General features: G+C 39.3%; 11 protein-coding genes and 1 non-coding gene across 17 annotated transcripts; 8 read left to right on the top strand and 4 right to left on the bottom strand.

Annotated features, from left to right (window-relative positions):
- Positions 1 to 20,402: 20,402 nt before the first annotated feature.
- Positions 20,403 to 34,009, bottom strand: hpn (hepsin). The gene is made up of 13 exons (XM_044035086.1): positions 33,938 to 34,009; positions 32,838 to 32,949; positions 26,393 to 26,500; positions 26,195 to 26,236; positions 25,260 to 25,389; positions 24,967 to 25,086; positions 24,766 to 24,806; positions 24,044 to 24,209; positions 23,646 to 23,836; positions 22,702 to 22,797; positions 21,451 to 21,593; positions 21,138 to 21,302; positions 20,403 to 20,903 (listed from the first exon to the last, which is right to left on the bottom strand). The coding sequence occupies exons 2-13, from the start codon at positions 32,872 to 32,874 to the stop codon at positions 20,859 to 20,861; spliced, it is 1,284 nt and encodes a 427-aa protein (XP_043891021.1). The 5' UTR covers positions 32,875 to 32,949; positions 33,938 to 34,009; the 3' UTR covers positions 20,403 to 20,858.
- On the top strand, positions 30,767 to 40,319 carry LOC122775260 (B-cell receptor CD22-like). Of its 3 annotated transcripts, none has more exons than XM_044035087.1 (10): positions 30,767 to 31,053; positions 34,147 to 34,277; positions 35,585 to 35,761; positions 36,118 to 36,260; positions 36,622 to 36,698; positions 36,794 to 36,999; positions 37,893 to 38,156; positions 38,897 to 39,202; positions 39,309 to 39,411; positions 39,488 to 40,319. In XM_044035087.1, the coding sequence occupies exons 3-10, from the start codon at positions 35,698 to 35,700 to the stop codon at positions 39,549 to 39,551; spliced, it is 1,227 nt and encodes a 408-aa protein (XP_043891022.1). In that variant the 5' UTR covers positions 30,767 to 31,053; positions 34,147 to 34,277; positions 35,585 to 35,697; the 3' UTR covers positions 39,552 to 40,319. The 3 variants fall into 3 exon arrangements, with proteins under 3 accessions (XP_043891022.1, XP_043891023.1, XP_043891024.1); XM_044035088.1 differs by lacking the exon at positions 30,767 to 31,053 and adding an exon at positions 32,072 to 32,237; XM_044035089.1 differs by lacking the exon at positions 30,767 to 31,053 and adding an exon at positions 32,331 to 32,413.
- A 2,024-nt stretch (positions 40,320 to 42,343) lies between these two features.
- Positions 42,344 to 46,116, bottom strand: LOC122774234 (B-cell receptor CD22-like). 2 transcript variants are annotated; one of them, XM_044033333.1, is made up of 7 exons: positions 45,859 to 46,116; positions 45,233 to 45,577; positions 44,909 to 45,133; positions 43,896 to 44,177; positions 42,794 to 42,872; positions 42,666 to 42,699; positions 42,527 to 42,587 (listed from the first exon to the last, which is right to left on the bottom strand). In XM_044033333.1, the coding sequence occupies exons 1-7, from the start codon at positions 46,046 to 46,048 to the stop codon at positions 42,552 to 42,554; spliced, it is 1,191 nt and encodes a 396-aa protein (XP_043889268.1). In that variant the 5' UTR covers positions 46,049 to 46,116; the 3' UTR covers positions 42,527 to 42,551. The 2 variants fall into 2 exon arrangements, with proteins under 2 accessions (XP_043889269.1, XP_043889268.1); XM_044033334.1 differs by lacking the exon at positions 42,794 to 42,872 and having other exon boundaries at positions 42,344 to 42,587.
- Positions 46,117 to 47,401: 1,285 nt separating this feature from the next.
- On the top strand, positions 47,402 to 51,943 carry LOC122774230. The gene is made up of 6 exons (XM_044033330.1): positions 47,402 to 47,628; positions 48,050 to 48,169; positions 48,664 to 48,926; positions 49,366 to 49,513; positions 50,454 to 50,576; positions 50,681 to 51,943. The coding sequence occupies exons 2-6, from the start codon at positions 48,094 to 48,096 to the stop codon at positions 50,773 to 50,775; spliced, it is 705 nt and encodes a 234-aa protein (XP_043889265.1). The 5' UTR covers positions 47,402 to 47,628; positions 48,050 to 48,093; the 3' UTR covers positions 50,776 to 51,943.
- A 9,494-nt stretch (positions 51,944 to 61,437) lies between these two features.
- Positions 61,438 to 73,509, top strand: LOC122774852 (sodium/potassium-transporting ATPase subunit gamma-like). The gene is made up of 8 exons (XM_044034413.1): positions 61,438 to 61,608; positions 69,140 to 69,196; positions 69,818 to 69,850; positions 70,159 to 70,185; positions 70,294 to 70,368; positions 70,647 to 70,683; positions 71,536 to 71,582; positions 72,901 to 73,509. Exons 2-8 carry the CDS (start codon positions 69,163 to 69,165, stop codon positions 72,918 to 72,920), a joined length of 273 nt encoding a protein of 90 aa, XP_043890348.1. The 5' UTR covers positions 61,438 to 61,608; positions 69,140 to 69,162; the 3' UTR covers positions 72,921 to 73,509.
- A 12,313-nt stretch (positions 73,510 to 85,822) lies between these two features.
- On the bottom strand, positions 85,823 to 92,336 carry sdha (succinate dehydrogenase complex, subunit A, flavoprotein (Fp)). The gene is made up of 15 exons (XM_044033572.1): positions 92,243 to 92,336; positions 91,529 to 91,612; positions 90,856 to 91,017; positions 90,536 to 90,679; positions 89,900 to 90,064; positions 89,657 to 89,805; positions 89,395 to 89,519; positions 88,872 to 89,040; positions 88,195 to 88,390; positions 87,931 to 88,102; positions 87,666 to 87,784; positions 87,424 to 87,535; positions 87,181 to 87,311; positions 86,855 to 86,968; positions 85,823 to 86,769 (listed from the first exon to the last, which is right to left on the bottom strand). The coding sequence occupies exons 1-15, from the start codon at positions 92,303 to 92,305 to the stop codon at positions 86,683 to 86,685; spliced, it is 1,992 nt and encodes a 663-aa protein (XP_043889507.1). The 5' UTR covers positions 92,306 to 92,336; the 3' UTR covers positions 85,823 to 86,682.
- A 22-nt stretch (positions 92,337 to 92,358) lies between these two features.
- ccdc127a (coiled-coil domain containing 127a) lies at positions 92,359 to 95,468 on the top strand. Of its 2 annotated transcripts, XM_044033574.1 has the most exons (5): positions 92,359 to 92,375; positions 92,529 to 92,636; positions 93,579 to 93,713; positions 94,105 to 94,349; positions 94,456 to 95,468. In XM_044033574.1, exons 3-5 carry the CDS (start codon positions 93,584 to 93,586, stop codon positions 94,900 to 94,902), a joined length of 822 nt encoding a protein of 273 aa, XP_043889509.1. In that variant the 5' UTR covers positions 92,359 to 92,375; positions 92,529 to 92,636; positions 93,579 to 93,583; the 3' UTR covers positions 94,903 to 95,468. The 2 variants fall into 2 exon arrangements, with proteins under 2 accessions (XP_043889509.1, XP_043889508.1); XM_044033573.1 differs by lacking the exon at positions 92,359 to 92,375 and having other exon boundaries at positions 92,391 to 92,636.
- Positions 95,469 to 96,039: 571 nt separating this feature from the next.
- mrpl32 (mitochondrial ribosomal protein L32) lies at positions 96,040 to 97,811 on the bottom strand. The gene is made up of 3 exons (XM_044033577.1): positions 97,638 to 97,811; positions 97,352 to 97,548; positions 96,040 to 96,600 (listed from the first exon to the last, which is right to left on the bottom strand). The coding sequence occupies exons 1-3, from the start codon at positions 97,729 to 97,731 to the stop codon at positions 96,352 to 96,354; spliced, it is 540 nt and encodes a 179-aa protein (XP_043889512.1). The 5' UTR covers positions 97,732 to 97,811; the 3' UTR covers positions 96,040 to 96,351.
- Positions 97,812 to 99,042: 1,231 nt separating this feature from the next.
- LOC122774386 (proteasome subunit alpha type-2) lies at positions 99,043 to 102,748 on the top strand. The gene is made up of 8 exons (XM_044033575.1): positions 99,043 to 99,124; positions 99,657 to 99,733; positions 100,470 to 100,602; positions 100,765 to 100,887; positions 101,012 to 101,093; positions 101,577 to 101,650; positions 101,773 to 101,830; positions 101,933 to 102,748. The coding sequence occupies exons 1-8, from the start codon at positions 99,084 to 99,086 to the stop codon at positions 102,047 to 102,049; spliced, it is 705 nt and encodes a 234-aa protein (XP_043889510.1). The 5' UTR covers positions 99,043 to 99,083; the 3' UTR covers positions 102,050 to 102,748.
- A 1,121-nt stretch (positions 102,749 to 103,869) lies between these two features.
- Positions 103,870 to 118,630, top strand: LOC122774439 (ATPase family AAA domain-containing protein 2-like). Its single transcript, XM_044033717.1, has 29 exons — positions 103,870 to 104,225; positions 105,808 to 105,962; positions 106,195 to 106,250; positions 106,628 to 106,799; positions 107,135 to 107,222; positions 107,317 to 107,398; positions 107,556 to 107,729; positions 107,968 to 108,088; positions 109,672 to 109,773; positions 110,041 to 110,149; positions 110,436 to 110,551; positions 111,258 to 111,432; positions 111,699 to 111,787; positions 112,243 to 112,402; positions 112,532 to 112,622; positions 113,233 to 113,410; positions 113,525 to 113,661; positions 113,909 to 114,035; positions 114,117 to 114,303; positions 114,579 to 114,764; positions 114,886 to 115,021; positions 115,296 to 115,492; positions 115,625 to 115,784; positions 115,959 to 116,081; positions 116,476 to 116,649; positions 116,736 to 117,260; positions 117,394 to 117,527; positions 117,761 to 117,889; positions 118,208 to 118,630. The coding sequence occupies exons 1-29, from the start codon at positions 104,025 to 104,027 to the stop codon at positions 118,238 to 118,240; spliced, it is 4,317 nt and encodes a 1,438-aa protein (XP_043889652.1). The 5' UTR covers positions 103,870 to 104,024; the 3' UTR covers positions 118,241 to 118,630.
- On the top strand, positions 114,389 to 114,523 carry LOC122775315. The gene has a single exon (XR_006361089.1). It is a non-coding gene; the product is annotated as a small nucleolar RNA SNORA5 (small nucleolar RNA).
- A 1,092-nt stretch (positions 118,631 to 119,722) lies between the features above and the next one.
- LOC122774440 (zinc fingers and homeoboxes protein 1-like) lies at positions 119,723 to 132,524 on the top strand. 2 transcript variants are annotated; one of them, XM_044033718.1, is made up of 8 exons: positions 119,723 to 120,220; positions 121,702 to 122,018; positions 122,129 to 122,592; positions 122,909 to 123,112; positions 123,866 to 124,081; positions 124,887 to 125,051; positions 125,170 to 126,402; positions 127,223 to 132,524. In XM_044033718.1, the coding sequence occupies exons 2-8, from the start codon at positions 121,814 to 121,816 to the stop codon at positions 127,505 to 127,507; spliced, it is 2,772 nt and encodes a 923-aa protein (XP_043889653.1). In that variant the 5' UTR covers positions 119,723 to 120,220; positions 121,702 to 121,813; the 3' UTR covers positions 127,508 to 132,524. The 2 variants fall into 2 exon arrangements, with proteins under 2 accessions (XP_043889653.1, XP_043889654.1); XM_044033719.1 differs by lacking the exon at positions 119,723 to 120,220 and adding an exon at positions 121,518 to 121,549.
- Positions 132,525 to 141,788: the final 9,264 nt, after the last annotated feature.

Here is a 141,788-nt window from a genome sequence, read left to right as displayed (position 1 = left end):
CCACATATCTAAACTGTAGTGTTGCTCTACGTTTGCATAATGGTTAAATTAACTGACGTGGTCAGGTTGATTTGGGGAGAACCAACTCTCGAAGACACCATGTCATCAGTTAGTGTTAGCCCACATGAATGCCACCCTGGGCACCCTGAGTGTAAAGCTCTGAAAAGATGTTCATCAAACAAACTGAGCTTATCCCTTCAAAAGGGAAGCACATGTATACACATGTAGCAATTACAGGGAAAGGAAGGGAAAACCACCGAAAATACAAATATATTACAAAATAATAAACACTTTTCCCACTGGGGGATATAAATAGACATAGAGCATTGGTGTATATTTAAATGTTTGGTCAGACTTGTTGAAAGTAGGCACTCATCCACCACCAGCTCAGACACACACACACACACACACACACATTTGTATAACTATTCTTCTTAGGACACTGCATTGATTTCCATTCATATTTTAATTCAATTCAATTTTATTTGTATAGTGCCAAATCATAACATACATTATCTCAAGGCACTATACATAGACAACATCAACACCAGCTCTCAGATATGAAGTTTTGCCTAATTAGGTCCAGTTTTTGGTCTCTATGAGGACTACAGGTCCTGATAAAGTCAGTGTTTATCTCAGACAAGGTCCTAAAGAGGTAACAAATACAAGCACACGCACACAAACAAACACTCGACACACGCACATAACTCAAGACTGTAAAAGCATCAATAATTGTCTTCTTGAACAACAACGATGTAGGCCACTTTTCTCAAGTTTTATCATTTCATTTATATCTCTGTCCACCCTATTTATCCATTTACTGTTTATCGATGTTTATTGGTGTGTCTGCACAGCAACAGAGCTCCCACCACATTCCACTGCATGGTTGATATCGTATCTCTGTGTAAAAATCCTTGAATGCGTAAGTCATCATTTCACACCTAGAGGATTTACACCTGCAATTTCTTGTTAGAGCACTTCAGGCAATTTGCTAAATTGGCACATAATTCAACAGCAGGTTTATTTTGCTCTGAGTTAACTGTAAATGAACAATTGACTGTCAGCCATAAATGGCCAGTACAACCTGATTAGCTCTGATACAGTGAGAGGAGTGTGTGGATTTCAGCCTGATTCCAGGGAAATAGAGGAAGACATCTCTGTCGTCTTGTGATTCAGCCTCAGGATGAGGGTCATGGGTTTATGGGAAAAAAAACGGTACACAAGGTTTTTGCTGGCGCATCTCAGTTACTTCCCTTTAACGCCAAAAACAGATTGTGGCAAATGGGAGTAACCGGCTTGGCCGTGAATGGAAGCCGGTCTTGTAAAATGTTCATCCTTGGATGACCCAGTTGCAAAACATGAGGTCAAAACTGTGTCAAACACTTTGGGCTCACAGAGATAAATGTTGGTTACATGGGTCTCATCCATTCATCATTTTCATATGTTCCCTTGAATTGATGATCTACCACAGATTAGACCTGTTTACTTTCATTTCAAATTAGACTTTTTTTTCTTTTAATGGAAAAGTTCCAGACTCTTATGATACATTTTAGTCCAAGGGAGATTAAATTATAATCTATTGCCACGGATCCAAGCCTGCATCCATTTATGATAATCTATGTGCATAACCTGATATAGGCCACTCAACCGCCACGTTTGGAGAGTGATTTAGTGTATTTCCAGAATGTACAGTATGTCCTTGGGGATATGAATCCACAAGGTCATGGTTGCTCTCAATGCAGTGTAGTTTTGATGTGATATAAAATTAAGGTTGGGCAATGTTGTCATATTTATCCAGTAAAACATTACCGATACGTATTGTTTATGGCAGCTCAGAGCCTCAGCCTTCATGAATGTGCGTGTAAAACTGTGGAACACAACAAGCTTTACATTGCTGATCAATTTCTTCTCAGACATTTCACGGAGGAGTCGTCTGGTTTTGTGGGTGTTGTATGTCATCGGATCAAGTCAAATTAATTATTTATAAAGCCCAAATTCATCTAACACAGTATGCCTCAAATGTGTACATAATAGCAACATCCTTTGTCTGCAATTCAATATAAAACATGTATGATTAATCAAAAATCACACACTGATCAGTGGACAAGTGTGTCCACAAACACAAAGACAGTCCATTGGCTCTGAATCTTCCCTAAAACACACAAACCGACGGTGCTCCCTCAATTTGTATTTGATGTTACACAAATGATATTAAGTGCAAGATTAAAACATTTTTTGGGAAATTCATCAAAAAACAGACGAGGTGCATTATGTTCTCTTACCTGTGGTTTGACCTGGGCCGTCCAGTTTGGATTCACATTTTGGAAGAGAGCAATCTACAGAGAGGCAGAGGAATAAAATGTCAGAGAAAGGATGTTTAAAAAAAGCAAATGAGTGAACGACTGTGAAGCAGCTCTTTGAAAGAAGTCTCTGAATGGTCTCTCCCTGAGATTGAGCACCATTTGATGCACTGATTTGATGTGATAAAGCCATCGAGACCAAGCAGAGTACATATCTGTATTATCTTCACGGAGATGAAATGCTGAGAACATTCAGGCAGACTTGTGAAACAGCAGGGAAGTGTTTCAGCTGATTGTTATCTGTTATCTTACACTGCAGAGGAGACGGTGCTAAAATCAGCGGTCTCACTTTCTGCATCACAACTGATTCAGGATTTATTTATGAATAGCAAATGGTTCATGACGGCCATCCTGATTATCCACACTCTAATCACACTTTCAACAGGATTCATACAATCTGACACAATAATTCAATAACAGCATCCATCGGTACACAATATATAATTGATATAAAATGTTCGGCCTCAGATATGTGAAATGATTGTGTTTAACAGTTGCCTTTGTTTTCTATGCGTGAAGAATTATTCAGGAAAAACGTTATCGACTGATTTGAAATGGCCATATGGCCAAGTAATGATTCCTTCTGTTTGTGGTGTTGTTTCTTTAATTCTTAATGTTTTGGGCAGGTCTCTTTTGAAAGAGAACGCAACGATTGAATACAAATTAAAAATGTAAATGTATATGGCCAAATGAAGGCAGCATTTCTTTCTACCTAATTGAAACATTTAGATGGTTGCACACTTCTAATACAGTTGACATTTACTCACCCTCAGAAAAAGAAATATAATACAAAGGATTTTATTAAGTCTCTCTCAACGCACGTTGTTTAAGTCTTGAAATGTTCCTCCTGTGGCCAGATGTATGAGGTTCAGACAAAACTAAATCTTAAACAAAGAGTTGCTTAACATAAAGCTACCATTGTGAGATAGAGAAGAGTCATGGATCAGCATTTATTTTAAAAGTGCTGCCAAATTCAACAGAGGGGGGAACCTGATTAAAGAGCTGTTAACAGGGAAGGATTCTGGATTCATGAATTAAATACCACTGAACCTTAGGGAGACCCAGGATCTTAGTCCTTTTATGTTAAATTAAAAAGTTTTTTTGTTGTTGTTTTTTTTTAATTTATTAAATTTATTATAAATGCTATATTAAAAGCTCTTTCTATTTGAGGTAAATTGGGCAAACTAAGGGACAGATGAGCAACTGGATCCCCCAGTGATGCAGAGGGACAGTCGGAAGATTTTGGTCCAATTCATATTCTTGTGACCATTATTCTATCAAAACACTGTGATGGAATAATTCATGCAACCACTGACTGATTTTTGGTACATTTATGCTGATGTAATATCGTTAATGTGTGTTAAATACATATATTTTTTGGATTATTTGTTCCTACACAGGTGTTGCCACGGGCGAAATGTGTTGTTTACTCATGAATAAATTGGTGAATTCACTTCAGAGTGCACAGGTTTTTTTCCACTGTTTATTCTGTATTAGCATTGACATGCTCCAGCGGACTGACAGCAGACTAACTCTGGTTCTTGGGTCACTCATCAGTTGGATGCTACAGTGGCACAAGATAACGGCGAGGAGAGGCAGGAACTAAGAGACTGGGGCAGCTTAGTTCTTCTTCACTCTGACTTCTCCTGGCTGTCTTTCTGAAAAGGACAGCTTGGCATATGCTGCTGCCTCGCGAGGATTACAGTAAGCACCTGTTCACACACACACACACACACACACACTGTACTGTATGTTTCACTTTATACAGCAGTGAAAAGTGATTATCCTCGAGTGGAATTTCAGGAGGCCTTACATGTGTTTTTAGCATCAGATTGTTTTTCAAACATTTGGACAAGCATGTCACAGCATTTGCATAATAACTTAAGTGAGTGATCATCGTGAAATCATCTTTGCAGAAGTCTGGGGGAAACGATGGTCAGCAACTGCTGCCAGGAAAGGATTAGGTGGCAACATGGTCATATGGACAGAAGGCGAATGAGAAAAGAGAGAAGTAATCTTCAACTGAATAGTGAGAAAGAAACAAAACCACCTGTCAAAGATAAGTGACAGAGGTTTCACTTGCTTTTGTGGTCAAGAGACAGATAAGGAAGCTGAAAAGAATCACTAACTTTAACTTTAACTTTTCTCCAAAATCTACTTCTAACCTACAACATACTATAGTATATCTTCAAGAACTACATTTATCTAAAATCTTATTCAAACAATCAACAAAACAACTGAGCTGGCAGCTTAGGGTGAAAACACCAGAATGTACAGATAATTTAGGAGGATGTTAAAGATATTATTTGATGAATAGAATACTAATCGATAACTAAATTAATCATCAACAATTTAAATCAATCCATCAATATAGTGTACAGTGACTCAACATTTTCCCATGAAAACTGCATTCCAGTAGGCCAAAGAAATATCAAAATAAATGCCAATGGTTACAACTAATGACAAGCACCAAGAAAAATAGGTGAAGGCCTGTTTCTTTAAAATGAAGTGAAACTGTGCCCAGTTGGATGTTACAGCAGTTAAGTGTGAAATATCAATTATATTTGGTTTCCTTTTCTAGTATGTAATTTCCGACCTAAATCGGGAGGTAGTGTGGGACTATGGGAATTGTTGTTCTGCCACAGAATCTGTATGGCTATGGGCAGTTGTGATCCATTAATGACAAGTACACACAATAAAATGAGTAGTAGAGTAGTAGAAGTGAATATTTCCTTCCTCACACTGATATTTCATCGAGGGTTTGCCACAGAAGTTTTAGCAGAGACAGGGAAAGCAGATTAAGTCATAAAGAGGTGACCAAATTAAACATAACCTGAATAAAAATACAAGTGCTGGAAAAGTTTGGGCAAATGTAACGCAACAATATTTTTACATATTTGAGTGCATAATGCTGCATTATATTATGGTGAAAGGATTCCTTAATTTGACTGGAAATAAGCATTAGCCTGACTTCCTCATGTGAATGCTTCAACAAAAACAAAAAACATTGCTTACTGCAACAGCAAAAAGGCAGCCTCTTTCCTTTCTAAAAAAAGAAAAGAAAAAGAAAAAGAAAAAAGGCAGCAATTCATTTAACAGTAGGTACTTCTGCGAGCCAGGAGGTTGGGATGTTAAGCTTGATCCTCGACCCATTTCATGTGAAGCCAGAGAGGCCAAGCAGTAGTTTAGCCTTCCTAAGCCAGGAGAGCACTGGGCTGGCACTGTTCACGCGACAGTGATCAGAGCCTGCTGCTGTCTTCAAAGCAACAGGGACTTTTAACGTGTGTGTGTGTTCCAGGTTACTCATGTCGTGGGGACCTACATCTGTTTGCACAGTCACACTTGTCTTCCTAATGGGGATAAAAAGCAAGTCCCCCTCCCATAATTTATCAAATTTTAAGGCGAAGACATGCTGTATGGTTAGGATGTGGTTAAGTTAAAGGTCAGGGTTAGGGTTAGGCCAGTAGTAGTTATGGTTAAGGTTAGAGTAAGTCTCCAGGAAATGAATGTAAGTCACAATAATGTCCTCCAAAATCAGGGAAGTCAGAATGTGTGTGTAGGACCAAAAATGTTCTTTAAAAGTGCCTTTTGCGGGTTAAGAACTGGTTTTAGGGTTAGTGTTGGAATTGTGTTTATGTTATGGTTAGAGTAAAGGTTAGGGTAAGGCACTTTGTTGTGATGGTTAAGGTTAGGGTAAGGGTCCTCACTATGAATGAAGCACAAACATGAGTATGCGTGTGTGTAGTATTCCTTATGTTGTGGGGACACATTATGTGGGCTTGTCTTCCTTATGGGGACAAATATCAAGTCCCTGTAATGTAAATGACTACATTTTAAGGTGAAGACATGTTTTAAAGTTAGGCTGAAGTCAGGGTTAGGTTAAGATTAGGGTCAGGGTTAGGATTAGACCAGTAGTAGTTATGGTTAAGGTTAGAATAAGTCTGCAGAAAATGAATGGAAGTCAATGCAATGTCCTCTCAAGTCATGTGAACCAGTGTGTGTGTGTGTGTGTGTGTGTGAGACTACGTGATTATTATTCAGACAGACTGTTTGCAGCTGTTGACAGAAGACAAGCACTGTCAGCAGCACATAAGCTCACGTGTACGCAAATACAAACTACAGGCTGCACTTTGATTTTTACCAAAGCGGAGTTCATGTTCCACTTTATTCAAACTTTCAGACAGGCTGAAGACAGACCCTTAAGGATCTGCTCGCAAGAGTAAAGCATGCCAATGAAACACACATATGCGTCTGGGATCTCGTTGCAGTTGGCACGTGTGAAACGGTGTGGGAGAAAACATGGCTTTAAGAAAGTAAAAGCTAATCTACCAACTTTGTTCACCAAAAGTGAAGAAAAAGAAATATGAAACTCATGCACAAGTGAGAAATCGCTTTGGTGAAAACTGACCCACCAATCGATTTCATGAATGAAAAGATCCTGACACATGACTTATTGAAACTGCACCAGTATCTCCAGGGGAAACTCTTCAAAAACAGTGAGTCTCAGAACTCACGGCCTCGTAACTTGGTGGCTGCTTTATCAAAGTGCTATTCTTGGGGGGAAAAAAAGGAGAAGCACAAAGCACTGTGGGAGGCTTGTGACTTCAAATCCCAGATCCAGATGTTTCCATGGTTTAATCTGCATGTGTGTATGCACGTGTGTGTCAGGGAGGATTGAAGCATCTGCTCCAGGGGCAAAAGGAGAGAGTGGAGAGGTCAACGGAGGAAGAATAAAGAATGTGGAGGAATCCTGCAAATCATTATCTACACCAACAGGAGGTTGTATTTGTGCTGTTTGTTTGTCTGCAAGATTTCCCAAGAACTACTGAACCAAACTCTATTACATTTTGTGGAGCGGTGGAACTTGATGATCCAAAAAAGAACTTGAATACAGAAGATCCGATTTAGCGGGTGAATACAGGGATTTGGTTTCTTTAGTTTCAACATTTTAAGATGAGCTGTTGTTGGCATAGGTACAGTGTGCACTCTTGGATTAGTCTCTTTTTTTAGATGGTCTCCATAGTGTTAAAAATATGTCTTAAATAAAAGTGAAAATAGTAAGGGGCTGTTGAAAAATGCACAGCAGACACCAGAGTTGTTTTTAACCAAGGCGCTTGTGGGCCTGCTTTGCTGTTCGAAATGTGTGGAGAAAAAAAAAGGGTAAAAACAGAAGTGCTTTTTCTCCTTCACCACATGATTCAGGAGATTCATCTGAGTGTGTGAAGACCAATTGGACTTATTTCTATAGTTGTATAGAAATAATAAAAGTTGTATTCACTACATTGTCATTTTGTTGCTCTTTTTCTAAAATACTTTGAAAACAATGTATGAACGCAAACAATGTATGCATGCAAATGGCCTTCAACTGTTGTCATTGCTGCTCTTTCCTCTGGAGCAATATAACATACCATGTAGTGAGATAATAGTGTAAAAGTGCTTTGTTTGCATCATTTCAAAATCCATGTCAAAGGATAGATTTATGCTTGCGTTTGTCATGTGTCTTTGTGTCTCAGACTGTCAGTCAAATGTGATTACTTTTGTTCTGATGTTTCATTTATGAGTTGTAAAAGAGAAGGGAGGCATGTAATTGTGGTGGCCTATTACAAACAGGAGACCTCCATGTTACACCGTCTTGTCATCAGCGAACGGGCTCATTATTTGAATATGTGACAGCGCTGAGCAGAGGCAAGACATGAGGTAATGATGGAGGGCTGTGTGGGAGAGGAGAGGAGAGGAGGAGGAGGAGTTGATGAAAGGAATGATGGAGTGGGTGTCTGTAGCTGACTGATAGAAGTTTCTTTCTTATCAGATGAGGGATTTGCAGGAGACACACAGACCAGCCCACAGCCTATTTTTATGACATGCAATCCTCTCGCGTCTCCATCCCTCGCTCGTTCACCACACATCACTCCATCATCCCCCTCTTCCTTTGCCTCCATGGCCCCCGGGCGACGTGGGTGGGATGTAGAGATTTATACCTCTGCTCTGTGCATGTGTGCGCTTCATGAGTGTGCGTGTGCATGTGTGAGGTAATGAAGATGTCTCACAGGCTACACATTACCGACCTAAAGTACTGGAAGCTCTGATAATCTACCAGGCAATATCTTACATGTATATTCGACTGCTAACGTCCTGATGACAGAAAAAGAAATCTCCATATGTCTACATTTAACCAAGTGACGAGAGCTGCGGTGTCATATTTATCACTTTACATTATTGTACAAGAAGGATCTCAAGAACTATACGTCTTCAAGCTAGCTTCGTTCAACTCCAAACCGACTGGGTTATTCTCATTTGCCTCAGCTTTAAACAAATATATAATAATTCCTGATCCTTGTTGGTGTATCTTTAATGTGACCTTGATGACATTTTACAAAAATCAATAATTTGGTGAGATGGGGAGGGGGGGGGTTACACGTCCATAAAGTGTATTACAACCCTCTCAAAAAGGTCAAGAGTCTCTGATTAGATCGATAAACATGGTCTGACCATAAAACAGGTAATTGCCTTCCTGTGCTACCTTCTTGATTGTCTTCTCCATAAAACTCTCCAATAAACAAAGAGACGCACAACCCATAACAACAATCTCCACATCTGGTCCTTGTTGGGAGCATACAGTAGGATTTTTATATAAACTGCCTTGCGCACATCTGGTAAAATGACCTGGAATAATGTTTCTGTTTTTTGTTTACGCTTCTTGTTGCTTACTTGTGATGTGATCAGAATATTTATTACCATGATTACATTTAGAAAAAAATTAATGTCATTGTGTATTCTGACTGAGTTTTGTTTTCGATGGTAATTTTCGAAAAAAGTACCATTTATTTTTCAATCACAACACATTGATCAAGCAAATGTTAATGACTGACTGACTGAATGAATGAATGAATGCTACAAAGCTTTACAGTATTTTTTGCTTACTTTTGGGTCTCTGTCTTTTGCATGGACATGCTCTTATTTTGAAGTCAAACCACAACCTGCCTCTTATTTGTGACCACTGAGTTTCAGGGTGACATCTGGATAAACTCTGACAAAGTATATTAGTTAGTTATATTTAGGCATCAGTAGTTCATATTGTGATGGTATCTAATGTGGTAATGCTCCATCTTGTTATAAATATTTTACATAATAAATATCTTACGCAAATTCTTTGTATATTAATATCTACTTATATAACAAAAGAAAATAACACAAATCGAAATGCAGTCAAGCCCAAACCCCTCAGCTTTACAGTACAATAACATGATTGACAAAGTAGTAAAACATTATGGAATTATGTAGGTATACTATGAAATATACATACTAAAAAGTCTAGTTTATTCTTAAACATACATGCTGTAACAAGTCAAATAGATGTTTGGTCTATAAAACACAGGAAATTGTATTAGATGTTTTGTTTTGTCAACAAACCAAAGATATTCCGCTTGAATCCGATGAATCTATCATATACTTACTTATTTCTCTTTCTTTCAAAACTTGTCCTCTTGTCCTCTTTGAACTGAATATGTCAAATGAAAGGGGCCCGGCGATTTAGCAGCGCGGGTAATGCCAATCTGAGCTTACCGTCTCTGATGCTGACCAACTGCCAATTAGGCTCAGGCTGCCCCTGGATGCAACCATAAGGTTTCAGCCTCATGGAAAGCAGAGTAGCCTACATTTAGCAGGGCGAGCTCCACCCAAGCCTCAGCTCTATAATTTGATGAGTGATTCTTGTTTGTCTCTCCAAGTATGTCATGTCTTCTTTTCACTGCAGCTAACTCTCACTTCCCGCTCTCCTGTATATTCATTCGCTCACCCGATTCTACATCTCATCTCCTCTCAGTACATTCCTGACCTTTATCTCCTGAGCTCCACGATGCACGCTGTGTGGCCCGCTGAAGTCTCTTCGTTCTCTGAACGATTATATGAAGCTTTTGCTTGAATATGCAGGACACGAGACAATGTTAGGCCGTTACGCTCTCACTGATTCTGACTGTGCTAACAGAATGTGATGAAGGAATCACTGCTCAGTGACTTGGCTTACATTACAGCCTGCTCTGGCACAGGCCACCGAGTTCACTCTGGGTACAGAGGAAAATGGCTCACTGTGTTATCATTACTAACAACAATAATAATAATAATAATAATAATAATAACAATATACTTTATTTATATAGCATTTTCTTAATAAATGTGCTTGCTTGTAACAAAAAGTGTTTGCTTAACAGTCAAATCAAATATTTCAAGGTATTTTACCTGGTAAGGCAGAGAAAAGAGTGGAAAGAAAACACTCCCTTTTAACAAGAAGAAATATCTGGCAGAACCAGACTCAGGGATGCGCCTCGGCTGGTTGGGGTGAAGGAAAATAGTGAACAGAGGGGGAGTGGGGTACAATAAGAGAGAAGGAGCCAAAGGGTAGAGACAAGGAGCAACTAATTGAGGGCAGTACATGACAACAAATAGAATGGCAAAGTAAAAAGGATGAAACAATAGAACGATTAAATAAGTAAATTGGAATAGCCCATGACTGCACAATCATGCCAAGGTGTCTTCACTAACTAGTGATACAAAAAAAGAGTTTATTAAATTGCTTGAGGGTCTGGGCAGGTCTCACATGTAAAGGAAGGTAGTTCCACAGTTCAGGAGCTGCTACAGAGAGAAGGCTCTATCTCCTCTGTTTTTCAGTCATGATCTAGGCACATGCAAGAGCAGCTGGTCAGCTGACCTCAGAGCTCTGCCTGAGTGTGCGGCTTCAAGAGCTTTGTCAGATATGCAGGTCCCAGGCTATTATGGTTAGGAAGTTTAACCCCATCCATGTCTGTACGTCCCTGAGAAAGTCCAGCAGAAACTGAATGCAAGCCAAGTAGGTTTGACAGTAAGGGAGGATACATCTGTAAATAATCTGCAAAAAAACCCCAAGGGAAGCAAGTACAGTGAGAAAAGGATAGAACCCATAATAGAGCCCTCACCCAAGGTGAGACAAAAGAATGTTACGATCTACTGTCCAAGAACACCAAGAGTTTGCAGGATAAACAATTAAAAATGTGATTGGTGATGCACTGCTGGTGTTCCATTAGTGGCAATGAATACATGCAGGCAATTAAATACATCCATAAAGAATCACAACAAATATTACTAGTGATGTTTTTTCGTTAAACTTAAACAAAGATAAAGTAGAAGTAATTATGTATGTTGCTGCCTATTAATGATTCTTCTGATACAAAACAAATCTATTATTTCATATAGCAGACGAGATATTCATGTTCATAATTTCATATTCAAAAAAGCAAAGCCTGAGAAAAAGAGACCATTCTTAAGCCTCACCAGTCTATGACTATCACAACTGATGACCAGTGACTAATGACCAGTGAGCTACTGCTTTTGTGCGACTTTCAACAGAGATATTTCATTTGCTTCACCCTCACATTATATTTGCCTGCAGCTCTATGCAATGATGCTGAGGCTCGAGCTCTGTAACCTCACAACATGTCAATCAAGACTGTTTTCTTAAGATATAATACCTTGTATTAAAAATAAAAGCATTAAGATGATGTTATTTTTGCTTTGTGAAGATTGCTCTGTCCATAGCACTCCAACATAGAGTATCTTACAGTGGTTAAGCTGAAGATTTAATGCATCACTTAAGTGATTTTAGTTGAGGCAGAGCTTAGGGCTCTGGCATCAGGATATAATTAGATGCAGACAGTAGCTCTGTTCAGAACAAACTTCAATGCACATTAACGTTTCCTCTGTAAAATGTAACAAAGACCATCTAATGTAGTTTGACACTTGTGATTTGTAGGCCAGAATGCTTTGATCTGGTTTTGGTGGCCCCGCAAATTGATCAGGGTTGAAACCACAATCAAGTTTTGGCCCATTAGATTTCCCATTGATGTGGCAGAGTTCAGACCACTATCCTGGGTTTGAACCATGCTGACTGACCAGGGCCTTTTTGTTTGGCATAAAATAAAGCCAAGCTTCCAAATGATTGCGACCACATTCTTGAACATACTTGCTTTACATTTTTTAACTCTATTTGAAGGGAAATGCATACACAATACCTACATTACACAAACGTATGTTTACTACTGATTACTCTAACATGTAGTTTCTGTTGGGTTAAGGTTTGTAGTGAGCTGCATTATTACCTCCAAAGATGTTGTGCTTTTTGCTGCACGGTTAGGAAAGATGCTTTCGCTAGTTTATTATGTTTCTTGAAATCCTCTAGACAGCATCAGCTGACAGTTCTTACTGATGATTCCTGACATACTCTATGTGTCCTAATGAGTGCGTTTATTTTTATTTCCAGAAAATAAAAGACTAATTATTTATACTTTGTTCAGCCCAAACGTCTTCATAAAGCTGTTTTGATTTGATATAAAACCAAATAATCTATATTACTAGACATTTGACAACAATACACCTTCCTAATGCAACTTCTGACTCTTCCACAACTAGGCAAACCTCTCATGATGAGCAGCTTCCTTTGATTATAAACTGCTTGGGCTCTGGGCAATCAGCAACACGCTACTGGGATGTGATGCGTCACTCTGAAGAATGCTTAATTAAAGTCCAAATATGCAATCTAAATAGAAACCAAGGGAGTACTCTCATCAGCTCTGTTCAAACCACAACTGGAGACACTTTTAGTCTAAGAATTAACTGATGATATGTAGTAAACAACTAAATATAATTATGAAGAAGGCTATTGTATTCCTATAGCACATATGTCTAAATACTTGGTGATAAACGCCTGAATAGCAGAGCATGGGGATGAAACAAGTTTAACAAAAACAAAAAAAGCAGCTGAATATTCCTCCCCTTTGACCAGTTGCAATGAATTTTAAATCAAGGCATGAGCAACCTGAGAGAGAGTGACTCAGCAGCCGAGCTGCGATCCACAGCAACAGTGTGGGACTAAGAGATGGAGCTCCATCTGCTCACTGAAAAGAATTAAGGCAAGAGCAACATCAAGTGTTTCCGAGGGCCGACGACAAGAATGCCATCTATTCAAGTGCCGGAATTAAAACTATTGCATTTTCAAGGGGACTTAAAGTTTGTGATTTTAATGTATTGTTATTTTAAAAAAACAGTTAGCAACCTTTATAGCCTCAAACCCACGCTTTGTTACGCAAACAGTCAGCAAACGACAGTCTACTGTCATCAAGCCAAGAAGTCAATCCAGGAGCTGTTTGGTTGCTGCCACATTCAAGGCGTCACTGGATAACTAAGACACAAGTGCATACAGAGTCCAGGAGAGGAGAGGAGAGGAGAGAAGACAGACACACACACACACACACACACACACACACACACACACACACACACACAGAGCTCCAGAAATAAAGTGCTTGGGATCAACTAGGATGAGCAGCTGTGTGTCAAGATTTCAACATGCAACAAGCTGGCAGCAATTAGAGGACCAACCTGCTGGAGAGGCTACAGGGAGCAGGATGACCATCACTACTGCTGCAGCACAGTAAACACAACACACACAAGGATGTACAGTGTATGTAAAGGTTCACACTGAATATTTGTTTGTTTTCCGGCAATTTTACCCACGATTTACAGAGTCTGCAACCAGTCAGCAAAAGTTGAGGACAGTCGGTCCGATGAGTTGGCACAGAAATCTGTTAATGTGTGAGGGTAACAGGCCTGACCCGACCTCAGTCACAGTCAACCAAACATGTTTGATTTTTTTGAGCCGACTCTGGACACAATCAGGACGTGTGTACTGATTACTGAGCGTGCATACACATGCTGCCAACAGCCAGTGAATAAGAGTAGGTGGGACACAGGACATAGCGTCAGGAGACGAGACGACAGGAAGTAGCAAGAATCATCATCACAAATCATTTTTGTTGTTAGTGTGAACTCCAAGTCAAAATCTGTAACCACTGAGAAAGTTGTGTAGTGTGTTTCCAGCTTTAGATCCGGCCCTCCGTGCAAATTAGTCATTCTCCTCACCTACTGTTTCGCTGCTCTGCCTCTCACCTGCAGCTCGTCTACTCATTAGTTCCCCAGGATGTAGTTTAAGGGCTGAATGGTTCACTATTTTTTTAAATCAAATTCACACTTTGTCACAATTGTTCTATGTTCTACAGTGCATATGCCAATTTAAAATACATGCATGTTGGAAAGAGTTTATATCTTTAAGGTGTTTGGAATGCATCTCATGTGAAATCATGTTTTAAGTCCAACAGTCATAACAATGTTGAACTGAAACTTTGCTTTCCCAAAATCCCAAATCAAATCACAATAGCTGTCAGAAATATCACAATTAAATCATTCAGTCACGATAAGCAGCAGTTTAAGTTCTGTGTAGCACATCTGATCTGACCTGTTATTCTGTTTTTAACCCCGGATTATTGCCTGTCACTTTTTGGATTTGTGTGTATTGATACTGTTATCCTGGTTTTAACTCTGCTATGAACTCTGACCAAGTAAAGTGAATATTCCTTAACTGAATCCTGGTTGTTGTGTTGTGTTTTTTGGGTTCTTCTTACTGACTTATATCAACAAAGGAGTAGAGCTGATTAGCACAAAGGTCAATGAATTGAATGAACTGTGCATAATGGAGAGGAGAAAAGAAATAAGGCAAATGCATTAGTGAGGAGTATGAAATGTTTCCATCGTTGGAATGAGATCAGTAATGTCTAAAGCACTGGATGAATAACAGAAAATGATATTATTATTATTCAAATGTGCTGAATGAAATCCAATTTCAAGCACAGCAAGTGCAAAGAATTCAGAATTTCATACAGTACCTTTTATTTTGCTCAGTATTCCATTATGTCCATTTCTGTAAGCCACTACAGTTGCATTACCACAACACAATAATTAAACAAAATGACTGAGAACATACGAGCTGTAATGTCGGCTGAACACATGCAACTACTCATCATTATTCACTCAGGATTTTAGTGCTTTTTCCCCCATATTTTGTTCGTCATAATAGTCGACTATAAAAGTTTCCTGAGACCGTAACCTGCTTCTGTCTCCATCGCGAATACCGCGTGAACTCTTTTTTGCTGTTCCATAAACATCCGAACAGTCCAACTTCACTGTGAGCCAACTTTCCAGGCTGATACAACAAGGCTATAGGAAAATACATTGGCAGGCCCCCAACCAACCATAAGAGCGACTAAAGCATTTCAATACATTCCTCAACGTCTGACTGACAGAGACAATTTCTAGAAGAAACAATATGGTTTATGGACTGTTTAAAACGTATGACGTGTGTGTGTGTGTGTGAGAGAGAGAGAGAGAGAGAGAGAGAGAGAGAGAGAGAGAGAGAGAGAGTGAGAGAGAGGGAGAGAGAGAGCATCATGTTAACTAATGTCTGCTGCATTTATTGATTGGTCTATGCACTAGTAAGTGGATTTGTGCACAGGCTGTGTGTGTGTGTATGACCTTTTCTGGCATAAACACTGACCTTATCAGGACCAGTAGTCCTCATGAAGACCACAACCTGGTCCTCATGAGGCAGAACCTAATTTATGAGGAACTGGTTAAGGTTTAGGCCTAGGATGTGAACTGTTGTTAAATAGGTTAAGTTTAGCTATTAACTAGCTATGTTTAAGGTTAGTGATAAATCTTTGTTTAGGTTGTCCAAGTGAGTGTAAAGCAATGCAGTACACTGAGAGAAATAGCTGTGTGTGTGTAAGTGTCTAAGTGGGTGTGTTCCTGCTTGTGTCCAGTGAGTGGAGGTGGCAGCCAGTAGACCCAGAGGCACCAGGTGTCACAGTGAGAAACAGCTGAGTGAGAGAGAGGAAGACAGCTGCTTCTCTTGGTGTGTGTGTGTGTGTGTGTGTGTCATAGGTGGTCCAGTTTTGATGGTGGTGACATCCTTCCTAACACTCAACCTCCGTGTTAAAATGTGGCTCTCAAAAACTGTAAATACACTGTCTGTCCTCTTGATGCCTGGAGTCATACTAGGTTAAAAGATGTCCTTTTCAAAAGAGCGAGGGATGTGTTAATATCACAACTCCTCTTGAGGGTTTTTACTTAGAAGATCTCATTTATAACAGCTGTAACGCTGTAAAGCTTCAGCTCCAAAATGTGCCTTGGAGAATCTTCACTCAGTTAAAAAGTTACAAAGCAAAAAATAATCGACATCTTTAAACATCTAATCATATCTTAGAAATTGGACACTCTGAATTGACTGTAGGTGTGAGTGTGAGAGTGGATGGTTGTCTGTCTCCATGTGTCCCTGTGATGGACTCGTGACCTGTCCAGGGTGTACCCCGCCTTTCGCCCTATATGTCAGCTGAGATTGACCCTCATGTGGAGGATAAAGCGGTAGCAGATGGATAAAAGGATCATATCTTCGTAGTAAGTAGGCTGAGTGCTACGGCTTCATTATCGCGACAAAAAAAGTTCAAACCACGTCAATATCGATTTACTTCTATGAGGAAAAACCAGGTTATTGTTGCTTAAAAAACACAAACACATTTCACAAATCTGAGGCAAATATGTGTCAGATCTCAAAGTGTGTTTGCACAATCCATAATCACTGTATCAATGTACATTACTGAACCTTGGTAATATTGATATTCAAGAAAATGATATTGTGATTGTATTATATTATATTATGCCCATGCCCTAGTTAGAAGTGTAACATTGCAGACACAATGTGTTGGTCATTTATAAGTCAAATCAGAAAACATGTACATATCACATTACCATGAGGACATGTTTATGTCATTTTAAAGTATTTCTTACTTTAAGCAATAACTTTGGATCAAATAATAGTGTTTCAAGCTCTGTCAGGCTTTATGTATGTCTCTTTGAGCTATACGGTGTACAATGTGTTTATGTTTTTGGATGCAGAGTAGCCCTGTAGGCAGGCCTATCCCTTGTTTGTTATGATGATGCCATCATATTAGACAGGCCCTATTTTGTCCACACTGTGTGTGCATCCACGGCCTGTGGGATCAGTGTGAGCTCTGTTTTTAGACTGAGGCGTGATCCCCACACTCGTGTTCGATCAAACGCTTTGTAGATGGAAATTTAAAGAGGGCAAAAAAAAAAAAAACATGGTTCGACCCACGTCCACGAGGTTCGTGATGGAGACAAGACTGTAGCGTCGAGATGAAACCATCCACATCTTGACGCCTAATATTTGGTCCAACCCAAAATGGGGTCATTGCTTAATCATTAAAAAGCTCACATCTATGTGAGGAGGTGTTGCTGTCATCAAAGGCTGCGACATTTAAAAATGGACAGTGCAGTGGACTTAAAATGTGCGTTTCTCCAACACGTCACACGCGCAGTGTAGTGCACACACCTCACCCACGGAGCGTGTCCGTGCTTTTATGACATTTATGTCAACAATGTGTCAGATAAGCCTTGATCCACGGCTGCGACAGCTCCACTGGAGCTCTCCCTCACACAGACTCTCCCCTTCCCCGACTTACCGGATTTGAAAAACGCCGCTATGTCTGCCGCGTCCTTCGCAGCCTCATCCAGTCCCTCTCCTGCGCTCATGGCTCCGCTCGCGTGTGCGTTATCCTCACTAGGTTTTTTTGTAGTTACAACAATTATATGTCGGCAAAAAGCGGATCCGGACGCCTTTTCATTGAAGCAGATCCGGTCATGCAATCTGGGCTCCCTTCATTAAGCGAGAGACCTCCTCCTCCATTTTGGCCGAGAGGGGAAAATCCAAGCGACCGATCGGCGGCGCTCCAGAGTTGGGACTTGAGGGAGCGGAGGAGGAGGAGATAGAAGGGGATGGAGCGAGAGGAGGCGGAGGTAAAGGAGGAGGGGGTTTCGAGGGGCGGATGGGGGTGGGATATCCTGGGATTCCGTTTCGGAGTGTTTTTTTTTTTTGGTGCATTGTGCGCCACCCAATTAATTTTCGTGTGCGCCACAGCGTACCAGTAACACCTCCACCCCCCACACATCCACAGCGTCACTCACTGCGGTGCTGATGCGGGCTGCGTGGGAGTCACTCTCGAGGGACTGTATGACTTCATAGCTCGAGATGTTACGGGACACACACATCATCATCTCCTCCTCTCTACTCTGACTGAACCAGAGTTGAAGCTAAATCCCTTCAAACGTGGATGTTTGGAATGAATATTGCGTTATTGAATTATTTACAAACTGTAAGTTGTTATAAAAGCACATGCATGTCGTTTAATCTTTCTGTTACCAGTAAAAAAAAATGCACAAAATATCTGGTGGATAACATGGAGAATTTCTTCATCTCATATTGATGCTTCACTATGAGGTCATTTGCCCCACAAATCTAACCCAGTTCTGTCCGAACAGCTGCAGCTCAGTCACGTGAACCTGCGGTGGTGTGCTGCTGCCATCTACAGGTTCATTGCACAAATGACTCTAATATAATATAGTATTATTATGTAATGTTATTTAACGTTATATGGCCTGTCCTTGGGGTTCACCTTTGCACAAGCTGTCCTACAAGGTTGTGAAGATGATGTAATCTACAAAGCTGGGTTCATTCCCTACTAACAGACGACTTTTTCATAATGTTAGCCCATTGTTCTCCTAAGGTTAGTTACAACAAACCAAAAACTAATGTTCAGAGAACGTTCCCTCAGGGTTTGGGAGGAGCCTAATGTTCCCTAAGTGTTGAGGAAACCAAAAGAGAACGTTCTCTAAAGGTTGTGACAAAGTAACGTTGTGGGAACAGAATGTGGAACTAAAAACTAACATTAGGGGAACGTTAAGAAAACTTTCCATATTAACGACAGGACAACCTCGGGGAGAACCTTTGGGGAACATTCCCACAACCAAAAGGTAACGTTTCCAGAATTGTTAGTTGGGTTACCTGTTAGGGATCTGCATTCTTCATTGGAAAATGTGGGAATTCTGGTCTTTGCGGCCAGGATTTATTCAGATATTTCAATTAAATGTTCCAAAAGTCCAGAATTGGGAGGGAAATTCCACTTTGGTGTCTGCACTCCTGCATGGAATCCAGGACATAAACAACGAGCTGGTCTCCCTACGATCACTGAAAGCTGTATTTTGATATTTTATCTTTTTGTGTTTTATTCTTCTTTTAGATTGGTATAGTATCAATACTGTTATATTTTTGACTCATTTTACAGTAATTGTTATGATTATTTTGACAGTCTGTAGTGCTGCTAAATGCCTGTCCTGACCTATTTTTTCCATCAGCCTTTCTTGGTTACATTAAGGTAGTAGTAATAAAATCACACATACACAGACAGGAACAAACTTGAGAGATTTGAGAAACAAGGTGAGGAAATGCTACAAATTGTAAATGATAGCACATTCATTCTGTTGAGTCAAGGTTTAGAAATTTTAAAAAATATTCAAATTTATTTTGAAGACAGTCACATTTCATTGTTTATTTGGGCCAGGTGCAGGGCAAAGATTCAGTGTTTGCTACAGGTACTCACACAGCTACAGTAAAAGAGTTTTCTAAAATATGCAGGAAAAGGGTTATTTTATCATATAAGGACATGAATTATATTGTTATTGCACTCCTGGCTTTAAGATCTGGGTCTGACATAAACATCTACATAAGAAAGAAGAAAAAAAACACACTGACCAATATTTACAAAACAAGGCAAAATATTGATTTGAATGTGGGCATTATCTTTCTCAGTATATCTTAAACACGGAGATTTGGTGAAGATAAAAGCGTGTGTGAATGATTATTCATGATTTTAAAACCACATTATATTCACACAAGAGCTCGAAAAGCCTACACGTCTCTACACTGTAGAGTGTAGAGTGTTGCACAGTGTAGCTTTTCTGATCTTTGTTAAAAATCGTCAGTGCACTCATTGTGGCTTGCTGTGCACAGTAGCGGCAGGAAGATCTAAAAACGGACTCACTTAGAACAAGAAAATATTAACTGTGACAAGTCTTTTAGTGTCTTATTGTAATCTATTGTCTTTGCTATAGATTATAGACGGCTTATTTCAATTTACTTCTGTTGCTTTTTACAATGCAAACAAATGCAAAAATGCAAAAACAATGCAAACTTTTTCACTTTTGGCCTTCAAGAGTTTGGACAGGTACATGTTTTTGTTCTTTAGGCTCAGAACATTTATTCTGAAATAAAAAAAAAAATTAAGGTGCTAAGTATTTGCTTAAATGTACAAAAACACATAAAGGTTTGAAAGTAATTGGACACATGAAGTCAAAAAGAACCATAGTGTGTGGTAATACTCACTTGTACCTTGATGATAGGGAAAAAACATCCACCTTTGTTATCATTTAGATATGTTTTTGTTTTTTTGTGGAGGTTTCATTAACACTTGAATAAGTGCACCTCAATCTGAGCCACGTGATCTCTTTAGTGCATGAACTCACAACAAAAAAAGGGAAATGACCATTATGATCATTATGAAGGATGACACTAGTTTACATTTTTTACTACAGGGAAAAGAAGTGGTAAGATCCTCAGTATTAGGAGAAAGGGGGGGTCTAAACTCTCCACCCCCCCATCATAACACTCCCTATTGACATAAACAGGATTTGTCCATATTTTTATCTAGAAAAAGTGGTGCAGTAATCTCATATCCGGGCCATTTTGTGAACCCCTGGTGAATTGTGATAGTTCTAGAAAAGAAAGATGAGAACAGAAATGGTCAAAAAGAACAAAAACACCTCCTAATACTTTTAACTTAATGTGTTTAGGTGTCAGTGCATATTGACTTGTGAACTTCACTTTAAAAGTTTGCTGTACTTTTCCTTCAAATTCTCATTACTTGAATCTGAATAAGATAATACGATCTGTTTGCTTAAATTGATACAAAGACAACACAATAAGCTGCGTTGCATCCAGTTTCTCACCCTCATGGCAGTGGATATCCAGGGAAGAAACCGTGACACTCTGGTGTAGACGCCAGGTTTCTTTGCCATGGCACAACCTGTTCCCCAGCTCACCACCCCCAGCAGACGATATCGAATGGCCTTAGACTGACTGTCCTCCGCCACAAAAGGACCACCGCTGTCTCCCTAAAACCACACATGGTAGAAGTAGTTCACACATGCACTTATGTATGTGTGAACTACTTGCAGGGCTATTTCCCCTTTCCCCCCGAATAGCAAACAAAAAATTAAGAAAATGTAAGCATATATTAATAATGAACTCAGGTAGACTCACCTGACAGGCATCAGTGCCTCCTTTCTCATAACCAGCACAGAACATGCTGGTGGTGATCTGATTGTCATAGTAATCGGCAGCGTTACAGACAGCGTCACTGATGATGGGGACATGTGCTTCCTGGAGAACATCTGCCAGATGACCTGCAGGTAAAAAAAAAAAAAAACAGTGTAAATACAATACGGAGGAAATACATTATGTCTAAGTCTCTTTGAATGCTGCGCAAACATGGAGGAAAAGAGGAAGACCACAGAGAAGGTTCATGGATGTTGTAAATGAGGACATGAGGACAGTTGGTGTAAAAGAAGAGGACACAAGGGATAGGACAAGACGGAGGCAAAAGATGAAGATGTTGTTCTCCTTGTGTTCATAACTTCTATTGCCATTATTTCCATTTCAATAGCTTCTCCAGCCTTGCCAGCACACACCACCTCCAGCAGCCCTTCAGTCTAAGAGTTTCTTGTAGGTGGAGAGAAACTCTGCTGCTCTGATAGCATTAGGAAGCGTGTTCTACCATTGGAAAAACAGTCTGACTGAGACTGCCTTGTGTGCAAGACCCAGAAGTCACTCTGTGGGCAAAGGTGAGCGAGAGAGAGAGAGGCATGTGCCCTATCAGGCAAGTTAAAGACCAGTGGGCAGCTGTGTTCTGGATCATTCGCAGCAGTTACACATGAAGGGAGGCCAGGCAGAAGATAAACATGGCCTGGACCAAGAGTTGGGATGCCGTACTGATTTCAATCTAACTTTATTTGTAAAGCACTTTAAAAGAACCACAGTGGACCAAAGTGCTGTACATAATAATAAATAAAAGTGTGAAGTGAACAGATGCACCAGAAAGATAGCTGGTCATCAAGCATGAAACCCAGGTTTCCTGCAACCGGGGAGGGAAGAAGAGGCAATTTTGATGCTGAGGTTAGTTGATAGGGAATGTTTGGCTGACAGTCCAAGACCTCAGTCATATAAAGGTTCAACTTTGAAACTGTAGTCTAATGTTGTTCATTTAGCCTTTTGAAGCTTTTCTGTGGTTAATCAACTTCATATTTTGAAATTTATGAAAAAGATTGACCCCTGCATGTTTTGTAAAAGCCCCCTCATTCACTTGACCGAGTTGCAAGGAGTGAGGACTAAAAAACACTATGTACACTGAAATGTCCAAAACAGATAGACGCAAACTGCAATTTTCAACCAAGGGAAAGGAAATCAAAGAATACAAATAATGTTTTTTTTTGAAGTTTATTAAAACAAACTCACCATAGTAGCCAACGTTTCCCCAGCCTGTTACTGTCCCCATCTGTCCATCTATCAGCCTTTGACCATACGCTGGCAGACAAATAGGCTGGATGTATTCTATGTACACAAAGAGGAAGAAATGCATCATCACTAACACACTCACAAACATCACTTAAACTCATCATTTCAACATGTGTCAGGACAGGGAGGTTAAAGGTGGTGAAATAAACATGATCAATGAAACTGTTGAATTTACTCTAAGTATGATAAACACCAGGGAAGCTATTGTGAGGCCTCCAGTGATGAGAAACAGTGTGGGGGATCTTACTGTAATTGGTTGTAATTATGAATGCCAAACACTAGATGTCGTCCTCACTTAAACGTTGTCTTCACAGCACACAGCAGTTTCCATTATCAGTTACTGCTATGGCATTTAAGGACACAGCCCTAACATGATGAGATAAACTCTCACAGATTACAGTAAGTAATACAGTCATTTATTCCTATTTTTTTGTTATATAATTGACCTTTTATTGAAGAAGTGTAAGGATTCTAGGGCAGACAGAAATATCAATCAAATCATGCACTTTTAACTTTTCCAAAAAAAATAAAAAAATCTAGGAGGAAATGATGACTCAGCATTCCAGACTAATTATTATTTTGCTGTGTAAAGGGAGACGGTCAAAGTAAGAATTAGAACCGCTGTGTTTTTACTGTACATCATGTGACAAATAACTGACTCTTGTGGACACATCCGGTTTAGTGATGACAAAATTGTGTTGGATAAAACAAAAAAAAATGTCCCGTCAGCAGGAAGAAAACACAGGAAACCTCAAACAGGCCAATTACAGTAATGACGCTGCCAAGATTCCTTATGTCTAATAATAGTCAGGATGCAATCAAACGCTCAGGTGTGTGTAGATCTGATGGATATAGAATGGGTGTACACCTTTCACGTGTCCTACCATTGAAAGTGAGTGGTTGTGTGAGGGCCAAAACAGCGATGTCCCTGCTGTTGTCGTCGATGTTGGTGTCTACGAAGGGCAGGTAGCTGCTGTGATAAACGATGGTCTTCACCTCCGCCACGTTGGCATTGACTGGTTTATTGTATATTGAGCCCAGCAGCACGCGCCAGCGATTCACAAAGCGGATCCGTCTAACAGAGAGAGGGAGCGGCACAGGAAACTTTGTCAGCTGTCTAAACACACACGCACAAATTCAAAACTTACTCCACCTCGAAAACAGATGGGCAAAATATGGTTCCAGCAAAGCAATCAGCTTCATTCAAAATTCATTTTAAAGCATGCATTTTGGTAGAATTTTGTCCCAGATGTTCTTCTGATAATAGAAACCCATCACTTACTCGCGGAAACAGTGAGCTGCAGAGACAATCCAGCGGTCTGAGATGATGGATCCTCCACACTGATGAACTCCATCGTACTGTAAGCTGACCTGCCACGGCCAGCTGCCCTGCCGCGCATCCACACCACCAACTATACGGTCTGCTGCAAAACTGCGTCTGCCACAGTCTGCCGACAAAGAGTGGACAGAATGGATAAGATAAGATATACTTTATTGCCTGTTCCCAAAGGTGACAGAGATTGTTCTCCGAATAAGGCTCGTTTTTTATGTAAATTGATTCAGTGTGCTGTGAGAAAAACAAGCAGGTGTCTATTTCTGTTCCCAGGTGTTTAAAAGTCTGAAACCTGTTCCACCAGCTGACCCTAGCTACTGAGTGGCTGAAACAGAAGTGATGCTGTTTTATCTCTCTCCCCACAGCACAGCTCCTTAGTCTTGGGGATGTTGAGCTCAACGAATGTTTGGACCAGATCACTGACTGCCTGCTGCTAGTTAGCAAAGAGCATCTGTGCCAAGTCATGTGTGCAACCAGGGCTATGTCGTCCACATATTTAAAAAGTGCCAAGAGCAAAGATTGAGAACAATGAAGCAGAAAAACTTTACTCTGCAAGAAACCTGCAGGTTGTGAAAAGCTTAAACGCAACAGACAGAAGCGCCAAAGCATGTGGAAAACACGAGATGTAAGGTGTCATGAGTGTGTGTCACACATCTGAGCTGTCGTCTTACCTTGGCACAAAAGTGTGAGAACCTCCCTGCTGTCACAGTCACTGAAACAAAGACATTCAGAGTTACAACAGAGAAAAGAGAACTTGTTTCCTTTTTTTTTGTTAATTGTACAGACAACTCAACTAAATGGCAGGAGGATCAACAGAGATGACAGTGTAGGGCAAGATTAGACTGGGGATCAAACAGACAGGTGTTTGTTACCATGGAAACAATGAGTCCTTAATCTTCTTGCCGTAGCTGAGCTCCTCCTGTCTCACACAAAAGAACTCTCCGCCATCTCCACTGGCCTCTGGCACTGATGTGACCGAGTAATTCACCACACTGAAGACCAACAGAGACACACAAACACACACACATTGTGTTAAGCCATCCTCTAATATTTACCAAAAACGAATTCTTTCTTAACCAGGATCTCAGACACTTTGATCTCAGTAAGGGATTACTTTACAACCTCCTTTGAGTCATACTGAGAGATCATTGGATTCAAATTTCACCTGACAAAGCCCACTTCTTCACAGCTGATGCTCGCAAGCTGTTCGTTGGCTGAGGAGGAACACACCTGACGCCACTTCTTCTGGGTGGAGTCAAAGACTCTGAGACGCTGGTCAGCAGAATTTACCTGAACTGCGGGGGATGAGAGGATGAGTTCACCTGAAGTTTAATCAGGCCACAGATAATTACTGTTTCTAGCTTGTCAGATGTCAGCCTGTTCTTACTGGTAGTGCAACTATTTCATTTTCAGCTACTGTAGAACTGTGTTTTTCAGCAGTCAGACACATGTTACAATAAAAGATGATGGTTATCTAGACCTCAATAATGTTTCAGCTCATAGCCTATTCTTTACAACCAAGACTAAAACAGTGCCCTCCTTAAAAATACTGGATACTATGCATAAAGCTTAATATTTTTTAATTGAAATATGTCTCAAGATATATCTTAAGGTGAATAACTGTCGATAAAGGCATCTGAGACACAGACTCTTTGAACGGTGTCTTCAGTGCAAACACTTTACATTACAATACAGTCACGACATTAAGTACAAATTAACATTGGAATAGTGTTAAATGTGTCTTTCAGTGTAAATGTTACAGTAAAAGCCTATATTTGGCCCAAATAGTGTTACCGACCTATTCCCTTAATCAGTAAGGCCATAATCAATACTTGAGGGTGACGCTATAATCTGACTATTAACATGCAAAGACATTACTGTGGTAGACTCACAGTCTAGTGAGCACCAGATTCCAGGCAGGTGCAGGGAGAGGCAGGAATGCTTTTGCTATGGTATGTTTTTAACTCTTACTCGAGCTTGAGTTCCAGGACTCATTTATAGTCTTGCAGAGGAAAGAGAGTTGCATGTTTGCCCTAAGGTCCCTGTGATATTTGATGAAACATCAAAAATGTGGCATAACTGTGTATTACTCATACTCACTGTCATATAATCCTGTATCTTCCTCCATTGTACAAAACGTAACTACAAAAGAGTAAAATACACAGCAAGTTAGAGCGATGCATGACTAACTATAATGTGTACGGCTTAAATTAAAATAAAAACAAACAACAGGCTATGGTTGTCACATGTTCCAGAGACACGTGTGTCTACAGTATGTGAATGAGCATGTGGTCTAACCTACGGCCCAAACGGCTGCTCCAACAGCTCCCAAGATCATCAGTATCAGACACATGCCCATCACCCGGCAGGGGGTCAACACACAGGTCAGAGAGATGCCCTTGCTCCCTAAAAACAGACACACAGTATTATTGGAATATTTTATGTTGCATATTAATATTTCATTCCTTATTTTATGATCTATCTATCAACATGCTATCTAGTGTGATTGGGGGTTCTTTTTCTGGACTCCACCAGCATAAAACAACCATCAGCAAGATTATCAGTTTTTAGCTCAGTATATTAACTCACAGGGACACACAGAGCAGACACAGATCTGGAACAGACTGAAGAGTACAAATGACACGGATTAGATCAATAGTCTAAAGTCTAGCATTTCTCCACAAAGTGAGAACAAACTATCATGCCATGTCTGCACTGTCTGTGTGCACAAGCAGGATGTGTTGTTCACAGTGTGTTTCTTTCTTTTTATTTACTGTCTGTCAGCGTCAGCCACAGAGTAAATTCACAAGTTGCATTACAGATTTGGAAGTATGGAATCAAAAAAACAAGTCCTGGTATAACACAAAGCCATTATTCATATAGGTCCACCCGCTCCTATTGTTTCCACGGATGTTTCATTCTTCTGTCTCATTTACATGTCCATCTGTGACTTAAACGACATGTGGAGAAAAGGCAAGAGTATCAGGCCAGTGTATAATTATCAAAACACAGCTCTTCTCCTTGGCATTCAAGTCAGGATGAGCTAGACAAGTTGCCTATTATATTGCACTGCCTCATTCTTAATTCATTATATTGTATATACAGTATCTCTATATTTATTTATTTTTTAGCTTGCTTTTTGATTTGTTTTTACCTGTCTAAATAAAGTTGACATTGACATGTGTTCATAAAGCTGTACATTTTGACACACAAAATGTTACAGGATGTCAACTACTGCTTTAATGGGAGACGACAACCTTACAGTTATTTATGTGCTAAGAAACCCCAAACATTTAACACTAAATCCTAAAGCAAATGATTGTGGCACGGCACACAATTTGACCTCTGCTCAGGTGGAGTCGTGCTGACATTTATGTGACTTACTGTCTGTACTAGTCCAAAGGTTAAGCCCACCATAATAGTGCTGCAAAAATCTACCTGGCAAAACCTACTACAGAAACATGGCTGCCACAATATCAACAAACGCACACAACAAATTCCTGCTTTGAGATTTTATGGGTCAAAATGGAAAACAAGAAAAGTAAGCAAAAAGAAAAACTTCATTGGTGGGGAATGTTTTTAATCCATAAAATATGATACTTAGTGTAGAACAAGAACCAGTCTGCACAAGGACTGAGTCAAAATCTGTTACTTCTGCAGACACTCAAGCATATGTGATTGACAATGCCAGGTCTCACAGTCACCGAATTTCTATGGTGTTATCAAGAATAGCGATGGGAATCGGTATCAGTCTGGTACTGGTCATAATGACTGAATCAGATAATGGACAAAAATAGTATATATGTCACATGACACAAATGTGTCATAAACAGCTTCAAAGTTCATAAATGCTCAAATGACTGTATCAGACTAATATTGGTATCGGTAGATACTCAAGTTTGTGATATTGGTATCAGACACAAAAAAGTGTCATTGTCCCGTCCCTATTCAAGAATTGTGACAGCTGACCTCCTCCTCCTCCTGGTCTACTAGCTCCTCACATCTGCTATCTACTCCCTCAACACCATCATATTTCACTGGCCAACTCTTACTCTCCTTTGACTGGAATTTTTCAACAAACTCTCCACATTTCTTTCCCTCCCTCTCCACCCATCTTTCACTGCCTCTGCTCCCCTGTTTGCTCCTCCTCCCCCTCCATACCTGTCCTCGCTTAACATCCTCTCCTCAGAATTCCCCAGCAAACATTCACTCAGCGTGACAATGGCGTCACTGTTCATGTTCCGTGGATTGAAACTCAGTGGTTATGAACAGAGATGAGAGGAGCATGATGATGAAAGTGAAACGGAAAAGGTGAAAAACAAAAAGTGAGTATTTGATCAGCACACAGTATTCTTTTACGCCGCGGTTTTCAACAAAAGTTGCCTCAACACAGAATGGGTTGGTATATCAGTATCGACAGGTGTTCTGTTTCTTTCCTTCTCTCCGTCCTCACATAGCGCTCTTCCTAATCACACTGCAAGAAAGAACAAGCGCTCTATTGTGTGCACTTCAGAGTTCTCCTTCTCCTATGTGGATGTGTGTCCCTTTAACTGTGTGGTATGAGGGACGTTAAACGGACAGACAGTTGCTGGCACAGTTATTTACGCTGTTTATATTAAAAATGATTGAATTGGAGATCTTTAGAGTTGTAAAACTGGATAAGAAGAGGAAAAACTCCCACTCTGAGTGGGTGTTGATCACGATAATCTAGGCTTTCATTCACTTTATCTGGCTTTTGTTCCATAACTGTTTGATGCATACATTTTCTGAAGAGTCACACATGGCTAGGGCTGCAGCAACTGATCATTCAATTGATTGATTAATCAATTACTAAATTAATCGCAAACTATTTTGTTAATTGATTAACTGGTTTGAGTGTTTTCTAATAGCAAAAACCAGTTCTTTCTGATTTTTCAGATCCTTAAATGTGAATGTTTTCTGAGTCATTGAGTGAATCATTTTGTCGACCAAACAACTAAATGCTTAATCGAGATTAATCGATAACTGCAGCCCAACACATGATAAAAACATATGATCATGTACACTGAAAAAAGATGAACAAACTTAACTCAAGTTAGCAAGTTATATGAAATTATCCACAAATAAATTGTGTTTTTGACATCTAGTTTGTTTACATGTCACCAACTGAAATCATCCATATGTTATTGTCAAAGGAGGAAATTGTGTTGCAATGCAGTGTGTACATTTTTGGACCACACCGTGACTGGGTCACTGGTTACGATGGTTTGTTGCCACTGAAATAAACAGTGGTAACAGTGACTCATCACTGACTACTGTGTATGTGAGCCATCCACATGGAGCATAACATGTATTTTATCTTGGTTTATTTCTGTCTATCCATGCGTCATATGACCAGAGTGGAAAAAAGGTTGAGTGAGTCATCTGTGGGACATTGGGAGGGATACCCTCAGCTCTGCATGCATTACGCTTGCCCACTGAGCACTCTGTCTCCGTGGGTAAAACGAGGCAACTGTGAACCACATGAGACACTATGTGGCCGCCCACGCCCTCCCGAGACCAAAATACCAAAATAGAGACAAAAACATGAACATGCGTGGATTTTAAGTAGATACCTGTGTAGTAGAAAACTATCTTTGAGAAGAGTCCTATTTTTTTGTCTCAGAAAACTGTATTTATCCCAAGAATATCAGTACACACTGACCTCACCAGCAAGGTCAAAGCACAGCAAAAAGCAGCATAAGAAACAAAAATTTTCGATAAAAACATTAAAAAAAAGAAGCTTTTACTGTTGACTGTTTGCACAAATTGTATTTTATTTATACACAACCTCAGTACAGTTATTTAAATTAAAATTTTATTATTCTTATTCTAACTGTTTATAATCACACAGCACCTTACCTCCAGAGGTTTTAAATTTCAATTTTATGTTTTTAAGTTTAAACTGTTGGTTCTTTTTCTTTTTTATTGTTTTGGGCTGACCGGGTTCTGGAGAGACTGGAATTTCGTTCCCACCTCATGTCTTAATGTGTGTTGGAATGACAATAAAGGAATCTTGAATCTTGAATCTTTATCCAGATGGAAGAAGGAATTGAAGTCTTAGAGTAACAGTTTATTCTGGTAAAGGACACATTTTAACACCACTTATCACAGAGAATCCGCTGTATGCTGAGGTTAGATTTGAACTGTGACTTTCTTTTGTTTTGAAACCAACTATTGGTTTGGACTATTTGTGTTGGTTTAGAGTCAAGTGTTAGTGTTTTTCGAAATAACAGAAAAAGAAACATGTGTATAAATAATAATAATAATAATAATAATAATTATTATTTGGTCCGCTACCCTCATCTGCACAGTCAGCATCCTTGACTGATAATAAAATTACCAAATTCTGATGTTTCTAGATAGTGGTAAGAGTCTGAAACGAGATACGTAGACACATACTTGTGGTTGTCATGGTGGAAAAATAAAGACAAACACAAACATAATGTAAGGGTAAACATTAGCTGGAATAGAAAAATGTTGTGTTTCTTTGAGTCTGTGTGTGTGTGTTGGTGTCCCTGTACTTGTTCACACATGCACGGTGTATAAACACATCAAAATTGAGGATAAATGCAGCCACTTCCTGAAAACGACGTCTTGCCTAATATAAGCACAGACATACACAAAACAATCCGCACCATGTGTGCCACTCCTCGACTAGACTCTGTTTCTCATGTAATTACACACATAGGCTGATTCATTGCATCTGGGAGGACTCTCTTTTCCTCTCCTCTCATTCAAACTTCAGGAAACATTAAAACATTTGGCCAGGTCGTGTTCCAGCACAGAATGTAAGTTACAGACTACAACGACAACACAATGAATGAGAAGATTTATGCTTAAGAAGATTGACTCACATGGAGATTATATCAGTTTTAAATTAAAGACTTCAACTTCAAAGGTGACGACTGGCTTCACTGTACTGGCACTCGAAGTGTGAGGTGAGTACAAGCAGGATTATTGTGTACAAGGATAGCACCCTTTTAATTCATTTATTTTTGACTTGTTTTATTTTTACTCTGAATTTGCCTTTGTTCTACTTCCTGCTGAGGATGAGCCAATATGACGCATCATATTAGTCCAATAATGGTCAAAATCACTGTAATGGATATCAGAAAACATTACAAGTAAAATTGAAATGATCAAAACATCTTTAAAATTACATAAATGTGCCATTAAGCTCAAGATGTAAAGACAGACCACTGCTGTCATGTGAGCAGAATGAAAGTGACGGCTGCACGTGTCTGCCACACTCAGTAATCACGTCAGCTTAAAGAAGAAAAGAGAATAGTGAAAAATCATTTGACTCTTGCCTTTACAGCAAGATGACCTCAGACGGAACAAGGGCCTTTCTACATGGAGTTTGCATGTTCTCCCTGTGTGTGCGTGGGTTTTCTTCAGGTTCTCTGGTTTCCTCCCACAGTCCAAAGACATGCAGATTTGGTGATTAGGCAAATTGTACACTCTAAATTGACTGTGAGTGTGAGAGTGTGAGAGTGGATGGTTGTTTGTCTCTATGTGTGACCCTGTTATGGACTGGCGACCTGTCCAGGGTGTGACCCCGCCTATCGCCCTATGTCAGCTGTGACTGGCACGGTACCTCATGTGGAGGATAATGCAGTAGAAGATGGATGGATGGAAAATAAAACAGCAGTATTTTAGCCGAGTCGTGTTGGAGGTTGTTAAGTTCATCAAACACACACAGTTGAAGCATAATGTTTTAGAAAAGTGGTAAATACATAATTCACAGCTGGTTTTAAAGGAGTTCAAAAGTATTGGTTGTGTCTCAAGTTTCTGATATCAGTATCTGCATTAGATATAAAAGAGTGGTATCAAGCCACCTGTATTAACTGCCTGTGTGTGATTAGCCCCACCTCTTTATTATTGGTCACACCTATGTCTTGGTATCTCAACTCTCTTTGCTCCCTATCTGCATGTGCGGCATTCTTCGACTGTTCTGCATCGCAGCATAAAAACCTGTTGTTTTTGTTTCATTTTGTGAGGCTGATCCACCCTCACTGTCTGCATTTGTTGACAAAGTTTACAGTATCGTGTCCATATGAGGAAATGTGAATTGTCAACACAGCATTTCTCAGCGCACACTTACAGCAACAGTGAGATAAAGGTAGCTCATCTTATCTTTTCTTCCATAAACGCACCATATTATTTGCTTTAAACTCATCGGGTGTTCAACACCACGACACTGCAGTGAATCAAAATACGGCATTTGAAGGAATGCTGGATTTTATGGACGCAGATGGAAGAGTGTTGGAAATACGGGGCTTCAGAGTGGCAGTGAAGGTTTGTTGTTTGTTGCCAGGAAAGTGTGCTGTTGTTATTGCTGCAAACGATCTGTTGAAATGACAGTGTATAGTTTGGTGTAATGCAGCATGGACATTTCTTTGCTGCAGAAAGTTAATCATTTATGTTTGGGGTCAGACGTTTTCTCATATTAGCAAATAAATAATATTACAACCAATTTAAGTAAATGTTTTTCAAGCTGAGAAGACAAACCTGGACATAAATCAGTGAGAACAGCAGAGAGACATGTAAGCCAGCTTTGAACAAATCTGTTAATGGTTAACTGTCAAGTGGACTGATGTCTGGTCCCAAATACAGAGAACAGCATGAGCTGAAGCCTGACCAGCATTCTGCATGTGCGTGTGTGTGTGTGTGTGTGTGACAGAGATACAGAAACAACCATGTATCAAAGATAAACACTCACCCATCTTCTTCTCTGTTACAACTTTCTCGACATACATCTGTATACAGTGAGATGCAAAGGGCAATAGCAGATGATCTGTCTCCTTCCTTGACTTGCAGGTTGTGTGAGCCCTCTAAAGGAAAGAACAAAAAGAAAAAAATCTGAATACCATATATAATATATTGTAATAATACACACACACACATACACACATAGCCAGCTCTCCAGAAAAAGATATTTACTAACATGTTGTGATGCAAAGTTTGACCAGATCTTATTCTGTTATTTGTCTCTTGATCAAATGTGAATAGGATCATGGAGGTTTGTGGTTCATTAACCATCTGTTACAAGACTCGCTGCCCTCACTGCAAACTGCGACATGTGAAGTCATATGACACACATGACACTGCCAAACTAAACTGAAAGCTATCTATATTGCTTATATTGCTGTGAATATTCAAAAGATATGTGCTATATTTGTTCTACTTATCATTTGTCCCATCAGACCATGATTTGTGGCCTTTAACCTACTGCCATTGTATATCATCAAATGCAAGAAATCCCCAAATGTCTGAGGTTTGTGGCCCATAAAAAATCAACAAAACCTCTGGGGCGAATGCCCAAATTGCTGAAACACTGAACTGAAAATATTTTATCTCAGTTACCACTGAATGAGTGTAAGGAATAATGGTCTCAGTAAAAAATTTAAAAAAGCTGTGTTTGGCCATAACTTCCACTGTGTGAGTATTTAACCTTATATGGACTTTTTAATTCACTATTTCAAACTTGATTGTTTAGGTTTGTTGTTTTGTCTCGTGTGAAAGTGAAGGAAACATTTGAGTAGAATTCCTTGTATGTGCCCAATAGTGCTGATGATGATTCTGATATTGGGTCAGAATCATCATCACCTTTGTGGAAAAAGTATGTAAACACAATGATAAAGCACAATTTATTTGACATATATTTGAATACATGTTTCTAAGAATTTGATAAATGGGATACATTTTTCCAGAGTCATTCTGAGGCCTATTTCACACTTTGGGGAACACTAATCGCGAAACACTAAAATGAGCAAACACAGAAATACAGACTTAAAAATACTTTCAAACACAATGACTTACCTGTTGGCCAGAATTTGTCCTATTTTTCTATTTTTCTTTTTCCTCTCTTCTTTCAAGGAGTATATATATACACACACACACACATATATATATATATATATAAAAAGAAGAAAATAACTTCAGATGCGCAAAATAAACCGCTGTTAACACGCTGGCACCACCAGGTAAATCCCCAGTTCACGGTAAATCCGTCTTTTCTTTCTCCGCAGGTTACTGACCCCCAAAAAAGAAAAGAACTGCGACAAAACTTTTCAGCGACAGTTCAATTATTTCTCTCAACCGAAACCACCTGCGCCTGTTTCCAACAGAAAAGAGAGGAACATCTGGATGAGAGGAGCAGGTGAAATCACACTTAGTCAACGTTTATCCGCAGTTTGTCGCTGAGCCTTGTGTGAGTTTGTGTGTGTGTGTGTGTGTGTGTGTGGTCCTTCCTGTGAGCGGTCAGCTGCGCAGAGTAGAGGGTCGCTAGTGACGTCACGGACACGTTTCTGAGTGGCGCACAAGAGTCTCAGAGCTGTGCACAGGTGAACACACAAAAACCTGCACGATCACAACAGGACAGTGTGACGATGCTCTGGTATGATTGTGATTATAGACAGGTGCGTTGTTTGCAGCAGGGCAGACAGTTGCTGGTGCCCCAAGCTGTTTTAGGGGCCATTCGCATATAGCAGTGGTCAGTGCTCACGCACACACACAAAATCCACATTATTGTTAGCATAAGGTAGCAAACTTGTATGTTTGTTTCTGACTGAAGACGTTTGCCTTATGCTTCAGCCCAATATTCTATAACTTACAAAGAAATGGGCCCTGGGCCACATTTACTTGCTGATCCCTGACATAAATCATCTAAATAAATGGATCTACAGTATCTATATGTCTCGTATAAAGTAACTTAAAGGGATCCTTGAGTAAAAGTACACATCTTACCAGAAAATGGCTGTGGTAGAAACTGAAGTCACTTTTTTATAACATTACATATAAATAAAAGTCTTAAAGTATATGACATTTACTCTGCTTAAGTAAAAATAAAAAAGTATAAAGATATAAAATGCACTTATGTTTTAGAAGTAAACGTGTTTAAAAAAGTGGGTAGTAAGGTAGCTCAGTGGTGGGGCGACTTGTCTTTCAACTGGAAGGTTGTGGGTTCAATTCCTGTCCCTGCTGCTTTATGTGTCCTTGAGCAAGACACTTAACCCCGTGTGAATGGGTATGAAAGATGGTTGAATGGTAAAACTGTAGTGTAAAGCAGGACTAGACTAGAAAAGCTCTATATACATGTAAATACAGACCATTTCCAACTCTTAGTATTTGTACTTTGTTACATTACAACACTGCCTTCTCACAGCAGAGGAGCTCATTCAGTGGCAGACTGTTGTCACAGATCTGCTCAACCAGCAGACTCAGGAACTCCTTTGTCCCATGTGCCATCAGGCTGTATAATGCCATTGTTGGGAAGGGAGGGGGGCCGGTGAGTTGGGGACATGCAGACAGAGTTTGATGTAGACACCACAGAGAAACTGAATACAACACACCGATTTATGAACGCTAAACTAACCCTAACTCTATATGTCTGGTCACCACCCACTTCCTTTTCTGCATGGAGAATAAATAAAGAGGAAGTATTTGACTTTTTGTGTTTGTTTCAAGGAAAGAGAAGCACCGGGCAGACTGGTTGTTGAAGCAACACAAGCGCTCGAGGCGGACAGGGAGGACGGTGGGAAGAGCAGGAGGGCCGGGAGATAAAGCACCTCAGCAGAAATATGCAGAAGACAGGAGGACAAGTTGCACGGAGCTGCTGGCTGCTCCTCACGCTCTCACTTAAAGGTAGGTACCAGCAGCAGAAGTCATGATGAGACGCACCTGAGTCACTGTGGGGATCAAGGTGCAGTGTCCAAACTCACTGACCAAACCTTAGTATTAGTGAATAAGACCACAACAGCTTACTATTTCATCCTCAGTGAGTGTAAGTGTACACTACAGTTGAAATTAAAGGTAGGCAACATTCAGCACTACATTATATATTCATTTTCTCATCATTATGTCATTATACATCAAGCTGAGACCTGCTTGTTTTATTTCTATTCAAGTATACATTTTATTTGTTTTCATGTGCAGTATGCCTAATTCTTCAGACGCTTTCCCCAGGAATTTAAAGGGTTATAATATCCTCTGCTCCTCAGGTATTTTTGCAGGTGATTGGTCGGTCCGTCTCCCGTCCAGTCCCATCTGTGCCGTGACTGGTTCTTCGGTGGTTTTCCCTTGTTCCTATGACTACCCCCAAAGTTTAAATGAAGCCAAGGGAGCGACACAGCTCTCCACTCAGGTAATTCAATAAAGGAGGCATTGTTATTGTAGCTGCTGCAGTGTATTCTGAAAGTGTGTCCTCTCTGCAAGGGCTGAACTCTGTTGCAGGTATAGCTGATGATGAGGACTGAAACCATTAATCTAAGCTTGCTTGTTTTGAGAGAGCCTTAAACACCTTGATTAATTAAAATAAACAATTCCTTTAGTCCCCTTCAGAGGTGGGAAGAGTACTGAATTATTCTACTCAAGTAAAAGCGCCACTATTTAAAAAAAAACAAAAGAAGAATTACTTAAAAAAGTACAAGCACACAAAAAACAGTAACCCAGGTAAATGTAATTCATTACTTTCCACCTGTGGTCTATTTATTGTTCTCTATTAGGGTGGAGGAGGAGGAGAACAGTACAAAGTTCTGTCTGAGATGTGGTGTCTTGGAGAGAGTCGTTGTATCACTCCAAGGTATTGTAAAATTTATATGGTAAATCAATGATTTTTACTTGCAGAATTTAGGGGAAAAAATGCTCTTTTTGCTTCCGTCTGTGTGTCTGTGTCAGGTATGTGTTCCACAGTGCTGGTATTTTCCCACATCCATCCTACCAGAACAGGGTGAAGTACATGGGACAACCAGGAACAAAGAACTGCTCCCTGAAGATCTCTGACCTGAGGCTGTCAGACAGTGGAAACTATGTGTTTTACCTCATCACCAGCCATCCAACGCAGAAGATGCCAGAGCAGAGAGGCATACAGCTACTGGTGGCAGGTGGGATTGTGTAATTGTACTCAGAAAATACAGAAGTAAAACACACATTTAAGCATCTCTGTTTGAGAAATACACAAAATTACCACAAAATTACTTCATTTGCTTTGAGTATTATGTCATTGAACCATAGTCTAACATGACAGGCAGCCAGTGAAAGGAAACTGAAGTGATGCAGGGGAAAAACAGACATTATATTACTTTTTAATTATAATGATAATACATTTTATTTATATAGCACTTTAAAGGGTGCTTTACGTTTAAAAGTCATATAATCAAACAGCACAGCTCTGAGTAGTAATGATAGTGTCACACTTATAATGAAGAATAATTTTAACTTATTTTAAATGTTTAGCAATGCTGGAACAATAAACGGATATTTTAAAAAGCATTTGTTAAGAGTTTTGTCAATTGTGCCTCTGTCCTCCCTAAACTGCTTCCTAAAACTAATGTTTTATTAAATTGATTTGGTATTTTGTGTTATTTCTGATGTGTAAAGTGAAAACATTCCAATATGAAAACTGTATGAGCTCAGCTCAATCTTAAAACTTCACTTCCGCCTAATTCAATATTGGTGTTTGTAGTCAGACTGTGTTCGCATGTCGGCACAAACTGCAACTTGTCATAAACTTGAAATTGGACTTAGAGCAATTTCAGACTTTTCAGTGTGAGAAAACAGCCTCATTTTGGAGGTGGTGTTGTTGTTGCTCCACCACAAAGAAATCCTTAAGCAATTACTGAGAATACTCTGTGTGAGGTCTCTTATTGTTTGCTGAATGACAAAACCCTATTGTTAAGCTGCACTGATCATAAAATAAAACAATAGAAAAGAAATTGTGAAAAGAAAAGTATTCAACTCAAATTATCACGTCACAACCTTTATACCTTTTCTCCAGATTCATCCAGTGCAGTCACAATGTCAGTGAGTCCGTCCAGCGGCGTCACTGAGGGTTCGTCCGTACATATGTTCTGCTGCAGCCCTTCAGCGAGTCCACAGGCCCGATTCAGGTGGTTCCTGACTAACAGCACCACCCCGAGGTTTAATGGACAGGTGTGGAACATCAGTGATGTCACCGCTGATGTCTCTGGCTCCTACCACTGTCAGATGCAGACTGGAGACAGACTGCGTGACTCGGCAACACAAGCCATTGATGTGGAGTGTGAGTAGAGTTGAATCATCAATAATGTCATCATACATGATGTTACGTGAAGTGTCTAAAAGACATGATAAAAAAGTCTAAAACATTTATCAAAGGTCCAGTATGTAACTTTTAGAAGGGTGTATTGTCAGAAATAAAATACATTATCTATAGGTATGTCTCTAAAAGTGAATAATTGCTTTAAATAATTCATCTAATTACAGTTCATCACCATTGTGTGAAATGCAGTTTCATGATTAGCACGGTTGTAATGTAACAAAGTACATTAATAATTCATGTATCTGTACTTTACGTTATTTATATATAAAAATTCTAGCAACCTTTACTTTTACTCCACTACATTTCCTCTGACTATCTTTGTTACTCCTTACAACCAAATAAAATCAGAAGAAGAAGAGTTGGTGATGGTCTGTATTTATATAGAGCTTTTCTTGTCTTGATGAGCTGCTTTACAGTCCAGTTTTGCCATTCACCCATTCACACACTGCAACTTGGGGTTAAGTGTCTTACTCTTAAGTACAGTAAATGTCATGTACTTTAAGACTTTTACTTAAGTAATATTATAAAAGGGACTTCAACTTCTACCAAAGTAGTTTTCTGGTAAGAAACTTGTACTTTTACTTAAGTATCCCTTTGAAGGTACTTTATACAAGACTGGGGTATAAGGTTGAATTTATTAAATACCAAATAATCTGAAGGGATCTATTATTGACCTTTCATCTGACCCGTCATCTGTCTAGATTCACCTCGGAACACAGCAGTTTCCATCTCTTCAGATGCACAAGTAGAACTTCCCATGACTCTGACCTGCAGCAGTGATGCTAACCCACCTGTGCACACGTTCAGCTGGTACCAGGGTGCAGCGTGTCACCCTGACACAGACAAAAGCTTTCATCCAGCACGACAAGTCACGGCCACAGCCACAGGAAGAAGCTCCAATCTCAGGAGAGCCAATGTCAGGGCTGAGCAATACGGGCAGCACTGCTGTGTGGCACGCAACATACATGGATCACAGACTGTCAGTGTGACACTCACAGATTCCAGAGGTTGGTGAACAAGAATTATCTGTGTGTCTATTGCACCCCATTAACATACATAATATAGTAATAAACACACTGCCTGAGACAATTGTTACTTTTCTGTCCTCTGCAGCAACAACTCCTTCTGAATCTACGGGAAACAGAGCTGTACTTATTGGTTTGGCCATCTGTGTCCTATTGGCTGCTATGGCCTTAGTTGCATTTTTTGTGAGAAGGTGAGTTATTTACTTGTATTAATATCAGTCACTGTCAAAAATTCCTAATAACAAAAATGTTTTTCTTTCCTCTCAGGAGACAGAAGTCATCCCAAAATCAATCGTATGCTCTGGCTCCAACAGCTGCTCCAGAGCCTTAAGCACTCAGGAGGCTGCACACTCCTGCACACACTCATGCCTGCTCAAGCGAGGACCAGAGTATGCCAACGTCAGCGTTTGTACAGAATATTAACATTATAAACAGGTACCTACCTTATAACATGTAGAAAAGCGGCATTTTCATATTGCGTATAAACCTGGAGTCTGCTCTTCTCTCTGTACTTCTTCTCTACTTCATTTGTTTTCCTGTACCTGTAGTAATTTTACATTTAATGTCAGAGCTTTTGTGCTCTGTTCTGCGTGTTTACATCGAGGTAAGTTACACTTTCAGGACAAAGACATCTCACCTAACCAAAGGCAGTTATAGTTATAGTTGTAGTTGTAATTTTAGTTTTAGTTTTAGACATGTAAAAAAAAATCCTGAAGAGAAACTGGTGTGATTAGTCTTTATTCTACAGTTTTTTTTCACATGTTCTTAGCAACTATTTTCTAATGTGTGAAGAGGAGAAACTCTGTATCTGATTTAGTTTTTAGGGTCTTAAAGTTTTCACTTTGGTGCATCCACCGTCACACCTCACATTGTCAGGGGAACGTTACATGTGCATGCTCTTTAACCTGCTTGACTCCATGACTGAAATCATGCACACAGAAGAAAAGCAACTTTACCTTGGCTGGACATCACATGACAGACATCACACTCCATCCCTAAGCAGGATATACAGTAGCACTGGAAAAAAATTTTATTTTAACGTAATGAGATGAGCATGTTGAAGCTGAAACAAATTAAACAGTGTTGAAATACCTCCTTATTCCATTGTCTCTTGGTTTCTTGTTGATGTGAAATTGTTTTCTTGAAGTAGCGGGTATGAATTTGCATACAGTCTCATGCTTAATTACCTCTGATTGTTGTAATAAGTCGCACAAAAGCTCAGTCAGCCTGTCCAGGAAGAGAAAACACCACAGCACAGACATCAGCAATTGGTGGCCCGTGGGCCAAAACAAAACTGGCCCGCCAGCATCAGCATCATGGCCCAGATGATTTAACAAAACTGAATCTTAAATTATTTGTTTATCTTCACAAAAAAAAAAAAAATTTCATATTGAGTTCAGTGCTTTTATTTTGAAAGAATATGAATACGATTCTGTCGCTAGAATTGACAGTTAACTTAAACTAAATGTTTGGTTTGAAAAATGCAAATAAAACAAAAAACAAGTACATATCTCACAAGCAGGTGATTAAAGACAACGTCCACATTATTGTTAACTTAAGGCAGCAAACATGGGTTTTTGTTTGTGAATGAAAATGTTTTAAGGCACTTGATAAAGATACCATGTTTTGGCCCATTATTCAATTGATTACAAAAAAATTTGTCCTTCAGCCACATTTACTCACCGATCCCTGCCATAGCAGCTGTGAGTGAATGCATGTTTTTGATTTTAAAAGAAGCAGACGATGGAAAATGTACACATAGTGATCCAATTAGAAGCCGCCGCATTTCCTACTGCGTCACATCAGTGTGGTTTTGAATAAACTCTTCAGTGTGATAAGGCAGCAGCAGCAGATTCTGACCAGAGCCTGTGCGAGATGTGGAGGAGGACGGAAACCAGGAGGACAGTGACTCTGACACCCGGCAAAATGTCAACTGTTCATCTCATTAGTCTATTTTAGACGCATATGTTGGTGAGAAAAGCTGCTATTTTTAAAAGCATATTCAGTAAACAAGGAAGTGCAATTTTGAAAAAAAAAAAAATGAAGGGAAACTTTCATATCAGGTCAAGGGCTTTTGTTTCATTTGTTACATGTTAACGATTATCTGCTGTTTTTCATGAGAGCAGCTTGTTAGTGCTGCACATTATAACTGCAGTATAGCATCAGTACAATGCTATCTATGTATAAAAATGTCTTTCTGTGAAACTACTTTGTGAAAAACAAACATAATGTGAAAATTGAAAATATAGAAAAAACATTATGCCACAAATGTAACTGAACAATTTTCCTACAGCAGCCAGCTTTGTCTTTTTTAAGGGTTTCAGTTTTTCCCTCTCAAAAGGTACAAAAAAAGATGAATTAATATTATATCACACAATAAACCATAATCAACTTCAGCCTCCAGGGCAGAGGAAAAGTTTGTTGATAATATAAATACATTGTTGGTAATAAAAAGGTAATAAAACAATAATACAGTATATTTACATGCATATTTTAAACTGAAGGGGGCAGTATACCATGGTTCATTGTGGTGTAACTCAGACTCCTGAACTTTTCACTCTTTTAGAGAAGAAACAACTGATTAATAAAATACACAGACAACACTGTCATAAAAAATGTGCTTAACAAATTAGCCACAGCTCCCCAAAATCATGTTTTATGTTTCTGTAATGTTTAATACACCAGTATGTAGAAGCTCTTTAACATAAATTATATTGTGAATGCTTACATATGATTATTATTGTTATGCAAGAACTTTCAAATGTACATGTAATGTATGTTCAAATGTTTTACAAAAAAACCTGAAAAAATAGTAAAACACATTATTATTTCTTGACTCATTGACTGCTTGGACATCAATTCGATCACTGCTCTGAAAATGGCTGGCACATGTCAAATTAAAGTGATTCACTTGCATTCCTGAACAGGAAACTGTAGTTGAATATTATGCTAGATTAATTTCTGACTTCTCACTGAGAAACGTGGGTACAAAAAGGTGAATTCAGTTAATTTGACAAATAAATAACAATAACATTTTCAGTTTTAAACAAATTTAAGAACGATTTCTTGAAAATATTTTCGTTTTCTCCTTTTTATGACAGGCAGATAAATGAATTTGTTAAGCACTGTAACACAAGTTTTATTTCTTTTATCACCTCCACAATCTTGGGAGGGATGACACCATCAGCAGCAGTGAATGAGTCACAGAACTTCACAGAATTAGCTGGAGCTCAGTTCAGCAGGCATGAAGTGTGATGAAATGTCATTTGGGTTTTTTTAATAGTTCATTTCCTTCCTTGTTTTTTGATTAGTTTTTTTTTTATCATCATATTTATATGCTGGTGTTTTCATAATCATCTTCTTGTTCCTGAAACACACCAAATCATCGTTAGACATTTTGTGACAAACTGTTATTGATGGTGCGTTTAACGTGGTACCTCCTTACCTTTTTGTCCTCAGCAGAATAACACGTTCTCCTCCTTTAACAATGAAATAAGACATATTTTAACACTGAACTATTACAATTAACCAACCAAGACTGGTGTATGTGTGTGTGTGTGTGATAAGACTTACCCTATCCAAATAATTATCAGTGTAAGCAAAAGCGCAAGAATAATTTTGACTACGATCCCAACAAGGATGAAATGGTTTACTGTAGTTGAGGATGAGAGAAAAAAAAAGTGAGAAATTTAATGACAGAGGACATTAGATTTGTATCTGATGTAATTACCTCACCCCACAGAGTGGGAGTGAAGTATTGTTTTTGGTTTGGCTCTGTGTGTGTCTGTGTTTCCACACTTGCTTGCAAAATGAGCAACAGAGGCCGAAGAATTTTGACCCTGACTTGGATTTGGACACACAATCTTCAGATCTGGAGTCAGGTGCTGTACCACAGAGTCTGTTACACTGACAGAATTAAACTGACAGAGGCTTGTTGTCTGAATGGGGTGAAGTCTGCCATCTCTGATTGCCTTGTTAAAAATGTTTAGCAAAGTTAACTTTGAGTTCCAGGTCATTTCTTAAAGATTCTTACATTTAGGATGGTTTACTGGCAATGTTACATCCATAAGTATGTTTGTGCATGTGTTTAATCACATTGAAATAAAAATGTTGAGGGTTTCATCATAGAATACACCTTTTTTATGTGTACTTTAGCCATGGGCTTTGCTTTACAGATAACATCTTGTTCAAACAAAGAAGAAGAATAACATCCTTTCTGGTATAGGCAAAGGCCACTATATTACCCTGAAGTGATTAGATAAGAGGTAGTTCTCTGTTTGTTACAATCTGCAGTCACACTTATGGCGGGTTTCCACCGACTTGACTCGCATCTGCACGGTTAAGTTGCATTTCCACTAGCATAGACGTGAATATTATTTACATTTATCCCTGGAAATTAGTGAAACAAAACCTATATATTTTATGGGTGAAGTGGCCCTTTAATGTTACTGTATCTGTCCCTAATAAACACAAAATATTTTTTTAATTCATATTATTTCAGGTTTATTAGGGACAGATACAATAGCAGTTTTCGATTCATCTCCTTGGGTGAAGAAGAAACTGTAAACTTGAAAATGTAAATGGAAAAATATAAACTTAAATCATTCTTTAGTGTGCGAGTCATCAGTCACAAAGGTCATGGTTTCTCAAAGTGTCAATGATCATTCATACTCACTGTCTTTGTGATCTGCTATCAGCACTGTCTGTGTCAGGTTGTTCTCCCCAACACTGTTCCTGGCCTGACAGAGGTAGAGTCCAGGCCTCACCACAGAGGTAAGAGACAGCACCTGTCCTGATCCCACATGGACCATAGAGCTGGAGCTGGAACCAGTAGTCTTGTACCAGGTGTAGTTTATGGCTGCAGGGTTAGCTGTAGCCCTGCAGGTCAGATTCACACTGGTGCTGTTTGATAGATGGCCAAGTTTACTCACTTCAATGGACATGTTTAATGGACCGTCTGTGCAAATCAAACAAAAAAGAATATATATTTATATACTGTCTTTGCAGTAAGAAGACCCGGGTTTGCAACCTGGTTGGAACAAGGGCCTTTCTGCATGGAGTTTGCATGTTATCCCTGTGTGCGTGTGTGTGTGTTCTCCAGTTTCCCCCCACAGTCCAAAAACATGCGGATTTGGGGATTAGGCAAATTGGATAATCTAAATTGACTGTAGGTGTGAGTGTACATGTTTTTAAAAAATTTCTGTAACAATGATTCTCTTATTTTAACCCTCCCAAGAAGTTTTTATTGTCATTATGAGGACATTATGAAATTTTTGCAGACTCCCGGCTGAGGTACACAATAAAATAGCAAAAATAACGAAGGACTTAACACATAAATAAGACATAACGAAAGGCTTAACCCTTAAATAAGACGCAACAAAAGACTTGACATTTAAATAAGACACAACAAAAGCCTTAACACGTAAAATATATAAAACTACAAAGTGCAGTTTAGTGCAACTTCTCATTCTGTATATGCCCCTTGTCCACAGGGTCAAAAATGACCCTCCCTCACTAAAGATATAAAATAAAGAAATTTCATTTCATTTTAAATGCCAATTCTATTTTGTAGACTCTGTGTGAAGGGTTAAACACGGTTAATTTATACTGCTGGGTAACACCACTTCACTGTGTCCAAATAACCCTGCAGCCTTATCTCAGCCCACATTGTAATCATACAGTACTTACACTGGACATCCAGTGCAACAGAGTCAGATTGCTCTGACTCCCGTCCTCTGATGGCACAAACATAATTCCCAGAATCCTCTGCCTGAGCGCGGAACATTGTTTTGGATATCGGGCGTCCATCTTTAAACCAGGCAGTGTTTGAAAGTTGATGGCAGGATGTCTTACACTCAAGTGTCACATTTTCTCCCACTCTCACTCTCTCTGGACACACTCTGACATTCAGCTCTACACATGAGGGACCAGACAAAGAGCAGTAGATTAAGAACAGCTGCTAAATATAACAGGACACTTGTAGCGTTAACACACAACTTGGAATAATCTTACCTGTGACAGACAGATACACAGATTTTTTACTACGGAATCCATACGTGTCTGTGTCAAACCTGAAGTAGTAATATCCTGTGTCATTAACCTGAAGGTCGTGGATTGCAAGGCTACAGTTATGCTGCCAGTCACCGAGGTATTCAGAACGACTTTCATATGAAGGGAAATCTGAAAGCGCCACGCGTGTCCAAATGGTACCGTTTAATTTCCCTCTGTACCACGTGGTCTTTCTTACAGTTTCTCCTTCTCTGTAGCTGTATGAGCACCTGAACTCCACAGACTTGCCCTTTAAAGCACAAGGATTTGGGTTCTCAAAAGTCACTGACCGGTCGGAATTCCCACTTCCTGCAGAGAGCACACAAAACATTGGAGTGAGATATTTAGCATTCATTATTACTGATTAACATAAATAATTATAATGATGACCATTAAAAAGAAATAATAATTTTGATCTTTAGGACGTGAATTACAGATAACGTAATTAGGAACGTTGTTATTATTATTGTTTAATATAAAGTTTTTTGAGCTAAGTGCAGCCCACATCACCATGTCACCTATTTATGTATCTATTATTTGATCTCCACAGCTTCTTTAAAAAAACAAATTTGAAAATATTTACTCCTCACCTTCCTTGATGATCAGGAGCATCAGAAGCGTGAACACAGTCAACATGTCAACGCAAAAACAGGAAGACAGTGAACCACATGAATCAGGAAGCAGAGAACCAAACGAAACTGAACAGCTCAGAGTAATGCAAATGTAGTGGTTTAGGTCTGTTTTTCCCAAACCCAAAAGTACATTTTGAAACTGGCACATAAATAAACATACAGTCAAATTAAGCCAAACATTGCAGTGGAAAAAAGAGAACTGGTGAACATATTGGTCATTTGTGTGTGTGTATGTACCTGGTGTTCCTTATGTTGTGGGGACCTACATCTGTTTACACAGCCACATTATGGGGTCTTGTCTCCCTTGTGGGGACAAACATCAAGTTCTCATAATGTAAATTGCTGCACTTTGAGGTGAAGAAATGTTTTAAAGTTAGGCTGAGGTTAGGGTCAGTGTTAGGATAAGGCCAGTAGTAATTGTGTTGGTTTTTTTTGGTTTTTTCCATACAAGCAAAAAAAAAACATCAATATATTTCACAGGTAAAAAAAACAGAAAGACCTATTTTGTTCAATACTGTAAAAGATTACCTGTCAATGCCTCTGTGCCCTCTTATGGCTAACTGTTGCCTTTTCTCCAGTGAGCCTCTCCCCTCCTCCCCTCTGTGTTCTGATTGTCACAGGTGTGCAAGAAACGAGCAGAGCAATCTGCACCAGCTGCATCCAATCCCTGCAATCACCTGCCTGCCTCCCAAAACTCAGCCTCACCACATCTACACTGCCGGATTGTAGCCACTGTTAAATCAGTAATACGCACTTTGGCCACTATTATAATGATGACAACTCTATATGTGACTAGTTTGTATTTTGTACCTCTAATTTAAATCTCTCTGTCTCCCTGGACTCAGTCACCCTGAGTCGCCCTGCCTTCTTGGACCTTCCCTTCCGGATCAAACCTGCCCAGCCCTTTGTCTAACCCCTTTGTTAAATAAACCAACAATACTTTGACTTCTAACCCATTGTCGTCTTTTCTGTCCACACATCTGGTTTCACAACTCCGCTGCCACGTAACAAAAACACACTAAGACCAAAAAAGGAAAGCAGTTTTGTGGAAGTATGTCTGAGACTTTACTTTTTCATTGTAATTTCCCTTTTTACATTCTCCTGTCTTAGTGTCCTTCCACTGTCGAATCTTCAACTGCATATCATCAGATCACTGTGATTCTGAGCATGTTACAGGACTGAGCAGAGCCCGTATCCAATGAACCTCTTTCAACTTAATACAATACATGGTCTTGATATCTGACAATAAACAACACGCTTTCTGTAAATGTTGCAAATCTCAGTCTCTAAGATTGAAAAGTGAGAATATAATGGTGTGAAATGAGGGTGAGAGGGATGCCGTGTTATTCCCATCTGTGTTATTTCCATGCAGTTTTAACATTTGCTGTTAAAGGGTTAAGGGTTGGTTTTACGGTGCTGGGCGGGAAGACAGCTAAAGTGCAATTAATACAAAACGTCCTGTGATTAGCTGATGCTGCTGTCACCGGCTATTCTTGGATCAGGCCAAGCCTGCTCAACCTGTTTTTAATTCTTCTTGTAAATCAGGAAGATGTACACATTCTTTCGGCTTCCCTGCTGTTCTTAACTCGCCACCTGCTTGGACTGAGAGGATGGACTGAGGCAGTGAGTGTCTCAGACTCGGCTGTGTAGTGATTCCTGTGCCAAGTAAAGGACTTACACTTGACTGACAAAGCTGCTGTTATAACTTTTGGGGAAGTTCCACTCACGGTTAGTGATGACAATAGTCTTGCTTCTTTTTAAGAAGATTCAGTACATTTTATCTTTTTTCATGTGCATGTTTGCTCTAAATAGCAGTGTTTTAAATAGCAGCATTATAGCAAGAAAAACTTGTCAGGTTTAAAAAAATCAGGGGAATTACTTTGTAAATATTAAATCAGATGACTGTACGTCTCATACACTGCTGTGGTCAAATAACCTCAGCCAGCTGATAGTGGTAAATAAAAGCCTTTCTATCTAAGTCTATTGTTCTTATCAAATCATTTTTAAAATCTACAACAATTGGTCACATAAGGCAGCTATACACACTGTAGCCAAAACAAGTTAAGGCTCAATACATTTTTGTTTTCCAGCTCTCAGGTTGCATTGTTTTGCGTTGTTTGTAATTATTGTGTTTATTTGACTATCACAGATTATTCTATGGAATAAAAGAGAGAGACTGCAGCCTAAAACAAAATGGAGAAGAGGAGGAAAGTCTCTCATTTCTGCTCTCTGCTTCTGGCTCTTCTGCATATCACCACACCTTCCTCAGGTAACTACATACGTCATTGCAAAGTGTGAGATTTATTTATAGCACAGTTTGAATTCCAGGTTATTTGATCAGAGGAAAGTCAGTCAACTTAAGTGAACACAACCAAAGTTTCTCACCATGAAAAGTAAGTAGGCAATAAGACATTAAGTATTTTCCCCACCAACAATAAACCCTCAACCCACAGTCAGTGGTTTGCAACCTTTGTGACTTTTAATGGCATTTTAGGCATTTGAGAAATGTTCTACCCCACTTCCTTATTCTTCTGGACAAATATTCACAGACTTTCCTGGGGAAAAACTAACAATACCCAGACATGCTTAGGAATGACTAAATGTACAGTAGAGTGCAGGGATTTGCTTTAGGTAGTCTGAATAATCCTGTGTTACACAAAACCTGTTTTTAACTGCCCATTAAAGTGCTTGTAATGTTGTAACAAACGTTGTTACTCAATTGTCTTTTTAACCACTTTCATGCATCACTTATCACGCTTCCAGCTCAAAATACTACCACTGCCACCTCCACTGTCCGTAGCCCAACCACCACTACCACCGCTACCTCCACCTCCACCTCAGCACCCAGCCCTGTAGCTCTTGGTTATCGTACACGCCCAGCTAACATTACAGTGGTGGTGGGAGAACCTGCAGAGTTTCGCTGTGGAGTGCCTGAAGACTCTCCCAGTCTTGTGTTCACTTACTACAGTAGCCACGGCAACTACAGCATCACTTGTCCAAATGGCCACGTGGAAGATATCGCCCAGGTGAGGTGGTCACTGTCCCTGCCCTTCTTTTCACTCCACCAGTCTCACTTTATTCCTCTGTTTTCACCTCACTAACACTAAAAATAGCATTTATGGTGATCCTGCACTTATGAGTCAGATCTCTGGGAATATTTTGACATTGTTGAATCACAATACACTGTAGCTAAGATGAAAACCCTTTGTAATCTGAGCAACAGTGTTATGTTGACAGTGGAAACAGTTTCTGAAGATGCCCCTTATATTGAACTCTTATTTAATTATGACCATAAGGCCGCTATGCAGTTTTTGGCAGGTGAAGTATGTTTGCTGTGTCATTTTGAAAGGAATTCTTGGAGGGAATTAGCAGTGGGCCCACACCCATTCATTCTTCTACTTTCTGTGGTGCAGTGTCATGGGGTTATTTTATCTCTCCCTCTATGTCTCCCTTTTTTCTCCTCAGGCCCTCTATGGAAAATGTGACGTGAAGAACGGAGAGCTACTGGCTGTGTGGACCCTGCAGGGAACTTCTTTCTCTGATAATGACACACGAGTCGTCTGTCAGCAGCCAAACAATCCTGACTCTCTTACAGCTGTGCTAAATGTTTATGGTAAAGACTCTTCAGTTTCATTCCTGTTTAATAACTTAACTAATGTTGCCAGATCTCCCATGAACCCCATGTTACAGTGTGTGAATGGGTATGAAAGATGGCAAAACTAGTGAAAAGCAGCTCATCAACACTATAGAAAAGCTCTATATTACCAACTCTATTTGGTACTCTATATGTGTACTTAAGTACAGTAACAATACACCCATGTATATGCATATATGCAAAAATGGTCACTGCACATTTCTAGGTAGTTCCTGACATGACTGTAAAATCAATCTCGTCTGAGAGAGATCAACACCGTATGGAAACATTGTGTCGTCACTTAAGTTTTTATGGCATGCAGTAAAGTCTCCACATTCTTTTGCACTTGGTTAAATTCACGAAACAATACATTAAAGGCCCAGTGTTTCAGAATTACTGACATCTGTACCCAAACTCTTTCACAACTCTCCCCACTCTTCTGCTTTACCTCTGTCTATATCATTTCCTTCTTCTTCTTCTTCGCATTGGGTGTAACCTTGCTTTCTCAATTGCACTTCAAACTATCTGCTCGAGCTGGTTTTCTTCTTTTGGAGCTGCCGTTGAAACATGACGTTGGCAGCCTCTGTAAATTGTTACACAGCTTATTACAAAGCTATGAAAACAGATCACATTTTTATTGTAAGGTGATGATACACTTACTTGGTGACTCCTACATATGTTACACACTACACTTTTTACAGTTAATGTGCCCGAGCATCAAATAAATCTAATCTTTTTTCTTTTTCATCAGCATGTCCAAAACATGCTGCACATTAGAGCAAATCCTGTAATTACAAAAATACTCTTGCAGATCATTGCAGTTAATTATTTTCCCGATTTTCCAGTGTGCTTTAAATATGTATTATAGGTTCAACTTGTTGTTATTTCTTGTCTTTACTCTAGTCTTCTTCTCTCCTAGATAATGGCACTGCCTTTGCCACTCTGATCGGCTGTACCATCGGAGCCTTCTTCGGCATCCTGTTGGTGTTTGCTTTATCTTACACCATGATCTGGAGATCTGAGCGGTGCCAGAGATGCTTCAGTAAGTAGTGCTTAAGTTCACTGACACTGAAAGTGTACTGCAGCAATGAAAGCATTGAATACAAATCATTGGAATTGATGACTAATGCTTGCCTGCCCTTTCAGGGGGAAGTGAAAGAGAGGATGACATGATCACAATAGTATCAAAGGATGACACCAAGACAGAAGAAAAAGCAAGAAAGAAAATCGAAGAATTCTGAGAAAGAGGTGATGAAGATGTGTCTTTGTAAACATTTCCAGAGTTGGCATCATTCCACCTTCCTCTCCAACCATAAATACAACAGGAATGACTTGTTCCTACTCTGGAGATGAGAACAGACTCATGTCTGAGCCGCTATATTTTCAGTTCCTTGTTGTGCTCCAACTAAACCTTGCACATACTATGCACAGTCCAACTCTTTATAACACGACACTTCTCACAATACAACAAGATGATTAAACCTTCCCCAGTTGTGCAGGGTCATGATTCCATATTATTCCTACATTTATGATATGTCTATCACATATGCATGTATTTCTGTGCTCTCTAATGTGATAAAAGCAGGGAAAAGTTTACATGTCAAGTTTGTTGAAAGGACAGTCTAAATTACTGGTCAAGTATAAGTGAAGGCAGAGAGGTTATGAAAGTGCTGAGTGTGTGTTTGTGCACATGGCTGACTTCTCTGTCACAACACACCCATGGAAATAAGGGACTCACTGATGATGAGGGTCCAGTTGTATGTGATACCAGGTAAGTCTGCTGCACTTTCACAGCCTGTCCACAGGAGGGAAGCACTCACTTTTTTGATTAGGAATTGTCAAACGTGTTCACATATGCATATGCGGACTGCTAGTACTGTACTCTTAGATGACAGAAAAAGAAATATGTGGGTTAAAAAAAAACATTACATTTTTTTTTTTTTCCTGTTATTAAAGGGATAGTGTGGTTGTATGAGGTATTGGCACATTATCAACATTGACTTTGATGTACTGATATCTTTTGCAATTACACTTCAACTATCTTTCCACTTTCAACTATCCCTTTATGTCTAACATTGTCCAAATATGCAATAGCATTGTCTTCTGCAGTCACAGATGTGTTCAAAACAAAGAAAACACTTTGGTTCCAAAAGCCTTGTCCGTGCTGAGGTTAGTCTCTGTCTAATGGTTAAAAAATCACATTACTGTTTGAAATTCAACTAAAAAATTAGTTTGTTGCAGTTATTTATTCTTTGTACATTCTCTGCTGTGCCTTTTCATATCTTTAAATGTTTTGTTTTTATTTTATTTTTTTCTTGTTGATCCTGCACAGTCAATGCACTTGAAAGGCTTTCTGCATGTTGTACTGTATATGACACAGAACCAGATTAAAATTGCAAATGACCAAAATTGCAGTGCGTGATTGTAAATAATGTGAATAGCAGTGCTGACATGACAAATACTGTATGTACATATAGTCAAATATCCACACATTAGTTCTCTTGACAATGGGCTTGATTATTGTTCAGGTTTACTCACTGAACATTAGGTGAAGTTATAGTAAGTGGCAGTGGTTCTGTGGTACAGCAAGTTGTCTTTCAAACAGAGGTTCCAGGTTTGATTCCTGTGCTGCCGACAGTGTATTATACGGTATGTGAAAGTGTGTGATGCAGCCTTCAGTGGTAATCAAGACTACACAAGTATTTACCATTTAAAGGAGTTGCTAATGGCAGGGGATGCACTGATATGCTTTTACATAATGGTGCATAATTATGTGTTTTGCTCCCCCTGCTGGTGAAGTCCTCACATGTTGTCAGGATTCTTTGTCCTTCTGTATTTTTGTTTTTCCAGTGGCATATCGAAAAGAGTTTGTATCAAGCAAAACAAATTGTAAAATTATCTTTCCTGTTTTTTAATTTTGTGAAAATAATCAACTTTACAACATACATTAGATCCTTTCAAATTGTGTGACAATTTTACTATTTTGAAGACACACATATCTTTACATTAGAGTCGAGCGGCATGGACACACACACGCACACACTCACACAGCAGGACAGAATTCTCCCTGGTCTTTTTTAATGTGAAACAACGTGTTGATTCAGCTGCACCTCCGTTCTATCTGTGACAGGTTTCTGTGACTGTTCTGATGTCTGATTTGTTCACATTCACAACAACTGAAAATAAAGTGTAACAGTGACATTTTTGCATCACATCAGTGACCATCACAGGTTTTGTGAGTCAGGTGTTGCTTCTTCTTCTTCATCATCATCATCATCCCTTTTTTGGTCGCCACAGTGGATCATCTGCCTCCATCTTGTCTTCTTCTGTTCCACTGAAACAGAAGAGCGTACTTTCTATTACTCTGCCACCTGTTCCCTCTCACTGTAGATTACAATATCATCTGCAAACAACAAATCCTGGAACTCTAGCTCCACAAAGACACAGTGCAACTCCTTCTGGTCTTCTCTATACGTCCCCATTAGCATTCTCAAACTAACTCTTTAATCTCTGTAATTACTACAGTTCTGCACATCACCCTTTTTCTTGAAAATCGGTACCACTACACTTCATTTTCTCACTCTCCAAGATTATGTTGAGCAATCAAGTCGGACAAAGGTCCGCTACTCTCGCTCTTGTGCTCTAGACATCCTCATACATCATCTGTCCCTTTCCACTCTTCATTCTCTTCTGAGCTGCCCTCATTTCCTCCTTAATACAGATACATTTGTTGCTACCTGTTGGTTAACGTGTCTGTGTGTCACCACTGATAACCTGCAATGTGTAATGTGTGGTTAAGATGACCTTTTAGGGGTATTTAGATGACATTTTAACCATTAACCATTGTCAAGATAAAGTAAGTAACAGGGTCATGTGTTATGACCCAACCTTGTATATCCATTGCTTTCAGCTATCAAACACTGCCTGCCATTTCTTTCCTCTGCAGTGACCAAAACTGAAGAATACCTGCGTCTGACTTTGATGTAGTTCAGACCACTAAATTCAACTCAAGCTGGTGTTAAATGCAGAGCTATTCAAATTCAAATGGCAAATAACTACCTAGATGGTAGTTCTTTGCCATTTGAACTTGCTGTGGAGATTGCATACATCACTGTACTCTGTACTGTATGGGATGTAACAGAGTACAGTGAGTACTGTATACTCACTGTACTGTAGAGTACTGTATGGGATGTAACAGAGTACAGAACTTTTAAATATGTTGCTCCCTCAACATGAACTAACCAATATTTAGAAACTGCACCTGTGTGATGATTAGTTTTGTCTAGGATCCTGTATTGTCTAGATAAATAAAAGAATACATATATATATATATGTATACATATATATATATATATATATATTAGTCAGTAGTCAGAACCTGTGAAAATGTTGACTTCTTCCACGTTTCCATGGCACAGCTCCACTCTGCAGTGATCTAAACATGACGTCCAGGTGCATATGCTAATCTTTCCCCCTTTTCCTCCCTGTCAACACTGTAAACACTACATGTCACCTGAACACCCGATGCTGTCAAACCAGAAACTCCACAGCTGCTTATTTTTCTACAGTCTGAGCTACATACAGCACAATATAGTTATACAATACCAGTGTTGTAACGTAACAAAGAACAAATACTTTGTTTCTGTACAAAAAAAATCACAAATCTGTACTTTACTTTGTTTATATTTCTAGCAACTTTTACTTTAACTGCACTACACTTCCTACATAATTGTGTACTTTTACTCCACTACTATGTTTGTTACTCATTACTACCAAATAAAATCACAAGAAGAAGAGTTGGTAATGGTCTGTATTTATACACAGTACTTTTCTAGTCTTGATGAGCTGCTTTACAGTACAGTTTTGCCATCTTTCACATTCACACACTGCTACATGGGGTTAAGTGTCTTGCTCAAGGACACATACAGTATGTAGACTAGCAGAGCCCGGAATTCAACCCACAGCCTTCCAGTTAAAAGACAACTCGCCCTAACCACTGAGCGACCATGGCTCAATCATAACTTCTCACTTTTTTAATACTTTGAATTGTTTTACTTTTTCCTTTTAGTTACTTTAAACAATCAAGTTATTTATGTGATCTGGTCCATACCAACTTAAACACATGCAGGTTGCCCCTGTGGAATAAACAACAACTAACATTTAGGTGAAACTTTCTGCCCCACCCAATTTACAGTGTGTATAGAATCGTTTTTGACATGTTTGATAATATTTCTGCAACCCTTTTCCAGAACTCTGCCTCCCTAATTGGGCAAAGTTGTTTTTAGATGGCTTTCCTGTTAGTTTGTAATTTATATATATAGGTATATATAAATAAATCCCAGGTTCACTGGGTGTCACAAGATCTTACAGCCAACATGATGATAGAGGGGGTTTCAGCCAGAGGGAGACAAGTGTGGCATAACAAGCATTTGTTTTGGTCCAAGTCTCTGGTGCTAGTGTGTCTTCTCTCCTCTGCCAGTTAATACACTGAATATAACCTTTGACTGTGATGAATCTGTTTAAGTTGTCTATCAATACTTGCTCCTCAAATGACAAGAAAAAAAGGTTATATTAATCCTGCAGTTGTGAGGGTGAAAGGAGGAAAGTAATGTTGTCAAATCTGTCACAAATACAGTATGCCACTGAGTATCATCACCTTGTTTCAACAATGACATATCACAGTATCCTACACCTCCTCTGTGATACGTCATTGTTATGAAACAAGGTGACCTTTATTTGACCTCACAGTAGTGTCACAGGCCCTATGTGCAAATGCTGTTGAATTATATTAGCAATGGAAAAATAACACAATAAAATGAGTAGTGGAAGTAGTGGAAAAGCCGGACTGAAGCTTATTTCTGCTTCACTGTCACCTGTTGCCGCTTTAATCCGCAGTCAAATTATTGTTTTATCAGTTAGACACACACGTACGACGACACATGCCTCCAACTATGTTGTTGTGTCTGTGTCCTCTGTTGCCAGTGTCCTTACTGTATTATCATCCGTTAAGAGGCTAGTGCATACCACGGCTTTGTCGCTATGTGACAAGAAAAGTTATAAATAGTCACAGACCACAGAGACAAATGCACTCTGATGTTCCTGCACATGTGTAAATGTGCTCAGTTACACCAACACCAACCCACACCACCACTTTATTAGGCACACTAGACACCAGCCGGTGTGGTCTTCTGTTGATGCAGCCCATCTGTTTGAGGATGTGCTGTGTCTTTAGAGATAGTCTTCTTCATACCATGGTTGTCAAGAGTGATTGTTTTATTAACGGTTGCCTTTCTATCAATTTGTCCCTGATCATTCTTCTGTGACCTCTGGCATCAAAAGGGCATTTTTGCCCCAAAGAACAGCTAGATATTGAGTCTTTTTTTGGACCATTCTCTGAAAAACCTATAGAGATAGTTGTGTGTTAATTTTGTTTTTTATTTTAACCTTTATTTAACCAGGAGGAACAAATTGTGTCCTGGCTAAGACAAGCAGCAGCACAGTTGCAAACAAACAAAGTTCAACAAGGTTACAGATAAATAGTAAGTAGCCATGCATACTATAAAAACCTAAAGTAATCAAATAAGCAATTTTCAGGAGAACATCTACAGATGTGTCTGCTTTCAAGTCGTCCAGCAATCTCCTAAAAACATCAAGTGAGGCCTTTTATTTTTTAAATCTTTCTGTAGTTCATTCCTGGCAAAGGGAGCAGCCAACATAAAATCCTTTTTTTCCACAATTCACTTCTGACCCTTGGGACACGAGAGTGGGAAAATATCCTGGGAACGAAGCAGATAATCCCAGGAGATCAGCGTATGTCTTGAATACTCTGGCACCAACAACCATGTTAACTTAAATCACCTCTCTTCCCCATTCTGATGCTCAGTTTGAACTTCAAATATTGAAAATAACTTTCATCGGCTCAGTTTTGTGGTGATCAAATGATCTCATTTGTATCTTAAAACATTTGTGCCAGGCCAGATGTTACATGAAATAAGGCAAAGGTAAGGCAAAAGTAATATCTGCCCCTACTGCTCGGGGTGCTGTGAAAGGAAAAAGCCTGACAACCATCAGACCAGCACAGTGCAAACATGCTCCACAGAGAGAGGAGCTCAGAGAGAGATACCTGGGATACCTGACAGAAGAACAGAGAGCAGAACAATAAAACCAGTGGAGGAGGCCACAATGAGGGGAGAGGAGGACATACATAACCTCTTTGTCTCATCTCACACAAACTTTAATTTCTGTGTAAAAATAAAGACTTTTATCTTCTCACTGTCCCTTCTCAGTCTATTCATATTTTAAAAAGTAAATAATTGCTGTATAAGAATCAGCGCTACAGTGTTTTTAACCTTCCCTTAAAAAATACAAACAAGAGAGGCAGAAGAATTCTTCAATGACACCATCTTCTCTATCTCAAATTTCATCTCTTACATCAGTGAAGCACTTCAGACAGCTGTAGGAAGGAAGGAGTGGAGGTTTATTCTGGATGCCATCAGACTGGGGAATAATAGCACTTCAAGAGATGGTCATTATCCTTAAATGAAACCTCACCTGTGAGTCAACATCTTTGTCTCATCTGTCTTGAGTTGATTATTGTTTGTTTCTTTGTTTGCAGACCCGCTTGACTTTAAATTGTATTTTAGTAGTATTTTATGGTTTGAATTGAATTTAATAAGTTAAGTGCCCAAAGGAGCACATTTGCTTCTTGACTTTCCAGCCCACATGGACACACGCTGCTGTTTATGGAATAACACTGCCACTAGTTTCCTGTACACATACGTTAACACATCCCCCTCCAACCATCTCACATTCACGCTGTATACGTGTGCATACAGAAAAGGTTTATATCACAAACAAAGAGGTGGAGCAGGCGCTACACTTATTCCAGTGAAATAGAAAAAGAGAGACCTCTGACCCGTCAGTGCCGTGGAACACTCGCACACTCTCATCAGCTCCTGAATTCGTCAGCTCAGGTAAGCACAGGTACCGGTGCATAGTTGGAATCAGCGGCAGGGTCAAGGTCACCTTCTGTATAGAAATTTGAGTGGAAGGCTTGTGATTCTCATTTAATAACTAACTCTGTTTTAGGGAGTGGACCGTGTGTTTTGGAGGGTTGTCAAGGCTGGTCATTGAGGAATTTATCTTAAACAATACCTCTAAGAATTTGAAGTAATCTTGTTGTAAATATAACAGTAAATATGCTTATGATTAAAAGCTTTGGTCAAAGTTCCGGAAATAATGTGTTTTATAATGATTGCATTTGCACAGAGCATGAAGGGCCTTGGTTTGTAATTACACATGTTAAATGGTAGTAATGGTGCTTGGCTAATCTATGTTTAGTCATGCATTTTGGCTTGCAGGTTGTTTTTAAGATCTCAGCACTGCAGTGATTTAATCATTAACATGATGATTTAAATTATCTTGTAACACTGTGTTTGCTGCCTGAGACGTAGGAGATTATGGGTTTGGAAAAACAAAGGTATGACCTTGATTAATGTCATGGTGACCGAGAGCAAGAACTTTGTGACAAAACAATACAAAATATATGATAACAGGTCTCTATATTACCATTATTTTATTTTCATATTCACTTGTTGAAAAAAGCCAATACTGCCCGTAAACTGTTGCCAGATGTAAAAACAAATAGCCCCAACTTTTTGTTTTATTTATTGCCAAGTCGACTTGTTTTGCTCAGCATGTTTTCAATAACAGGGTAAATGAAAGAGTAGGTTGAAGCCAAAACAAAAACACAAGGAAAAACACTTGATTTTCTTAAAATGCAGTGATTCTAACCTCCATGAGGATTCAAGGGTGTCCAAGGTCAGTTTAAGGTCACATGGGGCACTGCGTGAGTCATGTATATTCAAAAATAGATTTAAATTCTGCTAAAATTTTAGTGGGTAAAGTGTCTTTTCACAAAGCAAATGTATTTGGAAATCTAATTAAACAGCGTAATGTTATTACTATATATTTATTCAAATGTAATATTAAAAATACAAAACTGGTCAGTGACTAAACTAAAAACGTTGCTCTTGTCCATAAATTAATTCAGTTAAAGATGTTTTATTTCACGTAAAATGTTAAAATTGGAGCACATCTGTGAATAATGTAAAGCACATGACAATGTTCAGCCCTATGCAACAAGGGTTTTTTTGCAGTTTGAGTGGAGGATTATGGAAAGTTGTCTGGAGACCTGCTGGGTTTCACCCAGAGACAAAAAAATGATCCCGTGTTTACTCTCCAAACACCCAGAATGCATCCCTGCCGACGAAACACTGACCTCTCACACCACAAGGACATCCCTCCTGGGGAGAGGGAGAAGTGTGTGTCTTGTTGCTTGCATGCATGTGATGGGGAAAAAAGAATATGCTTTTCATTCTCTCACAATCACAACCTTTCTTTCTCTCTATATCTTAGTTGTGTTGAAGATGGGACATCTCAATTTTGTGGCCATGATGGCAGGTAAATAAAAAAAACCACGCAGAACAGATTCTTTCCACACATTTGCGGACGTCACTCTGTGTCATCAAGAACACCAGGAAGAGAGTAAAAAAAGTGGTCTTTGAGTGTCTGATTCAACGTTTGACATAGCCTCAAAGTCATAGATCATTGTCCTTTCTCTGGGAGATGAAGTAAGGAGTCAATTGCAAAGAGGTTTTTTGACAAAATGCAACATCTATTGCTATAATTTAGAAGTGAATGAATAATAATGAACAATGAATAATGTAGAATATAAACATCATAAACACCCATAAAACTGTACTGTTTTTATGAACACACAAAATTATTTTTATTTACTTTCATTTAATCAGTTTCCCTAATTTAAAAAGAAAAAAATGCTACTGTGAAGTGATTCTGCCTAAGTACTGACACTAAACTTCCACTCATCAAAACTGACCAGTTTTATTTGTCTGGCTTTCTTGCAGTGCTTTTCACCCTTTTCGTGGAAACTGAAGCAAGTAAGGCCAAAACCCTGCCCTCCCCTTTTCTTGTTCTGGAGCTGGTTTGTTGTGAAACTGGTTTCTAAAAGACCCGTTGACTTCTATTGTCTCCAGAGTAAACCTGATAAGTGTTGGGCCAGCAAACCTCTGAATATCTTTGCAATGTAAAATCATCTGAAGAAAACAACAGTCATCGTCACACAAGCAGATTTACTGAGGCAATTTGTACATAAATATTTTTGAAAATAATAACAAATACTTTTTCTTTTCTCCTTTTGTGTTTTGTTTGCAGATCCATTCGTTTACAGTAAGTTCAGAATACTTGACTTCCTAATTCTTGCAAATAACATTATAAGCATAGAATATCAAGTAGTCATTTAGATTACTGTTGACCTGTACTTTATGTTTGCTAACGAGAGTAAATATTGGTTTGGCACTTTATTTTCCATTTCTTCTCCAAAAGACTACGAAAGGCTAAGAATTGCAGGCCTGGTCTTTGCCTTCTTGTTGGTGATTGGAGGATTCAGTGTTTTAGTCTGTAAGTCATTGAAACACATGGGTTTGGTGGTTTACAAATTGACCTAGATACTTGATCATGTGGATCACAGTACTAAATAAGAGATTTTGTGAGAGTAATGAATTTCTTGCTTTGACTTCACAGACCACAAATGTACCACCAGAAGGGCCAGGTAAGTTTTTGACTCTTAAACCCACTGGGAAATGTGCCGTGTTTCAACATGTGGCTCAATTCCCTCTTTTCATTATGTCTCAAACTGCCATGCAAATGCTCCCCCGCCCTTTTTCTCTGTCCTCATAGAAAAGTGGAAGATGACAACAGTGAAATCTGATATCGCACTTGACAAACCGGTTCCATCCAGGAAGAAGTGTGAGAGGTGCAGGGGTGGAGAGGAGGAGGTGCTGGGGTGTTTGATGGGGGGTTTTGGTGGAAACACACCAACATAACAGACCTGAAACACAATTCATTAAAGGTGCTGCTGATGTGAAAGCGGCCTCATAGATTATAATAAATTGGTGACATAACCACTGCAATAACAAAACAATGAAGCCTCCCTAACCCTTTCTTCATTTTTATCAGTAAATCATATTCACAAAGATGTGTTTACCTTTACTCCTTTAGTCCTCTACAAACCTATTTAGTCTGGCTCACATAATTAATCACTACATTAATGCTGCATATAACTCCTGAAATCATTGAGAACAACACATCATTTTAGCCATGGTCACCTGCTGTTCATTGCACGCTTGCTATATGGTAAAAATGTAGTTATATTTTCCATGACATTGGTGTGTACATCTAATTTTAAATAAATGTAACTATACACGACACCGAACCGGTGGCTTTTTTTTTTGTTTTTAGTTGTTTTTACACAAAGTCACAGACGGACAATCTCAGGTGTAAATAATATGTGATGATATGATGTGCGAGTTGCATTTAAGTTGCTGGTTCACAAACTTTGACTTTTGACTGTGCTCAGTAACACCTGTGTGTTACCTGCTAAATCACGTCAAAATGGCGGCTGTGCAAATGGCACCTTGACTGAAAAGCGATCTCTGAGTTTCTGTCACTTAACACTTACAGTAATATTTATAAACCTTCATTTAAATGACTGCTGTGTGTCTTAATTACAGTCTGTAAATGTACGTTATGGTACGTTTTTCCCACAGTAGAAAGAAATCACTTGACTACTCGGCTCGACAAAACTTCAACATCTTCGTTCTCGACAAACAAACGTTAATGTTGCTCCACTCCTCCTTCTCCTCCCCTGAGGCTGTCACTGCTGCTGACCGTGGATCAGCTTCCTCCCCCCGCTGTCCACACTTTAAATTCCGGTCCCTGAGCAAAACACAGAACCAGGATCAGATCACGAACACGAACGCTTTAAACTCTGCCCCCTTTTATCTATTGAGAGAGAGAGAGAGAGAGAGAGAGGGAGACAGACACACACACACACACACACATAGACCAACCTGTTGAGTGTGTGAGTCTGTTCTCTGTAGTGTAGTGAAGTCTGGGTGTTGTCACGCAGCGTGGAGACAAGTCTCTGCACTGACTCACACATCCGTGTTTCTTTTCGTCGTTTTTTCTTCGTGGCAAATCACAACTTTTTAAAGGTAAGTGTCGAATATTATTGGTTATATCTCACACCAGAATGATTTCCTCGGCGGTTGACATCTTTTTCATGAATTTAAAGTTTGGTTTAAAGAATTTAAGCCAACTTTGGCTTTGCGCATCTTTTTCTCTCTCTCCCTTTTCCTCTTTTGTCAGGAAAGTGTGCGTCACAGGAAAAAAAAGCAATGTTAAGCTAAAGTTTGCATATTGTCAGTGAAAGTACTTGAAACTGCTGATATATCAATGCATTCCTGTTTAACTAACTCAAACCCGACCAAAACGTGTAAAATAAAACTAAATGACACATATTCTCTCACGAAGTTGTTGAAATGCGCTGGTGCGCAGCAGCACAGTATATGCTGCTAGCTTGTAGTGCTATCATGACAGTACATGACATTTGTCCTCGAGCCCACCGGTGCCAGGACAATGGCACGCGGCACGCGGCCCCTGAGCCAACAATGTGCGTAACGTCCTAGGATGATGGAGTAATCACACACTTTGTACTGGATGAAAGAAAACATACTATTCAGCTGAACACGGTGTCTGTACAGCGGGTCCTTGTTTAAATTCAAATAAGAGGAGTAAAATAAACTGACTCAGCTGTACTGTGTGTGTGTGAGAGAGAGAGTGAGTTATTTCCTAAATGTGAGGACATTTTGTCTGTTCCTCACATTCTGACACATTCTAGAATTTAGTTAGGGTTAGGTGTGATGGTTAAGGTTAGGGTAAGAGGCTAGAGAATGCCTTATGTCAATGAATGTCCTCACTGTGAATGTAGTGATACAAGACAAATATTAGGACCAGGACTGCAAACTAATGCCTATTTTTCATTATTTTCTCAGTTAATCAATCAGTTGTTTCACCCAATATATCAATGGTTCCTACATAAACTGATAACACCCCTCATTTTTTATCTCCACAAACCAGATATATCCAGTTTACTGAATTTTCACCCGGTGTTCAACAAACCTGGAAATGATGATGTTCTCACGTGTCTTGTTTTCTCCACGAATCCAAATTATTCCGTTTTAATGATTTGTTTGTTATGTGGAGCAATTACACCAGAAAATATTAACATTTAAGAAGCAAAACAACCCGTTTTAAGTACTACAATAAACCACTCAAAGCAATGAATTAATGACCAAAATAGTTGATGATTATTTAGTAATCGATTCATTGAAGTGTTGTTGCAGCCCTACAGAAAACATTCAGATTTCATCATCATTGTCCACTTCTGCTTTTCTGGGTCAAATTTATGTAGTTGAAATCAGAAAAGGAGGTTTCTGATGTTTTAAAAATCTCACTTAATCAATGATCAAAATAGCTGATTATTTAATTAATTAATCAAATAATAACAAGTTAATTGACTGGTCATTGCAGCCCTAGAGATGATGACATCACCATAGGCCAGTACTTTTCACTGCTGAGGATTGTTTGAAAACCTTTGGAGCTTTTCAATGTTGTCAAAAAGATTATGCTGTTGACATGATTTAATGAACGCGGACTGTGAGCTGTGTGTGTGTGTGTACATTTGTCGTCCTCAGGTGCAGTCGTCCTCACAGGGACCAAAGTAGGGCTGCAGCTAGGGGGTATTTTTAACATCAATGATTCTGTTGATCATGCTCAATTATTTATTTTTTGTCAGAAGAAATCAATCAGCATTTCCCAAACCTCAAAATTATGACGTCCTCAAATATCTTGTTTTGTCCACAAATCAAAGACAGTCGGTGTCATAGAAGTAACTACGACATATTCGCACACCTGTACCAAATATGAGAATATCAAAATAGTTGGCGATTAATTTAGTCATCCGTTATTTATCGAAAAATTACTGAGTAGTTGACCAAAGCCCGGTTATAACAAAGTAGAACAGCATTTCCAAGGCTCTGGTTAAGGTTGGGGCGAACATGTGAAGTGTGGTTAGGTGAAAGTTAGGATTAGGCATTACCTGGTTATGGTTAGAGACAACGTTTGTTTAGACTGTCCAAATGAATGGAAGTGTGTGCATGTCCTCATGAGTATAGCTCCATAAACCTGTGTGTGCACGAAAAGGCCAGATGATAAGGGCAGCGGTGATATCAGTTCGCCACAGTTTGTGACCATGTGGCACAAGAAGAGATACTGACAAGGACAGACACAGGAGCTGTCAAATTCTGCTATATGATGTGGAACTGTAAAGAAGAGTGGACACTGGACATATTGATTATTTGCTGGACTAAGTAACAGTTTGCTGATGCCGGCACTTCAATCAAAGTATTGCAAGGACTCTTGACAAAGGTCCTGAGGGACCAAAACTTAAATAGTGTTAATAAGCAAGAGCAATTTTTTCTTTCTTACAAAACCTGCATCTAAAAAGTCAAATCAACCACAAAGTACTGTACTTGAAATGGTATAAAAAGATGTTGAGAGTTGAATAAACGATACTGATACTGCAATATACGTGTTTTCCCTGTTTTTCCTTCTTCTGTTGTGAAATTAACATAAGATTTTGCCTACTCATGTCACAGCAAATGTAGAAATATATTTTCTTTATTGAGCAAAATAATTAAACATAAAAAACAATAGTTGAAGACGGCGCCAGCATAGAAGCCAAGGAAGGACCAAGGCAGATCTTGTTGTGTTTGTTGGTATCCGATCATACAATTTAAAGCCAATATTGTGCCGATAATGAGCCCAAATGATTCTCAAATTTGGGATTGATCATCTAAATTTTCTCCGCCTAATGATGTGTGAAAAAAGAAAAGAGAGGAGCAAAGTTGTATGGTGACAGTGTGAGAGACACAGTGAAGGACGGTTCTGTGTTCCTTCTCAGGTGAGACAGACACAGCTGTCTGTTGTCACCTCACGTGATCGCCTTAAAAAAGAAATGTGGGAGATGGAGGTCAGACACACCTTCTCCTCACGTCACATTGGTGCCCCAGGATCACAAATTTAGAAACCTCAACAAGAGTACATTGATTTTATACTGTGACCGTGACCTTCGGTTTATTCGCCCTGTAACCACAATGCTGCCCAGCAGAGACGCTGATCGTTTAGAATTCACTCATTGGTAATATTCTAAAAAAAAAATCTCAGATACACAGTTTTGTCTAAATGTGACCAGGGAAGATTCATGTACTTAAGGACATTTATTAGACTTTATATCTGTAAGTTACTGTAGAGACAATAGTGATATGGCGGTAAGTGAGATGAAACTATGGAAATGCACTACGTCTGTCTGTTTATGTGCTGATTATGACTGTACACAGGGGAGAACATGAAGTGTGTTGCTAGTCACTTTCTGCTAGCTTGGTTACCATGTGTGACTCATGGCTCTAGTATGCTCCCTCCACTCCTCTTCTCCGTGTCCCTCCATACCCTCCTTTTCCCAGCCGCGTGCTCCCTCATCTTGCTGCCTTACGCTCTCTCATTCACTCAGGCTTGAATTCCTCCTCCTCTGCACTCCCACTGTTGTGTGCTCATATTTCCTGACTTAATACCTTGTTTGTTCTTCCCTTTCTCTTTCTCCATCCCGTTTCTCCCTACCCTCTGTTTGTTCCCTCCTCTCTTTCGCTCTCTCGCTCTGTCACCTGCTAATTTATCCTTTTACACTTTATCCAATCCAGCTTAATTTTGTAAAACACTTTAAAACAGCCACAGTGGACCAAAGTAATGGTTCAGCAATTTATAGTTGCATCTGTTGAATGCCATTTTTGGTCATTTAGTTGTCATCAACCTTGCGATTTCAGATCATGTGCTTCTTTTGTCACACATTTGAGAATTGTTTGAGAACTCTTTCCTTCCTCTTTGAGAAACATTCCATTTTAAAATGACAAATTCCTAAGTGGATGTCTAAAGTTAGTGTGTGCATGTGTGTGTCGCACACTGGAATCCAGTGCTGCTAATTTAGGAATAAATAATGCTGCTGAGAACAGGCAGCTGTCTTTGTTGTTTCAGCACAGGAACACACATGCACACACACACACACACACACACACACACACTGGTATCCAGCACTCAAAGAGATGGGTGTGGTGAATGTTGGAAAAATAGGAACAGGGACACACACTGTGCACAGCATATCTATGATAAACTGTAGAGTCACATTGCACACAAATAAGGAGAACGGGATTCAATCTCAGGATTTTCTCAGGATAAACTCACACATGCACACACTGTGTTACATTTTGTAATCAGTTATATTTTAGAATGAGACTTTGATTAACATTGCTTTTATTGGTGTTTCCATAAGCTGGCAAGTTAAAGGGGATGCTTCAAGAAGAAGAAACAAGCTGGATGAGTCTTGTTTGCGCCAGCTGAAGTTCTATGAGAATTAGATTGTTTCCTAGAGAAGTCACATCACATAATCATCATGTAATGTCAGACCCGGAGTTCCTGGGTAACAAACTGACGTGTTCAAAAGAAGTGCTGAGTAAAATGGAATGGAAAACAGGAGATGATCGTATTTAAATGTGAGATGGCCCTAAGGCCCAGAGAATCTGTGCTCCAGGGAGTCTGCAACGGGTGGAATGAACGAGTGGAAAAGATTTAACCAAAGAACAGAAGAGCAGCGGGTGAGGGAGCCAAGGACATGTTGTGTCTGAAAGGGGAAGTAATAGAGGAGACATTTAAAGAGAGAAGACAAAAGCAGAAGAGGAGTGTGAAACAGTGACTTGGAACAAATGAGCAATTCTTAAAATGTCCCACATACAGCACTATGCCACCTTTACATTTGTTGTCTTAGCAAAGCTATACTGACCATGGCTTTCAGTATAATCATTTCTCAATCACTTTATTGGAACACATTCAGAAAATATGTCAAACGTGTATGCAGTTTTAATATTTATTTATTTATTCCCAGAAAAAGAACAGCTCCTACAAGTTAAGCTGTCAAATGGGTGACGAAAATGTCTGCTATCTGTTACACCAGGTTTATTCAGAACATGCTTGAGCAATACATACACACATTGTGTGAGTTCAACTGATTGAAAGTTTGCTAATGTGCAAGAACAACTCTCAGTCACGTGTTTCCAATCTAAATGCCAGTGATCACATCATTTGACAGACATAAAAACAACCAAGCCTGGTGGTGCCCTGAGACATTTGCACAATACTGTGCAGAGGGTGTGCAGAGAGCAGCAGACAAAAAAGTGGGATTACTGCCTTGAAGACAGAAAGAAAGGAGAAATGCAGTGAGAACTAGAGGGGGGGGAAACACAAAGGGACAGTCAGAGACAGGCAGAGTAGCATGACAGAGGAAGAACAGCAAAGTCTTTATTTGTGGATCAGGCCAACAAGGAGAAGTGGGTCTACAGAGGAGTTGGTCCCAGAGGAAAAGAAAAGTACTTGATAAATATGGGTATTCACATTTTTAATGCTGCCTGCTTTAATAAAAGCCTGTAACAGGCTTTTTGTTTGTTTTGTTAAAGTTGTACTTGATTGAAACTGTAGCTACAGTCACGCTGAAACAATTTGTTTACATGATCTGTTAAAGTCTATTCAGTCATAATAGTTATCTTCATTATTGATCTGTATTTATATATATATGTATTGAATTTTTTTTTTATTATCCCTCAGTGTGCTGCTGTGCCGTTTTTTACGGGCAAAAAGCACAATAAATTTGAAAAGCACACTTCCAGCACTTGAAAATTCTTCAGCTCCACCTTTCACTAACATTTGCTTTAGAAAATGATCCAAGTAAAGTGGGAGGTGCGACCTCTGTTATAATCTGTCCTTGCTGCTTTAACCCCTTCTCTGTCTTTTTCTCCTCTGCCTTACCTTTCAACAGTCTGACCTTCAGCTTGTCCTTTATATCTTCTTGTCTCTCTGTGTCTGTCTGTCTCTCCTGTTACTGTGGTTGTCTTCCTCTCCTCCCTCTCTACTCTCTGTTTGTTTTTCTCCTGGCGTAAACCGTAAACCATTCTCTAGTGGTTGTTGGCCTGTCTCACAACCTCTACATTCCCCCTGCGTCACTTTGGGTTGCTGTGGAGCAGCACCAGAAGAGAAAAAAATGCTCGACCTGCTCTTCTCTCGCTCTGTTTCTGCCAAACTCCAAATATCAACCAATCAAGACGCATTGGGGGGGTTTAGTCTCTAAGGTCACTGTTATTTAAATTTCAGAAAGATGCTCCATGGCACCAGACACTTACATGAACAATAAGAGGCTTAATTTGACAATAATGATTAAAAACTGTTAAAAGCTTTGTTCCATATCGTCAAAAGCTTTATACAAAGTGTAATAAACTGTAGTGTGGGGAGGAATTCTGCCTGGTGCAACCTCCACATGGTATATTTATAGTATAGTATATAGTATTTTTTGACAAGAAGTTGTGTAAATGCCAGCCAGAAATGACATGTGTGTTCTCTACTTTGTGGAACATTCTGAGCTGTGAAATGCAGGAAGTGGAAAATCACCACTGTGTTAGCAGCCAAGGTGTGTCTCCTCCGATGCACGTTACCTCTGCCAGTCTCAACATGGCTGCTGCACTCAGACAGTAGAATCTTAAGGTCAAGAGAGCTTCAGATTTATTGGAAAACAGATTAAAGAGACATGATGAAACACTTGAAAGATTCTTTGTGGCGGTGAATGAGCTTATCTCATTTTCTATTTATTTCTTTAGCGCAGTCACAAGAATGATTAAAAAGATTGTTATTAAAGACAAATATTATCTTAATAAACCTGTAGTAAAAAAAGAGAAAGAAATCCATCAAACTAGAAGAGCGAAGCTCTGGAGCTTTTACTTGACAACAGTGCAATACATTACCCAGAGAGCTTTACCTTTCCCGTGAAGGCTCCATTGAAGCACTTTGTAGCCATCAACTGTAGATCAAATTTCTTTGTGCGTCTGAGTGTGAAAAAGAGACGGAGAGGCCACTTTATGTCAATGTAAATTCAATCAGGTGTGCTTCAGAGGGATGGACATACATATATCCTAAGAGCGATGAGATTGTGTGGGCTTGAATCATTTTAGTGCCCCTCAGAATACACATTGCATCACACATCTGTTGACGTTTGTTGGCCAGTCTGAGCCAGTTTGAAGTACTGTAATCTTTGTAATTCTTTGTAACATGGACACATACACACACACACAGGTGAAATTTCATTATCATCTTAATTATTACTGATTAGCATTATCTGCCATTTTTTTGGTCGCTATCTGCGACTTTTTGACATAGGAAATGATTAGAGAGCCAAACAACGGCATCAGTGTGAGTTCTAATTACTGAATGTAAAGAAATGGACAGTTCTCACAGCTGTCCTAAGGACTCTCATTGACTTTTATTTAATTGGACAGACCAACCAAAGTGTTATCTCTAGCCTTAACCAGTTAATGTCTAACCCTAACCTGAATCTCACCACAACTTAGATATTAGCCCTAAACTAAACTGGTTTGTCAGATTTGAGGTTCTGCCTCATTAGTACTGGGTATTGGTCTCTATAAGGACTACCGGTCCTGACATGGTCAGTGTTTATGCCAGAAAAGTCCTAAAGAGGTAACAAATGCACAAATGCAAATTGTAGTTATTATAATATTGTTGTTTTTATGTCTGCAGGTTAAACAACCTCAAGCTTGAAGATGTCCAAGATCTGTGCTTTGGTGTTGGTGACATGTAAGTCAGAATTTTCTTACGTCTCTTTTCCAAGAATATTTGTAAACTTGCAACTTCCTCTTTTTTAAAAACTAGCAAAGTGGGTCAACAATGCTGTGGTGATTCCAAAGAGAAAAGGCACAGGAGGAGGAAAAGAGATGAAAACAGACAGAGATTTATGTAAAACATTGAAACATATGTGGACTCACAATTAATACATTTAAGAGACGTAGGGTTTCCTCAAAGGTGGCGGTGAAATCACAGTTGAAATCAGAGCAAGGGCACTACAATATCAAGTGAACCAATTTGTTTGTGTTTTGTCAATAGTGATTTTCTGTCCAACCATTTGGAAGTTCAATAAACAAATTAAGAGTCTTTTATTCTATATGATGAAATGTACTTTTATTAATCTCCCATAGTGAAAATTCAGATTGACAGCAGTGTAAAGAGTAGCAGGTATAAACGATAAATCATAAATAATATGATAAATAATAATATAATAGAAATGCTACACACAAAATAATCAATATATGTTGACAGTTTGTGAATTTGTTTTTTATTTAATGCAGTATGTGCAAAAACTTTATTATGTAATTGGGTTTGAGTCTAACTCTGTGTCTCTGTTCCTGAACTGTATTGCAGTCGTGTCCCTGGTGTTAGCAGAGGAAGAGAACGGTGCGTACGCTGACTTTTCACTTTCACTTTTATCTGTTTTTTTGTTTGTGTCTACCTACAGTAATCACTTAAGCATTATAGTGTAGTTTGTTGGTTTCATCTTACAATGGATTTCACCATCTGAACAATATCAAGAGAATGTTTGTTTTAAGTGGAAAGATATTGATCTGGTTGACAGGTGTGTTAATCATTACAGAGAGAATTAAACTAGGCCATTGTGTATGCTCATCTCCATCTGTACTTTTGACTTGTGATGTCAGTGTCCTCATTTCTCTGCTTTTAACTGATGCTCTGCTTTTTTTCTACAGTGGAAGTGGAAGACCCATTTACTTTTGGTAATACATACTTTTTAGTAACTTTTAAGTTAATCAATGTGGAAGATGATACAGTATATGGCCTCAGTTTATTTCCTGTCTGTTTCTAAGAATAATCTCTTTGTGCAGATTACCACAGGCTGCGTGTTGGAGGCCTGATTCTAGCTGCTGTCCTCTGTCTTATTGGCATCACCATCCTGTTCAGTAAGATGCAACACACACACATGCCCACACACACACACACAGGTTCATGCAGCTATCCTTTTAAGGACTATTGACATCCATTCGTTTGGACAGCCTCACTAAAGCGTTATCCCTCACCTTAACCTGATCACAATTCAAATCTGAGCCATTAACTTAACCAGTTCCTCAGAAATGAGGTTCTGCCTCATTAGGACCAGGTTTTTGTCAAACACAAGTATATACAAACACACGCACAAAGATAATACAAAGAAAGTCAGTGCTTCTTCTCTGTCTTGTAGGTGGCCACTGCAGATGCAAGTTCAACCAGAACAAGAGGTAATAATTCATGCAGTTTGAAGGACTCTATATGACTGTGTATTTGTCTAAGACCGAAGTTTGTGTATGTTTTATTAACCAAGTAGCATTTATGGATGGCTTTGTGCTACTTTGTATTGTCCAATACTAGGGCTGAGCTGATACTGATACTTAGTAATTGTTTAAATCTCTGGATCAGATATCAGACATAAAAATTTTAAATTGTATACAATCCAAAAATCCTATATAGATTGTATGCTTCACTATGTGCAGACTGTAGAAATGTAAAAAAAAAAAAAATCAGCAACAGCATTTTATTAAGAGTCATGTTGTGGGCTTTGTGGGAGAAGAATATTTGTTACACGGTTGGTGAATTGCTTTGTTGAAATGGCACATATGTGTTGTTAACAGCTTCATAGTTAAAAAGGTCTAAAATGACTGTATCAGAGTGATATCGGTATCGGCAGATACTTGAAAAAAGTGGTATCGTGCCATCCCCATCCAATACCAGTGTCAGTCTGATAAAGTCCTGTTTCACCCCTTTTTAACAAAACAGCTCAGCTGTATTACATTTGTGCCGATGCATGTACCACCTAGACATTTTAAAAAACAAAATTCTCACATACAGTATATATTCTGCTCAGATAAAGGAAAGAAACTGACATGGCACGCAGCCCTGGTTCATGTTCTAGCCACATGAGGGCAGTGGCGCTTCCTTTTCTTCCCCTGATATCTGATCCAGTGATTCTGACTGATATTGGACAGATACTGACCCGTGCAGAGTCTCATATCTATTCATCCCTCTTTGTATTGGAAGTAATTTGTAGAAAATGTGTTGTCTTTCTCTCATTTAACTCTCCTTCCTTCACTCAGCAGGAGGAGGACAGGAAGCAATGCTCAGCAGATGCTCACTGACCAAGGTAACTGTAAATTCATCAAGCAGTAATCCTTCCACTGCATGCGGGCCTGCTGTAGGTCCAAGACCTTATTATACCATCTCCCCATCAGCAGACACGCACTAATATGCTTTAGTTTTAAAAATGCACATTGTCAACCCCAGAGTAGTTTTTCATCTTCTAGTTACAGTTTACTGTAATTCACTCGTCAACAGAAAGTATGAACACTTGTAACCATCTGCTGTAACACATGCAAAACTTTTATTCCTTCCATTTACTTCTGCTGTACTTTCTTGCACAAAGTGTGTGTGTGTGTTCACGAATACACACACACTTTCTTTCCCTTTGAAACATAAAAGGTTTTATCACCCTGTTGATTTCAGGCTAAGGTCTGAAGGTATATTTACACTGTCCATCTGTTTCATTATAATTGCCACATGTCATGCACTCACACTGACACTGTATGGAAAACTCCCATAGAGTTGGACTGGGATGTCATGGACCTTGCTGTTCAACAGGAGGTGGGACTCTGGGTGTTTGGCAGGCATTTAGAAGGGAGGGAGGGAAGGAAAAAGTGTGGTTGGCGTCGGAAAACGACCATACTTGTCTTTTTATTCTGTGGTGCAGCCTCAAAAATGTGAATTTTAAGGGGCCGACAGTAAAAAACAACGCCTGTCACTCCCATGAGTTCTATCCATGTGTAATCTCCACATGCTTACTAATTAAACCCCTGATGATGACGTTCAACCAAACTCGTTTGATTCAGGAAGATTGGATGTAGACAAAATACACAAGTGGCCCATATGGAAAAACACCGGGTGTGTGTAAGCAACTCAGCAGGAGCCTCCAGGGACACATACACACACACTCTTTCCACTAGTCATCTAAAAAAAATGACTGTGTGTATTGTGGCGGTAATGTGGAATGGAACTGTCAAGTCTTCATGTAATTGAAATAAAGCTCTAAATGTGTTAAATCTCCAGTGTGTAACTTCTGTCACCAAAATACTGCTAATGTCGCTACACCCTAGTCTTACTGCACTACCTCACATAGTTTTGGAGAACGGGTTCATTCTTTAACCTAAAGTTTGTGTTCTGTTTCTCCCCCACACACACACATCATCTGTGATGTAAAACACATCACTGTGTGTCTTCACAGATACAAATCACTTCTACATTGAGAGACACACACAGAAAGAGTGATGTGGAGCTGATTTTGTGAACTAATAATAATAACCTGAATCTAACAGACATTTGTTTTTGAAGTTACATACTACAGCTTTTAATTCAGTTTTGTGTTATTACTTATAAAAGTTTTCCTGTCCCATTCTGTCTGTCTTTAGGTCGTGCCTGCGACTGCTAGAGGTCAGCAAGAACACACACTTTTCACTCCCCAAACCTGCAACCAACAGATAACATGGAGGAGGAGCAGCAGGATTTGAGACCCGCAGTGACAGGCCTTTGTGTCATTTAGAGAGAGAGATCAACTGAAAGTGTTCATGTTTGTAGTGAGGAGTGTTGCTTTCTGCCTGATGACTGAACTACTGTGCTGCAGCCTGCACCTATACTTACACACACGCACACACACACCTACATCCTGTACACACAATATTTGTCATTTTCATGTTCAAGTCACTTCCTACACCAGTCACACCAACCTATTACCAAAAAAACTGAGTGTCTATGTACCGTAAGTTGTGTCAGTGTCTCGCTTCACTTCTGTTGTTGTCTGTGCTGTATGTATATGGTAAACGTTGATGTAGATATTAGTGGCTTACTGTGGCCGAGCTAACCTTCTGTCCTGTCAAATATACAGAACACACCTGTCCATGAGTGATTAGATGACTCCTGATAATCCATGGTAACATTTAGATTTATGGAGGCGTGTAGAGGATTGCACTGTTCAGAGATACAGAGTCTGTCATGTTTCTATAAAACAACTGTCGAAACTACTGCGAGTGATGGGCCTTTCTTATTTTCCCTGTGTTTGTGTGTGAGAGAAAGAGAAATCCACTGAAATTAATTTCAATGAACACTGTCCATTTTTAAGTTGTTTTTTAGCACAACAAAAATCTTACTTTATCTGTCAGTGTCATTCGAATAAGAAGACACTGGGTCATTGTTCGCAAATATGATGTTCATAAACACATGATGTTGAATAGGCAGCTTTGAGAATCTAGTTTCAGAAATGCTCTGGCTCCATCTAGTGATGATTTGGGCGCACATATTTCTATTGTCTATTTTTATATTTACACATCCAACCTCTTGTATTTGACTGTAGCCAGGGACAGCTAATATAGCCAGTAACAAAAAAAACAGTTTAGTACAAGCATGACATAGAGATACCATACTGTGCAATAGTAACTGTTTAACAATGTGATCATTTGCATTTGGACTGAACTTATGTGAAGTTGGTCTCAGATATTAGCAAACACAGACTGAGTTTAACTCGTACAACCTTTTCACAGCTGTTATTTTTTAATTTTTTTCTAACATTTCACTCCAGTTTAAAGAAAGCCAGGTGTTCAGACTAAATACCTGACACTTTAACCTTTAATCAGTTTGACAATAGAAATGGAAAAGCAGTCTAACATTTACAAACATCACTATGTATACAATAGGATTTTCTTTTGTTCACTCTTCTTACTCTTAAATGTTATATTAAATTGAATTGCCCTTGGGTTTAAATGTGTTGATTCTAAGTCTTCTTGAATATTATTACTGTGTAAAAACACCAACGTAAATTCCTTGCGCGTAAACAACTACTAGCTTTTCTTTTTTTCATGTCAAACCAACCAACAGGCATTTCAGCAGTGGACCTATGAATGGCATTTTGTTTGTTTGCGTTTGTGGGAGGCCCCAACTGTTGCTCCCTCCCTCTTAATTTATTGGTTCGGGCAATACAGTCATCTTCGCAAACAGTCACCAGGATTCAACCGGAAATGAAGTCACATATTGTTTAAAGGTTTTAATTACCTACAAAGTGACCTAATGCCTTTAGACGCATTAGACGGCTATGGTTGTTGCACTTTTTTCAATCAATTATAACATATATGTCTGTTCTGTGGTTTGGTTTTATTAGACGTGTGTTTTTAAAACTCAAGGCCAATTAATTAAGAAAATATTGAACATACTATATCCACAAACAAACGTTTTTACGCTATTACGTCATTTAGAACCGTCCATTTAAGTTGAAAATAACGATAGCGGATGTTCTATTCGCTTTGCGTAACTTGACTTTGATGAGTATCTCTTAGCTCGCCCAGTTGGTAAGTGATTTGTGGAAAACGAAACATTAGTCGGACGTTGTAATTTTTAACGACACTCATTACAGGAAACAGTTTTTGGAAAGTGTACATTAAGTTTTTAAATCATCTGAAAGATCAGAGTCGCAGCTGTTGTATAATGGACCCCAGTAAGTCTGCCAGTGCCCCTCCAATGGAGTACAGAGGAGAGAAGTCCTCCGTGGGCCAAATGCCCCCTCCAGCCTACCAAGACACCACTTACCCGGGACACCCTCGGCCTGGCTACAACCCTCTACAACCGCAGGTAAAACATTTTGCTTTTTTCTTCAATGTATAATTATATTATCATTATTATTATTATGACACTATAAAACCCATTGTGAACTTCTTAAGTGTACATATCTACGTTGAATTACCACGAACAATGAAGTCACGAAAAACTGACGCAAGATCTAAGTCAGTGGAACGAGAGTATACACCGTAATAGCAATTTTGGAAACGTAATGGATGGTGTTATCAGTTGAACACTCGCTAAATGTGAAGCTGTCACAGAATCGTTGTTTCGCGATATTACTGGTATGGCAGACCACATGATTTTATGTTAAATAAATTACTTACTTTTCTACTTATAAGTCTCCCTTTTCATTTCTTGTGTCAGGAAGAAAAATGGAATGCTTTTCACATGTCAGATTTAAAAGCCGCAGCCTGAAGAAAATCTTCCGCAATCCTACATTTCATTACACTCTTGTGTTATGGCGCATTTTCAATTTACAGTTCTAGCCCGAGACAGTTTTTCCATTAGGGATAGTGCCTATAATATTGCGTCTACAGACTGCCGACCACTGAGTGTATCAAACCGAACAATGCCAAACTGTAGATAGGTTAACAAGACTTCAGATCCAGAAAACATGCGTTAATCTCCAACATTTAGCAAGGACATATCTAAAATCTCAATATTTAACAGAGGAGACTGGTGTATTTAGCGACAGCACTATTGAAAGCCAGATGGTGAGCAGAATCACAACCCGTTTAATTAACATTTATTTAACCAGACAAAAGGCCCACTGAGATCCATCAAGATCACTTAAAAAACAAACACTGAAATATAAAAGTGCAACTAGATAGACAACAAAATGCAGGAACTATGGTTTCAGTAACAATTTAAGAACACAGACACAGTGCAATGGATTTTCATGTCGGCTGCCGTGAAATAAAATCTTTTAAATGAACTGATTCTAATGATTCAGTACACTGCAAAGAACTGCTTTACAAGTCACTAGTTTGTGTCGCTATAAAGCGACGCTCACTTTGAGTAGGAAAGAAGTGCCTGAAACCAGACTGATATAGAGCAGAGCCGAGTTGTGCTAGAACTGTATTGTGGAAAAGCATTATTAGATGTACTGCCAGTGTAATTTGGTCAGTACCAACCAACTTGTTCATTTCATTAATCAGTTGTAATTGTATTTTATGTTTGTGGCCTGCAGGGCTTCGGACCTCCACCACCTTATGGAGGTGAAGGATATGGACCACACCGATATATCATGGGTCAGCAGCACCCAGGTCAACCGACCATTGTCCAGCCCACGGTGTATGTGGCTCGAGGCCCTTTGGTTAACCCTGTCAACGACTACTTGTGTTACTCCATCTTCACCCTGTTCTGCTGCATGCCACTTGGAATTGCTGCCCTCATCTTCTCCATCTCAGTGAGTCTGCTTTATTAACACTCCCTGAACATTCTACTTAAAACATTGGGAACATACAAAAAGTGGAATTCTGTTTCATTTGTTTAGTGTTGAATCAAATCATACAGATAAAACCTTCTTGTAGGTAGAAACCTCTGACAGAACCAGACTTGAGGGTGGGTGGCCCTCTGCCTCATTTGCTGGATTAAGAGTCGGAGGAGGGGAACATTTGTTTTTCTCTGACTCCATGTTGACATGAATGTATCACATAATTTCTTCAGATTTGTTGTTTGCACATTCATGCTCTTCTATCACATCCCAAACGTGTTCTGTTGCATTCAGGGCCGGAGATGGAGGTCATGTTAATAAAACCTGTGTGATATGACATGCCACTAGCAGCACTAGACTGGATTGTTGACACAACACTAGTTGGCTTCATGGATTGTGTTTGGATGGTTGTGTTTATGCATGCTAGAGAAAAAAGATTATCCTGAATGTTGTCCCCCCCCGAAGGACATTTACACTTCCTTCTGTCCAGTTGTCTCTGATGATGCACTCAAGGCTTTTTCTCACAAGCTGTTGCAGCACTGAATGCTCATACACACTGACACCCCCCCGTCACCCACACATATACATACACAGACTCAACCCCATTCACGTACACGCTCACTCCCCCCACCCCTCCTACCTCCACCATGCCGAAGGACAATGTGAAATAATACTTATAATGCAATAGCCAGACACTGTATATACACTTCATGAACAAATTGACACAAATACACCAGTACTGTCAGTAGTAGAAATTGAAGATTGCTATGCAAACCCTTAATCTTATTTTTATATATTTTATGCTCAATCTTTTATTTTGCACCTTAAGTGAGGCTTCTGCAATTTCGTAGTACCTGAAGCATTTACTGTTCCATGACTTTCAAGGCTTTCTATTGTATTCTATTCTAATTTTCTCCTTTTTCCCTATTGCTTCAAATAGAAAATTGTATTACAGTTTAAATGACAGTATAATTTTTATATCACAGATGAAGTGATGAAGGCACCTTCATGTTTGTGCACAAGCAGCTCCAAATGAGTGCAATGAATAACAGTTTGGAAAACATGAACTTTAGCACGTAGTAAGTTCTGGCCGATAATGTCAACTAGCTTGGCTCAGCATGTTAATATTAACCAGCTGGTCCAAAGATATCATGTGGACCAGTCCAGCTTCTTTTTTAATGAAGAATGTTTTTCATTTGGTGTTTGTTATTTATTACATAACATATAAATCAGTATTGCTAGTTCAGTGATCAACAAGCCAAAAAACTGTTGAAGAAAATGCTTAATCGTGATGGGTCAGGGTTATTGAACTGCTATGCAGCTTCATCCTTAAGGTATTTTGTCCAAAGCATGTCACAGACATGTTCATTAGGACACCAGGGAACAAGGTGTTTCTGATTTGTCCTTTTCACAGCGCTCACTCAGCTCCTGTTCACTCCGCTCTATTCCTCTCCCCCTCCCTCCACTAGTTCTCTGACAACATCAACATGGCAGTGTGCGCGGAAAACAGCGAGAGTGCCGTCACAGGAAGAGACGTCTGACACAAGGATCAAGCCGAACAGTGCCAAACTGTAAATCAGTTAAAAAGACTTAGGGACAGCACCGCTGATCGCCAGTGGCGAGCTGCATAAACTGTCGCTGTATGTGACTCTATCAGACTGAGTCTGTGCTCCGGTCATGGAGGACGTACTGAACACATATTTTTAATTAGGACGTGTCAGAATGGTCAGTTATGAGCTCTATTTGACCTTTTCTTAAAAATGTGTGTGTTTGTACGTCGGTGAAATACGGTCGCTGACTAAATATGGCGACCGCTGGCTGCAGTCTGATGCGAAGTGGTGCGAACACACATTTGCTGACTTTATCCGGCACATTAGCTTCATATATAAAATCCTCTGAGGCTGGAAGTTTATGTAAAAGACTGTGTTCCACTGTGCAGCCACGAACAGCACACATGTCCCTTTACGTTGACATAATACCGCTCTTCCTCCCTCGCCTACACGCTCGCATTTTGAAGGGACAAGGTGGCGCTAAGGTGGAGCTCTCGAAGTAAACTTAGTGGTGGGGTGGTAACATTCGCGGTGAAATGCGCATGCTGTCGTCATAATGCGCAGGGAATTCAACATTGCGTGTTTTATCGCCTATACTTACACTAAGGGGCACCACAAAAAAAGGACTGAGTATTCTTTTTACACACTTTGGCGACTGGTAGGGCCTCCAGAGTCCCAAATTGAAGTATTAAAATGATTAAAAAGTTGATTTTGCATAATATGTCCCCTTTAAAGAATATTGCTCCTCCTGCGTTTTGAAAATTGCTGTAGACCGTATTGCGATTTCGAGAAGAGGGAAAAGTTATTTTGGTTTGTTGTTCAAATGGTTGAAGCTGTAATGATAATACTTAAAAGTAGTTTAAAGTTCACACAGCTAAACTATACGCTGTAATTTTAGTACAGACATTTTACCCACTTAATAATGTTACGTTTCCATGTTGGCTTTTGTCAATAGTATGCAATCACTGAAGCACATATTGTAAAATAAATAAATAAATCTTAGGTGCTTTTCTTTGGAGAGGGCATTGTTCATGAGAAGGGTTTTGTGAGTTATTACTGTGCTCAACAGCAGAGCAGCAGAAATTGAAAATGTTATCCTCAGAACAGCAGTGCACACTTTTCCTGTTGTGTTTCCAGGAAGTCAGACTTAAGTACCGCTGCTGACCTCCTGGTTTCTCTGTTGCTACTGTATTTCTCAGACCAGGTGAATAAACTCAGTAAAAACACTGAGCAGTTTATGGCAGATCATCATTGTGCAAGGGATATGTTACTCCTTTGTCAATATATGAGAACAGACTGTGAACCTAATTCATTTATGATTTTTGTGATATTCTTATTCGATAGGTTTATTCATTATTTAAGCATTTTAATGAGCGAAATAAACCTTTTTTGCTTTTTGAAGGACCAAAAGAAGAAATACATTATATATGATTAAAAAAGAGAGAAACTGAAAGAGGTTTCATAAATTGTAGTTCATAGGTGGACAAACTATCTGACCCGATTAAAGAAAGCTAATTTATATATATATAATAAATTCAACATTCAATTTATATTATGCCATTTATATATACACAATTGTCTTTACTGCCAGTTATGTAGCACCCTTTTAGCACAGTTTGAATGGTTATAGTATACTTGACATTTTCACGAGATATACTGTCTGTTTGATAAAACAATGATCAATTTATTATTTCATTTTCTTCTGAAAGACGGGGAGTGGTGGAAACTATATACAGTGGAGCCGGCTACTGGAATCTGTTCAAATGAGCACGCTCTCTGTGGTATTTCAGCTATGAAAGACAAAAGAGTGGAAGAGAGATTCAGTCTATTGTGGAACAAGCTTACTGTTAATGTCATGATTCATGCTGAACACTGGAGTGACCGCTGTCCAGACAAGAGATGCTTTTGTGCGGGTCAGACATCGCTGCTCTGTGTTACCAAGCACCACAGGGGGATGGACATCCACACATTAACTGTATAAATACGTCATATCTTAATACACAAACCAATTTCTCACCTCAAATGATCTTAAAACTGCGTTCCGGGACACCGAAAAATATTTATTTTATTTATTTATATGAGAAACGGCCTCTAAATTTTCTGGCCCAGCATTTTTTATTCTGCTGTAGTTTAAAAAGCACTTGATTTTCTCTGTGTTTATTTTATCATTAGCAGGGTTCAGCTAACAGTAGCAGATAATGTAAAAAAAAAAAAACATTCTGTTGTACGTATTCTGTTTTCGATAAATGTCAGATGACTGAATGACATGTGATGTGCATTTTGAGTTTGGAAACGTTACTCATGGGTTATTATCTCAAAAAAGTATCGGGACAAAAGAATATTGTTACAGCCCTAGACAAAAACATCATCTTTTTTTCTTTTTTTTTTCACAAATAGTTGTACATTTCATCAGAGAATGAATGAATGCAGCATCTAAAACTTTCTTTCACCGCATGTGTTTGTGGAAAGCGTTGCATGATGTTGCACAGCCAGATTTAGGAATTCAAGTCCCAACAGAGGCGGCTTCTGTATGTGTTAAACCCCACTGAATTGCTGAGTGACACAAAGGCAAACACCTGCTGCCTGCCAGTCAAGACAGGTGAAAGGTAATTTGAGAACACTTCAGTATGGGGCACATTTAGAGCATGCAAATGGACTGGAAATAAAATGCACAAAACACAGCTGAGCAGGTTTAAAGTTAATGTTACCTCAAGCAAAGACTTATTGAGCTCAAGACGAGAAACGATGCATGCAATTGACTGTACAGACACACACAGTAGCTGCTGTGACCACAGTTACAGTAAATATTTGTTCAGCAGTGGACATTACTCTTACTCATTATGACTAAAACCCTCACTGTAGCACTGGCTCCTTATCTATAACACGTGTTCCATCTGAGCACAGTTAGACAGGTTTATCTGACGTGAATTTAAATAATGCAAGTTGGGAATGTTGAATGAACACCGCCACCAACACTCAACAGAGGGATGACGAGAGAGCAAATGATCTTATTGGGAATAAATGTACCCCTGTGAAAAGTCCACAACCTAGAGAACCACTATGACTAATGACTGTAAGCGCATTGTTAATTGTCAGCTCCGACATGTTCAGGCGAGTGATCATTTTCATCACCATTGACAACCTCTTTTACATTACAAAGAATATTTAACAGTGCAGTTTCAAATTCACTCAAGCAATCCACTGATTCAGGCGATAAATCACTGTGACTTTGTCTGTCACAGTGTGTATTTTCCTTCTCCTGGGGCCGAGCTCCAGGCACAAACCAGTGTCCCAGAAAGCTACAGGATGATAAATTCCAGATGGTGATGTTAAAGGTTTGATTTTTTTTTTACCTACTTTAAAGTAAAAAAAAAAAATCACTGAGCCCACTTTAAAAAAAGAAATACATAGCCTTGAGGCTGCATCTGTTTAAAGAAACTCCCCCTCGGAACACAGAGTCTATGTTTCTACATCAGTATGTAACTGTGTTCAGTGTGAAAACAGGTACACATGTGTTGTCCAGAGGAACGTGTTGGCTTATTCTATCGACCAGTGAGGTTCAGAGCTCAATCTGTGGTCACACACAGAATGTTTGGTCGGGAAACGTTCCAGCAAATAATCATTGTGAATTGAAACCTTGTTGTCTCCTTCAGACTCGTGAAGCCAACCATGCTGGGGACCAGATGCAAGCAGAGCGGAGCAGCAAGACGGCCAGGACACTGAACCACGTGGCGCTGGGAATCGGCCTTGGTTTCTTTATCCTCTCCATTGTCTTCGCGGGGGTTTTGGCATCTGACTTTTAAATTTAAATCAACTGCAACAACCTTTCCCATATTTTTTACTCCCTTTTTTCATTCTACATTCAGGTGATAAGACAATATCAGGAATGTTACTATGTCAATGCAAAGAGGGGTTTTTTTTCCACCTGATCGTGTTAAAGCCATTTGGAAAGTGATAGACATGAGTTCCATCACTATCACTATCAAGTAGATCATTTATCAACTACTTTACACAAATGTGTTCATATTTCTTTTTCTGTCTTCCTTTTTTTTGCTCTTCTACCACAAATGCCGTCTGTGTGTGTTATACAAAGAGGTTTTTTTTTGTTGTTTTTTTACATGTTTGGGTCAATTTACAAAGGAGTATTCACTTTCTTAATTTCCAGAGATTTGTCTGGTTGTATGAACGATGACGGAAGGAAAAATGCTGCCTTATCAACACAATTTGTTGGCTATAGATATGCACTAACACCCTCTAACCCTCTTAGAAGTACATTAAAATACTAACAGGGTAAATAACCCACAGAAAGAGAGATTGGGACGCTCTCCCTGAACAAGTGAAAGTATAAAGTTGCCCGTGCGCTTGTCTGTCATCAGAGGATCTGTGATTTGAGGGAAGGCCTCCTCTTTATTCCGGCTGAACAGGAGCACTCCACTTCTCACAACGTCAGCAGAAACTAAGCAACAGTGGAGCTGAAGCTGGAGCTGAATGGCTGACGAAGCCACTTTATTAATCAGTGGCTGTGCATATGTGTCGTGAAAGCTGAATATCTGTGTCTGCTTTTCGTAGAAGTAGCTGAAAGACATTTTTTACTCTGTACCAGATTTCTTTATAAATAAAAGCCTGTTGAAAGGGGAAAGAACACACAGGTATTTGTGGATTCATTTTAATCTGACCAGGGTTTGTCACGGTACATAAAAACTAGGCATGTGTAAAAACAGCAGCACCTTGTGTTTTAAAGAGTTAGTAAAATCCCAATTTAGAGCATTGAAATATGTGTGAAATAAGAAGCTGTTCACTTGCGCTTGCATGTCTTCTTTTGTGTTGACCTAAAGTTTACAACTGTACCCCCCATCTGTTCTATTTTTTTTATAAACCCTGTCTGCAAGAGAATCATCACATGATGAGAAGAGACATCAAGGCGGCAGTAACAGAGCATGAAAAAAGTCTCTTCCCCAGCAAATCTCAACAGGAAGTGAGGAGGCAACGTGAGAGACACACTGACAGACGAGGATACCCACAAAATACGGAGGTAAAACAATCAACGGTGACTCATTGTTGGGTCACTTGCCCTCATTTGCCCTCATATGGCATGACACAAATGAGTATAGGTTGTGTTGAGAACTGCAGGTTATCATTATTACACATTTGTCATTTACAGTGTCATGAGCAGGACCACAAGAGTGTGGAGGAGAAGAGGTGTCACTTCACTGTGTTGATCAGAAAGCACCTTTTGTTTCCAGTCAAAGCACATCACATAGCAGTCATTGCGTCACATGATTTCCTGTAAAAAAAAAAAAGCCTGGAGAAATATCCGCATTGTGAAAGAAATGAGAGACTGAGTTCTGCTTTTGTTTGTCTCGGTTAGCTGCTCTTCTTCACGCGTCCCTTCTGTATTTAGTGTCCACCTCAAATACAGTACATGCTTTAATATTTTTCTTCTTTTCTTCATTTGCCCCCGCCACCTTCATTCCTCCTCATCTTCATAACCCCTTTGTAATTTCAAACCTTGCCTTTCTTCCTTTCTTTCACAGCTTTCATTCTTATTGCAGGTAACCTAACTCTCTTTTTCCCTTTGCAGTCAAAGCATGGCGTGTCATTTGATCTCTGACATGCATACCAGAGAGTTTTTCTGACGACCATCGCTTCCTTGGACACAATTGAATGTGCTGCAAGAATGTGGGAGGGGAAACACTGAAAATAAAGGCTCTGTTACCTGTTCTGTGTAACAAACACAGAACAGGTAACGGAGTTACAACTCCACCACAGAGTCTCCTCTTCACACTGTACGTGCCTCTATATCATCAACCACAATGGTCGGTGCTGTTACTCTTTAAAAGGACATGATTGTTTTATCACTATTCATACCAGCTCCCCATCAGTTGTGTTTATAAGGTTGGTATTTGACCTAAAGATTATTCAAAATGATTAAATTGTCTAGTTCAAATGCCGTCTTTATGGCGGCACCAGGACCAATTTTGACATAAAGTTGAATTTAAAGGGTGTTGAAATTGAAGAGTCTATAAAACTGAAGTGTTTGGGACCACAAACTTACATAGAACATAGCTCATTGAAATCAACCCGCAAGACACACTCTCTCTGAATATGTGTGTGTATGATGGGTTGCAGGTGTGTGTGAATGACTGATTGTGGGTGTGAGTGTGTTTGTAGAGGAGCTGATTGGTCCGTCACGAAAGGTTCCAGCATAAGAGGCCCTGATCATCCCAGCTTTCCCTTAAACCACTTGCAGCCAGGCTGTCATGAGGATTTCTGATTTGTGCTTTAAAATGTGTTGCTGTTGCTCAGGGTTTGGTAGTTTCTCTTCATGTTGTGTCCAGGTTTTCCCTTGACCTTGTTGTAAAACACAGATCCCATTTTTGGAGCATAATCATGTTTCACAGCTGAACCAGAGTTTATTTTTTTCTCTATGCACTTTCACACTAACACATTGACTCCAACCTGCAGACTCACACGTCCTACACTCGACAGGTGCTAGAAACCTACTTTTCAGTTTATTATTTATTTTCAGTGTGAACACACAACCCGCCCATGTGAAATTATGTTTTAAAAAGTGGAACAGGAACAGGCTTTTGAGCTGCAAAAAAGCTCATCACAGGCTTGTACATCCATCTTGACAATACATATTTAATGATATCCACAAGTGTCGTGCATGTGAACTATTTCTGATTCTGATCTGCAGAATGTCCTGTAAAAAAACCCCCAAAAGACATTACAAACAATAACATTTGAGTAACACTGTTAGAGCCATTGCATATGAACAGCCACAGAGTTTGGACGCACTTGTTTGTGACCAACATTGTGTTCCTGATGCTCTTAGAGCAGGGTTTCTCAATCCTGGTCCTGGGGACTCCCTGCTGCCCTGCATGTTTTAGACGTTTCCTTGCTCGAACACACCTGATTCACATAAATGGCTCGTTATCAGGCTTCTGTGGTGCTTGCTGATGAGCTGACCGTTTGAATCAGGTGTGTTGGAGCAGGGAAAGCAGAGGTGGGTGAAAACATTTACTCGCATTGCTGTAATTAGGTACTTTTTTGTATACTTGTACTTTTTACAGTCATTTATAAAAAATGTGTAGTTTTGTGGGAAGTATACATCCATAAAAAAGTAAAAATTGTTCACCTGAATTGAAAAAAATTCAAATAAAATTCACAAACTGGAAACGTTGGCAGTGAATGATGAGCACAGGTCAATTGGTGCTAATTAAGGTCCATGAGTGAGAGAGAAAGTTAAAGCATTTGTGACCTTTGACCCATTTAACTGATACATTATGTTTAGATATTTTATTTTGTCAGCACTTTAATTTGTAAAGGTTTGCAAATTGACAGTGAGATGTGTGTCCATTTGTGTCCTTACTGCACAACACAAGAAAGAACATCTTTGTTAAAAAGGTAAATTTTACTCTGTAAATTTTAAACAAGCCACTTTTTTTTTACTTTACCTTGAGTATATTTTGAGACCAGTACTTTAACTTGTACTTGTACTTGTAAAATGTTACCAAAATAGTAGTACTTTTACTTGTGTAGAGTATTTTAGTACTCTTTCCACCTCTGCCCAAGACCAGGATTGAGAAACCCTGTCTTACAGGGTCAATTATGTGGCTCTACTGCCCCCCAGTGAAAGTGAAATGTAACTGGACACAATGGGGAATGCATTTTATACTTAAATTAATTTCTGAGAAGTTTTGAGTTTTCTTGAACAAAATGTGAGTAAAACAAGGAGAAATTCAACACATTTATTCTTGAAAGTGGTGAAATAGTGAGTGGTTAGTACAGGAAGCGCAGCATGTGGTTGTAGTGGACGTGTAGGATGTGTCATACAGTATAAGGAAACTGCTCATATTACACCGCTCATTTTGAGCTGGAACTGATGTTTGGAATTATTCAGTTCACCCCGAGAAGAACACACATAATTTTAACAGCTCCGAGCACATGACTGAATTTTAACTACCAGAAAGACAAGAAAAATGTAATGTATAGAGATGTTACTGTATCAACACCACATGGCTACAATAGATTCAAAATGCTTAATTTGGTTTGCAAGAACAACAGCGGAGCTTAACCTGATTAACACCAATCAATTGTTGTATTTTACGATTTGGACCACGTAAATACGTATATTACACTGAAGGCCATAGTGAGAAAAGACAAGTTATTACTTTAACATATACATACAGTATCACGTGCCATGTTTATTGTACATTTAGGCAATATTTACATACTTCATTCTAATCGTTTTCACTACGGGATCATGACCTGGAGGCTGAAAACTCTTGTCAGCCACTTGTCTTGAGTGTTTTATAATAAATACACAAAACCAGCTGACATAGCATGTTGGCATTATATGCTGCACACAGATTACACCCGGACAAAAGGAGAGGAGCAGGAAAGGGACACAGAGGGATGAAGTTGACAAGACAATGCTGTATTTAACTTTTCTCAATGCATACATATGTGCAACCAAAAGCAGAATCTGTCCCAAAATGGCATCTCCTTTGCAGGATTTACATGTTTTTTGAACAGAAAAATGAGAATTCACTAATGAAGAAGAGATGGAGAGGAAGACTTTTCTCTCTCTTTTTTTAGTAAGAGCGAATTGCAGGAGGGACGTGAGCGCAGTCCTGTTCATCCAGGGAGGTGTCGATTACAGGACGGTATTCCAGAGTTACCTGTGAATGGACAAATATAAAAAAGGTATATATATTAATATGACAGACACCATTACCCTTTAAAGTCAGAGAACACCTTGCGTACCTTGCCAGTCTTTGGGTCCACATAGGACATAGTGTGTTTCCTCCAATGCTGATCGAATGGCTTCTTCTCCTGACCCTGCACAGGCTTTGAGTAGTCATACTCATCAACACGGTCCTGAAATTTAGTTAAAAGACATCATGTCAGACAGAGGAGTGGCTCCAACCAAAGATGAGAAGTTACACTTACTGGTTCTACTCTTACTTTGTATAGATACAAAGTAAGAGCTGGATAAAATTACAGCAGAACAGAGGGTGGTCTATTTAAAATGATAAAACATGAGAAGAGAACACCTGCATTGACAGTTTGTTAACATAGTTCAAACTAACCTTGAAGTCTTCTCTAGCGTGAGCTCCCCTGCTCTCCTTTCTCTGCTCAGCACTGTGGATGGTCTGAACAGCATTCAGCATCAGATTCTGCAGCTCCAAGGTTTCAACCAGATCCGTGTTCCACACGATGCCTGGACAAGACGAGGGAAGGTAATTTTTTTAATTTATTTTCTAACCTGCCGTGACTCCTGAAACTGTTTTTCAGATCAGAACACGTGGAAGTGTAAAACAAGTTTGGTCTACCTCTGTCAAAGGTCTTGAGGTCATCCATAGTCTGATAAATGGCATCCATCTTATCACATCCCTCCTTCAGAACAGAGCCAGTACGGAACACTGCAGCATGAGCCTGCATGGTCTGAATAGAGAAGAAGAAAAAAACATCACATTTCTATACCTGGCAACTTTGTTAAGGCCTAAGAGAAGAAGACACTAGATCTACACCGGCCATGAGAAATTGTGATGTTTGTTTGGCCTTGCGTGTTTACCTTCTGCATGTTGAGCCTGATCTCAGAAGTTCTCAGGTTTCCGTTGGCAAACCGAAGCTTGTCCAGGTTTGCAACTGACTCCTCTCCTGCATTTGACTTCAGAGGGGACAGTTTCTCTCCTAAAGGTAAAACAAAACACCTGTGTCAGCAGATAAAATCAGTGGCACAGCTTCAACATTTTCAACTGTTGAGATAAACTGTCAAGTTTATCTCTACATCTAAATACGCCGAGGAAATGTAAAAGGATATTTTCAATGGTCCTCACCAGGTTTGTGTTCCTCTGCAATAGTGAGGGCGCAGGCTCTGCCGAACACAACCAGATCCAGCAGGGAGTTGGCACCCAGTCTGTTTGCACCGTGGACACTGGCACAAGCTGCCTCACCACAGGCATAAAGACCAGGAACCACCTTGTCTTTTCCATTAGAGTGTGTAATCACCTGTTAGGGAAAAAAAACAAGCAAAGTAGCTAACAGGTGAGGAGATAAAAATGTGAGGATGCATACAGTACAAGGGGACAAATGTAACCTACCTGACCCTTGTAGTTTGTGGGGGTTCCACCCATGTTATAGTGAACAGTGGGCAGGACAGGAATGGGCTCCTTAGTGACGTCAACTCCAGCGAAGATCATGGCGGTTTCCGAGATGCCAGGCAGTCGTGAGGCCAGCTGCTGAGGAGGCAGGTGGTGAAGCTGCAGGTACACATGGTCTTTCTCGGGACCGACACCCCTAAAGAATAACGACAAGAAAGACATTAGCAACAGCAACAGCAACAGCAGCAGCATCATCATTATAAATGCCCGGTAATTTGTGGTTCCATCAACTGCTGATCACAGCTAATGCTAGGAGTTACTCCACTGAGATAGCACCAAAGTCTGTGTCACCACAAAAGGATATCAAGGCACTACTTGATGATGTGAATAAAGAGCACCAATAGCGGCGGATATAGGGTTGCATTTTTCTGGAATGTTGTGGTTTCCTCATCAGTCCAAATACTCCACTTCTTTGGGAAGTGGGAAGGACACTTCAATCCCACGATTTCTAAGCGTATGCTTTCATTCGATAAAACTGTCTCCATTGCACCAACTCAGATCTAGCTTTTATTCGATTTGTCGACTTTTCCAGCTTCCTCAAGCAAAAGAACTTTAATAAGACATTCAAAAACTCTCAACTCTTTGTGCAAATTGAAACTGCATTTTTAATTACATACCTGCCCTCTCTGATCTCTATGGTCATGGAGCGGGACACAACGTCTCTGGAGGCCAGGTCTTTGGCGTTGGGTGCATAGCGCTCCATGAAGCGTTCTCCCTCACTATTGATCAGGATCCCACCTTCACCACGGCAACCCTCTGTGATCAGGCAACCAGCTCCATAGATCCCTGTACAGATTGTTGTGTTAAAACCACCATCTGTCCTGCTCACATTTCACTACACATCATGCAAGAATGCTGAAATCACATGGATGTTCACACCTGTGTTAGAGTTCACTAAATTTGTCTTTGGGATTAAGTGGGCACACATTATTCCTCCTGGTTACCATGGTAAATTAAACTTGGCATTAAACAGGCAGTTTGATCAAAATGTTGCAAGAGTGGTTAAATGTCAAAGAGTTCTCTTTGCAATAACAATAACTGAAAAAATAAAGAATGATATAATAGCTTTTCAGCTATTTTAAGGATTCAACTACAGAATTACTTTGCAACTTAGGTTTATTGTTTTTTCTTTTTCCTCACCAGTGGGATGGAACTGTACAAACTCCAGATCCTGACAAGGCAGGCCAGCTCTGGTCACCATTGCATTTCCATCTCCTGTACTGGTGTGGGCAGATGTGCAGCTGAAATAGGTTCTTCCGTAACCCCTGGAAGAAAACGGGTATTTGTTTAATGAACAAGGAAACATGGTTTAAGATGTACATATGTGAATACATAACAATAGTCAATAACATATGTATATTTGTTCTGTTTTGTTGAAGAGAACAACAAGAAAGTGGCCTACCCAGTAGCAATGACAGTATTCTGAGCTCTGAAGCGGTGAATAGATCCGTCCTCCATGCATAGAGCAATCACTCCTTTGCACTCTCCATTTTCCATGAGCAGGTCCAGGGCAAAGTACTCCACAAAGTAGCTGGTGTCATACCTTAGTGACTGAACAGACAATAGAGGGCAGATGTACAAATGCATTTTGGATAGAATCAAAATGATTATTTTAAATATACAATGACAGTGAGAAAGGACCAACCCGTCCATAAAGTGTATGCAGCAGGGAGTGCCCTGTCCTGTCTGCTACACAGCAGCAGCGGTGAGCCTGGCCACCTTTTCCATACTTAAGACTCTGACCTCCAAAGGCCCTCTGATAGATCTTCCCTTCTTCAGTGCGGCTGAAAGGCATGCCAAAGTTCTCCAGCTGCAAAAGGAAGAAGCAATATGAACTCTGATGTCTGATTCTGATCTAGAGAGTTGACATCTAGTCTTCAGTTTGATTCAGTCAATTCTAGACTTGAACAAAACTAGGAAACACATATTTATAATGAGCTAACAGTTTTAACTTTAGTATCAAATTAATAAATCAATTTTGCTTTTATCAGAAAAAAAAGTCAGAAAACAATATGCCTTTTTACTTTTGACAAATCATGAATATGCATCTTTTAAAGGCAGTTCTAGTGAAGTTATTGAAGAAAAATGCTGTATTTACAACACTTTTACCTGTTGATATTTACTGACTATTCAGTGGCAGGAAATCTGAGAATCCAGATGTTTTCTATGAGGTATACTCTATAACAGTATCATGTATATTCTGATTTACTTATTCAAATATATTACTCAGTATTTACCAGCTAATGTCATTATTGTGCATCTACAGTACGAGATAACTTACCTCCACTACGGCTGCAGGAGCCTGCTCGGTCATGTAATGAATAGCATCCTGGTCCCCCAGCCAATCAGATCCTTTCACTGTGTCATAGAAATGCCACCTCCAGTCGTCCTGCTCCATGTTCCCCAGAGCTGCATTGATCCCACCCTTCAAAACAAGTCAACATCCACCAATTCAATAAAAGAAGAAATGGTCCCATTCTGATGCAGACTGTTTTACAGTTGAAGCCTTAAAACAAAGTTTTGTATTAATTCCACTTTGGCAGAAAGATTTGTGTCTTCCAAAACTATGCAGACAAACTTAAATTAAACTTGTAGCTGTACCTGTGCAGCGACAGTATGAGACCTGGTGGGGAAGAGCTTGGTAACACAGGCAGTATTGAAGCCAGCCTCTGACAGGCCGAAAGCGGCTCTAAGACCTGCCCCTCCAGCTCCTACCACCACAGCATCAAACTCATGATCCACAACTGGGTACTGGGTAGAGATCTGCATACAAAGAGGGAGAGACAATATTGTAATTCTTCATTATTAGTCATTTTCAAGCTATATCAGACATCTGGGCCCAGACATTCTCCAGAAATGGTGGTTCACATTCAATTCAAATCAATCCCCGGAAGTTGTGTCCCATGTAGCTTTAATTAGCATCAAAACTCAATTGATATTTATTTGCCCACTGTGGGCAATTGTAAACACATAGTGGTCTGTAGAGCTGACCAAGCTTGCGATTTACAATAAAAGGTTCATTCTGGGATAATGAAAAACAGGTCATACAATAATATAATAATAGTTAGGAGCTGATGGAGAATCTCCACAACAACATCTATGGACAGACAGTGTCCAGATATATAGGCCCCCCCCTCTGCATAAAAGAGCTCTGGTGGCCGATTTCATGCAATCCCGTTATGCAACACTTCTAACACTTCTAGGCACCTTTTTCAAGTGCCTACAAACAACCTATATCCTATCATGCATCAAATACAGCTTTAATGACACTCACATCGTCTGATACTTTGGCATTATTCTTCTTGCCATAGATGGAGAAGTGAAAGTTCCTGGAGCACTGGACTGCAGCACCTGGGAGCTGGAAGAAAAAAAAACAACAAAAGTGGAGTGAATAAGATCATAAAAAAAGGCAAATTACCTGGAGAAAACAAAGACTGCATTTGTTACGTTATCTGTTACGTCAGTTCCGATATTAAAGGCGTGCTAAATCATGTATAGCTTTGCGATTTTTCTGGGTCTTTATGGGTTTTTAATTGTTTATTATCATCATTATTATCAACTACACTAACCGAAAGTTGCCATTAAAGTTACGTTATACTGCTCGTTCACAACAGCAGCAGTAGTTGTTATCCACAAGGGCAACCGAGGTGACTGTGGTAAACAAATGTTAACGTACAGCCTCCTACGTTGACATTTCACTAAAAACGTTACTTGCAATATTTAACGTGAAGCAAACCAAATTGGTTAAACAACATAGAACGCTTTTGTTCGACTATGAAATAAAGTGAATTAGCATTTTTTTCCCATGGTGTCACATTGAAACACCCACAGCTGCACAAGTTACGAAACCCAGAATGACGGTTACGAAAGCTGAAAACACATCATCGTTCAACCTTTCAGCGTTCAACCTTTAAAAGGTTTTAGCAGTACACCAAAAGGAGCGCGTATAGATGAGTTAAATGCTTAACATTTAATAAAAACAACTCACTGCTTTTGTTTTAGATAATGCCCTCCGGGAGAGAATACGGGATGCAGCACGGACACTCGCCATGTTGTCACTTCAGAGGAAGTACGAAGGAGGAATGATATTCGCCTGCATCGGACAATACCACTCCTTAACAGTAGGGGTGTCTCTTATGTCACACACAATTATTTTTAACTTAAATGATGTTGAAGTGTTTCCTAGTATACACACCGCGTATTATAAGTAAGTAATAAATCCAAACAAACGTTATATTACTTTAATATACGCAGATAATGTGATTTGTATATAGGAGGATTCACATGAATCGCCCTCGGTTGGTGTAGCTGGACTGCTAAAGCGTTGAAATTGTATAAGCTGAGCGAGGAGGAATACAACTGACCTAGACTCGTATTTCAAGGTGAGACACAGCTCCATATATTTACTAGACGTACACTGACATGGTGTCGGCTTTACAACGCTGTCATTCTCCACGCTACGTCAATATGGAATAATACTTTGAACATGACCTAGCAAGGGAAACGTTAGCTAGTATGTTAGCTCATAGCTAGCATTATTGTGGTTAGCCGGAGCTGTCAAACTTTCAGCTCACGATTGACTGATTTGATGTTGGAACCTGACACAGCGCTTTAATAAGTGCAAACAAGCTAACTGTTACATGTCCACTTCTAGTTTGTGCTTACAAAATCATCCCTGAAGGCATCTCTCACACACCATCCCAATATAACATATTTACAACATAAGTACATAGTTCTATATCCATGGTTCTCAAAATGTGGTACGCGAGCTTCCCCTGGTAGTACTTGCGGGAACATCAGAAATACTGTTCTACCAGGGTATGTGATCAGAGTGGCGCTGGGGAATTTTGACTGGAGTGCGTAAATACAAAATAATAATGAATTAAATAATAATAATTAGAGTCACCTTATCGCTCACTCTATCTTAATCTAATTTCACTATACCAGTGTTTGAAGTATATGTGAGGAAGAAGATGATGATGAGCGGGCAAATTATCTTATTGAGAATAAATCTGCCTCCTGTGATAAGTCTGTAGCATTGTTGATAACGGTGTTACTTCAAGAGCTCAATATTTTTCAGGTGGTACTTGGTATAAAACGTCTGAGAACCACTGTTCTATATAATAGTGAAACTTTGATACCAGAAAGATTAATTATGGACAAAGTATTGTGGAAGGAGATAGCCAGGAAACAATAAGTAGTTTTAATTGTTTCAATAAGAAGACTGTTATTTCAGAAGCACCATTCAGACTGCGTTGTAGTTTCTGAATATTTATCATCTTTCACACACTGAAAATGTTCTCTGTGTATATGAATGACAACAGCCTCCATGAACAACTTGAATGACCCACCCAGATGGAACATCCAACCACACGCTAGAGGAAGGGGGGCGGGGGCTGGTGATGGCAACCAATGGAACTATGCGCTGCTGGTCCCTATGCTGGGACTGGCTGCATTTCGTGAGTTACACAAGTAGATGCATCTACACCTTTTGTGTGTGTGGATAAGATAACAGATGTTGTGTAATTTATAGATTATGCAAAGAATGCTTGAATTGGGTCAGACACTTTAAAAAATGTTGTTTAATAAAAACACAAACATATTAAAGTATATGGAAGCATATCACCAAATTCAGTTTTGGTTGCCCTATGTGAATAAAAATAATGCCTATATATTCATCTGGAGGTTTTGTAAATTCCAGTTAAAAAGTCTTTAACCCACTGGGTTAACCCATTTTTACAATGCAACAAGTTCACTGGAAACCTTTTTATATATCCTGTACTTCATTAAAGTCAGTGTCATTTTTATAAGAAGTTCATTTCCTTGTCTTATCTACCACCACCCCATTAGGTTGGATCTGGACCAGGGAGTCTCAGAGGGAGATCCAGAATGTCAGAGCTCAGTATGACAAGGATGTGACCAAAATAAAAAATGAAATGGAGGCACAATACAGGGAGACACTGACAGAGAGGAGCAAAACTGTTGCTACACTAGAACTACAGTTGGAAAAGGAGAGCCAGAGGGTGAAAGGCTACAGGGAGGCCATGATCTCACAAAACCAGCAGCTGATGAAACAACGGAAACAACTACAACAGGTTAAGTCTTGTCTTGCTTCCAACCAACCAGCATTTTCTATAGTTATCCACCTCTCATAAGTCAATTTTTCCATTTTTTCTCTCCATGACATGTACTATGTATAAGGAAAGAGAGACCTTGGAGGAAGAGAAGCAAAGGCAGGTGAAGTCTGGTGCTGCAGGCACTGTGCTGCATCGTGCCCTGGAGCGAGAGCAAGACTGGTATCAGCGAGCCTTGGCAACGCTAAAGGAGTTAGAGGGTCAGCTTGTTGAACGCCAGAATGCCTACTGTTCCCGCATTCAGCCTCAAAAACAGCGGCGGGAGATGGAGAGGAACATGCTTCTCAAGGTTGTTAAAGACCCTATTGCAGCAGAAGTAGATCTAGAGTCTGACCTGGTGGATATTTTTGAGAGAGATACACACTGTGCTGAGCTGCTAAACACGGACAAGAGGAAGAATGGAAGCCTCATGTGGGTTTATCTTAAGTACTGGCAGCTGCAGGTCACTGTCCAAAAACACAAAAAAGCAGAGGAAGCCATATTAGGAGGGAAAGTCCAGTTTGACACAAAGTGACAAAGGTTGGCTGGTGTTTTTCATTTGACTGGAAGAACATTGAAAGTATGTGGATCAGGAATGGAACATGAATCTCATGATAACAATGTTAAGGAAACACAATGTAAACTCAACAAGATGATGTACAGCATGTTATTGATCTAATTTAGCATTCTGAAATACAAAATCACAAAAACTTTAACTTAATTTTAACTGTGGGAAAACTGTATGTGCAGTGGTACTAATTATACAGAAATATACAGATCCAATTGCCTGTCATCAGGAAATTACAAAAATAATTCAAATTTTAATAAATAAAACACTATATCAAAGCAAAACAGCAACAAAACACACTGTCACCATCAATAATACTATGTTCACATTTAATTTATTGCTATGGTATGTGAGGATACTTGCTATCAGTTTTTTCATGGACTGTTGTGGGAGAGTTTTTAGTGTCTCATAACTATCAGGGATGAAATGGGACTATTTCAGGTGCATGTAAATTTAAATAAGGGAAAAGATCACACAGGATTGTGCTCAGCACTGACATGTTATTGCATTAAAGGAAATTAAATCAAATCACACTTTATGCATGTAAATAAATGACTATCTGACAATGCAATATTTTTATTAATTTATTAATAATATTCCTTAAGTAATTAAGTGTTTTCTTATTTTTGCCCATAACTTAGTGAATATGTACTGTAAATACATAGTGCAAGCCTTTATATATATATATATTTAAAAGTGTTTTTTTTCCAGGTTGTTTATGTTTTCTGTGCTAATGTTGTGAACACCAGTTTTGGCATCCCCTCAACATGTGTTTCCACAAGGGGTTGCTGTCACTGAGTTAGTATATTGTAGAATGATTATCAGTTTTGCAGTCAGTGCAAGCTCATCACATTCATCCATCCATCTTCTACCGTATGTGGGACGCTGTGCCAATCTCAGCAGACCAAAATTTTCGAAATACACAGAACCACAGTACGATCCATTTCACCTTTCACTGTTTGTTTTCCTGTGACGTAAAGGACAACAGGAAACTGATTCCATACACACTAGCTTGTAGAGAAATACAGTGCCATCTTTGGAGGCGGAATCAGACATACAGGTGATTTTCTCCACATTCATTACGTAAAAGGTAAACTACGTCCGATTGTTTTACTCAATGAATTTATTGCTTACACTTTCAAATGTACAGTAAGATTCTTACAAACTGACAAACAGTTAAGCAATATCAAAAAAAAAATAACAAAGATGTCTGGCACCAACAGCTCTAAAGACTTCTTATCCACACATACATAGTATAGCACTTCCCAAGTGTAAATGACAATGTATTGGTTTTGATAGGTTATGTTTAAGGAACCCATTTCATTCACTAAACAACAGCCTGAACAAACTATGCTCTACATGAGTGTGTAACTGAGTGCACCAGTGTCAAACCAAAGGTCCTCAAACACAGCTTCATTAACTGAACCAGGCAGGCCTTTTCCTGGGCCTCTCCACTATCCTCTTGTCTTCGTCTTGCTGACTTGGCAGCTCACCCTCGTAGAGCACAACAGTCTCCACAGCTGGTGCCTTCAATGGGCCTCCTTCCAGTGCCTGAATCTGCTGACGGATCAGACGAGTCTCCTTGCACACCTTAGCATAACAAAAGCCACACATGATATGTTTCTCCTTCAAGTGGCCACACTCTGGACACGGCTCGATGTTATTCTGAGAGAGAGAAAGACAAACTACAAATTAAAAATACGTCAAGACACCACTGGCATTTATAAACTGCAATTTCTTGTCAATATATACAGCAATACTGACTTATGGCTACTAGTTGTTTTCTTGTAAACTTAATTATATGATTCTTGGCCAACTTCTATTCAGATGAACCACTCACTATAAAGTGTGTGGATTATTGTGCTGATTAGAGGTGTATCTACATAACTTTTCAGAACTAATACAAACTATGTGAACAAGGAAGTATGCATTATCATTCGTATGAGGGTGGACTGAGGATGTGTATCCATGTTATTTTAACATTATGCACACACATGTGAATGCTTAAACAATGGAGATCTTATTTTTCTCCCTAGAAAATGTGACAAGTTTGATGTTTTTCCAAGTCTTTTGACGCAAGATAAAGTAGCAGTGGTTAGTAATGCAAGTAGAGATAGAGTAAGGTAATAAAAGGCTTATTTTTATATTCAGCACCATGATTAACCAGGATTATTTTGAATTGTTTTATGAAGAGCAAGAAACCAGTGAAACATCTTATTTTGGTCACCTATTAAGAACTCTTTTAATATTTTTCTTTAGTAAATTGCAGATATCAGTATTGAACATTTAGCAGAACTAATCTTAGGCTTTCCAAATATTTCTGCAGTAAGTGATGAGGGAAACAATACTCTAGCAATGGTTAACTTGACGGATGTAGGCTCTCTTGATGTGTAGTAGTTCTTCATTTTCACTGTACCTTGACTTTTATCAGTTTACTCTCAGCTCTCCTTCTGGTGCGATTGACCTCTATGGTGCGTCTTTTCTTGGGCGCTGCCATCCACAAGATGCTGTCCATGATACCAGGGATCTGCTCCTCCTGCTGATGTTCTTCCTGGTCCACCTGAGGCTGGAGCTGAGGTAAGAGGCTGGAGCCACTGACTGCCAGCGCTGGAGCTGCTCACAGGGCACAGCGAGGAAAAAGCACCTTTACCTTCAACTCTTCATTTGGCAAGTTTCGCTAGAGCTGCGGTCGGTAAACTCACCCAAATGTCGGTCTAGTCCTGCCGCCTGAAGAAGTCTGCTCTCAATACGGAGCAAAGACTGTCTGAGACTGTGCACTAACGTGGCTAAATTCATGATTTTAACTGTAAACACGTTTCCTCTCCTTACATGTCAAACAGATCGGTCACTGAGGTACTTCCGCTACGTCACTGAAAAGCGACACGTCAACTTCTTCTCTTTTATTACCAACAGATTAGACTGGTATTGGCGTCTTTTACTGCCACCCTTCGATGGAAACTGGAAACTACATTTATAGAATAGTATGTGTTTTTTTTTCTTTTTTTTTTAGGGCTGAAACGATTACTAAATTAATCGTCAGCTATTTTTTAAAAATTGATTTGAGGGTTCTTTCAAAATTAAAACAAGTTTTCTGACTTTTGAATTCTTAAATTGAATATGTTCTGGTTTATTTGCGCCAATATAACTAAGAAATAATTAAAATTGAATAATTTTTGATTTGTGGACAAAACAAGACATTTGGGAACATCATCATTTTCAGGTTTAAAAACACAGATCACATTTTTCAGCATTTTCTGACATTTTATGGACAAAACGATTACTCGATCAATCGAGAAAATAAATAATCTATCATCATGTTTATTTTTTCCCCTTTCTTTCCCCCATTACTGCCTTTGTTTAGCATAATAATAATTATAAATAGTACAACAATTACAATTATTTAGTGGTCCCATAACATGGAAATTGACAATGTATATATATATATATATATATATATATATATATATATATATATATATATATATATATATATATATATATATATGTATATATGTATACACACAGTATATACAGTATGTATATATATATATAGTTAGCAATAAATCAATAGAAATTACAGCAAAAGCGTATAGACTAAAGAGGTTGAGTCTTCAGTTTGTTTTTAATAGATATCAATGCTTTGATCTGCCTGCAGGCTGATAATAATAGCAATAATAAAAATAACCCAACAAATTATACAACTGTGACTGTCCCCTCTATATCAAGTCATATGTTTTTATGAGATACTGACATTTTCCCTTGAAAAATGGCAACAATTGCATGCAAATTTGACTGAAAATATACAGACTAATATGATGAATGACTATTCCTCCAAGGAATGAGTACTATTAAGGTTTTATATTGAAAAAAAACGTATTTTACATTACATTACATATCATTTGGCATACACTTTTATCCAAACCGACTTACAATAAGTATGTATGTTCTTTTGGTGAAAACATTATTGTACTGAAACCAGACACCATATATTATCCTTATGATTGTAATGTGCATAGGCTTCTGTGTGTACTGAATGTGACCTTCCATCTATTATCCTGTTATCCTGACATTCTCATATAGGGGGCAGTATACACACTGACGTTGATTTTCAAGTCTCGGGTTACTCAGAGTAGAAGAAGAGGAACAAGATGGCGGAACGAGGCTACAGTTTCTCTCTCACCACATTTAGGTAAAATTTCTTAAATTGTAGTGAAATAAATGAATGTACCCGAGCATATAACATGTGAGTGCTCTCATACAGTGTACTTTTACATAATTTCGATTCAAAACAAAAGAAATATACGCAATATTTTCAGTTTTAACATAGGAACCACGGAAGTTTTTGTGAGCCGCCGCTATTGATGCACTGTCATTGCCGGGTAGTGCAATGAATCGGCCACCGTCAACTGTTAGCATGGTGGCTAACAGGCTTTAAATTGAAACAACCTCGTGTTGCATGTGTGTTCTGATATCGATAACAAAATCAAGTTAATGTTTCGTGTGGAGCCGATGACTGAACATTGTGAAACAGATGGGCCTTAACATGTTGAAGATAAATATACGCCGAGCTAGCGCCAAGTTAGCTCCCGTGAGTCAGCTTTTGCTTTCAGTTTCGCCTTTGTTGTTTGCAAACGTCGAACCAGTTTTTCAAATTAAAGCCACTATTGTGTTCATCTAGGCACATTTGTAATCCATTAACGTCCCGCATGTTCTTCCCGCAGTCCATCTGGGAAATTGGTCCAGATTGAATATGCCCTGGCAGCGGTAGCAGCCGGAGCTCCCTCGGTTGGCATCAAAGGTACATGCACGTCTGGAAATCAGTAGATCATGTTTTGGAATTAAATTGAATCACTATCGTTACAAGTCTGTAGCCTTGTCGATATAGAATGTGACATATTTAAAAATACTTCTCAGGGAGTTATACGCAAACCACATAGCTTTTGGTAGGAGTGTTATCGGATGATGGATAAGTGTGAACTTTTTGTTTTATCCACTAACTGAAGATTCAATTCTGGAAAATGTATTTTTATTTTCAGTTTTGTAATGTATGCAAACAAGTCATAAGCTAGGTTTTTATTCAAATATATGACAAAATTTTAACTGATTTCCACATTATTTGGTGGTGCTATAATCTGAGTCTACACAGAAGGATAACAAGATGCGACTTGATGACATAAATGAAAGGGACCAATAGCTGCTCATATATGGTGACTTGTTATTCCATCAGTTCATCACAGCATTTGCTTCTTGCGTTAATTAAGATTATGTTGTGATTTTCTCATTAATCCACACTCCTCTCGCCTAATCAGTCTGCAGTTTCTGCTATTTTTCCACTACAGCAAAATGCAGAGTGGGAGGAACATTTCAGTTGTGATTGTTAAACCTAAAGTTTCCATTGCACTCATTCACATCTACCTTTTATTGCTTCATGAACCTTTCCTCTTCCCTCAAGCATAACAACTTAAATGTGAAATTTCAAGAATGTATCAAATTTTCTGTTTTGTAGTTTTGTGATATTTTCATTGATTTTTCAGCTTCAAATGGAGTTGTCTTGGCAACAGAGAAGAAACAGAAGTCTATCCTGTATGATGAGCAGAGTGTCCATAAAGTGGAGCCCATCACGAAGCACATAGGCATGGTCTACAGTGGCATGGGGCCAGACTACAGGTAGGGGTTTGTGTTCTCTCACAAATCAGTTTTCATGCGTTGTGGTCATTTGAATGGAATGTGTCTTTTGTGCAGAAGAGAACAAACGTCCTTTGGTGCTTTAGCTCAGTTTTTTCATATGTCGTCTTGCAGAAAACCAAATGAATTGTGTCCTCCTTGCAGGGTCTTAGTGCGACGAGCCCGTAAACTGGCACAACAGTACTTCCTGGTTTACCAAGAGCCAATTCCCACTGGTCAGCTTGTCCAAAGAGTGGCCTCTGTCATGCAGGAGTACACACAGTCTGGGTGTGTATTAATTATTACACATTTATATGTATATGCTTGTATGTGCACTACTTTTGAAAATATGTGTATTTAACCAAACAGACTGAGAATATTAAGGATGATTATGTCTTGTTTCCTCCACCAGTGGTGTGCGTCCATTTGGCGTGTCATTGCTGATAGCTGGGTGGGATGAGGACCAACCTTACCTGTTCCAGTCAGACCCCTCTGTATGTTGTGTTCAAGCACTCATTTTGCATATCATTATTTACTGTTTTCCTTAAACCTCAGATATATCTAACATTTTATGATTTAGTTTTTCTGACAAATCTATCCTGAATAATATACTGCTCATTTTTGTCCCGGATAAACTGGTAACTTTACACTCCTAAGATACCACATTGTTGAGTACAGTTGTGTGTGATATACACAATATTAAAAATATAGCAAGTCCCCTGTTTTCCAAATAGAATGTGCTTAATAATTACACATTTAATTTGCTGTAGAAAAATAACCAGCATGATTGAGTAAAGCTAATTATGGTGCTGAGCTATAGATGTCACCAGCCTCGTTAAAGGCCATATGTTGCATTTCATTTTATGTTTCTGCAGTATTTTAATGCAAAGATCATACTCTCTCTCTCAATAATATGCTGTGTGTCAGAGCTATTAAAATTGTGCTGGTGTAAACATTTTGTTTTTTTGAATCGACAGGGTGCATATTTTGCTTGGAAAGCCACGGCCATGGGAAAGAACTACGTCAATGGAAAAACATTCCTCGAGAAAAGGTACAAGTCCACAAATAATCGTGTCGCAGCAAATGTATAGATGTGAGTAATGATATGAGCTGAGGCTGATACATGATACATAGATGAGAGTAGAGAGATGACCCATTTTTTTCCTGATTCAGGTATAACAATGATCTGGAATTGGAAGACGCCATCCACACAGCCATCTTGACACTGAAGGTATATTCTTATTATTATTGTTATACATGGGGCATTGGAGTCTATGTTGGAGTGTGTCTCCTTTTTATTAACAGTCATCTCTTCTGTCTCTTTGTGTTACAGGAGAGTTTCGAGGGTCAGATGACAGAGGAGAACATTGAGGTGGGGATCTGTAATGAAGCCGGCTTCAAACGACTCTCCCCAGCAGAAGTGAAAGACTACCTGGCTGCCATTGCATAAATATGCCCTGCATGGTGTGGAGCTCTCTGGCCACATTTCAAGATAAAGACGCAGCAGTGAGTGTAGTAGCCAATAGTCACATGCCAGATTACTGCAGTAAACACCTAACTTCACTATATTTTAGACACTGGAAGCAATCAGACCTCATTACTTGGTGGTGTGTGTGCAGCTAATTCAGCCACAATTCCCAAAAGCGTAGACCAAACTTGAGTGGCAGTGAGATGCCAGACTCGTACCAGTACTTATTAGTATATTATTATACATGTGTAATGTGACTGTTGGCTACTGTGCATATGTAAAGAAATGTGGCCTCTGAGTGAAGTCTCAAGTCTTCCATTGAATCCTTCAATTTTTTTTCTCTTCACATGGTAGCACCAATAACTTCAGTTTATAAATGAAGACCTGTTTCAGTGTATTCAACATTTAAAATTATCACCATTGATAACATTGACAAATTAATCTGGTGTGAAGAATTAAATGGAAACAAGGCTGTTTGAGGCCATTAGGAAAATCCCGTGCCTCACGTGAGGAAGTATGAAGGATACAATGAAACATGAGATTTTACTGTCAGGGTCTGGTTGTCTGTACAGCAGTTTTACACGGTGTACCCCTTTTTTTCAGACTAGAACAATTCTAGGGTTTGTATTTTCTCTTCTGTAACCCATTGTATTCAAATAAAAGACAATGGGATAATTTTGACTTTTTTGTTATTGCTTTGCTTTGAAAATAACAGTTTGCAGCCACTTCACTTCATTTTTGAATGTATGAACCATGGTAATGCTGGTCAGGTCATGTGATACATCTTCAGTCACATTCCAATTGCTTAATTTCCAGCCAAATGTATATCAAATACCTGGACCTTTAGTGTAAATATTGGTTGTTTGATTAGTTTCAGACATGGAAGTATCAGATGCTGGTAGGTGGATTTTGGTGTGAATCTCAATTTCATAAACATTCTAGGCCAGAGCTTCTCCAAACTTCCAAGTGTTTATGGCTCAAAGTCTGCAAAGTTTGACCCATGCCAAGATCATCTTGTGCAACATAAGATAACTCAAGTTTTCATTATTTTTTCACTATTAATAATCGTAAATGATAATCTGTTATTGGAATTATATGAACATTTCATGTCTGGATTATCCTGTCCCAAATATTTGGGATTTATAGTATTGCCATAATGGTCAAAATCTACTTTAAACTAAATTAACACACTGAAATCACTTTACCTTTTGTTTAGAGACAAACAGTGGTATTTTATGTAAAACTGAGTGTGTTTTTCTAAGAAGATGTCATTGTATCCCTAATCTTTATATTGAAAACTAGAGAATAATTTTGATTACCATGTTTGCCTTTTGTTTGTAAACGCAACACACATTTGAATACAAATGTTGTCTGACTAATATTAAACATTTTAACCCGTTTATTTATACTTCTACCCAAAATATTTACGAAAATTGGAAGAAATGTTGGCCTAGTCGACCGTCGCTTTAATGATCAGTACTCCTCGATTGTGTTCAAACATCATGAAGGACAGCTTACCGTCTTGTGTGTGGCGCGCGCGCTATAACAGCCACCGGAACACCTTTTCAAAACAGTCGCGTATTGCTCCGCGTACACTACGTTCATGTGTACGTTTAAATTGATGCAGTTGCTGATGTGGTGATGGAAGAAAAAACGAAACTAAAGTGCTGCATCGTCAATGTGATTAAAATAAAGTGATTCGAAATATAACGTGACCTGATTTCAATCACTATTCTGCCAAAGAGATCTATTTTTCCCGGCGGCGGCTTCCGGCTTCCTACCCCACAACCTCCGATGACGTTTATGGCGCCAGAAATCAAGGGTTTAGAGACGAGCTATGGTGTGTGTGTATGTGTGTCAGCTGGTGGATATTATTCACTGTTAGTCGCGTTATATGGACAGTGCCGTAAGTGTGATACGTTATATAGCAGAACTGCGGCTGGAATTTTGAGTCAAGATGGTGATGCTACGCAGCAGCGGTGGCAGTGTCGGAGCAGAGCCGTCAACTCCTCCGGAGAGGAGGTCGACAGAGTTGAACACAAGCTCCGAGTTTCTGTCGCTGCTTCCCGCGTCGCAGACAAAGTCCTCCCGGGTGACCCGCTCCTCTCGGACCCTGGACGACAGCTACTTTAGCAGCCCCGAAAACAACACGGCGAATGTGAGGACGTGCACTCACCACACAGCTCATTTACTAACTGTATCACTATGTGTTATGTTTAGTAGATGCATCGTCTGTGGTGGTAAACTTTGCTAAACTAGTGTAGCTATCGTGCTAAGAAAACTAGCTACACTGACAGTTCATTCACAGATAATCCGAATGAGCACCTGTAGTCCTGCTCATGTACGGATGTATGTGTCTTTTGAACATTTGTTGACGTATTTGTGTATTCATTGATTCATTCATTCATTCATTCATTCATTTATTTATTTATTTATTTATTTATTTATTTATTTATTTATTTATTTATTTATTTATTCATTCATTCATTCATTCATTCATTCATTCATTCAACTTTGACTACTGTTACTCGTCACACGTTTTAAAAACCTATACCTTAATTACATTCCAGGGTTGGTGTAATATATTCTCGCTGGTCTATAAGTCAGTAGAGGAGCTGCTGAGTTCTGCAGTATTTGTAAAAGAGATAGATTCTATAACTACAAAAAAATAATGAGATAATGGAGAATGTGTCTGGCATTTTACTGTGTGTTACTTGTGCATACACTACCCACTAAGTACATGTTGTGGCACGTGTATATATTGTTTATATAGGAATCATAGGGGTGGGGGGAAAATCGATACAGTGAAATATCGCAATATTTTGCATATATGTCACTTTTGTACGGAAGAGGATTACGGCCATATGTTTTTTGTAAACAAAATATAAAAAACAAAGGAAAAAGCCAGGATTGTGACTTTAATCTCAAATTCTGAGAAAAAAGTCAGAATTCTGACATTAATCTCAAAAGTCAGGCTGTTTTCCAATTGTTGATTAGATCTTTCAAGTATCGATTTTTTAGCATAGTTTTTAACTGACGTTACCAATAAACAAACTTTTTGTGTATTATCATTGAAACAAAAATCATTTGAAGTTTCAGTCCACTAGATGGTGCCAAGTGCTCACTCTCACTAGAGCTGTTGTTTGAGTATCATTATGATACCATGATAATATCTTATCATGATGTCTCTGGTGATTCCCACCCTTAAACTATTAAAAATGCGTGCCTAACATTAAATGTGATGACCAGTTTCAGTGTTACGGCTGACTGGTAAATGAAGAAGTAGGTCAATGTGCTTGCTGAGACGGTTCATTAGGTCAGCAGCAGCACCCACAGAGCAGATGGTGACTCGTTGGCAACACCAACGAGTCACCATCAACACACCAACAACACATTGTTGCATTTGCAGCTATGAGTAGTGCATCTGAAGCTGCCTGGTCAAAGATGACAACATACTTTTAACAAAGGACATCTAATTCTCAAAATATAAGTAACATAATAAGAAAGATGAATATTGTTAATGCCCTAAAATAAAAAATCATCACGTAAAGTTGTAGTGTTGTAATGTAGTAGTGTACATTTGACCTCACAGTCCTACTGGCTCAGTAAAAATTGGAAACTAAACAGTCTCCGTGGCATCTTTTTACATTTTTATTTATCATGTAAATCTGTTTATTGCTACATACTATAATCATACATAATTCAGTGTAAATAATTAACTGCTTATCCAACTGTTACAGGGACATGCCAACATGAAGGAGGAACAGGGAAGTGGTCGACATCATACTCCAAAGACCAGAGGACAGAAAACAAGGCCAGATGTCTGCTTTGTTGACACTGAGCCAAAGACCAGCTCTCCTGTGAATGGAGATAATGCTGAAGGTGGCTGCACCAGGTAATACACAGCCATTTGCCTAGTTTGCTGCTATTTATTAGTGTCATTATTTAGCCAAATCTCCTTCGCCTACTGGGATTTTGAGAATGCTTATTTTTAATCCTCTCAAGAATAATTTGAGGTAAATTAATGTGATGACTTTGGCCAAAATTTTGCTCAGAGATACATGTTGGCAAAACAACAGTGACGCAAGTAATAAATGTTTGATTTAAAACTTCCTCTCTGTCTTTAGGAAATCTACCAGGCTGCAGAGAGAGGGAAAAGCCTGCAGTGACAAGCAGCATGCAGGTACAGTTCTCTACTGTTTGTCCTATCACGCCCTTTTCAGAAAAGTAAAGATTAGGGAAAGGACCTTCATGCAAAACATATTTCAGTATTCACTGGGAAATAGCAAGTGAATAGACAAAGAGGTCAGGACAGGTGCCTACCTCATTTCCATTTATTTTGTTGAAGGACTTGCACACAGAACTTTTTATGGCTTTAGTACTCTCAGCATGTTACACTGCCCCCATGTGGAAAACAGCAGAAATTAACAGATGTTGAATGGTGTATACTGTATGATTGCTACATTAAAACAATTTAATCTTTTTTATAATCATACGTCAATTAATGTCATCATGCCCATCAACAAAATAAATCAAATTTTGCCTTTGTTGGTTCCCAAGATGTTCCAGATGAAGTGGAGGGATCATCCACTCCCAAGAGGAGCCGCTTTAACCTACAGAGCCGAGAAGTGGAGGAAGAGGAGGATCACTCAGTGAGACGTAGCTCCCGAATCACAAGATATAAACTAGATACCCGCAACCAATCAGTGCTCTATGATCGCCTCATTACCAAGTGAGTTCAGCAACATTTGCTCCATTGACATTTGATTCCTACTTCAGTGTTTCTATTGATAATGAAGCTTCAGCACCACCTCAATATTTCCAACTTTTCAGAAATTATAATGCATGTTGTGATGTTGTTTTTGATGATTTTTAGTTGATTTGTATAAGTGAATGTTTTTGGGAGTAAAACAAATTTGCAAAAATAGTTTGGATATTTGTATAAGGGTTAAACATTTTATTTAATACCACCCAGAATACCAGACGGATGTTTCTTTCACAAAAGGGACTGTTGTGAAATGCTAGATGGACAAAATTAAGGCACCTTTTTTTCGTGATTTAACCCAGCACTGCTGAAGCCGTCCTCCAGAAGATGGACGACATGCAGAAGATGAGACGGAGACTGAGGAGCAAAGATAGAGACACAAAAGAAGAGGTATAAATCATGAAATTCTTTAATTTTAAACTGATGAAAATGTTTAAGCAGTGATGTTAAAAGCATGTGACCTTTTCTACGATTGTCTAAGCAGCTTGGTGTTTACACTCGGGACCAAATGAGGAGGTCACTAAGGACAGCTGCAGATGGTAAAGACACTGAGGAGGAGAGCCATGGTGAGATGGATTAAATTGTAAAGAATAAAGCTTGGAATAATAAGCATGCAGGTCTGACCTGATCCAATCTCCCAAATCCACAGCCATAAATAAAAATAAAAAAAAACTATTCAGACATTTGAGGTACGGTACTCTATTGTTGCGTTCAAACTCACAGGAGGGGACCAGGCCGATCATGATGAAGAGGAGGAGGGAGATGGAGAGGAGGATGAGGAAGAAGAAGATGATGATGACGAAGATGAAGATGCCGTTGACGAAGAAGAAGACAACCAGAGGCGATATGATTTTAGACAGCGAAAGACTGTTGTTCGCTACCAGGCTCCACAGGACGGTACTGCCACTGTTGCAAACTCTGTCACTTCATTGATTGGAATTTTTTGTGCACAACAGAAAAGCTTGATTGTTTCTCCAGAACTCTGCCAATAATGTTATCTTCTTCCATATTATAATGAATATAAAAACAAAAAAAGCCTAATTTTATGGACAGTTCTTTGACTTGTAATGTAAATGTACTTTTCAAAATGGATGGACTTGACACTGTTTGATCAGGTGTAATAATGTTATCTTAGAACCCAGAGAGCCCAGGAAGCGCAGCATGTACTTCAAGGACCACTCGTCTCCGACCAGACGCAGGTTCATATTTGGCTCCTCGGCCCCCAGGAGCCCCTACAACCGAAGGAGAACAAGCAGGTTAGCATGACCACTCACTCCTCAGTCACCACATATTACTATTATTTATTATTGGTGTTTGAGACTAACGTTTTACATAGGTCACTCTTGTATGACATTTTTATTTACGTGCAACAGCAAATAATCAGGAAATTCCGGCTGTCTGTCCACCTGTCTGTTCATCTTCAAGGCAAAAGTCCTTTGACTTTGAACAAAGAAAAGGTAGTAAATCATTACTGGGATGGAACTAAGATGAGAGGAGTTTGAGAGAGAGGAAGAATGCAGGATTAAGAAAGAAGGATGAGGATGAAAGATGGAGAATGAAGCAGAACTTTAGGCTGTGTTGAAGAACTTTGAATTGTGGACGGCATTATACCTCTTGGTTTACAGCCTGCTGGAAATTATTAGAAGAAGAAGGATGGCTTATTCAAAGGCTACAAAGAAAGGCTGTTTTTGTCTTTGAGCCACTTTAGTCCCATCTCACACAGCAAGTTTACTAAGGGCAGCAATCTTTTTTTGTGCTGACTTGGAAATATTCAAAACATAACTTGTTCATACAGTTTAAGCATTACCAATGGTTTGGCTGTTCATTTGTGAGCCACAACAATTGAACAAGATATTTTTGTGAAAGGTCAGGTAATGCCATCTCCAAGCACCCAAATCTCACAGTAATGTCTATATAGTTTAATACTAAGACAAATGGGACATGCATTAGTAATAATAGAGCACTATTACATACATTTTCACCTTTCTCACTCTGGTGTATCAAAGCCTGTCCTTGATAATAATTGGTTTGACTTATTTATATCTCATATTATCAGATACACACAAAAGAAAGTTTGGTCAGTAAGCACCTACAGTCACAGGTTATTTCATTACATGTAAAATACATTATTGTTTTCCCTCTTTTTTTCTGATTAATCCCAAACTTCAGGACTAGTTCTGAGAGGTAAGATCTTCAATTCACCAGTGTTTCAGTGCCTTCACATGGGACTAATTTTTTACAAATTTTGCAGTATAGATCAAGGTGAGAACATCAGTTGTTGGTGGATTATGTCAAAGTAATACAGTGAAGACAGTGAGAATATAGTCTGCTTGGAAGCTTCTCCTAAGGGAAATCTGAAAGCTATATAGACAAATATATTAACATACTTTTAAATTGCCAAATTGAAATGGCAATGTTTGAAAATGTCTCCCGTTAAACATGGTAAACACAGGCACATTTGAAGGCACCATTTACTGCTTAGTTTTGTCTTGGTGGTGTTGTCTGCGGTTCTGTGTAATTTTGGGACTTGCACGGCAACGTGGTATAGAAATGTTACTTTAAGTGTAGATATTTTGTTTGACATTTGTGTTTCTATTATACCACATTTTGCCACAGTTTATTTTATTTTTAGTCAACCTTTGTGTTGTTGTTGCACATGGTGCATAATCACACATTTCTAATATTTTTCTCTTTTGTAGCGTTATGGGTGACTGATTTGGATTTTTACATCAATTCAATTTGTTTTTTATCTTGTGTGACAAATAGCATAGTAATCTTGTAATACTGTTTTAATTTAAGATGATCTCTTTTTGCATTATTTCATTATTTCGTCTTGCAGAAGGAGACATGCCATCCACAGTAGCGACTCTACTTCTTCATCCTCAGATGATGAGACTTTCCAGAGACGGAGAAGTAAGAACAGGAGCCGCTCAGTCAACAGGTGAGAGCAGCTGTAGACATTGACCGTGCTCCTCAGCTCATGTGTGGATCACAGATAAACAAAGCAACTTTACTGATTAGTTAATTTCATTATCTTTTATCCAACATTGTAAAGATGAGATAAGATTTTTTTTGTGTGTCCTAAAGAGAAAAATCATAAAAACAATCACAGATTACTCAGATTATATTGTCCAATAATAATGTTTTATAATGATATTTACAGATATAATGGGGCCAGTGAGTAATTAGTTGTCGGTTTTTCATTTAGATGTCTACCAATGAACCTTGTGAAGGAAGACCTGCTGGGAATCCATAAAGACCGTATGAAGATTGGCGCCAGCCTCGCTGATGTGGACCCCATGCACATAGACGGGACGGTAAGAGAATAGATTGGTGGATTGAAAGATGGAGATAGGAAGATATTCATTTATCTAATTAAATGGGGGCAATGAAAAAACATATCGGACACAGTCTATTGATCCAAATGCAAGATAACACGAATTATGTTTATGCAGAGGCACACTGAATAAAATTACGTACATGGATATACTGTATTTCACATCTTTAAAACTAAACACTATTACATTTAAATAAAAACACTACTGACTGTAAGATTACTTTTTTTGAGAAAACAATATTTACATAGTATTGTTTGTGACCCAGGTGCGCTTTGACAGCATTGGAGGTCTGAGTCGACACATCTCATCCCTGAAGGAAATGGTGGTCTTCCCTCTTCTCTACCCAGAAGTCTTTGAGAGGTTCAAGATACAGCCACCCAGGTAAATGATGTGTGTCTGAACAAATAAAAGTGACATGTTTGCTTGCATATATACAATATTTGAGAGGTGAGTGGTACAGCATGAAACTGACATACATAAACAGACTATTGCAGGTTAGAGGGGAGAAATGTAAGTGCTATATTCAAGAAAAAAGCTACAGAAATCTTCACACATAAAGAAAGAGAAAGAGTCCACATAAACTACAGTGCACGTAATTTATACAATATGCTTATCCTTCTAATTACTTGTTTACCGAAGTTCATGCATGGATTTCATTTACCTGGGTGGACATGGTATAGGAAATACAGATGTATGAAATTGTGACATGTCATAGTTCCCCATTCATTTTACAGGGTTTGATTATTCTTTTGAGGGACAGTCAAAGCTTTGATCACTGCTTTCCTTCTATTGAAGTTTGTTTACATGATTGTACCAAGTTGTAACTCACTGTTGGTCTCCTGTCCTTTCTACTCTGCATTTCCCATCAGTTCACAAGTCAAATCAGTTTAGTATATATAGCCCAACATTACAAACATGATTTACCTCGAGGGGGTTCTGTACAGTAGGTGACACCTTTCATCTTTAGACACATCAAGTGAAGAAATACTCCACAAAGATGGGAAGAAAGTGGTAGAAACCTCAGCAAGGTTCAGGTTTCATTTGGGTTTGATACCAGTTAAATCTAAATGTTTGCTTTTGTCTTTAGGGGCTGTCTTTTTTATGGTCCCCCGGGCACAGGGAAAACCCTTGTAGCCAGAGCGCTGGCCAACGAGTGTAGTCAGGGTGAAAGAAGGGTATCGTTCTTCATGAGAAAAGGAGCTGATTGCCTCAGTAAGTGGGTTGGAGAATCTGAGCGACAGCTACGCCTGCTTTTTGACCAGGTAAACCATTCTTCTGCATTATACCAAAACCTACCTGATGCTTTGTAGCATAGATGATAGATTTTGTCTCCTGTGTCACAACCTTAATTGTAGTTATTATTATTTTTTTTAAAGAAATGGTCAGAAAACAAGTAAAAGCTGACTAGTATAATGTTTAAATGTGTAGATTTGCATAAACTATGTTAAATATGTGGTCTAAACAGCATAGTATATAATTAAGATGATGAAGATTTAATCTGTGACTTTTCTGACTTCTCTCTTTCTAGGCATACCAGATGCGTCCATCCATCATCTTCTTTGATGAGATTGATGGTTTGGCTCCAGTAAGGTCCAGTCGTCAGGACCAGATCCACAGGTCAGCTGTGCTTCTGACTTTACATTATACCATACATGTGGTGAATAATGTTGTGCACCACCTGAAATAAGTACCAGGGTGTAGTCAATACAAAGAAAATTAACCACTGATGTGTCTGTCTCGGACACAAAATCTTGTGGCTAATTTTAAAACAGAAATAGCTTTTGAAGTATTGAATTTTATTATACTAACATGTTACAGTTTAGAAGCTCTGATTGTATCTGGAGAAAAGGTTCAAGTTCAAATTTAAATGTTACCATTTGGTGCATTGTTCCACATTTGCAGTCCATTGGCAGGTTGGAACAAGGACAGCACGTGCTACAGTTACAAACAGAGTCATGCAGCGTACAAAGTTTACACACACAAAGTACACAGGATATAAAGCACGTCAAAGGCATTAGGACTGTTGGCAATGTATAACCAAGCATAATCTTAGTCTTTCTCTCTCTGTATAGCTCCATTGTGTCAACCCTCTTGGCTCTAATGGATGGATTAGATAGTAGAGGAGAAATTGTTGTGATAGGAGCCACAAACCGACTGGACTCCATTGACCCAGCTCTGAGACGACCCGGACGATTTGACAGAGAGTTCCTCTTCGGCCTGCCTGACAGAGAGGTTGACAACTCATACAAAATGCATAATATTAGCTATATTAGATTTTTTTAATGTTTCCTCTATTGGCATATTTATATTTAGTGAATAACATAGATGGAGCTGAACTTGAAACCTGTTTTTGTGTGGCAGGCCAGAAAGGACATTCTGAAGATCCACACCAGACAGTGGATTCCACAACCTTCTGACACTTTTCTGGAGGAGTTGTCAGATGAATGTGTTGGTATGTTTGCACAATGTTTCCCAGCTTCCCAAATTTTTATTTTGTGTATTGATGGAAAAAGGACAGCCAAGACGCTATTTTTCAATTGTAATCACTGGAAAGATGTAACTGTGTCCCCTAAAAACAGAATATAAAATTGAAATTACAAAACTTGGCAACATTACTTGTGTTAAAAACTGTTTTTGTGAAATAGACAAAATCGGTATTGATAGAAACATAATTTTAAACATGCAGCACAGTGAATAAACCCCCTTAATGCCAGGAATTTTCCCACTTAATGACAATTGACTGAGTAAAAATTAACCATTTTCTTAAATGTGCTCTGAATAAATTCGTGTGGGATAGAGTTCAAATTCCACAGCTGCTCTTACAGATTATACAGACTGACTGGATGCGCCTTTTCTTGGAAAGTTATTATGTTAATCTCTTGTAGCACCTCTTGTCACCGATTTTAAAAAAAATTTATTTTACTTAATCTCTGCCTCAGAATATGAAATGATCTTATGAAGGGCCATGCATTTCCATGAGGAAATCTTTTGAACCCTCAGGACTACAGATTAACATTACCAATAGACTTGATGGTCATTAACAACAAGCTTTGTCTTTGCAGGTTATTGTGGAGCAGATATCAAGGCAGTGTGTTCAGAGGCAGCCCTGTGTGCTCTGCGGCGACGTTACCCACAAATCTACTCCTCATCACAGAAACTTGTGCTTGATGTCAATTCCATTGTCATCACAAACAAAGACTTCATGTCTGCCATGTCCAAGATGGTGCCCGCTGCTCAGAGGTTGCCATTTCCTTTTTTTTTTAATTAAGAACATTTATCTGTAAGACTAGGCGTGGTTCTTGCACATGTTTTGTTTATTTAATCATGACACAATATTTGTTCTTTGTCCCCCAGAGCTGTAGTGTCACCAGCCAAGGCTCTGATTCCTGCCATCCATCCTTTGCTGAGCGCTACCCTGCAGAACATCCTCCACGTGGTCCACAGAGTGTTCCCACATGCTGAGCAAGGTCTGAAGAGGAAGAGGGGACAAGGTACTGTTCAGCTTTGTTTTTATTTTGTTGCTCTTTTTGCATTCAGTTATTCTGGCTTTTGTTGGTTTTGTTTATTTTTCTGCATGCATTCATTCATTCATTTAGTTGTATAGACTAGTTTCTAGTGTCTGTTAGGAATTACAGAGAACACCCTCATATTCATTTGCCATCTTCTTCTTAGACCTCAGTCTGTCATCAGGAATAACTGGTATAGTTTGTGCTTTTTTGCTTGTGTGTTTGTTTCCAGATGTGGCCTGCATTCCGTCTGACGATGAGCTGATGTTCAGTGAGGATGATGTGGAAGAAGTCAACGGACAGACCCCTCACTCTCATCTCAAAACACCTGCTGTGAAGGGACTCCTCAACCTCAACAGGCAAGTTCTTTGAGCAAATTTGACTCTCTGAAAAGTTGGAAATTACAATAAAACAGCCATCTGTCTCTATCTTCTGTGTAGGAGTGTGCTGAGCCAGCCGACCTCTTACCGCCCCAGACTGCTATTGGAGGGCAGACCAGGTTCAGGTCAGAGCTCTCACCTGGGTCCTGCTGTCCTCCACACTCTGGAGAAATTCACTGTGTACACTCTGGACATGGCCGTTCTGTTTGGCGCCAGTGCAACTGCACCAGAGGAGACCTGTGCTCAGGTAAATATGATATCATGTAGATTTAGACTACTGCATCACTGATCACACAGAACTGATGTCTAAAGTAGATGCTCTTTTTTATTCTAGCAGCCTTGTCAAATTCAGTGTGTTCTTTATAATGAACCTCACTGGCCAAAATGGCTGCAACAGAGACTGTAGTTCATGGGCCCCACCTCCTGACATCATGGGCAGTGGGGATAAATATGTACTACACACAAATATTACACTTAACCAAAGTTCAGTCTTTGAAAAATTTCCTGCCGTTTGTTGTGTAGATTTTTGTTGAAGCCAAGCGGACCTCTCCAAGTATCCTTTACATCCCTCACATTGGACAGTGGTGGGAAACAGTGAGTCCTGCCTTGCGAGCCACCTTCCTGAGCCTCCTCGGCTCAATCCCTGCCTTTTCTCCGATACTACTACTGGCCACCTGCAACCTGCAATATGAACAACTCAGCATGGAGGTACTGAAACTTGTTGCAGAGCACAAATAAGATTTGAATGCATCAGATTTTCTTGGTAGTAGAAGGATGATCTGACTGTCCTAATATAACTTTTTCCACCGGTCTCTCACTTTTGCCTCAGGTTCAAGAATTATTTCGGGTCGAGTATGGGGAGGTTTTTCATGTTCAGGTCCCAACCAGCAGAGAAAGAAGAAACTTCTTTGAGGACCTGATACTTAACCAGGCTGCCAAGGCCCCTGCCTCTAAAAAGAAAGCTGGTGAGAAATACATGAGTTTGGTAACAAAATCTAAATCCAAGTTAGTTTTGTGTTTAGTGCGGATGACATCAATTTGCTTTTTCCAAACTTGAGATTCATATGTGATCAGTAAAAAAGAAAATCATGTAAATATTTTTTAAAAGGACAATTTCAACAAAAAGGTTTTTTGGGCATCCACTGTCACTCAGTGTGTGGGCATTTAAAAAAGTATAAAATTGGAATATTTTAGCATATGAGGTTTTAATGCATCTGCACTATCCATTTCTCTCTTCAGTGCTCCATGCATTGGAGGCACTCCCCGTCGCTCCACCGCCTGCTCCACGTCAGCTGACAGAGGAGGAGATCCAGAAATTGGAGGAGCAGGAGGAAGCCACTTTCAGGGAGCTCCGCCTCTTCCTGCGTGATGTCACCAACCGACTGTCCCAGGATAAACGTTTCAAAGCTTTTACAAAGCCTGTGGATTTAGAGGAGGTAGCTAGTTGATTCTACACACTGCTCACTTACAGTGCCATCTTTGAAGCATTACTATCAATGCTAGTAGTAATTTATGTCTGAAAGTCCTTCTACTCTATGAGTACTAATTACTAATACTGTCTGTTTTAGGTTCCAGATTATGCTGAGGTAATTAAAAAGCCTATGGACCTGTCAACAGTTCTCTCAAAGATAGATCTCCACCAGTACAGGACAGTGAAAGAGTTCCTTCAAGATGTGGATCTCATCTGGCAGAATGCCCTTGAATACAACCCTGACAGGGACCCTTCAGGTACACAACAGTATACAATAGATGCACAGACTGTACTGTATATACGAAACTCATGCAGAATATGCGTGCTAATACTTGCAGTAAATAATAAGAGCTCATTTGTGTCTTATCTACAGTACATTTAATCTTGGATGATGAAAAAAAATTAAGCACATACATGTATTTTCACTTCAGATCGTCAGATCCGCCATAGAGCATGTGCACTGAAGGACACTGTCCACGCCATCATCAGAGACGAACTTGATGAAGATTTTGAGAAGATTTGTGAGGAGATCAAAGAATCACGCAGCACAAGAGGTCAATGCTTTGTTTTGTGTGTTTGCCTGTGGTCGCTGTGCGTGCATTGGAAACAAACATCTCATGATTAAACTTGTCCCAACCTCGGGGATTTTAACAGTGGCCTTCTTGTGTGAGCCTTGTTCTAAAATAACCACTAAACTGTAGATAATTATAGTTCCCCTTGGACTGACATGACTCCACTACATTTAAAGTCATCTGACAATGTATCTTACACTGTTAGTCAAGCAATATTTCATTTCATATGTATTAGTGCTTCTTTCAGCATTTTTTCCTTAAATGTACAGTTTAGATGTTTAAAGCAAGACTCTACACTTGCATCCTTGTAAACAAGACCTCTAGTTTCAGAATGTACAGACAAAAAAGACTTTGCTTTCTGTTTTGATTACCTCAGGCTGCTCTGCTGCACGGTTTGCTCCCTCTTTTTACCACGTCCTTCCCAAACAGCCCAAACCTTCTACTGAGGCCAAGAGCACAGATGTGACCCCACAGAGAGATCCCAGTGGCGCTACAGCTACTGTCACTCCAACTACAAATACATCTGCTGTTGCAACACCTAAACCCACAGGTAAAAAACACTTTAGGTAACAAAGAAAGATGATTTATATAAACAAACTACAACTAATAATTCTTCATTATCCTTTGTTCCTCCAGCCCACAAGAAAAAGAGACGGAGGAGCCGCTGGTCCACTGGCATGTATGCAAAGAAGAAGCCTTCGTCCTCTCATGTGACCAAAGATGACTCACAGTTAGGGTCAGATGAGGAGGAAGATGGAGACGATGAGGAGGAGGCTGAGAAGGAAACAGAAAATGACGTCCAGACACAGAATGAAAAAGAACCGGGACAGTCTGAAGATGACAAGGTGATGACTGAGAGAAGGGATGAGGAAGGCAAATCGATCTCAGTAGACACTATCAAAAACAGCCACACTAAGACACGAGAAGATTCTCAGAAGCAAGCAATCGCAGCGGAGAGTAGTGAAATTAAAGAGCAAAAGCTGACGGAAAGTGATGAATGTCCAACTGAACGACAGGCAGATGACAGGAATGAGTTAAAGATGGCACAAGAGACAGAGCTGGTTGACCATGTTGAGACAATGGAGGTGGACACAACTGAAACCTCAACCATAGATTCTTCTGCAGCGGTTAGAGGAGAGGAAGACACAAACACAGGTTCAGGTACAGGTTCACTTTTTCCTTTGCTAAAGTAAGTCCTCCATTAATGTGTAGCGATGACGGGGTTTAAGGGTGTGTGAGCAGACTGACATGACAGTCGTCTAAAAACTTGGTGTACTCATGTTTTGCGTCTTAGAGCCAAGTGTGAGGCGAATTACTCGGGCTCTTAAGAACGCCGTTCTGCAGCAGCAGGTGATCGATGTGGATGAAGCTCTGCAAATCCTGGACCAGGAAGTTCCTCCTCTGGTGGTGGACAAAGACAAATTAAAGGTGTGGTATACTCTGGCTGGCTGCTAGCTTGTTCTTCACAGAACTCATTATAGTGACTCATCACATTGGTTCTCTGCATCTTGACTTCTCTTGGAAGACCTTAAAAAAAATGATGACTTAAATCAATCCTTATCTGTCTGCAGTATTGTTTTGTGTCTTATGATGTTGTTGAGCAAAAAATTACTTATGTATGTCGATCCTCTTTTTCTTGACTTCCCTATTCTTTTCTGAAGGGATTGTTGGAGAGAGTAGTGACCAAGACCGATGGCTTTGAGGTCTATAAGCTTGAGAAGCTCTACGCACTTCTCTGCCAGAGCATTTATAGACACAGACGAGACTACAACAAAACCGCACTAATACAGGTTAGTACTGAACTGTACTGATGAGCATTTTTTCCCCCACTGTAGATATTTTGACTTGTTGTAGGAAGAAGGCCACAAGTTCAATAAAGTAGCTTAAGAAGGACATTGCTATGAAATAAACCCTAAAATCTACCAGTTTTCCTATAGTCTGTTTACTGCAATGTAATTTAAAATAGGTGTAGGATAATAATTACATGTGACCTTTTAGAATTGGACATTGTCAGTGTTGAGTGTTAATTTAATGTATATTTAAAATATTTTTTATTTTGCTTTGTGTCTAATATGTTGTGCATTTCTGGTCTTTTTTTATTTCTTTAGGATTTGGAGCAGGAAATTGAAGACTTCTGTTAATTTTTCTATGGGACAAATGTGACAGGTTTTTTAATGAATAGATCCATCATCTTTTTTCAAATGTGTAAATATTTAAACATGGTTCTATTTTCATAGAAACCTACTGGCACCTCTATGTGTGCACTAGCTAAGTTTATATAACCTCTTTTGCTCATATTTAATTAAATGGATTTCCACTACATATTGTCCTTTTTTGTAAGCTCAGGATACATACCAGAGCTACTGCCACTTTTGAACAGCGGTGTCATAGCTGAAAGTGTGCTTTTAGGAAACCGTGAATCACTTGTTCCACACAGTGTGTTTGTAGCATTTGTATTAAAAAATATCATGTTTACTCTTTATTCCTGGTTTTCAGGACATATGGTTGAATTAAAACACTTCCTAACTAAAGAGTGTACCAAAGTGACTGTGCTTAACCAAAATGTACTCATATTTTAACAGCAGGTATAATTGTATCACAGGGCCCATGCCACAATTATAATCTTTATTTTTAGATTAGTTCCACACTAATGAGTGAAAGTAGTGGAATTGTGTATTGTCTGCAGAGAAACTGAGAAAATTGGTTTAGTGATTTCACATGAAGGATTTTCTGGAAAATCTAACAAAAGATACGGAATTGTTTTATCATTGAGAATAGTAGAATGTTATAATTGATGTAGACAAATAGAATTATCTAACTATTGCTGATTATTCATATAAGTATGCATGGGGCAAACATTCTGTCAATTATTACCAAAGAAAACTGCTTAACTAAAAAAGCATTTTTATGTATATGTATTTTAGATTCTTTAACATAAATAGGTGGAACATTCTGTCTGTAATTTAACTTTATGTGGTTCATATCTTTAAGCTTTCTGGATGTGTGTATTTTACGAATGATTTGTGCTATTATTACCAAAAAATATTACTAAAGATACATATTTTCTGTCAGAAATCTATAATTTATTAAGATTAATATAAAACAGTGCAATGAGGACAGCCTTTTCAAGTCAGTTACAAGAAATGTCCATTCTTGATCATCCCAACAATGTTAACTTGTGCGAGTACCTTTATCACAGTGCATACTGAAAACGTATATTTTTCCATTTCAACACAATACATCTCACCAAACCTCGGATCGCATACTGAATTGATACAAATCTAACGTGAAAATCTGAATTGCTGACAGGATATGATTTCTGAATCCGTATCAACACATTCAGCATCACATTCAGCTTCGTAACGTGAACGCAGCCTGTCTGTTGTCCTCATGTAGCTTCTGCTGCTGGGTCATGTAAGGACACGTTGGCAGGACGCCCAGCCTGGAGACTAGCGTGGCTCATGCATTCTATGTAAACACTACTTTTAATTTCACTTTTATTTTAAAGCCACTTATTGTTGTAAAACACATCACAATGGCAAACTGCACATATTTTTGCCGAAGTTTCTCCAAAAAATTGGAGCACCAAGAGTCGCCGAGGAATGACGTCAGGACGCATCACATTGAACGATGACGCCGTTTGATCATTAAAAAAATCTGCCGTTTAAGAATATACGAAAATTAGGTCAAGCTAACTTAAACCAGTCGCCACAATATACAATGAACGTCAGCACCGCGCGATTGTTGGCGGTGAAACTCGAACAAAGACGCGTCCTATCGGTGAGAAATAACCTGTTCCGAAGAGGAGTCGACAGATGTCCGGTGATTCCAGCTACTGCAGACCGAAGCTGTAGCCGTTAGACCGGTCCGTCCTCCCTCCCCTCCTCCCTTCTGCCGCGTTCGGGAAACCTGCAGTCCCGAATCACGTTAACGCTACTGTCGGTGGTAGTCCCGTCCGGCCGCGGCGGAGCTGAATGGTTAGCCCGGTGAAGAAAGGAGAGACACCGCCACACACACATACACCAGCAGCAGCACTGAGCAGGAGCCGCTCCGCCCGAGAACCAGGACATTTACTGCTCGCCTCGTCTAGACAGCAACACTATGCACATTTCAGTAGTTCAGTAAGTTTAACCGCCATACGTGATCAATAATAATCACTCGCCCAGCTAACAGTAGCTAGTTGGCTCACACCACAGCGACGCTAGATGCTGTTAATGGTGAATGCATTATATTTAATCATTTAAACAATAATGAATTAGCAACTCCACACCTCCAGATGGTTGTTGTGCATTGTTGAAATGTAAATGATCTCAATATGGCACCGCAGAACAGTATTGTTATGTATTATTATATTGTTATTATTATTATCTTCTTGTTGTAGCACGTGTCACACAATGAATGAGGTACTTGAACTGTAATTACATGAACCAAAAACACGTGCAGAAACTAAGATCAGTCATGGTTTCACGAGTCAGTATGTATCTATCTGTAAGGTAGTAATTATTATACAGTAGGTGGAGATTAGATTAGTCAAAATACTGTGTGTATTGTGATAAAGGGGGGGAAATAAAATGGCAATAAAAGCACAATAGGGGTGGAAATCGCCAGATAGACCACAATACTATATTATCACGATATTCAAGTCACAATATGATACTTTCTTAATATTGCAAGATATGATTTCGCATATACTCGGTGGAGATGGAGTACACTGAAATTTCAATTAATGTTTCATGCTAATCCACAAAGTTAAATGTTTATTTAAAAATGATATGCTAAATAAAAAGCGATACTTTTCTGTCTTGATATAATGTCGCCACGCAAAATATCAAAATATTCCACTGTATTGTTTTTTTTCACTGAGGTACATTAACTGTATATCCATATGTTAATGCATTGTGCAAACTCTTTGAGACACACTATTATTTTTTATTATTGTTATGGATGTTTTGTAAAGTATTTCTGTGTTTAACAAGTGTTTGTTTGTTTTCTGTTTTTAAAGAAGTTTAAAACCAGGTTCAAGGTCTTCTTCTGGGGGATTGTAGCGTATGCTGCCTTTACACCGTCAGCCTACTCTTTTAAGGCGATCAAATAATGGAATAATATCCTCGTTAATCTACCCCACTTTTAATCAGTGTGCTATTGTGTGTGTTTTATGTGTCCATGTGTGTGTTTGTGTGTATGCTCTGTATTTCATTGTCTTTTCACCTGCTTGCGAAATACAATGGATATTGTACTCTCTTGCTGAGATTAATGTATTTTGTCCACAGTCTCTGATACAGATAAAATGAATACATTAAATTAAGCTAAACTATAGGCTTTCAGAAAACATAATACTTACAAAATGGAGGGAGCCATATCAAGAAGTATTTTTGACTTGGTCAAACAACAAAATTATGAATAAAATAACTGAAATATGAAAACTAATGGTTCAGAATGAGCTCTTTCAGGTACAGACCACTGATATGCACTGATCTACTTCACGATAAATAAGCAATAAGTTGCTTAACTGTTGTGAAGTTTTTAATTCCTTATGTGACAAATTTGTGTGACAAGTTTTGTGTGTGACATTAATTTTTTCTGTTGTGTTTCCCTTCCCCAGAAAAAAAAGCAGTTGAATGACTCCAGCATGTGAACACAACGACAATGTGAGCATCGTCACTTCTGCTGTAGATCTTTACCCTGAACAGAAGTAAATAGCCTTTGGTTTGACAATGTCAAGCCGCCGGAAATCAACCACACCTTGCATGGTGCTGCCCGCTGATGTGGTGGAGCAGGAAGAGGTGGAGGAGAAAACAGAAAGGACCAAAGAGGAGGTGGAGGAAGAGGAGGGGAAGGTGAAGAAGGGAATACATGAGGGGGCAACTGCAGAGGAGCTAGGCCAGGCACTAGTGGTTGTTCCCACACCACCAGATACAGGTACCATATAAAATCTATTTACAATTCACTTTACAAGCCTGAATACACAGATGGTAATAACATGGGTAATATTTGTCACAATGAATGTTACCTTATTTCTGTTTTTATAGATGAGCCCAGTGTCTCTACTACAGGAGACAGTGAAACACTTGATCCCTCACTGAAGCACAGCACTGCAAACCCTCCTGATGATCCAAGCAGTGATCAGCCTACCCAGGAGCAACCTTGTGATATGTCTGAGGAAGGAGGAGGAGAACCTGTGTCAGTCACTGCCATTTCTCTCAGCAAGACACCCATCATGAGGATGAAGACCAAATCTGAACCCAAGAGGATTGCTGTGTCCCTGAAAGCGGCAGACGAAGCTGCGGATGGTTCAGGAGGAGGAGGTGAAGGAGAGGTGGGAGGAGAGCAGGAGCCCATCGAAGCTCCCCTTGGGCCGATGACGCCCATGGAGATGCTGCTACATGATTCCATGAAGCTTGGAGGAGGTGGATTGCTAGTCAGTACGCAGTCAGAGCAGCAGAGGAAATCTTCCTTTTTAAATCCGACAGTTCTGCCGACTGGCCTGGCCCAGGTAGAGTTTTGATTGTACAAGATTAACTGAGTAAATGGATTTTAGCAGTATGGGTTTAGAAACTGCAGAGGCCTCTATCACTGTTTCCCTGAATGTATATTTTCAGAATCAACAGCAGCTACATTTAAAAGCTTTTGGTAAGAATTATTAGCTACAGAAGATCAGCTCTGCCGCTGGTAAATAGAGGCTGTCTTCTTTATAGGTATTTTGGCAGGACATCAGCTCGCCAAACAAGCCATGAGCAGTGTTTCTCTTTTGTCACTATACACTATGACATGTCTGGATATTTCTCCATCTACCTTTGTCTCTCTTCCAGGTGCTGTCAGCCTTTCAGGCCCAGCATAGTACAGCAGCAGCTCAGCCTCAGCTACTGATTCCCCTCAGCAGCATCCCATCTTACAGTGCAACTATGGACACCAACCCTCTGCTGGGCACCACATACAAAAAGTTTCCTTACCCCTCGATGGCTGAGATCAACGGCCTGGCAGCACAGACACAGTTCACAGAGGAGCAGATCAAGGTACATGAACGTGTCAGATGAGACTTTGACAGAAAAGCTTATCTGACATCACCAACTTTAATACAAAGAACCTGATAAATAAATACCAATTTTCTCCCCAACTTACACAAACCTTGATTTGGCAGAAAGCTGCTGCTGACATAAAGCTGGAACAATAATGTTCAATACACATAAGAATCTAAACTCCTGTTGAAGCCTTGAGACTGGTAATTTGACCAAAACCATGTTGCCCTGAAACAGGCTGTGTGAAAGGGGATTTTGTTAGGAGACATCTTTCTATTAATTGATAGTGAAACATCTGTTTGTCTGTGCATTTGTTTAATAACGGTGGCCATTCAAACACACCGAAAATGCAAAAACCACATGGTTCAAGGTTGCTTTATTGTCACTTATATGTCTGCACATGAAGATGAAATTTGTCCTTGGGACAGCATACAGTAACTAATAATAATAATGTTAGTATTTATAACAGACACAAAAATACAGCACATATTGAATGGGCACTGCATCTGTCTACAAATGCCAAGGGGGTCTGGCTGTGTATTAATTACATAACTGCTTGTCAGGTTTAAACGTGACTTAGTAAGGGCACCAGTATGTGCAGTGCCAACTTTGATGTTGTTTGGATATGAAATGTAAGAGAACGGGTACGTTTAGGGTATCTGTAGCGTTTCTTTTAATGTGAAACAGAGTAAAACTGTCCTTTTTACTTTTACTTTTACAAATGTTTAAATGTACCTGATCTCCATGCAGGTGTGGTTCTCAGCTCAGCGGCTGAAGCACGGTGTCAGCTGGACGCCTGAGGAGGTGGAAGAGGCCAGAAGGAAGCAGTTTAACGGCACAGTGCACACAGTGCCTCAGACCATCACTGTCATACCTGCTCACCAGCTCTCAGCTGCTGCCAATGGCCTGCAGTCCATTCTCCAGACCTGCCAGATAGTGGGCCAGCCTGGCCTGGTGTTCACACAGGTAGGTAAGGAAAGAGAACATGTCATGTTTACCTCGACTCAGCTTTCACCTGCCTTACCTTAAATGTAGGCTACATCCATGTTACTACATCTTAAAATAGAAAGGAGCACTTCAGCTCTGTATAGAAGTTATCCGTGTCCATACTAACATGTTTAAAACATATAATAATTACCAGATACACTCAGAAAGTACTGAGCTGAGTTGTGGCACATGAGAACCAATCGAGAAGTGAGTACGGGCAACTGCGTCATTGATTTGTCTCTGCCTGTTCAGACTTAGACACAGCCACGGATTTTTCAACTAAATCGGAGCCAGCAGCATTTTTAAAATTCTCAATTTTGGGGGCTCTTATGTACCCTTTGTTACTGTAATAGTGGTAACTATCTCAATGACGAAAACAGTGCCTCAGGTAGTTTTCTCTATGCGATATGTTCCGTTTTGTGTTTTTTGATGATGATGATCATGACACAGCAGCCACATATTTTGGGTTCTGCTGAGATGAACCACTCATAGGGTTAAGAAATGTGTCAGATAATGTTTTGCACACACACACAACACTGGTATCATGCCACAACACATTGAATATGTATTGAACTGCAGGTGCTTGTTGACTAAGGACTAATGAAATTTACTCATTTGCTGTGTGGAGATAGACATCTTTTTGACTGAGCTGGTTGACCTGATTCGTAGTGGTTGGACAGGAAATGTATAAAAGCAGTTGACTGTTCAAATAATCACTTTAGATAAAACTTACTGCATACTCTGGCTTAATTTATCATCCTCATATGTGTCATTTCCTTTGTAGGTTGGTCCCGGAGGGAACCTTCCAGTGACCAGTCCAATCACACTGACAGTGGCAGGACTCCCCAGCCAGTCCCAGAGCTCCAGCAGGGGTTCCTGCCAGCCAACCCCAACAAACAGTGAGCTGAAACGGGCTACCACTGTCCAGCCTCCATCTCTTTCTCCACAGGTGGAGGCAACCTTAAAGTTGGCTTTCAGACAAATACTTGTTAATGTCTGTGTTCTCTTTGCCGTCAGTGATTAAGTAACACATGTTTTAGATAATTTTCTCCTTCTCCCTCTCAAAGGAGAACTCTGCCCTCAGCGCTGACACATTTAGTATGAGGCCTAAGAAGTCCAAAGAGCAGCTGGCAGAGCTGAAAGCCAGCTACCTGAAAAACCACTTTGTCACAGATGCCGAAATCGCTCGGCTGATGAAGATCACTAACCTGACAAAGGGAGAGATCAAGAAATGGTTCAGCGACACTCGGTACAACCAGCGCAACTCTAAGAACAGCCATGTCATCATATTCCATGATGGAGGGGGTCGAGGAGGTGGCAGCTGTAGTAGCAGTGCTAGTGCCACCATTGTTATTGACTCAAGCGATGATAACCCCACTTCTCCCCATCCTCCCTGCATTTCCCCCGTGAAGGAAAAGGAGACACGGCCCAAAACATGGAACCCTTTCCCAGACTTCACTCTGCAGAAGTTTAAGGAGAAGACACCGGAGCAGCTGGTGGTGCTGGAGGAGAGTTTTGAGAAAAGCAGCAATCCATCAGATGAAGAAGTGAGCCGCCTGAGGACAGAGACTAAATTGACAAGGAGGGAGATAGATGCCTGGTTCATTGAGAGAAGAAAAATACCATCTGTCAATACTTCCTCCCCGGATTCCTTAGAGGGAGGGAAGTTGGAGACAGATGGAGCAAAAGCAGGAGACAGACAAGGAACAGGAGGAGCAACCTCATCTTCAACCTTAGCCAGCTTGTCTCGTAGAGGTAGTCAAACTCCACCTGGGGGTCGCAGTAAGCAGCTGCCCTCCACAAGCAGCAGCAAGAAAGACATAAAAGATAAAACTAAAAAGTCTCCAGAGCAGCTCCACATTCTGAAAAGTGCCTTTGTGCGTACCCAGTGGCCCTCGCCAGAGGAGTATGACCAGCTGGCAGAAGAGAGCAGCCTTCCTCGGTCTTACATCGTCAGCTGGTTCGGGGACTCTCGGTACTCCTGGAAGAACGGAAACCTGAAATGGTTCTTTCAGTATCAAAGTGGAAACGTCGAAGGGGCCAACATTGGGGGAGGCACTAAAATGGGAAGCAGCAGTGGCCGTAAAAGACGTGGCCGTAACCGCGGTTGGGGCCGTTCCCGAACCAGGAAGCAGCCCCGAAGGTCTGCCACCTGCAGTGCAGATACTGACAGACCTGTTCCTGCAAAGAAATTCAAGACTGGGAGGGAGATCCTGAAGGAGTATTTCCTGAAGCACAGCTTTCTCAATGAGCAAGACCTGGATGAGCTTGTCACTAAGACCAACATGAGCTATGAACAGGTAAAGAAAATATATTTTGATCAGATTATCTTCTGACCTGTCAGCCAGTGCAGATTCTCCCAAGAGCTTCTAAAAAATACCTGGTTATTGAGATTTATAAGGGGGGCTGTTGGCAGAAAATCGTTCATAACTATCTTTTCACATTTCAGTGCATCATCACCTTTCATAAACTTGCAAAGAACCACACTGGGTCTTTCTTTCACAGTCTTTTACTGCCACATTTCTACGTCTACAACTAAAAACTGGCTACAGGGAGGGTTGAGGGTGTTTTTATAAAACTTGAAGGCCTCTATAATTTTTGCTACATGTGTGGAAATGGATGTGTGAAGGGAGGGCTATTCATTTGTTTTCAATCAGCAAACTTACCACTAGATGTCAGTAAATCCTACATGCTCAGGCAGCACCCAACAGTATAATATGGTAATAATGTGTAACAGGGAAGTGGTAATACTTATTTCTTATATCTTATTTCTATAATTATCAATTTATAAATAATGATTCACAAACACTAACCCTAACCCTCTAGTTATTGTAATAATTCTCATTACCAAGCTATTGCCTGGATATTACTTTATAAATGACATGTTTTTACTGTAATTTTAACCAAGCTGCGAAATGCATTGTTACCTCTTTATTACCATATTATTGCCATGCTATTACTTACTGTATTGTAAAAGTTTAAAATAATTTTACATTTTAATTAAATTAAACCAACATACCAGTAATACCTGACTGTAAATGTGTCCTTGTGTCATTAAATTCTGCTAAAATACCAGACATTTCTGCCGTCATCATGCCATGTTTCTCTGTCCTTGAAAAGGTGCGGGAGTGGTTTGCTGAAGTCCAGCGGCGCTCGGACATGGGGTTAGATCCCTTCAACGAAGCAGCAGCAGGGAGGATGAACACAGATGAAAGAGGGGAGGAGGAGGCGGGGGAGGCGCGGGGAGAGGGGTCATCAGCCACAGATGACCAGGTTGGCACTGGGAACGGAGACGAGGACGACGATGAGGAAGACGAGGAGGACGACGCAGATGACACGGATGACAGCGAGGTTTGGGAACCGTCACGTAGTGTCAGGAAATCCTTGTCAGTTTCTGAAGACTAATGATTGGGGAAATCATGGCGACACATTAGAGAATGTATAAAAGAAATACTGGGAGCATCAGTGCTGGAAGACACATAGCTGAACCAAGTCTTTTTGCCACCGATTTTCTTGGGTACAAATTTACAGCATTAATATAAACTGTTTTTTTCAAACTCTTTTTGAAACATGTCTACATACGACTAACAGATGGACTATAACTTTAGCTCCCTCTGTCAGTATGTGTCTTATTAACTATAGGTGTTAGTGTAGTCATAATAATTGTGGCAAAAGAGTTTTGTTGAAGCTTAAAAAACTGTTACATGATATGTTGTCAAACTAATACCATCAAGTGCAATGTTCAATCTGAGCTTAAGTTTATAACTGGAAATTGAATAGTTGCCCAGAACGATGTTAATCCAGGCACATCCAGACACTCTTCTGTAGAAGAGAACGACGAATACTGGCTTTTGTACATTCAAGATTTGGGAGGAACTGACAGTTTTCAATGTCCAGCATGCTCCTTGTTAAATTTCCACTCTGTCATCGCTTAAATTGGATATTTATTTACACATTTATGCTTGAGGAGGAGGAGTGTGCCAGGCCTATATTCAGACTTAAATACTTAGCATTATAAATGTTTCGATCATGGTTCCAAATTAACTGCACACTGAGAAAATACGTAAATGTTGTGTGTGTACAGAGGTGCTTGGAAACATGTAACTAAAGATGTTACTGCTGAGCAATCTCTCTAATAAATCTAGCATACATCTATTAGAGGTACTGGTTGATTTGACATGTGACAGTATCTTTTTTTATAGCACCTTAGCAAATTAGGTATCTTTTCCCTCTCCGAGCTAAAGCCTCAAATGCCGGGGGAAAGTAGCCGAATGAATGCCAATGCCTTGATTATTTTAAATAATGCAGGATGTCTGCTCAAGTCTTCCCTTTATAGTGGCTCGTTGTTCATTAATATTCGCACTAAAGATTTTTAACGGAGCACCTACAGATCTGATGGAAAATTCCTCAGTACCTGTTTATTATGCACTGCTTTTAATGTTTTGAAACAACTTTTTCATCTTTTGATAGAAGTCATTCTGTGCTGTTACAAGCCTTTTTAAAGGAGGTTGTGTGGACTCAGATAGTGTGAGGCTTTTGTGCCAAAGCTGCAGTTGGAAACAGAGGACAGCACAGTCTTTGAACTCAATGACGGCCACTGTGAGGCAAACATCTGGGTCCAGTACAATAAAAACAAACCAAATTATGTCACTGCAGCATTGGACAGGACTGAAAGGATGGACGGAATTTGTAAGATGGGGATGCATGTGAACACAGGCAGTGTGAATTTTAAATATGTCAGTCCATATGTTTCCCCTTGATAAGACTGTGATCACCACCAAATCACCAATACTTTGCCTTTAGGTTTGGGTTCATGCCTAAAACATGGCCTGTGAATCATTATCGGTAGCGACCCATACTTTAAGAAGCACTGTTTGCTCGTATTTTAACCAATAATTTGACTCCAATCTGCACTGAAGAGTAAAACGTGAAGCACCTAAACTAGAAAAATGCACTTTGTCCACTTGTATTTATAGCGGATTAAATCCAGATTAGGCACCTTAATCTCTTATTACACCATGAAATGGCTCTGAGAGACCAAATCTGTTTTGTATTACAAAGAACTGAACCAGTATTTTGCCTTTTTAACCTTAGTGTATTTTCAAGAGGAGGAATATAATCAAATCATCCACTTTTTTAATGATATGTTGTTTCATATTTGGCTCAAAAAAACTAGTTGAACAATCATCTACCACTTTCTTTCGCTAAATTGCACAATTTGAGCCAATTTTTAATCATCTCTCCTTTTGAAAATGCTTGCGTTGTATTTGTTGGTATGTTTATAATATTGCTTTTAATAGTGGGAATTGTGTCCCATTTTGTCCCTTTCTGCTTTCACATGCCCCTGTCTGACTAAACCACTTTCATCCAGGCCCCTTTTGTAAAATGGAGAACTAGATTTCATGTGCACTTCCCAAGACCTGTATGTGTCCTGTTGAGACTGGGCTATAGGGACATCTTCAAAAAGACTGAAAACATTGAGAAAACAACGAAAAAAAAAAAAGGTATTCTTGGAAAATTCATTGTCTCTTTTGGAGGGAATTATGACGATGCCTGAAGAAACAGCACAGCATTCCCTCTGTGGTGGGAAGTCTACCAAATAACACTCCTCTCTTCAGCTGTTTTCTTCATGCTTTCTTGCATTGAGAAGACAAGACAGGACAATAGACTGAAAACTGTCTCGACTGCAGTTCTTCACCCACTGGAGTGAGGCTGTGATGATGCTTTGCAGAAAAAACCTATGTGCCTACACGGCTCGTATACATTTTTATTTTATTTTTTTCTTTAAACAGAATTTCACCAACTCTGCAAACTAAATAATTTGTGATTGCCTTGGAAATCAGAAACTGTGTTTCTCAAGAAAGCCGTGTTCAAACTAAGGTGTGATGCATGACCGAGCTCTGCTTTCTGCTGACGCTATAAAGATGCCTACATACTCTGAAGTTGACATTGGAAGCTTCTGTTGTTAGTCCTTAAATAACCTTGTTGTGATGAATTTTATTGTATTTTCTTACCAGGAACTTGTCACACACTCCGTGTCAGAACCTTTGGCTACGCAAAGTGCATTTTAACAAGTCTCTTTGACATTAGTGGAGTTTAGCTTTATATCTGTAGCAACTAAGAGAGACATTGGAAACTACTTAATTGTAATGTGACAAATGCCTGGCCATGAGAAATAATAGATTCTAAAAGTCAAGGTATACTTTTTGTCTAATACTGCATGCAATAACAAGACGAACAACTGCTCAGTTTGTACATATAGTATTTTGAGTTGGTATACTTAGCACAGTAGAAGCCTAATCTAGAATTACAGTCCAGTTACATTGACCTTTTTTATTTACTCATTGACTCTTGAACAGTTTGCTAATTTTTTGGCAGTCTCTTGGTGCCCATTTCTTCAAATTTGTGCTCCTCTTGTGTTCACATGCTACAAAATAAAGTGCTCATAATTGGCTTCTTGTAGTTCTCAGGTTAGGCTTATTCCTGTATGCAGGTATTCAGCCCACAATCTTTTACAGTGTGCTCTTCCTTTACTGTTGTCTGTTCTGAAATGTTTATGACTGCAACTGTTCAGACATCAGTGGATTGCTTGTTAACAATAGAACAATAGTAATTCATACAGTATAATACAATAGAGTAGTGTTCTTTGAGGAAACAAAATGTGTTTCAGAGTTCAGCCAGTGTTGCCTGAGTGGCTTTTTTTGATACTTTAGTTGCTATGAATATAGAATCAGAACCCAGTTGAAAAGACATGCACTTTTATTTAAATGCACTGTTAAATATGTGTTTATAAATATAGTGAAGAACACTTTAAGTTGCTCCATTGGCTCTGTTATCATTCGGCCTGTGAAGGATTCAAGATTCAAGAGATTGAAGAGAGATTTTAAAAGTCCAGCCTGTCGTCTTATTGGAAATTTAGGACCCAGTAATTTTGGAACTTTGGTCAAATATCTCTGTCTCAGTTTTTGACTATTTGGTTCAAGTACTTTTTCTGTCAAGTTACCCTAAAAGTTTGGAGCGAGTGCCCATTTAACAATTCTGTTCCCTATATGACAATACTATAAGAATTTCCATCTTGACAGTTTATAATTTCCTGATATGAGGTGGATTATGAGAGAGTTCTGTCATTTGAAGAGCCACTTTGGTCGTTTCTCTTTGGCATGTTTAGCTGTCTCTTCTCTGAGTTGTGATTCTATATTTGTCATTCATCATATATCCAAGTTACCCTTGTGCAAGCTAATATTGTGATCAGAGTAGTTTATCTGCTGTCCTATTATACTCCTATGTCACATCTGTATCCTTCGCTGTACTCATGCTTAGCCTTCACTCGTTTGCTGTATTTAGACAAGTAGTTGGTTGAATGTTTCTTATGCAATCAGAGATTCAAATGTGTTCACTATATAGCAGCTAGCTTTTTGGTAAAATAAAAAAAAATTGTAATACACTGTACTTATAAAACAAGGTTTTTATTTCATTGATAGTGGACGTTCCACCGTCTTGCTTTTACTGATCTGATTTTTAATCTGCTGACAGTTTTTAACCCAAGTTGTTGCTTCTCATGGACATGATTTGCTTTTAACTTGTTTTAGACTGTTTTTGTATTTTTTAATTCTTGCTTCAATACAGCTTACATTTCCAGATGTGTTTTGTGAGTAATGGCAGTGATCTCTCAGCTCCTGTAATAATAACTAACACTTGTATCTGTGGACACAGATACTGTAGGTAGAGTACAATGATCTTATTATATACTCTAAGGGTGTGTGTGTATTAATTTAAAACAACTTATGTTTACTGTGCCATTTAAAAAAAAAAAAAAAATCATCGCTGATTTTAACTGATATTTAGTCATTAGAAAACATGCTGTGATTTCAGTCCTGTAAAAATCCACCATGACTTGGTACACTTTACACAGTACACTTGATTAAGTAGGGAATCTGTGAATAACACTAACTTTAATATGGTTGGACGTTTTGCAGGGAGATGCAAGGAGAGGTTTTTCTTTTTTTCTACAACTTTCATGATAAAACTTGTCAACAAAACAGTTCGACATGGTCTTCATAGGTGTCTTTGAAAGTGACATTTTCATCTTAAGTATTTATACACTCTGCCTGTACATCTGAAACGTGTTCCAAACTGAGAGTATCTGTCATTTACTTTGATCAGACCACAGTTATGTATGTGCGATGGCCTCCGCTGGCTTCCTCTAAAGAGCTACAACAAATTGATTGCGGCCCCTGCAGTCATCAACTTGAAGCAATCAGCTGTGAGGAAAACAACCTGTGCAATGTTCATTTTAAATCCTGGCTGTTACTGGGGCTCTGGCTTGTTTTTTTTTTCGTTTGATTTAAAAAAAAAGGAAAAAAAAAGGTTTATATTTTATACTTGTTTGAGGAATAAAGTCCAATAAATTTTGATCAAAAGATGTGATCGTTATTTTGCTGGTTTTGTTTTCAGTTACAGTACACTCACACTGTCCATGTAACAATATGTATTTGTTAAATGTACTGTATGTGGCACTGAACTCAAACACAAAGAGATGTGTCGTGGTGGAAATTGTTGTCAGCATCAAAAAACGAAAAACCCCAAACCAAGTAACTGCCCAAATTTGTTTTTTTGCAAATTTATTTTTTCGTTTTATGTTTCTCATTTATTAATATGACGGCGGACAGACCGGAAGCGGAAGTAGCATGTAACTACCTCAAAATAAAAGTAGCGTGCTAACTTATATCATGCATAGTAAAGTAAAAAAAAAATAATAATAATAAAAAACTTATTATGATACATTATTATAGGCTACCGTTCTCTTTCTACATCCATGTATGGTTCACATTTATTTTAGTTAAGTGAAACTATAACAGCTGGTTGGTTTGGGAGAACGTGATAACATAATTATTATTATTTTAGCTGAGTGTGTGAATGCACATTTTGGAAAACGTTTACCCGAATTACATTGCCAGCCTAAATAAAGAGCATCTATAAAGTCCCCAACAGAGGTCCCCATCACGCACAGTCAAGACAGACACGGCTTCAAATCACAGTAATAGTGTTAATAATCATTGAAAATGAGAACTTGTGAAGTTATGACTTCACTGCTGATGTTTAGCCACAGGGTGGCGCAGTTGTTACATGAAGAGTAGACCTGAGCTGCGATCGCGAGCTGCTTATTTCAGCCAAGAGGAGCAGGTTGTTTTAATGGAGAGCAGCGAAACGCAGTGAATTTAAGTTGAGACTTTATTTGGAGTGAAAACACAGCTGAGAGCAGCCCAGTGTGTGTGCGTGTGTATGTGTCAGTCCAGCAGATGGCAGCATTTCCTACAGGTGGTGGGTTTTGGAATGTTCCATTTCCTTTGTCGGAAGGCGGAGAAACGGGAGGTCGAGGAGCAGCAACAAACGTGGTAACTGTTGCTTAAAAATGACCCACACATTTCTTAGATTCTCTGTTGACGCTCTGTTCACACCTGCTGTTCACATCCGACCACAGGTGTTCAGATTACACCTGCTAATGCTAACGTGACGTCACTGCTCCACAGCAAACACACGATCAAATATGCCCTTTCCTTATATAGTATGTCATCAGAAACGTTCAAATATAAATTCTCCACGTGTCCTCAAAGAACTGTCCCAAACCTCAGACAATGTCCTCAACAAAAAATGTCAATAGATCATTAAAACTGTTCAGAATGACTATCTAGTCTGGCCAGTAGCAAGTTAGCTGCTGCTAATGTGACGTCACTGCTCCGCAGCAAACGTGTGTGTTTTCAACGCATCTGTTGTCAAAAAACTGACTTAGTGTCAAATATATAATTATATAGTATGATGTCAACAACTGCCTTCGTACTGTCAAAAGGTGTCGTAAAAAAAACCCCTGTATATTATTTGGTAAACTATCCAATTATAAACTGTCAAAAATGTCACTATACCAATAAAACGGTTAAGAATGAGTATCTAGTCTGGCCAGTAGGGGGCAGGTTAAGTATATAAAAAAAAACTGTTGAGGAGCAGTGGTTTAGTAGAATTTCAAAATAAAAGTGTCCATGTTGATATGGACCAATATATAATAATAATAGTTGACATTATATTACATTTACATTTACATGTATTTTCCTCACATTTCTTCACTCATTTACTGCAGTAATCTCATTTGAACACTTTAAAGTGGACACTGCTTTTTGTCATCATGTCCTCTGACTGAACATCTGCAAACAACTGCAGTTAAAGGCACAATTCATATGTTTTCAAGCGTGGTTGAATGAGGTCATTATCATTACCAGGAGCCAGGACCCAGGAGCCAGGACCAGGAGGAGCTGGAGGAGGCCGAGGAGCAGCGGGGACAGGTGTGTGGTAACTGCTGCTTAAAAATGATCCACACATTTCTTAGATGTTCAGTTGACGCTCTGTTCACACCTGCTGTTAACATCCGACCTGAGGGATCCGATCACAGGTGTTCAGACTACACCTGCTAATGCTAACGCTAATGTGACATCACTGCTCCACATGTAAACACACACACCTTTCATTTCATTTCTCTTCACATACAAATGATGTTGTTTTCCGATTGTTACAGAAAGACAAATAATCCAGGAAATGTTAATGTTATGATTTTCTCCATTAAACGAGTATTTGTTTGGGCCAGAAAATGTTTGAAAAATGTTGATCAGTGTTTCTCAAACCTGGAAATTATGATTCTCAAATGTCTTTCTTTCATACACAAACCAAAAAATATTCAGTTTTAATTATTTCTTTGTTATAATAATAATAATAATAAGCCCATATATCAGAGTGCAGTCATTAGTGCGAGGTCTGCCGAAAGCGAAAGCGATGCACTTATCTGCCCATAACAATATCTGCCCATAACGATAATATCGTGCATCCCGACACATTTCCATGTCAGGTGTAAACAAATAACAACGTATTGTTTTTTAAAGATTTAAATCAAGCTTTCTGATTTTACAGCTTCTTAAATGGCAACATTTTCTGTTTCTTTGCTACATAAAAACAAATAAATCATTCAGACTCAATCATTTTTGCTTTGTGGACAAAAACGTTTGACAACATCATCATTTTCATCTTTAAAAAACACTCATCAACATTTTTAGCACATTTTATGGACCAAACCATCACTCCTGTGATTTCATCACCTCACACGGACGTTAACAGCACTTGTCAACAGAGCCTCTGTTTAATGTGTTCACATCATTTTTACATTGTTAACAGGTGAAAACTGTGGACGAGATAAAGTGGCAAAATTCAATCAATAAATACACCATCAAATAATGACTCAAATGTGTCTCGCATTCATTCACATTGGAATTAAATACATACACGTCTTATTAAATGTGTCATTCATTCAAATGCCAAATTCATTTAATGTCAAAAAAAAACATATAGAATTACTTAAATACTATTTAATGAATTATTTCATGATTTACTGCAACACAGTACCATGAAATAATTCATTAAATAGTGAAGAAATTATATATGTTTTTTACGTCAAATGAATTTGGTATTTTAATGAATGAATGTCACATTCAATAATGAGACATTTATGTATCTAATTCCAATTTGAATGAGACACATTTGAGTCATTATTTAATGGTGTATTTATTGATTGAATGTTGCTACTTTGACTCGTCCATAGTTTTCACTTGATATCAATGTAAAACTGATGTGAACACATTAGTCTAATTCATGTGCTCATCATTTTTAAGCAGCAGTTACTGGACACCTGGACCAGTAACACAAATCTTTGTCCATGGAGTTTTAGAGACATACCACCATTCAACACATTGACTCTCACACCACACCTTAGATTACCCATGACTTCACAGACCTCTGCCTGATTATCAGGTCAGTTGGAGTCACCAATTAACCTAATCCCCATATTGCATGTTCTTGGACTGCGGGAGGAGAACCAGGAGAAAAGCCACGCACACACAGGGGAGAACATGAAAACTCCATGGACAAAGATTTGTGTCCTAAGCGGGGCTTGAACCCTGGTCCTCTCGCTGCAAAGGCAAGAGCACTAACCACTACACCAACCATGTTGCCCATAATATGGGACAGACGTTCATCAGTCTGACGTTCTTTCTGAAGTCGTGGGTTCTATTATTGAAAGACTTCCAAATGGTGTGAAAAGGCATACAAGGACATATAGCTCGTGTTGTTAAGTGAAGGACTGAAGTTCCTATGGTCACTGATTTTGGACGACATACTATACTATGACATTTTTGACTGATTTTGGACGACATACTATATACTGTAGTTACCTTTTATTTTCCCTCATGTTCAGGTTCTGCAGGTTGGTTGTGAGAGTTGAATAAAAGAATACGTTGAAGACAAGTTTACTTTTTTAGTTGAATTCAATATTTATGATCCGTTTTAAAACGGGAAAAGCCATCACCATGTCTGAAATAACTAGAGAAAGACTTTTCACTGTCCCTCAAAGATTCCTACAGTATTCTGATTCAGTGTTTTAATTCTTTTGTAGTCTGTTAAAGGCACATTGAGATGTTTGTGGGTGGTATACGACATATTTGTTAACTTATTTCAAGGAGAAACAAACGCCAATATTGTGCACCTTTTGGATTTTAAGCCCTTTTATGACAAACACATGTATTTTAAATGTAAATGTCCACTTTTTCATGCACTTTGAGGTCTGTAAAGGACAGGTATGACCAGTATATAATATTACGAGTTCATTTATCACTCTTTTAAATGCAGTTTTTAATCGAATAGTCCTGTTTTGGGTCTTTGTTTGCGATGGTGAATCAGGTCATTTTTGAAAAGAAACCAAAGTCATAAGATTAATCTCATTTTCCTTCTCTCTTTCTCCCTCTCTCACGCCCCCCGGTGGCTAATCAATATAATCTTACTTCCTGATTAGCTTCACCGTCAAACTGGAAACTTTTAGGTTCTGCAGTTGAATAAAATAATAAATTGAATAAAAGTTTACTTCTTAGTACTGTAATTAAGCTTCAAATAACTCTTTAATGTTTATGATCAGTTTTAAAACTAAAAAAAAAATAGTGTTGCACATGCTGACTCTATGAATATACGACTGTAATGATGTTAGTATAATTAGTGCAAAGGCTGAAGTAGACATTGTTGAGCCTCAGGCTTATTTGAAATAGTCAAATAAATCAAAGAGTCAAGTTCATAAAGTGCATTTTCACTTGTTTCCCAATCAAGATACACCAATTCATAGTTAATGTAGAGTTAAGTTAAGTCATCAATTCATAAAAATGTGATTATTCATAGTGAGGACGGATTATAAGATGCTGTGGAAACACTGGAAACACCTTTGCTTTGTCAGCAGTTGAGCGTGCAGGGATTTTCCCTCAGACGGTAAAAGAAAAAAAAAGAAAAAAGAAACACTTAAAACAAGAAGTGTGTTCACCACACGTGTCCTACTTTCCCAGTTTAGCCGTGAAACCACACAGGAACTACCCTCCTGTCATGTATCGCAGAATAGGTGCATGTGAAGAAGAAGTCATTTTCTCACTTTCACTTAAATACTTGAGGTTTATTTGCAAATTAGAAGCGATAAGGGTCAGTAAACGCAGCATAAAAGGGTCTTTAAAGCATTATACCCACTAGAGGGCAGCACTGAGTCGAGACTTCCTGACAACAACACACGTTCTAAAGGGAGCGTCTAAAAATAGGTCACGTTGTTGTTGTCGTTGAGTATCGTGAGTAAATCTCAAACTCCCTCGGAAAGATCTCTGAATAATTTATATACATGACTACACTGCCCCCTGGTGGTACTGCGCCAAACGCATCGTAAAAGAGGAGGTTCTTCACGTTAACTTTGTCTTCAGTTAGACAGATATCGTGACGTATCGTGATATGATTGTCTTGCAATATATTGATTATGACTGAATCGCTGTATCGTGATATTATTGATATCGCGGACCACGTATTGCATATCGTATCGTATTATGAAGTACCCTCCCCTAATTTCCACATAATAAGTTGATGAATTACTGATGACGCAGGATGATAATTGGCAGAAGTTTCCAATCAAGGACACTGAATGTTCTTCTTCTTCTTCTTACGGAGTTTAATGGCAGCTTGTGTCCATGGTGATGCTTGACTGCCATCTTCTGGAATGAGAAAACTCTGAGAATAAAAAGAAAAAGTGAACAAGAACATGGATAATAATGTTGGTACAAAACAACCTGAAGTACAGCTCAGCAGATTTGACTTCATCTTTTGTTTAAATCCCTGATTTGGCTGCACGCTCTTATGTTACGTCCGACTTTGTTTCTGCACACAAAGAACGACTGATTCTGCTTTTATTCTGAAGATGAAGAGACAACAGGAAGCTGCTCATCAAAAACATGGACACCGCCTGTGTCCTTTGTACCTCTCATCCTTTCATGCATGTGATGCTCTCTTCAACCACTTTGCCTTGGAGGGCTCTTGACTCCTGCTCCTCAAAATAAACTATGGCTGATGTTGGACCTGCAGTTCCCACCACTGAGTGCAGCCCTGTGCTCCACTTTACTTGTCAGATTAGGAAGATCAAAAGTCAGGAAGAGGCGAAGAGCGTGTGCGGGAGGTAGAGGGAGAGCGAGAGAGAGATGGAGAGCGGGAACATGAACAAGAGGGAGGCTTAAAAGGGGGAGGCTACAAGGAGAACACAACAACTCGGTGTCCTAATTAATGTCTTCCTCCATTAATCCACTCTGAAGCTCCCCATGCTGCTGGGTTTGATCTCGGGCAAAGCCGCTATCAAAGCCTTGTAACATCGTCTTGTAATGTAGTGAAGATCTCAGTCAGACAGAATTAAGGAAAACCATGCATCGCAAACACGCCTTGTTTCTGTACAATCATCACTGTGCGGCGGACAAAGCTGTTCCAAGGAACTAGAACTGGTTTTTACTTCTTACTTCTTACTTATGTCTTTAAATTGGGTCGTGTATGGGCTTAGAAGACACCAGTGTTTAGATATACAGACCAGCGAGCCACAGTAGATCATACATTTCAGATTATGTTAAACAAATAGACTTTAGCAACATAGGTAGCCAACTTATACACAGGTGTTTTAAATGTGTTTTTATTCATTAGCGACCGCTTGATCCTCCACATGACGGTTGCTGGCGCCAATCCCAGTGGACAGAGGGTGAAAGGGCCGGGTCAACCAAGGACAGGTCGCCAGTCCATCGCAGGGACAAACAACCATTCACTCACACACCTACAGTGTCCAATTAACTAGGGCTACGTGACATTATCGGCAGATAGTCAGGTCGCCTGGTTTTATTTTGATTTTGTGGCAGCAGAAATGTCAATGAGTGAGTGTTTCTTTCTGCTTCTTTTTCCAAGTTCCGCCAAAGTGACGAGTAAATGGCCGCAAATCTCTATTTCTCTGCTTTCTGGTATCCATCCATCCATCCATCCATCCATCCATCTTCTACCACTTTATCCTCCACATGAGGGTCACAGGGGAGGGTGGTGCTGTCCCAATCTCAGCTGACACAGGGTCAAACCCTGGACAGATCGTGAAGTATACGCATGCTAACTCCTGTCCACGACAACAGGATTGGTAACAGAATGGTTAAAATGTATTATCAGATATCGGCAAACACAGCAACATCTGCCGTTATGACTAATGACGACAACAGTAGTTCTAAATAAGCTGCTTACTCCTTGACTTTAATGCCGGCGCCATCTACAACGATCTAACCAGACTGTATATCTACATCTGCATGAGTATTAAAATGTTATGATAATTTCACTACAGAAGAGACTAAAAGACCTCTGTAATTGGGCAAAAAACATACCTAGGAATCGGTTATTGGTCCAAGAACTCCCAATATATCGGCATGTTGGATATTGGCAAAAGAATCTGAACTGGGATGCAACTGAACTGGCAGCCTTCTTTGACATTACAGAAGAAGAAAAGTGTGACTCATTCTCAACTTTGCCTAATTTCGCCTAAAACTTGAACATTTGGTTGTCGCCACAACAAAGTGTCGGCCAATCGAAGCAGACGAGGTCTGTGGTCTGAGTGAAGCCGTTAACGGATGATTTTTCAGACCAAAAATGGGGAAATGTTGAGTTGTTCTGCACCACAGGTTTTATATAACCGCCTATAACCCCAGACAAATGCACACCAGAGAGATAGTTTTACAGCAGAGGCTGAGTTTTCTTTTTCTTTTTTCTTCACAGTCAGGGCAACTTTCCTCAGAAGAAGGTCAAACTGCTCTTTATTCACTCTGAAATCAGCTTTGAACCGTCCACCGTCCAGACAGCTCCTGGAGCAGTTTGTTAAATTCTGCTGTATTTTCTTTCCTTTTTTTCTTGCTTGAGCTTGAAGGATGAATTTTCCCAGTCACAGTAAATATTTTCTTTTCTTTTTCCTCAGATAATTCACGCAGTAAAGCTGCTGCGAGAGATTTACAGTGCTGGAAAAAAAAACCCCATTCATTTAAGTTATGGTGCTTTCACAATAAAGTTAGTTAAACTATGTGTCTAAGAGCTTTGTATTCACAGAGTTATCACTGATCTAGAGTGTTTGGTTGGTCAGGACTTTTCCAGTATTCCGGGCAGAAAAAGGGGCGGTCCTTTCTGGTCTTGTGAATGGGATGTTCATCAATAAATGAATGCCAGCCTTTACCAAACAGTGATTTAGCCAGGAAACAAGGCTCTAAGCTGAGTCACTGAGGCTTACCTTTAATTTAGACAGGCTGTTTTGGTTGCTTAGTAACAGCAGATGCAACAAAAAAATGGCAACCTGCACACTCAACGTGACCTGTTTTTTAAGATACTCCATCCAAACATCGCCTGATGTGTGAGTACTTTGTTTTTTCTGCAGTGAAAAAGATCTTTTTTTTTTAGCTTTAACAATGTGTTTAAAACTCCAGTGTGTGAGAAACAGTGACCTCTAATGGTGCTACTGCAAAATTGTAAGAAATAGGAGAAAGGATGTTGTTCTTTATTTGGGTAGTAAGCTTTCCACTTATGATTAATATACAACATTTCTACCAACACATTCTCCTAAATGTCTCACAGTGGACCCAAGTCCCTGGAGAGGCAACAGTTATGATGTTTTTTGAGAAATGGGCCAAACCTTGGACCGACAAAACTCCCTGCTGAGCAACAGATAGAAAAGTTGGACGTGAAAGAACCACTCAGTTGCTGTCTTTCTCATTCAGCACAATATAAAGTGCTGTGAGATGTTTTTTGGACGTCAGAGCCAAAACCTAAGTGCATACAGGCCTCAACAAAACATCCAAACATCAAGGGGAGGGGGAATCAAACCCCATATCAAATAAAACCTCAAAATGCCATTAGCAGGAGTCAAAAGACGGAACAAAATGGCAAGAGGATCGTTGCTAATTCAGCAAAAAGGGAAATCAATGGAACCTCTTCCTGTTCCTTTTTTCCATAGACGCTCAGCATTTGTCTACACTGATGCTTTGCCTGTCGATCACAGACAAAAACTGTAGATGATCTGAGGCGGAGCACATGCGGAGGCTGCCGGGAGCCAGTGCGTTCGAGGCGAGAAACGGGGACGCAACATAATGAAAAGCGTCTCAGTCTCTGTCAGTTCTGCTCTAAAAATACTTGTGTTTGTCTTCGCCTCCCATCTGGTCCCGAGGAGCTATGCAAATACAATCCCCTCCATTTTCTGCTCATGCACTTTTTGTTTTTCCCCCCCATAACACCCTTTGCTCTTCCCCCT

This window comes from Solea senegalensis, linkage group LG9 (assembly GCF_019176455.1).
Source record: "Solea senegalensis isolate Sse05_10M linkage group LG9, IFAPA_SoseM_1, whole genome shotgun sequence".
Lineage (NCBI taxonomy): Eukaryota > Metazoa > Chordata > Actinopteri > Pleuronectiformes > Soleidae > Solea > Solea senegalensis.
The sequence above is the reverse complement of the archived record's forward strand: the minus strand, read 5'-3'. Positions and strand labels throughout refer to the sequence as shown.

Bases quoted from the DNA above. Each gene is read 5' to 3' on its own strand.
- hpn (XM_044035086.1), bottom strand. From the start codon at position 32,874: ATGTATGTCGAGAAAGTTGTAACAGAGAAGAAGATGG. The intron at 25,390-26,194 runs GTGAGTATGAGT...CATCCCCCGCAG, and splicing joins AGATACAGGATTATATGACA to TTCAGGTAAATTCTGCTGAC. The intron at 21,594-22,701 runs GTGAGTTTGTTT...TTTTACCTGCAG, and splicing joins GGGAAACGTTGGCTACTATG to GTCATCTGGCAGATGTTCTC.
- LOC122775260 (XM_044035087.1), top strand. From the start codon at position 35,698: ATGCAGAAGACAGGAGGACAAGTTGCACGGAGCTGCTGGCTGCTCCTC. The intron at 35,762-36,117 runs GTAGGTACCAGC...TCTGCTCCTCAG, and splicing joins CCTCACGCTCTCACTTAAAG to GTATTTTTGCAGGTGATTGG. The intron at 37,000-37,892 runs GTGGGATTGTGT...CCTTTTCTCCAG, and splicing joins CATACAGCTACTGGTGGCAG to ATTCATCCAGTGCAGTCACA.
- LOC122774234 (XM_044033333.1), bottom strand. From the start codon at position 46,048: ATGTGCCAGTTTCAAAATGTACTTTTGGGTTTGGGAAAAACAGACCTA. The intron at 45,578-45,858 runs GTGAGGAGTAAA...TGCTCTCTGCAG, and splicing joins GCTCCTGATCATCAAGGAAG to GAAGTGGGAATTCCGACCGG. The intron at 42,588-42,665 runs GTAAGGAGGTAC...GGTGTGTTTCAG, and splicing joins ATTCTGCTGAGGACAAAAAG to GAACAAGAAGATGATTATGA.
- LOC122774230 (XM_044033330.1), top strand. From the start codon at position 48,094: ATGGAGAAGAGGAGGAAAGTCTCTCATTTCTGCTCTCTGCTTCTGGCT. The intron at 48,170-48,663 runs GTAACTACATAC...TCACGCTTCCAG, and splicing joins TATCACCACACCTTCCTCAG to CTCAAAATACTACCACTGCC. The intron at 49,514-50,453 runs GTAAAGACTCTT...CTTCTCTCCTAG, and splicing joins AGCTGTGCTAAATGTTTATG to ATAATGGCACTGCCTTTGCC.
- LOC122774852 (XM_044034413.1), top strand. From the start codon at position 69,163: ATGTCCAAGATCTGTGCTTTGGTGTTGGTGACAT. The intron at 70,186-70,293 runs GTAATACATACT...CTCTTTGTGCAG, and splicing joins GGAAGACCCATTTACTTTTG to ATTACCACAGGCTGCGTGTT. The intron at 70,369-70,646 runs GTAAGATGCAAC...TCTGTCTTGTAG, and splicing joins TGGCATCACCATCCTGTTCA to GTGGCCACTGCAGATGCAAG.
- sdha (XM_044033572.1), bottom strand. From the start codon at position 92,305: ATGGCGAGTGTCCGTGCTGCATCCCGTATTCTCTCCCGGAGGGCATTA. The intron at 88,391-88,871 runs GTATGTAATTAA...GTTATTCTTTAG, and splicing joins ATAGAGATCAGAGAGGGCAG to GGGTGTCGGTCCCGAGAAAG. The intron at 87,785-87,930 runs GTGAGGACCATT...TTTTACCTTTAG, and splicing joins TGCAGAGGAACACAAACCTG to GAGAGAAACTGTCCCCTCTG.
- ccdc127a (XM_044033574.1), top strand. From the start codon at position 93,584: ATGAACAACTTGAATGACCCACCCAGATGGAACATCCAACCACACGCT. The intron at 93,714-94,104 runs GTGAGTTACACA...CCACCCCATTAG, and splicing joins GCTGGGACTGGCTGCATTTC to GTTGGATCTGGACCAGGGAG. The intron at 94,350-94,455 runs GTTAAGTCTTGT...ACTATGTATAAG, and splicing joins AACGGAAACAACTACAACAG to GAAAGAGAGACCTTGGAGGA.
- mrpl32 (XM_044033577.1), bottom strand. From the start codon at position 97,731: ATGAATTTAGCCACGTTAGTGCACAGTCTCAGACAGTCTTTGCTCCGT. The intron at 97,549-97,637 runs GTGAGTTTACCG...CCCTGTGAGCAG, and splicing joins AGGACTAGACCGACATTTGG to CTCCAGCGCTGGCAGTCAGT. The intron at 96,601-97,351 runs GTACAGTGAAAA...TCTCTCTCTCAG, and splicing joins GTAAACTGATAAAAGTCAAG to AATAACATCGAGCCGTGTCC.
- LOC122774386 (XM_044033575.1), top strand. From the start codon at position 99,084: ATGGCGGAACGAGGCTACAGTTTCTCTCTCACCACATTTAG. The intron at 100,603-100,764 runs GTAGGGGTTTGT...TCCTCCTTGCAG, and splicing joins GGCATGGGGCCAGACTACAG to GGTCTTAGTGCGACGAGCCC. The intron at 101,094-101,576 runs GTATGTTGTGTT...TTGAATCGACAG, and splicing joins TGTTCCAGTCAGACCCCTCT to GGTGCATATTTTGCTTGGAA.
- LOC122774439 (XM_044033717.1), top strand. From the start codon at position 104,025: ATGGTGATGCTACGCAGCAGCGGTGGCAGTGTCGGAGCAGAGCCGTCA. The intron at 106,800-107,134 runs GTGAGTTCAGCA...GATTTAACCCAG, and splicing joins TATGATCGCCTCATTACCAA to CACTGCTGAAGCCGTCCTCC. The intron at 117,890-118,207 runs GTTAGTACTGAA...TTATTTCTTTAG, and splicing joins ACAAAACCGCACTAATACAG to GATTTGGAGCAGGAAATTGA.
- LOC122774440 (XM_044033718.1), top strand. From the start codon at position 121,814: ATGTCAAGCCGCCGGAAATCAACCACACCTTGCATGGTGCTGCCCGCT. The intron at 123,113-123,865 runs GTACATGAACGT...ATCTCCATGCAG, and splicing joins TCACAGAGGAGCAGATCAAG to GTGTGGTTCTCAGCTCAGCG. The intron at 125,052-125,169 runs GTGGAGGCAACC...TCCCTCTCAAAG, and splicing joins CTCCATCTCTTTCTCCACAG to GAGAACTCTGCCCTCAGCGC.